This window comes from Sorex araneus, chromosome 3, assembly GCF_027595985.1.
Source record: "Sorex araneus isolate mSorAra2 chromosome 3, mSorAra2.pri, whole genome shotgun sequence".
NCBI lineage: Eukaryota > Metazoa > Chordata > Mammalia > Eulipotyphla > Soricidae > Sorex > Sorex araneus.
In genome coordinates, this window is record NC_073304.1 from 94,174,021 (window position 1) to 94,318,199 (window position 144,179).

At 37.5% G+C, this 144,179-nt stretch overlaps 2 protein-coding genes across 5 annotated transcripts; both read left to right on the top strand.

The window, feature by feature from the left end:
* The first annotated feature begins 1,030 nt into the window (after positions 1-1,030).
* Positions 1,031-59,303, top strand: FGF7 (fibroblast growth factor 7). The gene is made up of 3 exons (XM_004611784.3): positions 1,031-1,495; positions 56,223-56,326; positions 58,178-59,303. Exons 1-3 carry the CDS (start codon positions 1,210-1,212, stop codon positions 58,370-58,372), a joined length of 585 nt encoding a protein of 194 aa, XP_004611841.1. The 5' UTR covers positions 1,031-1,209; the 3' UTR covers positions 58,373-59,303.
* Positions 59,304-100,214: 40,911 nt separating this feature from the next.
* Positions 100,215-115,202, top strand: DTWD1 (DTW domain containing 1). Of its 4 annotated transcripts, XM_055133910.1 has the most exons (6): positions 100,219-100,358; positions 101,792-101,860; positions 104,943-105,243; positions 106,878-107,021; positions 110,127-110,376; positions 114,586-115,176. In XM_055133910.1, the coding sequence occupies exons 3-6, from the start codon at positions 104,980-104,982 to the stop codon at positions 114,831-114,833; spliced, it is 906 nt and encodes a 301-aa protein (XP_054989885.1). In that variant the 5' UTR covers positions 100,219-100,358; positions 101,792-101,860; positions 104,943-104,979; the 3' UTR covers positions 114,834-115,176. The 4 variants fall into 4 exon arrangements, with proteins under 4 accessions (XP_004611930.2, XP_054989887.1, XP_054989885.1 ...); XM_004611873.2 differs by lacking the exon at positions 101,792-101,860 and having other exon boundaries at positions 100,215-100,358; positions 114,586-115,175; XM_055133911.1 differs by lacking the exons at positions 100,219-100,358; positions 101,792-101,860 and adding an exon at positions 100,369-100,611.
* Positions 115,203-144,179: the final 28,977 nt, after the last annotated feature.

Below are 144,179 nucleotides of genomic sequence, written 5' to 3' on the forward strand. Positions count from 1 at the left end.
GGTCAGCAAAGGTATTTATCGAAAAGCTCTGAATAAAAGGCTCCACTACACACACACATACACACACACACATACACACACCACACATACACTCTCTCTCACTCACTCACTCACTCTCTCTCTCTCTCTCTCTCTCTCTCACACACACACACTCACACACACAAGCACTCACGCGCTCACACACAGAGAAAATCCGTTTGCCTGTTGATTTATGGAAACAATTATGATTCTGCTGGAGAATTTCTCAGCTGAGAAATAGTTTGTAGCTACAGTAAAAAGGCTCAAGTTGCACAAGGCAGACAACAGACATGGAATTCTTGTGTATCCAGCTGTTATCAACAGAACAAGTAAGTTACTGTTATTTGTCTTTTTTTAATAATGCTGAATGTTTTCTAGTAGTTTATCTCTTAGTTCTAGTGCCGAGGTGAAAAGTAAAGTTATCGGAGTTTTGGGTCATATAACTATCTATAGTAATTATGCTGTGGAACTTAAATAAAGATAAGGTTGAAGTTCTCCAGAGCAGTCCTGACATTGTAACTTGAGAAATGTGGGTAGTTCAGCAGAAAACCATTATGATTTTGCACACATAAAAGCATATAATAAAGGAATCTAGAGAAAGATTTTTCACTTTGCTAATAGTCATTTTGAAGTTTGTTTAAATCCATAGTTCTTATAGCAAGATACTTCTTACCAAAATAGCAACAAGGATGAATGACACAATCATATTATTTGTCTCTGCAAATGCATAACTTTTATGCATCTATACATAACAGAGGAGTGGTGAAGATGTTGGCATCCTTTGTAAAAAGCTGTTTATAGGCGTATCTTCACGGTATAAACAGCACTGCATGTTAAAATACTATTTACCCACTGAAATTTATACATGCAATTTTCATTTTCCTCTCTCCTCCCCTCCCCATTCTTAATCTCTCATTGTGAACAGAAGTCAAGTAGCAAACAGCGTCTCAGCAACTGAGTTCATTACAGCCTTCTGTTTTATACGGATATAACAGAGTTCTTTAAGGAGGAATCTTCTATTATTATCAGCCACTAAAAGCATAAGGGGAACAACTTGGACAGAACAGCTACTCTTTCTTAAATCAACCTACAAGTCCCAGATAGGAAGAGGTCAATGACCTAGGAGCAGCAATCAATTCAAGATTTAATTTTCATTATGTTATTCATGAACACCTGGAGCACTACACTATAATGCGCAAATGGATACTGACATGGATCCTGCCAACTTTGCTCTACAGATCATTCTTCCACATTATCTGTCTAGTGGGCACTATATCTTTAGCTTGCAATGACATGACTCCAGAGCAAATGGCTACAAATGTGAACTGTTCTAGCCCTGAGCGACATACAAGAAGTTATGATTACATGGAAGGAGGGGATATAAGAGTGAGAAGACTCTTCTGTCGAACACAGTGGTATCTGAGGATTGATAAACGAGGAAAAGTGAAAGGGACGCAAGAGATGAAGAACAATTATAGTAAGTATTGTCTATTATTTATGAGAGTTTTTTTAATTTTAAAAATTGGAGAGACATTCAAATTGCATGGTTTTTCATTAAAAAAGCTGTTCTCTCATTTCTCTAAATTGGAATCATTGTGCTGAATATAGCTCGACATATCCTAAAAATATGTCCTGGAACACGACAAATATACTGATAGCATAGTTAGAGCTGACAAGCCAAGCTAATTAAAAAATATATTCACTGCACTGTATCCTAAGCTAAGCTCTCAAGGTAAGCAGAATTTAAATGTTATTCACATTAAAATGTGATTTATAGGTTTTTAGCAAAACTCATTAGAAAATGTAATGTTGTGCTTAGTAAATAATCACTGAAAACTACTGATCACCAGCTTGAGGAACAAGAGTATTTTAAATTTTCCATTGAAGGAATATTTCTGTGATTACAGTACTTAACCTTTGCTTGAATGTGATTTGTGAAATTGTGTAGAGGGGGAAAAATCACTGTTTTCTTCATCTATTCATGCTTTAATGAGCTTCTATTAGACAGCTTGATTATTTACCTAGGAAAAAATAGGTAATGTCCTCCAAACATTTCCTTTATATAAACCTTCTATGCCAGGAAAGTTCTATTTGCCTAAAGAAAAGTGTAAATTAAATACAAGGGAGAAAACAACAGTGAGCTTAAAATTATGCTAATTTCATTATCTTTAATTAATAAGCTCTACATTTTACCCCAGAATTGATTATTATTTTCAATTTGGAAAATCAGAACTGCATTCATTCTTTAGCAGTTGTGATTAATAATCAATTTCAATAGTACTAAGTTGAATACATATATACATCAAGAATTTAGCATTTCAATTTTATTTGTACTCTTAGCCTTTGAACAGTGTGTTATCAAACCATTCTAAATACTATGTGTGTTAAAGTATTGAAACAAATGCATGGGGATGACAGTATAAACATTGACCCAGCACTTAAACCTTCAGTTGCTCTTTTAGGCTTCTTAACAAACAAATAAATAAAAATTGAGGAACTATGTTTCCAACTTAAGTTTATTTATGTTAAAAATATGAAGGCTGTAGAATGATTTGATAATAATTTACCTTCTACTATTATTATTCTTAAATAATCTTGTTAGCCCAAGTTAACTGATTTACATTAAAGTTTAAGTAAACAATTAACTATTTGGAGGATGGATTATGAACAGCACTTATATGTAAGCAGCAAAATTCGGCTTATTTATTGAAAAGTTACTGATACTTATCACAGTAATGGAACCTAGTGACATCTGAGCCCAGGTGGAAGTTATGACATGTAGGTCCAATCCCTGTCAGTGAATGGTCTTGGAACAATTTCCTAGATTCCCAATATTCAATTTTTTTATCTGTAAAATGTGGGCTATATGTATGTGAACTCCACAATACCTCATAGTTATTAAAGTTTATTATATTCTAAAGCATTGAATATATATAATGTATGCTAATAATTCTAAGTACATATATATAATTTTCATGCATATTGAATGACATAAGGTGAATATGAAGCTCAGCAATGTTTAAATAAATAAGGTAAATAAGATAATCTTAGAATTTATCTGAAAGTCTGACTTTACCAAAAAAAAGTGTAAAAATCATTCTCCAAGCCATTGTCATCAAGTTATTGTAGTATTGCATACATAAAGAGGTCAGCAGAATAGAATAGAAAACATAGAATAGTTGAAAGGTGATGGGAGAAGTATAGCTTACTTAATGTATTATTGGCACAACTGGCTATTCATCCAAAACTAATTTTAAAAGTCAGTATTAAAAAGCATAGATTATTAAAGACTTGAATGTCAAGAATGGAAAGTAAAAGTATAATTATCATCTTAATGATAAGATGAGCTCTAAGAAATAATTTCAAATTACAGCAATAAGGATACAAGCCTAAAAATTGTAAAATTCTACTCTATGCTAATTCCTTTAACTTTTTAATCAAATATATTGAGAAGGTAAAAATTATATGTAAAAATCCAGTAAAAATGAGTGATAGAATAATACAGTATATCTGTTTTGATAAAAATTATCTACATCAAAAGGGATTTACAAAAATGTTTTACTTCATGTCAAAATTTCTTAAAATTATGAAACTCAGGTATTTGTAAACATGCATAAAATGCCACCATTGTTTTATAGTTTGAAACATAATTTAGTGCTAACCCTGAACAGCCATAAAACCAATTTGGTACACCATTCTTCTCTAACATTGTAATGTCATAGTAAGAAAAAAAAGGGGAAAGGCTACAAAGGAAAGAAGACAGAAGGATGATAGGGAGGAAATTGGAAAAGAAAGAAAAGTCATTTCATGTAATAAATCTGTGTCACAATACCAGTATACTAATGACATGATGAATGTTATGCAAAAATCTTCACTTTCATAGGTAATATATAAACTGTACTATTTTTCTCCTGGAAAAGGAAATATCATTATTCTTTAAGTAAACTTTAATTTTTTTCAAGTTTTCTATTGAAATATGAGCTAATCAATCTCCTTTTAAAGAAGAGCTAAATAACTGCTGTTTATAGAAAATCTCAAGATACAAAAGGGAATACTTTGATTAAAAAAATAGATGAAGAATACTTATTAAAAGAGAATTAAGATAGTAATTTCCTATTATTTAAGGAACACCAAACTGAATTTTAAGGTGAGTTCCTCATTCACAAACCACATCAGGTTGAAGGTACTTATTCAGGAACAAAGAAATCCACAATTTCCTCTAAAAAGTCAAGGATGTTGAGAGACTTAAATTTCAAATTTTGAAATATACATTTCTCAGTCATTAATTGAATGAATGAACAAAAAGATGGTTTTTTCCTACTTTAATTACAATGAGTCTAAAATGCAGTTGGGTTGTCTACTATAGTGGTCTTCAATCCCCAGTCTATGTATTGGTGCTGGTCCACAGGTACAGAGACTGAAAACCATTGCTTTGGTCAAAACTTCCAATCTGTGGACCAATATGCAGATCAGGTTCTGGAACACAGGTGTAAAAAGTTAAAGAATGCTGGTCTACCAAATTAAAGCATAGTGCATCAGTGTTCAGGAAGCAGTGAAGATCAAAGTCAAACTCCAAACTTCGTTTTCAATTTTCTGATACCTTAGATTAGTTAACAGGTTGTTAAAACCCTTCTTTGGAGGTGACGTAAGGTGGAAATGATTTTCATGTCTTAGATTATTAAATTTTGCATGGAACATTATATGTAAAACCTAATTGTTCTCTGGATGACTCTAAAATCTCCCTAGTCTATTATGGCATCTTTGCTTTGAATGAAAGGGAAAATGACCCAAGGATGTTAATGGACTGTTCACTTCACCAGCAGAAGCTTAACTCCCTCAGAGGAATGTGGTTTATTAGATATCACGAAGATGATGGATTGGAGTCAGTAGGAGAGGTGAAAAAGCTGGGTGTTTAATGTGTCCCCAAAGGTGTTGAGCTGAGGTAGGTGGGCAGTTTGGAGGTGGAAAAGTGGTAGGGAAATGGATTAAATTTCTAGGGAATTAAATTACTCAAGACAGCCTAGACTGTGAAAATTCTAATTCGAGTTTTGTCTTGTGAGCTATTTTAAATTTATATTAGATTGCATAAATTACATCAAAAAGTACATCAAAGAACCAAACTATACCAGTGGATATATAAGACATATGTGAACATATAATAAGACATACAAGTAGACATAAAAACAAGACCCAACCAAGTAGATACAGAAATTCATGAGGAGTGAGAAGGCCCACCACTATATTTGTGACTTTTGCTTAAGAGGAGAGAAAACTAAGTGGTGTTAGGATGGCATGCTGTTCTTAACAGGAGGCAGAAAGTCACCCCTCTTACTCTCTTTGGGGGCACATTTAACTTTACAAATAGGTTTCTACACAATCAATTTGGAAACAAACCTGAACTAAAAATAGGGGTAATAAAAGCATAGACGTTCAAGCTTGTCCCCAGGAAGTAAATATTCACATTCTCTGTGGAAGGAGAGCATCAACAACATCAAAAAAGAACTGGCAGTGGATGCTCAATAAATTCTGCCACCCCTATTTGTTAGAGCACTTTCACAGGGACAAGACCAGAGGGTGAGTTTGGATAACTGTTGGATCGCTCAGCCCCATCAGCAGACAGAAGCAATCACTCCACACCTGACAGAAATAACACTGCTGTTGAAGCTGGGAATTGAGGTGTCGAGTGAGAGACAGCAGCAGTGCCCTGGTCAACAGACATGAAACAGTGAACTCAATCCCTCAGGATGATTTTCCTGGTCTTGGCATCCAATTACTAAACAGTTTTGCCCTTCCTCACAATGGTTATTATCTCCCACTTCTTTTAAATGTAAATACTAAATTGTCAAGAAGCACCTATCCAGGAAACAGCATGGCTTACATGTCATTAGACCTTATAAATTCCATAGCAAGAAAAGGATTTAGCCATTCTGAAAATTGGCCAGCGATTTAGCAATATTCTCTTTTGGATGGTTAGACTGTGACGGGATATGGCCTAACAATTGGCAAAAAGAAAATAAACACAGTGTTGTTGGATTTCACTTTGGCCACAAAACCTTCAGCAATTCAATTGTCAACAATTCTTTGGAAAAGTTCCCACTCAATAATAATCTCTGCTAGTAGCTAGTACCCAGCACTTTAAAATTGGAAAGATGAACTCACGTGTGCTCCCAAGAGTTATTAACAACATATCAAAGTGAAAAATAATGAGCACTTTCAAAATTAAAAATATGAAAACCAGGACAACCTAATTAAAAAACAGATAATGAGGGATGTTATCTATGGAGCTGACTCAGAATCGTAGAATGATTGATACAGTGGAATCCTTTAGACTGGTGATCATGAATCACTATTCCCTTAACTAAGTTGTCAAGGCATTAAATTATAGAATATGAATAAACTGCTGGTGGGCATATTGGAAACAATAGCAATTCATCAAAAATTCTGATATTAAGGACTATTATTAGTATTGGCTAACACAAGTGCCTGACATCTTTAACTGCAAATAATTTATTGCCACAGGTATAAATCTTACAATTTTCTGAATCCTCACATGAAATGCTCATCATCTTATCTTTTATGTCAATCCAGAGTACCTGACCCATTTTTCCCATGTGACACAGCTTGAAAGAGTTGTATTACAATTCTTCAGGCTACAGTTTTAGAGCAGTTAGGAACCCAAGTGAACTGGAAAAAAAATGAATGCAAGAAGCCAATTTACAGATTTATAAGTGGAAGATATGTGGAAGGAGTTTACTGTTCCAGATATTTCTATTTCTCAGTCTTGGCTAAGTATTGTGAGTATTGGAGAAACATTAAAAAACACAAAAACTTCTAATGCCAGATCCTACTCAAAATGATTCTCAATACATTGATTTGGGAAAAACCTGGGCATCAGGAATTTTAGGACTCCCCAGAGAATGCTAACATGCTGCCCAAGTGGAGAACCACTGGACTTAGGGGAACATATTAGACTAATAAGGAAAATATACCTCGATTAAATCAGGATCTTCTGCAGGTGAGAACTCAGACATTAATTCATGTTTACTGGAGCCCTCCAGTGATTCTAATACTTAGTGAAGGCTGAAATGACCACTTACTGGGAACAAGGATTCTAGTTCAGCCTGAATCCTCTCAAGTGTCCCTGAACTAAACTAGAATTCTTATGGGGTTCCGTAGTTCATTTATATCACAAATAATTCCAAACTGAATATGTCAGGAATGAACCTCTAAATTATGTGATCAATAAAATCTGGGACTATTTGACCTCTCACAGATCTCAATGAGTGAACTGGCCTGGCACTGTATAGAATGACAGTCCTTTGGTGACTAGGGAAGTAAACATCTTTGGTAAATGAGTTTGTTGCAGAAAAGAACAGGATCCGTGGCATAGACTTTCAATGACATGCAGACGTGAATCTCTTTAGCTAGTCTCCCAGGAGTACAGGTATCAGTACCTGTTTACTCAGCACTTAAATGAGTCATTTATAGGTATAAAGTCAGAAACTCTAAAGCTAGGATCTCACTTCTCATGTCTACTACAGACTTCAAATGCAATGTTTCAAAAATCCTGTAAGTAAGGAACCTCAGCCTAAAGTTCTTCAACCTTTTTATACCTGTAGAGTAGAACCTATCCCACTAACTGGATCATAGACCAGCAGTTATAATCAAAATTGTAGACCAGTGGTTTCTATTCTTTCTACACCTATAAACTAGAACCAGTCCTTAGATCAGTGGTTGAAGAACTTTAGACTTGGGTCTTCTCATTAGTGAAAAGTTGGTGAAGCTACAGTTTTGTTCCTGGTGTAAATGTGGAATTAAGGTAAAGCTTTCTCTTTTTTCTAAGGCGCTCAACTTTCTTTCTCTATATAAAGTAATTTATGTACTTCTTTCACAACACTATTGTAATCCAACACTTTTTCTTATTTAAATTTCACATATAGCATGTGGAAGAAAAAGCAGGAATTGTGTATATGATAGCAATATGAAGGAAAAAGGAACTCACTAACTTAAGTGAGTTAACATATGAACTCCAACCCCCCTTTATAAAAAACATAGTCAATATTTTTGATTTGGGACCACATGTTTGGCACTTCTAGTGTGATGATTGGAGAACTGTGCATGCACTCCAGTTATTTGAGCTATCTCTTTGGCCCCAACGTTCCTTTTTTCTAAAAAACCCCATTTGATTGAAGTATATAATTAATCCACATAAAGTTATCCTTATTTACTATATAAAATTTGTGTCTAAGTTTTATAGAATATGAATAAACTGCTGGTGGGCATATTGGAAACAATAGCAATTCATCAAAAATTGATGAATATATCTATATCTATATATATCTGTGAACTATCCCCTGATATAAGCATAACACTTTAAAAAATTTCCTCATGCCCTGATGTTATTAGTATTTCATGATAAAAACACTTTATATAAGATCTATCCTCTTGGAATTTATTTTTATTTTAATTTTTTTAGTTTTTGAGCCATACCCAGTGGTGCTCTGAGTAAGGAGTGAAGAATTGCTCAGGGGACCACCACATAGGGTGCCATGGTCAACTGTTTGCAAGGCAAGCACTCTGCCTGCTGTACTACCTCTTTCTGTCACTTTTTGGTCAAATACTTAAGCATACAATACATTTTTGTACATGACAGGCACTATAATGTACAGTCATTCTCTAGGACTTAATATTCTTGCAGAAATAACATTCAGTATCATTCAAATAATGCTTCCCTATATTCCTCTTCCCTCAGCTTTCATCAATTGCCATTCTGCTTTCTGTTTCTATAAATGGTATCATATAGTACTTCTGTGTTGGAGAACTTAGTAAAATGCTCTCCAGGTTCATATCCAATTTCTTTATACAAAAATACACCAAGAAATAAAAATCTTCCACCTTACATACTGTTTTGAAAGCCACATTAAAGATCAACGGATACTTAAATGTTTATTGGTTAATATTTATGTCTGAATTTGAGATCATATCTGCCTCTGACTTAGGTAGAGAAACTGTGCCAATTTTACTAACAAAAGCAATATTGTTAAAGTTATTTAGTTGGTTGTACAAATACTTTGTTTAGTACTATATGGACATAAAAGTCTTGGGAGGGAAGGAAAAGAATTATTCAATTTTATGTTTAGGCAAAACTTGCCTTTAGGAAGACAATATCATTTCCAGAAGGGAAGTTTGATGTGTGTTGGTGAGAATTTATAATCTAGAAGGTGTCCAGTTGTTTCCAGTTGTTTCAGTCTATTTGTCTGAAGGTCTATAGTCACATACTGGAGAAGGCATGATTATCTAATAGAAATATTAGCTTGTGACCTTCTAAGAATAGGAACAAAGAGCTTCATGAATAGAAAAGAAAAAGGCAAGAGAGGAAAGGAGAAAGGACTTTACATACAGATTAATAGACTTTGGTGTGCTGTCCCTATTCTAGAGTCACCTGTGTCTCAACTCGAGGACTGTAAATCCTTTCTTTTATGTTACTGTGTACACTCTTGGCTCTCTCCCCTTTGGAGAGGGCCACATTTTCATTTTGAACACATATCTCTGCCTGTCTCCCTCTCTCTCCTACTCCCTAAACGAAACTCCTATTTTGCTAAAAAGATTTTAATGCACTTTGCATTTTACGTTGAAGGAAATGTTGAATACAAAGCATTCTAAAATATAGCTCCAGAAATTTGGAGTGTGTGTGTGTGTGTGTGTGTGTGAGAGAGAGAGAGAGAGAGAGAGAGAAAGAGAGAGAGAGAGAGAGAGAGAGAGAGAGAGAGAGAGAGAGAGAGAGAGAGAGAATGCTGGGGGTGCAGGCAGTGGTGCAAGGGAGGTGCTCCTAAGTGGTTGATGAGGGAGCCCCAGGGCTAGTCTCATGGAACTTGGCCAACCAGGCTAACCTGTTCATTGCTTGGTACAACAATGCAGAGCTTCTTGGGCTCAGCTGTGTTGGTAGCCACATTGGTTTTTGGGAGTTGTCCAGGGCTACACGCGGTGGTACTCAGTTGTAGGTTTGAACTTGAGAACATGTGCCTCTAACTCATGGACAATCTTCCTAGCCCCTAGAAACGTCTTTTTTTGGGGGGGAGGGTCACACCTGGCAATGCACAGGGGCTACTCTTGGCTTTGTACTCAGGAATTATTCCTGGCGGTGCTCAGGGGACCATATGGGATGCTGGGAATCGAACCTGGGTCGGCCGTGTGCAAGGCAAATGCCCTACCCACTGTGCTATCGCTCCAGCCCCAAGAAACGTCTTTTGATGCACTTAATGAATAGGAAAATGAAAGCAAAAGATAGATAAAATAGCAGAAAAAGAATGCTTGAGACCAAAGCAAACAAAACCAAAATAGTACGGTGAGTGATTGAAATAATAATATATTATTACAGATATTTTTGAGTAGGAGAATTGAACATATTATTTAAATTTGTGCCTGAGACTAATGCATCTGCTTACTATAAAAATAATTCTGGAACAGAGCTTAATGTTGTGATTAACCTTAGAGAAATGAGGCATATATCAATATCCTTAGAAGTCATCTTTATTATGTTCCACTTTAAATTACTGTAGTAGTTTTCATTTATCTGCTATTTGAACTTTAGAGGTAACCATACATCATGTTGAGGAAGTGATTTCAGATCAAATTCAGAATCAACTCAGCCTGTAGATTTTTCTTAAGGCAGAAATTCCACACTATTGTTTTGTGTTAGGTTCACAAAAAAGGCTATGAAATCAACCTTTATGAATAAAGAGGAGAATTTTGCCACGTGCAGCATCAAGCATGACCGTGGAGAGCATTATGTGGAGTAAAAAGAGCCAGATACAGAAAGACCAATGCTGGGTAACATATTGTATGTAAAATCTAAAATAATCAAACTCACAGGAGTAGAGTTGAATGTCAGTTTCCAGGAACTTGGAGGAGACTGATACAGAGAAGTATTGGGGTAGAAAAATTCAGTTATACAGCAGCAAATTCTGGAGATCCAAGGATTAGCAATTTACCTATAGTTATCAGTATCATTAAGTATACTTGAAGTCTGCTAAATAGATAATCACAAGGGGTTCTCACCATAAAAAGAAAAAGTAAATGTTAACTGTGTAAGGTCATAGATCTATTAGCTTGATTTGGAGGACTCATTTCATGCTGTCATATGAAGTTTGTACATCTTTAAATACAAGGGTATTCAACAAAAAAGTGTTGAAAAGGGATGGTGTTCACATGAGTTTTAAAAGTTCCATCTTCTCTACTGTGATGGGGAGTATGTTTGGGCAACACCCTATGGTGCTCAGGTTCTATCCCTGGCTCTGTGTTGAAGAGGGAGCCCTGTCAGAGTTTGGGGGACTCATGTGGTGCCAGGGATTTGAACTAGGATAGACAGGATGTAAGGCAAGCATCCCCCTCTCCGCTAGTCCCTTTTTCTACTTTTCGTTTAGCTTTTTCCATAATTTTATTTTTCTGGTCCTGGAGAGGTAACAGTGGATAGGTACTTGCCTTGTACAGGGCTGACCTGGGTTCAATCCCCAGAAATACCTACAGTCTCCTGAGCACCATGAGGTGTGATCCTTGAGCAAAGAGCCAGGGGTAAGCCCTGAATACGGCCAGGCATGGCCCTCAAATCAAAAATAATTTTTTTCTTAAAAAATGATAAATAGAATTGATTTTAACCAATGTGTTGTTTCAAAGGCAGGCTCCTATACACATTGTTGACAAATAGGATAGTGTGTTGTGTCTGGACACACTGGACTGAGTACAAAGGTTTTCAGTAAAGTTGAAATCTAGATTAAAGGTCTCTTCTGAGCTCTGAACTGTTTTATAAAACTAATCAGTCTTATAATTTGACATAATTCCCAATAGGTATTATTTAGGCAACTTAGAAGCTGAGCAGAACATTTTCCATACAGTAATATAAAGGTTAAAATTCTTATCAAAAACAATAAACTTTGTTATGTTTTCTTAAACATAGCTTGAGAAACTGGAGATATAGCACAAAGGGTAGGATGCTTGCTTCACAGATGGATGACCTGGGCTCCACCACCGGGATCCCATATCAGTGGTACCCACTTCAGTGTGCTAAGTATCATGAAGAGTGATTCTTGAGTGCAGAGCAAGGGGTACTCACACCCTGAGAACTGATGGGTGTGCTAAAAAAAAAAAGCAAAATCCCCAAACCAAAAAAAGCAGTTTGAGTAAAAGTTTAAGCTATTATATTATATTATATTATATTATATAAAGAACATATTTTATTTATGGGGCAAATTATTTAGAAATATAATATTTATCATAATCTGAACAGAGAATGACAAATATGAATTAATTCCAATACCATTTTCTTGAGGTATTTAAGCTCTGAACAGAATTAAATTTCTGGTGATAAATAGAATATATTTGCCTTGGCTCATATCCCTTTCTGTTTGTGTTTGGCAATGTCACGGAATGTCAATTCTTGTTTGTTTTTGAGCCGTATCTGGCGGTGCTCAGGGATCTGGCTCCCTTGCTCTGCACTCAGGGATTATTCCTGGGGGATTCCGGGAATCACATACAGAGCTGGGGATCAAACCCAGGTTGCCTGTGTGCAAGGTCTACCTACAGCTGTACTATCTGTATAGCCCCTAAAAAAGTCAATTATTGAAAGATAAATTTTTATTTATCGGAGGAAAGAAGGACAGGCAGAGTTACTTGATATATCTCTCCCTGATGTCTTTACACTTAAAATAATTTATAGGCAAGAAGAAATGGACTGCTACATTATAATGGAAAATTAACAAGAATTAAAAGTCTTGTGGAAAGAAATGAGAAAACAATCTCACTTCTTATTTATTCCTTTAAAAAAAACCACTGACCTCCTCTAGAACTTATTAGGCTTAATGTCTATTTTCAAAAAAAGTTAAGGGACGAGTGCAGAAGAACTTTATTATGGAGGACAGTGATAAGGCAAAAAACAGGCACTACTGAGATACTGATACTGAAAGGATGATTGGCAAGGCATTGTGAAGACTGAGGCTGGAAAAACTATTGTCCTCTTCCGTGCCCATTCTTATTCCCAACCAATGGTTAATTAGTCCCTGCATATTAAAAAACAATCTACACAGAAGTTAATTGTCTACATTGGCTGCAGAAATATATGCATTACAAGAAATTACAGAAAGGAGAATTAAATGAGCCATACTAGCAGGGACTTACCTACTGAATTAGTAATACAAGATTGATCCTGAACTTAATGACCATCACTGAGAAGAAGAGAGGACATGTGCAAGTGGGCAGAAGTTCAGGGTTGGTGAATACATTCAGTGAATTTTAGTGTTAGACACTGGTCCTCAGAGGGTCACCTCGGATTGTGATTCACATTTGGATAGTCAGAGAGCTCATTTGCAGCCAGTGGACACCTTCCTCCCTTGTTGGTAGAAATAATATAGATATATTATTCAAAACTAAAAGACTGGTTGCTTCTCTGATTAATGCAAATAATTTTCACCAGTACCTTTTCTAAGTCAGACCGAGGTTATTTATTAGGCTAATACAGTCTATGTTTTTAGAGAATAGTTTAGTTGGGGATAGTAGATGAACTACACAAGATAAGGCGGGAAAACATTTAGAGCACATTAGGGAGTTATCTAACTGGTACTGAAGTACTGAGGAGGGGGACATGGAAATCTCTTTTGGAAAATAAAAATAACCAAATAGATAAGGAAGATGAAAGAAAGAGACAAATGTATGACCTTTACAAGAAAATACTCCTCTGTCAATGCTTGGTATTAAAAAGAGTATTTCAGGATTGAGAAATAAACAGTGTTTTAGCATCTTTTGAGTTATCATTGTTAAGCTCAGAAAGGTAACTCTTTTCTGGCTCAATTAAGAATTTATTAAATAAAGAAAGCAGAGTTTAACTTAAATAATGTAACTATGAACTCTCCTGCTTCATTGTTGATACAACATATGTTAGCCTTAGTTATACTGAATTTTTAAATTTAAAGCACTGCTTTGATGTAAAAAAAAAGAACTTATTAATTTTCAGGGGCTGAAGGAACAGTACAGTATATGGGGCATTTGCCTACCACAAGGACAACCCAGGTTTGATCCCCATCATCCCATATGATTCCCACCTCCACCCCCACCAACTTGCCAGGAGTGATTCCTGAGTGCAGAGCCGAGAGTAAACCCTGAGCACTACTTGAGGGTTTGGGTGTGGCCCCAAACCCTCCCCCCAACTCCCTCCAAAAAGGAAAGAAAGAATTTATTAATTTCTGAACTTTGTATGATAGCTCTGCTCTGCTGGCTACTTCTTCTTAGGGTTAATTTTATTTGATGGTGTAATCTACATAATTGATAGGAATCACGCAGATTTTTCTTGTTTGGGGGGGTCATCCCCAGCAGTGCTCATTTCTCTTTTCTGTGAATTGTTCAGTACTGGGAAACCACGAGATGTTGGGCATTGAGACCTCCATGCAACACATATTCATGAGCCCTTTGAGGTATCTTCTCGAATACTATTTTCCTTTTAAAAATACCTTTCATCCATTGGTCAAAATTATAGCATGCATGAGTCATTGTCTCACAAATAATTCTAAAAGTGACCTTATCATTCTGGGGGATTTCCCCCACCTCCCATAAAAATCTCTAAAAGTGAGAGATGCAATAGCTTTGAGGCATATGTTTGGTCTTAAGGAAAAAAATTTTGGAGGTTACTTTCCATATTATTTTAAGGCAAGATACAGTTAAATTCCCTGCTGTAGATATTAATCAGGGCAGTAGTCAAGCAACTTGAATGGTTTTACTTACTTTAAACCATGAAGTGGGTCGTGAGTCTGGTGCTCTTCCTCTCTGAAAAATCTTTGAGGTCTCTGTTTCTGAGAAATTGTGCTCAGCCCCCTTTCTGTACTAATAATGCATTTCAAGTCATATTGGGTATTTAAAAGACATTGGAGGTGCTACCAACTGAAAAATTTCTGGCTGAGTTTGGTATTCAGATTTTCTCTTATCTTTCTTCTGTTTCAAGTTTGCTAGCTTTTGAAAAAACATTCATCCGTGATCTATGTCACGGTTGTTAAGTTGTACTTGACCCTAAATTTTTATGGTGCTAACACTTCCGTTCTACTTAATTCTCAAAATATCTCCTTGCTGTAAGATTGCAATGTCATTATTAGTCTTTTTTTTTTTTTACAGAAATAAAGTAAGATCTAAGGTAGTGTACTACTTCTGGTTTTTAATTGTACATAGGATTATTTAGAGATTTATTTTTTGGGGGTAGGTAATTTGTTAGGGATTGAACATAGAGGTGCATACATACACGACATGTGCTATACAGGGACTAAATAAATTACCAGCCTGTTAACTTATTTTAATTAAGAAAGAAAGACTGGTTTTTCAAAATTAAATGAGGCTGGAATGATCAAATTAAAAGCCTCTGTGTAATAATTGTTTCCTTGAAATATTTGGGTGGTCAGTTAACTTACAAAGGGTAGATATTAAATACTAGGTCTGATAAACTTGCCAAGTTACTGGCATCATTACATACTAGAGAACAAGAAGTTATGCGATCGCACTGCTTTAAACCTTCCCTTTACCTTATTGTTTACCTAAATTTCTGCCGGACTTTGAAGGGGAAGGAAAGAGACATTTTAACTTTTTTTTTCTCTCAGTGAAAACACAGGTCATGACTACTATTTTAATTTTACTACTATTTAAGACAATAAAAATAATGACTATGGGCCCTAAAGGTAGCTCAGTGGTTTGGAATGCATGCTTTACACACAGGATTCCCAGGGCTCTCTCCCCAGCATAGCACACAGTCCCAGACCACTGCTAGGAGTGACCCCTGAGACCAAATCAAAACAAAATAACTTCTAGAAGAGGGAAACTTATTGGATGGGCAATGTGTGCGGGCATGTATACTTTATATGCATTATTTACTCATGAAATCTTTTCAGATACTTTTAAGGTTGCCAGTGTCATGCTTATTTGGCCTGCAGAGTTTAATAACTTTCTCTAGTTTCTGTATCTAGTAGCTGTCAGATTTGGGGATGTGAACCCAAGTAGTTAAAATTCCAAAGCCCAGTTTTAGTAATCACCACCCGTCCCACAACATTATCACTGGAGTTGTGAAAACATCACACATTAATTAATATCATGCAGCAGGATAACTTGCTTCAAAAACTTTATACAGTTTACATTTCCCTCTCTGTAATATAATCCAATGAGTACTTGGTATTATCTTATTGTTATAAAATAAAAACTTTGTTACAACTTTTCTTATACAAAGCATCTTCTTCTGTCTCACCCCTGAGTTGGTGTTTAAACCTTCAGTTATTATTTTTTTAACAAATTACATCAAGTAGTTATTACATCTTCAGTGTCTTTTTACAATTGTCTACCATTTTAAACTTGGCAATTTAGCCTAGCTACTTATTCTATTATTCGGAGTTGTTGCTATTTATACCAGATAGTCCAATCCCTCAATATTTGCTTTCTTCCTCCCTTCCTTTTCTTTTTTAAAGTGATGCTTAAAAATTGCTGAAGATATTGAATTTGCCTTTACTGAAAATACACTTCTGACACTTGTTAAAAATACTTATATAAGGTTTATTTGTGCCTTTATGATTAGTACAAAATACATACATATGTATTTTTAACTTTTACTTTAAATGCATACATATACTTAAAATTTTAATCTATCCAGTCTTTACTACAGGGGTTTATGAATGCACTAAATTGTTGATTGGAGAAGAAAACAATCAGAAAAAGTATATCTGAGCAATTCACCTTAATATAAATATTGTTTTACTATACAAAAACCATTAACACATGTTATCTGTGCCTGAGAATAGACTGAAGTAGTGAGAGGCACGATGCGGATATGAACATAACCTTGTATATAAAGAACTAATTTAATAGGTCATAGGTAAGAAATGGGGAAGTGATGAGAAGGGAATTATAGTGCTGATATAAAAGCAATAAGAAAATATACAATTTTAAACCCCTGATCCAAAAGTATAGGAAAGTACAATAATGTAGTATAGATTTTCTCATATACATTATAATTTTACATATATTCATAATTTTTCCTATATTTAAAATATGGCATGTTCTGAATATCAACTTTTGTGCATTTACTTTAAAATTTTATTTTATTTTTATTTTTAAAGGTATTATTGTTTAAGGAACAGTGTTAATGTTTTAGTTCTGATATACAGTTATTGAGTCACCAGCAAAGTGCCTACGATCTTCCACCATGGCTTTTAAAAACACATTAATTTTTATAGTTTTAGATTACATATTTATAATAGTGTTAACATTATAGTCTTAGGGTACATGGTAATCTCACCTTACAATCACCAAAGTGCCCCAGACACCCACCCAATTTTATTTATATTTAAAAAAAATGACCTGTATTACCTCTAGTCCACCTCTCATTCACTCTGTCTTCTCTTCCCTAATATGGAGTTCTCAGTTTTCATCCTTAAATTATTTATGGAGGTAACACATCAGGCACAACATAAATAAGCACAAGTGACCTTGTATTAAAAATTTTATTTTGAGACTTTGTATAAGGAATTATTTTTATTCTTGTACATAGCTGGCAAACACTGTTTGATCATGTTGAGCTTTCCTTAGGGGATGAAATGTTTGGTATTCCACAAGGTTAAAGAAATAAGCCAAAGACACAAAGCTAGTTAGAAGTAGAGTGAGGATTGGAACTCAGGTTTCTAGGTATCCAGAGAAATTTTAAAATGGTCAAAGAGGAAAATTGTGACAAATAACAAGGAATGCATGGGCTACAACAAAAGCTTTCAAATAACGTGAAAAATCTGTTTTTGGGCCTTCACATTTGGTTTTCTAAAAATGTACAATTTTATTCACTGTAGTAATTAGCCCTTATAATTGAGATATTTCTCTGAGATAGTTTAAGATCAATATCTGAGGAATAAGGTATAGCTTTATATCCTTTATAAAGAAACCCTCTCTTTCTTTTTCTTTTTTTAATTCAGTAGTGTGAATATTTATTGTTTTGACGTACAAGTACCACACTTCACCAGCACCAAGATCCCCAATACCCTTCACCAATGTCCCCATGTTATTTTCTGTACACCTCTTCATTCTATACATCCCTCCTCCTTTCCTGTTGGATAATATTAGTCTCGTAATACAAGGCCAATATTTTGTTATTGTTTGATACTGTTGATTCACTTGTTTTAAAGAAAACCTATCTTATCTGATTTTAAACTACGGAATTTGTGTACAGAAAGAGTAATTCACTTTTAAAACAGTTACAGTAAAATACACGATCAAGTTTGTAGATGTAAAGTATATGCAGTTATGTGTGTCTTGCAGGCTGGAGCGATAGCACAGCCAGTAGGGCGTTTGACTTGCACACAGCCGAGCCGGGCTCGATTCTTTCATCCTTCTCAGAGAGCCCAGCAAGCTACCGAGAGTATCTTGCCTGCACGGCAGAGCCTGGCAAGCTCCCCGTGGCGTATTTGATATGCCAAAAACAGTAACAAGTCTCACAATGGAGACGTTACTGGTGCCCGCTCGAGCAAATTGATGAGCAATGGGATGGCGGTGATGACAGTGATGATATGCGTCTTACCGTATACTAAGTATGCTAAATAAAAAAATTAAAGTGGTCAAAGTGGGAATTCCTTACACTAAATAATTCCTATAAAAGTCTCAAAAACATCTATTATTTAAAAAATAACACCCTCATCATTCCTTCAAATCAGTCCAGTTCCGAAGTAAACTACCACTCAAAAGAAACCATTGACCAAGTTTAGAGTAAGCCATGAAACAAATAACATCTGTTTTCCTCAAAACTAGTTTAAACAAAAGCTATGATATATCAGGACATATTTTCAGACATCCACAATCTTATATATTTTATAATCTTTTCATTGACTGTGGTAACATTATCTTCAAAAATCATTTTATAATTTATTAGCTACTATAAAATTGTTACTAACTTATAGGCAATAGTGAGTTTGTCTCAGACAGTTTCACAGTTTTCTAAGGGGACTGTGTGGTTCTCATGCTGTCATCTTCAAGGTCAGAACAGTATCTACTAGAGTCCCCTAATTATCTTTAGTGATCTAGTACAGGTTTGTACAAGAAATATTTCTTGTTTGCTATCTTCATTTTATTAGTGGGACAACATATTCTTCAAATTTTTTATTCGCTGCAGGAGCCAGTACTCAGAAATAGCTACCACAGGTTTAAAATGGAAAATGTGATCAGTCATTTCACACACACTGACTATTGAATCACTGAATTATTTAAATATACAAAAACATCAGAGCTGAATTTGTTTCCTGGGGCTCCTGTACGTGAAGTGTGTGCTGCAACCTTTGCAATCATCTCTCCAGAACCATAAAATTAATTTTAAAAGTCATGACTGAGATACATGGCTAACTTGAGCATTTTGTGTGTTATAGATGTTAATGAAAAACACATAATTAGCACACTTAATTAAGCATCTCTTGGAAGCAAATGTGTCAGTTGTTTGTTTGAAACAAATGTTTCTCATTAGTAGTATATTTTCTTGGGCCTCTTGCAATACATTTTAGTTTAAGATTACCTTAACATTTGGAACACTTCATCTGCTAAGAAAAGTTATCCCTGTTTTAATTTAAGCCCTTTTCATCAAGGTTTTTTTTTCTGTATATAAATAATAGATTGACATGACTAAACGCTTTCACACATTTGGGGAAATAATACATCTTTCTTGTTGCTTGTATTTTGTTTATTCGGGGTGAGGGGGCACACCTGGTGATGCTGAGGGCTTACTCCCGGTTCTGCACACAGGATTCACTTCTGGTGGGACTCGGGGAGTCACATGGGGTGCCAGAGATAGAACCAGCTAGGCTGTGTGTGCGGCAAGAACCCTACTGTAGTGCTGTTCTGGCTTCAGCACATTCTAGTTTTGTTGTTGTTGTTCCATGTCTATACACATCCCTTTATAATGACATCTGATTCACGATCACAAAATCCGTTAATCACCGATTTCTCGGGCGGGCTCAGTAACCTCTCATTTTGTCCTTTCCCTGAGATCTTAGAAGTCAATCTCGACTTGGCCCTCCCAACGATGTCACACTGGGGGCTCTTTCAGGGTCAGGGGAATGGGATCCAGCTAGTTACTGGATTTAGCATCTGAATACACCATGGGAAGCTTGCAAGGCTGTCCCATGTGGGCAGGAAACTCTCAGAAGATTGCCAGTTTCTCCCAGAGGAAGAAGTAGGCTACAAGATATCACTTCTGGGAGCTTGCTTTTAAGTCTCTCTCTGGATGTTGGCCGTTGATGGGATTACACACACCTGGGTTCCTCTGCCAGTACCTTCATGCATGAGGCCTGTCCGAATGTGTGGACAGGGGCCTCGAGCATGGCTGTAGCTAGGTTCTGGATGACGTTTGCATATAAGTGGATCAGCATGGAAAGTATCATGCTAAGTGAAATGAGTCAGAAAGAGAGAGACAGACATAGAAAGATTGCACTCATCTGTGGAATATAGAATAATAGACTATAAGACTAACACCCAAGAATAGTAGAAATAAGTACCAGGAGGTTGTCTCCATGGCTTGGAGGTTGGTCTCTCATTCTGGGTAACTCAGGGAAGGGACCACCAAGTAAAATGTGGTCGGAGGTCATGTGGGGGAAGGGTGATGGGGGCCGAATACAGACTAGAGACTGAACACAATGGCCACTCAACACCATTATTGCAAACCACAACACCTAATCAGAGAGAGAGAACGAAAGGGCCATAGTGGCATAGTGGCAGTGTGGGGTGGGGGGAGACGGGACTGGGGAGGGTGGGAGGGATGTTGGGTTTACTGGTGGTGGAGAATGGGCACTGGTGAAGGGATGGGTTATCGAACTTTGTATGGGGGAAACATGAGCACAAAAATGTATAAATCTGTAACTGTACCCTCACGATGACTCTCTAATTAAAAATAAACTAATAAAAAAAGACCACCGGACATCTAATTAGTCTAAGCAAATAGCCACAAAATTTGTCTGTCTAGATCATGCTCCTAAATTTCAGATGAATAAATGCATCTCTATCCGAATGGATATCAGGCACCTCAAGCTTAATATTTCTTTCTGTTTGTTAGTTTGCTGGGGTGGGGGATACGCCTGACAGTGTTCAGGGCTTACTTCTTGCCTGAGCTCAGAAATCACTCCTGGCAAGGCTCTCGGACCATAGGTGGTGCTGGGGATTAAACCCAGACTGTCTGTTTGCAAGGCAAGTACCTGATCCACTATACGATTGCTCTGGCTCCCAAGTTTGATATTCCTGAAACAGATATCTGCATTTTCTCTTTCTCCCTCCCAGCAAAGTTTCCTGAAAATGGTTCACGACAATGCCAGTTTTCCTGTAAAGTGGTGCCCAAACTTTGGACTCCTTTTCTCTTTCTTACTAACTTAATAAATCCTAGTGTTGCTAGCTCCACAACCTACCCACATATGACTACTTCTTTCTATCACCACTGCTGTTTTACTGCAAGTACTTTCATCATGGTCTAGATTACTGAAATAGTTTTCTGTTTTCCTTGTTTCCATCCTTATTCTCCTAAATCTACTCTTTAAATTTTTTTAAAATTTCATTTTGTTGAATAACCATGAGATACAGAGCTACAAAGCTGTTCATGGTCAGGTTTGAGTTGTACAGTTTTCCAACACCCATCCCTCCACCTGTGTACATTTCCCACTACCAGTGTGTCCAGTTTCCCTACTGCCACCCTTCCCAAAGCCTGTCTCTACGGTAGACATTCTCTCTCTCTCTTTTTCTCTCTCTCTTTCTCCCACATCCCCTCTCAATTTATTTCTCCCCTTTTGCACATTGTGGTTTGCAATACAGATCCTAAGTCTACTCTTAATAAGAATCAGAATGATTCTTTCAAAATAGAAATCAGATCATGCCACTTTTTTGATCAAGACTTTAATATCTTCCCATTAAACTCAGATTAAATTTTTTAATTTTTATTTTATTTTTTACAGTTGTACAACTCATATATTTGAGGACATTTTCTTTCTTTTTTTTTTTTTTAGAATTTTTTTGAATCACCATGAGATAGTTAGAAGCTTTCATGTTTGGGTTACAATCTCACAATGATCCAACACCCATCCCTGCACCAGTGCACATTCCCCACCACCAATATCCCGGGCATACCCCCCTTCTCACCCTCCCCCTGCCTCTATGGCAGAGAATATTCCCCATACTTTCTCTCTACTTTTGGGTATCATAGCTTGCAACACAGACATTGAGAGGTCATCATGTTTGGTTCATTATCTACTTTTGGCATGCATCTCCCATCCCAACTGGTTCCTCCATCCATCATTTTCTTTTTTGTTTTGTTTCGTTTTGCTTTTTGGGTCACACCCTGCGATGTTCAGGGGTTATTCCTGGCTCTGCACTCAGGAATTACTCCTGGCGGTGCTTGGGGGACCATATGGGATGCTGGGAATCGAACTGGAGTCGGCCGCATGCAAGGCAAACGCCCTACCCGCTGTGCTATGCTCCAGCCCCTACCAGCCATCATTTTCTTAGTGATCCCTTCTCTATTCCATCTGCTTTCTCCCCTCCACTCATGAAGCAGGCTTCCAGATACAATATCCCTGGCCCTTGTATCTACTGTCCTTGGGTGTCAGCCTCATGTGATGTTATTTTATACTCCACAAATGAGTGCAGTCCCTCTATGTCTGTCCCTCTCTTTCAGACTCATTTCACTTAACATGATATTCTCCATGAAAACTTTTGATCTTTAAAAGGCCTCACCACTCACTCCTCACACCATCTTCTAAATTCACTCTGCTCCATTCAAACCGGTCTCTTCAGATGCCCTTAAGAGAAAGACAAGGGGGCTGAAGTGATAGTACAGCAGGTGGGACACTTGCCTTGCATGCGGCTAAGCAGGGTTCAATCTCAGCACCCACTATCATCCTGGAGTACCATCAGGAATGATTCCTGAGTTCAGAGCCAGAAGTAATCCTTGAGCATTGCCGGGTATAGCTCCAAAGCAAAAATCAACAAAAAAGATGAAAGTCAAAGTTCTGAAACACGGCCGTTGCAATATTTGTTTCTCTGTCCAAAATACTTCATTCCCCAGACAGTTTTCCCCCCTTAGTATTTATTATTGTCTAACATATATTATTTTTATTTAACATGAATAAATATCTCTGGATTAAAATAACATATTTTATTTACTATTATTTATCAGATAACCAGGATAAAATGTACTTGGTAAATAAATGCTGAAGGCATAAATGAATCCCCTATATACCTGCTGACTGCCTGTTAGGTACTGAGCCAAGCACTAGGGGTAGAAAATAAAAGTAAGAAAATGTACTCCTCCTTGATGGGTTAGGGGAGAGGAAAATAAGTATGTAACTATAAATGCAGAAATTTTTCAAGGGAAATTTGAACACAGGAAGGAGGAAACTACTAATAGATGAATTAAACACAAATCAACACTTAGTTCAGTTTTAAACACCCTGATTAGCTGAGTGCATGTGATTGAATTCGAAGGTATCAGATAGCTCAGACGATCATTCTGTCTTCAAATTCTTACCTTAGCACATCAAATCACTCTGCTCTGTAACTAATTTCAGAATCTCTCCTGGGCTTAAGGGCTCTTGAGTAGTCTGATTCTAATTATTCTGAAAGCAAGAACACATCTCAAGTTTTTCCAATTTTAGAAAGAAATCTCTCAAATAAAAAGATAGCGATAAAAGTTTCAAATATTAAAATGTGTTTGGGAAATTTAAAATCTGGAATGTTATGAAACAGCTTCATTTGTAGTCTTGTATAGATTTTCGCTTTTAGTTTGTTAGCCACGCTCAGCTGTGTTTAGGGCTTACTCCTGGCTCTGCACTCAGGGATCACTCTTGGCGGGCTTGGGGGATCACATGGGGTGCTGGGTGAATCTGGGTTGGCCACAAGCAAGGCAAAGTGCCAGGGATCAAATTTGGGTTGTCCACATACAAGGTAAACACCCTGCTGTACTATCGCTCTGGCTGACTCTTTGTCTAGATTTTTTTTTAATTGTAATAGTCAATAAATTTTACTATTTTTTTCTACATCTGCACCTTCTTGGCAGAATAATTTACAATAATGACTTAATAATTCACTTTATTGAACACTGATTACCTGGATGACCAAATGAATAAAAATACATTTTATTCTAACAGAAGTAGTAATAAAAGGAGAAAATATTTTATACATCCTTTATTGTGTGCCGTTGAGCCTGGACACCAAGGTCACAACATTCTGCTTTACCTGGTTCTGTGGGGCTTCACTCATGCATGAGGTTTGGCCTGAGTGAAAGCTGCCTGGAGTGTGGCAGTGGCTGGGCAGTGGAGGTAGTGGAGGTCAGTCAATGAGGTGTTTATCTGGGCCCGGTAGGGTGGGGTTGTCTCATTATGATCCCTGGGGTGCCGGTGATTAAGGGAAGCAGGCAGAGGATCTCTGTTTCTGGGTCCAGTAGCAGTAGCAGTAGCAGTAACAGTTAACAGTAACAGTAAAAGTAACAGTAACATTAACAGTAAAGGTAAGGGTAATAGTAACAGTAACAGTATGCTGTGTGCCAAGAATTTTAAGTTCTTTTCTTTTTTTGCTCGGGTGGGGGTGAGGGCCCTCTGGCTGTGCTTGGGGCTTACTCCTGGCTCTGTACTCTCAAGGACCACTCCTGATAGTGCTCAGGGGAGCATATGGGATGTTGGGAATTAAACCTGGGTTCACCTTGTATAACATAAGCATCCTACCTGCTGTACTAGCTCTTCAGGCCACAAATACTTGAACAGAAATGATATTTCCAGCTTGCAGCAAACTATTTGCTCTAATGCTATCTCAGACTATATTGCCAAATACAAGTTTCTTTTCTACTAGAAGTAATTTTATTTTCCTTTTGGTTTTTGGGCCACACCTGGTAGTGCTCAGGACTTACTCCTGGTTCTGTGCTCAAGGATTGCTCCTGGTGGACTCAGGGATCATATGTGGTGCTGGGATCAAACCTGGGTCAGTTGTGTGCAAAGCAAACACACTGTATTACTGCTCTGGCCCTATAAGCAATTGCTTGAAGTTTATATGCTGTCATAGACCAATGGTAATTAATAAAATTTTAATTACAAAATTAAAGTAATTTTCATCCACATATGGTCATACTGACCACCCAATATTTACTGAAACTCATTTCTGTATGGTATATAACTGTCATAAATCAATATATCCATAACAAAATAATGCCTTGAATTAGTAAACAAGCTTTAGTTTTATACCTATGCCTCAGAAGCCATATTACAGGATAATAATTTTATAGTATTAAAATTTTTATAGAATCATATTTATAGGGTAATCTTTTCTAGTTATGGAATGTAAGTTCCTTCAATCGTTAATTTTATAATTAAGTCAAATTAAGACTATGTTTAAGGTTTATTAACCATTAGCCTCAAATACAATTTTATAACCTTTTGCCAACCATCAGTCTTTTATGAATAACTTCTTAAAATAGGTACCCAGATCACAATGCTCCAAATCAAGTAGGGCAAGGCCAAGAATGGCAGGATTACTGATTCCTTGGCAACACTACACTTCGGTTAAGGCTGCCAAACCTGCCATTAATATATTTTGGAGCAGACACATTATACTGTTGACTCATCTTTAGTTTATCTACTAAAAGTTCCAGGTCTCTTTAAAATGAGTGTCGCCAAGTCAGGTCTCCTAGACATCTATACTTGTCCAAGTGCTGTTTTGGACCTATATTTATAGTAACTTGACATTCAGTTTCTTAAATTTCATCTTGCTGGTTTCATCTCAAAATTCTAGTCATTGTTAAAACACATATACAAACTCACACATGCATACATACACACACACACCCCGCCACGACCAACATCACCACCACCACCACCTAAACTGCAGGCTGGAGAGCATGGGCGGGGATAAGGGAGGTAACAGAATGCGTCAAATCCATAACTGTAGTCAACAAATAACGTGGAGAGAAGTAAAGTTGGACTGGAGTTGACATAGGGACGGGGCGATATGGGCATTTTGGTGGTTGTGGAGTACAGTAACTTTGTACATCAATCCCATAAACATGAACACTATTGCAATCCTATTAGCAAAAATATAATACAAATCTTTTTTAATTAAAAAAATACCCAAGTTACATGTAAAAGAGGCCAGAAATTCCAAATGTTTATTCAATTTTAGATACATTTGACATCTTGTAATTTCTAATATAATTCTGGGAAATCTATATGTATTTAGATATAATGTGAAACTGGGAAACACAGAGAGATCAGCTGACATTTGCAAAGAGGACAGGATTTTCTCAGTCACAAGTTACACCGTGACATTGCACATTCATACAAATGCAGTGGCCGGGACTCATAAGGAGTACATTAGCAACTCACGTGCCAAAAGTGGTATAAATCCACAGGATTAGAAACAAATAAAAAAAAATGAAGTCATTGAACAAACATGCTTTTTTAGAGGGCGATTCACTATAAAAATATTTCACCATAATGGAATTAGAATTAGAAAGTGAATTTAGTGTATATGTCATGACTCAGTGCTGACAGGAGATACTAATTTAATAACTGATGAAGTGAACATCTTTCAGCAGTTTTCTGTCATTATAGTGTATCCCTTTCCACCGAATCCTGAAAGTTTTATTGTACTTTTGAGTCCACAGAACTCCCAGTTTAGGGCCTATGTTTCTAATGACATTGCTATGAGATTGTTTCTTGTTCTCTGATCCTTCAAAGCTTCCCTGAGAGTGATTTGCTGTGTCTTCCCAGCCAGCCATGATATTGGAGGCAAGTTTAACCCCACCAACAGTTTACTAATAAGATAGAAATTCTATGATCTAGTAGAAGTTTATCAGAAAATAATTTTCGGTAGAATTTACATGTATTTTCTTCAGAAGCATGAACTCAAAATATGGTTCCTAGTTTTATGTGGAGTATTATTGAACTCTACACTACAGAAACTTTGTCAGTTTCTACAAAAGGTCAATAACTTTCATAATAATTATAAAACTGAAGATTATAATTTTTGCATCACTGAGGATTATGGAGGCTAACATTTCATAAAAGAAAAATTTATAAAAAGGAAAGTTTCATTACAGACAAGATTAGTGTTAAAGTGATGAGTGGGGAGGTATTTTATTTTTGGTCCACACTCAATGGTGCTCAGGGATCACTCCTGGCCTGTTCTCAGGACAATATATGGGATGCTGGGGATCAGACCTGGGTGGGCCAGGTGCAAGGCAAGTGCTATATTATTGATCTGTCCTCTCCCCTCTTCTTTTTACCCCCAGCTATATATTACTATTTGCTTAAGGTATACTTGACTTGTTTTCTTAACACTTCCGTGTATTCACATTGGCTAATACCTGCCACTCTCTTTGCCTATGTACACGACACACTTCTATTAAAAATAAAGTCACCAAGTTAGAGTCATAAACAAAGGTTAAACACATTGATTTGACTTCCTAAAACACACCATGAAATACCCAGAGGTCCATAAAGAGTCTTCTCTTTATGATGTATCTCTCATGCATTTTCTTCTCTATTTCCCATTTTCAGTTTAATTCCAAAAGAATAGCATGTACTGAGAAAATGGGAGAAGCACCAAAATTACCCTATGTAAAAATCTTAATGATAATAATAATAGTCCACATTTATTGAGGTCTAGTCTGCATACAGAAAATATTTGCCTATCAGCATATTGCCCAGTGAATTCAGCTCTTCTATAAAATTCCCTATTAATGAGAAAGTGGTTCCAACTTAGCTGATCTGTATATTAAATCTAGATGAGAGTTTCATGATGTAGATATTCCCCATTCCAACTGTGCTCCTTAAGTGTTCAATATAGGACTATAATCTCATTGTTTTTCATTAGAATATTCCAGGGATTTTAGGGACTTGGGATGGAAAATGAGGATTGTGTCTCAAGAGAGAAGTATAGTTTGGGGACAACCTGTATCAAGATGATCTATTTCATTTGTTACAAGACATGCTTCGTAGATTTCAATCCTCATACATTGCATCAAAATCTATTGTGACAGGCTTTTCAGGTTATCTGAATAAATGCTAAAGATTAATAAGATGGGGCCCAGTGATAGTACAGTGGTTAAGGAAAATGGATGTCTACCTAATGAACATGCATAACCCAGTTTCCATTCCTGGCACTACATAGTCTTTCCTCTGAGCATCACCAGGTACAACCCCAAAGGCTGCTGAGCACTGCCTGGTATGTCTCTGGAGCCCCTAGCACCTCTGGGATGGCTAAGGTAAACCTCAGCAGTGCAAAGTCAGAGAAGCACTGCATTCTTGGGGCCTCATCTTGAATTGCTGATCAGGCTGACTGAGAATTATTGGTGGGTACCAAGTTTTCTGAGCACTGCTTGGGAGGACCCCACCCAGTTAAAAAAAATAGATTAGGTAACACATCTCAGTGATATGTTTATTCATATCACTTATTCAGTGATGTGTAACATCACTGTGCTTGGTGCCAAATATAAATTTTGATGAGGCTAACACCAGTGTATAGAGTTTATAGCTGCCATGTGACATTAAAGCCAATGTCATTGTGTTTCTCCGTCGATTCCTTTGAACATCATATGAAAAAGAGTGCATCAAATCCCAGTATTTCCCAATCCAACTTTTGTATTTTCTTAAGTAATGCAAATTTCATAAAGGAAAATTAAAATATAACCATTTAGTTGTTAAATTCAGCACTCTGACAACTAAAATATAAGTATTGTCTTTATGGAATTTGTGGTTAAGTCCATCACTTGTATCACTTGTCACTTGTCAGGATCAGGTTAAGTTCATAACATTATAAAAACAATTTTCAGAAAAGTCCTTTAAGAAGTATTTTAACTTAATTTTTCTCAAACTTTTTTACCTTTATGTATACATATTTTTATATGGAAGCATTTAAAAGAAATAAAAGCTTTGGGGAGTTTGGTATGTGTGGGATTTTCTTGTTAAGCAGGTAGAAGAAATAAGGAAACATGCTTGTGAGAAAACTAGTATAATTTGGGCCTAGGTAGCAGGAGAAAAATTTTGAGTTTTTTCAAGAGTGTTTCTATTTAGTGTTGGGTATTATTTTTTAATTTTTTTAATTTTGGGGGCCACACCCAGCAGTGCTCCTGGCACTGAGTTCAGGGATTACTCCTGGTGGGGCTCGGGGGACAATATGTGGTGCTTGAGATTGAACATGGGGAAGCTGCTTGCAAGGCAAGTGTGGTACCTGCTATACTGCCGCTCTGGCACCCAGAGTTGGGTATTATTGAGCCACAACTTTATTCTTTTGTTTTCTCTTTGGAAACCAGGAATATGAGTCTCTCAATTTTCACTATAGAATTCAGAATGTTCTGGAAAGTGCATAGGGAAGTTTTGGGCACTGCGTAGGACCAACTATATTGAGTAGGGAAGTATAAGGACATCTCCGGAGAAGCTTTTTATTAGTTAAATAGGAACTTATTAGCATACTTAAGATGTCAAGTAAATATAAAAAATGTCTAGACTTTGTATTACTTTATTTTGGTTAAACACATTTTGCCGTTTTTCTGTTCCTTATTATTTTCTCTGACATAATTATTACTGAACTTCCCACATTATGTTTGATGATTATAAGCATTGTGACAAAAGTGAAAAATGGAATGTTATAAGAATTAATTTTGGAAGTAGAGAGATCATAATGAGAAAGCAGCAGGACCCTATTAAAACTACTTGACAGGGCTAACAAAGGTAAATGTAAAATGCAAAATCATGAGGATGACATAGGAAGTAAGTTTTTCAAATACATTTTCATTTATTCAATAAATTTAGCATTTGGTTAGGCATTTGGCCATATTCATGCAAAAATGTACATATATAAACTTAAAATAACTGCTAGAGTAAGCTAATAATATTAGTTTGAATATAGTCAAATATTGTATATGTATATTTGAAGGATATTCAAGGATTGTTTGTCCTCTACCTCCTTATAAAGTTACTGTAGCACTGTCGTCCTGTTGTTCATAGATTTGCTCAAGTGGGCACCAGTCACATGTCCATTGTGAGACTTGTTACTGTTTTTGGCATATTGAATATGCCATGGGTAGCTTGCCAGGATCTGCTGTGTGGGTGGGATATTCTTGATAGCTTGCCGGGCTCTCCGAGAGGGATGGATGAATCAAACCCAGGTCTGTTGCGTGCAAGGCAAATGCCCTACCCGCTGTGCTATTGCTCCAGCTCCATTAGAGGAAAGAGTATGATAAGAGTCAATATAACAGCACCATAACATTCAAAATATGGTAACAATAGTGATAATAATACAAGTAGGAGAAATTTTTTCAAACTATCCTCTAAGTTGAATTGATAGATGGTGCAAAATGACTGAAAACTGTGATGACATTTTTACTAGCAAACAAGTCTAAAGGACTAAGCTTGATATTTGGTAAAACATGAATGTAGTATTTGTGTTACTTTTAAAATAATTTGTAGATCATAGTGTGCAGACTTGGAAATGAATTTATAAAATGAATATAACCTGCTTTAGAATCTTTGCAGGGGTCCTCAAGTACCAAGGTCAGCAAATTATAATGCATGAATAATTTAGCATTTAGAGAAGAGGAATGAATGAATGCTTCAGAGTTGTTTATTGTATAAAAAATTCAAAAACTTCATGAATGCACCATTTTAATGATCCCAAGAATTTTAAATTAAATTATATAATTTCCAAAAAGGTTTATAATAGTTAAAAAATTAACAGTATTTTTTTTTGCTAATGTTAGTATCAGCTGTATTAAATCTATTGCTGATGTTATTTTTATTTGACTAGGTAGTCTTTCTCAACTGATATCACTTAATCACAATATTTAGTTCATGGCAAAAGTGCTGTTGGGAAGATCAAACATAATAAAATATACAAAAATTATATAAAAATTTAGTGAAAGGTAGAGTTTCAGTTTAATAGTTAGTCCAGATACCATAACTAACAACATATACTTTTGATTCACTGGGGGAAAAGAACCCCCAATTATAGTCACAAATCACAAGTTATTACTTGGCTTTGAGTCATCTTTAAACATGATCTAAACTCACAATCATGCACTTTCAGTTTAGTTAATGTATTTTTTGAATTCATTATTATCTTGAGATTTTAGTTTTATTTGGATTATTTTTCAGCCAAAATTTTCCTGTTCCTTCTTTCCCTAGTTAAGATTCAACACATTTCATTCATAGAAAGATAATGCTCGCTAGAATATGAGAAATTGCTTTTTTGCTATTGCCAAGCTCTTATCTTTATCGAAATCAGAGTGAACTTTATGTCCCTAAATCTTTTGATTCTCATACAAAGTGAAAAATGTAATACATCAGACAACAAATCTCAAAATCAAATTTATTATAAAGTTTTATAAAAGCATTAGGATTAGTTACAGTTGTGGTTTCTTTTGAAGACTATAATCTTATCTTTTGGAAATTTATTCTAAAATTTATAGAAAAACAGTCTTGCAGAAAAATTATGTTTTATTTTCTTGCACAAGTATTTTGTCTGTATTTTTAAAGACCAAGTTTCTCAAACTTCCACTCTAATTATAAGTAATCAATTTCTTTTTTAGTAGGGCATTTAATAAAAGTTACCACTGATGACAAAAATATCTTTTACCTGACTCAATAAGGTTTTTCTGGGAAGTTTCCCAATGTTTCAATTCTTTGTCCAGAAGAGCGACTGTGTATGTATATATCTGCATCTCATTATAATTGATGGCAAGTACAAACTGTACTGACTAGTGGCAGATGGATTTGTACCTGTTTGATTACTTCAACTGTGGTGGGCAGCTCTCAGTAGGTTATTTGCCTTAGAGATTCTTTGGAGTAAGGGCTGGAAATAGTATAGCGTGTCAGGCTTTTTCATTGCATGCAGCCAACCTGGGTTCGATCCCTGGCACTCCATCTGTCTCCCTGAGCTCCCCCAGGGGTTATTCCTGAGTGCAGAGTCTAGAGTATATGCTGAGCACAGATTGTTGTGGACCCCCAAACAAACAAAAAAAAATTAAAAAAAGAAATTCTCTGAAGTAATAGCACAACTGTTCAAGGCACAGTTTTCAAAGCTTTTAGAAAGTTTTGGATTATAAATATATTCCATGTATTTTCTAAATTGCCTCATCTATACACATCCTTTATTTATTTATTTATTTATTGTCAGTGGTGCTGAGATCCAACCCAGGAGTTCACACATGAGAGACAAGTTCTCTTTCTGGTGCCAAGCTGTATCCCAGTATATGTCTACATTCTGTTAGTGCTATTTTCATCTCATTTTTGTAAGCTAGAAAAGTGGCTAATAAATAAACCTGCATTTCAGTATTGTGTTTAATACTTGTCCTTTTTCATTGGATATGTATGTGTCATATATATCTCTATTTATATATCTTAAAATTCTCTTTCTTTTATATTTATTCTACTGTCCTATAAATTTTGCTCTTATGTCAGTTTATATAATTTAAGCATATTATAACCAATATATAAGTAGTGCTGCATATAACTGTTTCATGTGTTTAAAAGATAACCTTAAAATATTTTCAGGGCCAAGGCTAGGCTAGGTGACAGCCTGGACTGTGCCCGAAACTTGCAGGCAATGGAACTCCGGAGCTGACTCATCCGAGCTCTTGAGAGTCAGTCGTGCGCATCTTTTTCCAACTCCATACTCATGTCTTAATAAACCATGTGGGTGACTTGATAAGGGTATGAATTTGGACGTGGTGGGAGCATTTACACCATGGAAACTGGCAAGTGCTATAAATCAGAACCTCTTTTTTCCTTCTGGAAAAGTCACTTGTCAAATATTTACTGGTACACCCATTGCTGTGAGATGAAATTTCCACAGCTATCACCTTCCTCCCTTGGCTATTTTGTCTCCATCAAAACAGATTTCATGTCTTTATTAGTGCTGTGGCAACCTGCACATGGAGTCAAATAACACCAACCAGCAAGGAAGAGGTAAGCTTTGAATTATCGAGAGAAAGAAAAGTGATTTCCTTTTCCTAACAACAACCAATCTCCTTCTGAAAGCTCTGTGTCCACCCTTTTCCATTTCCCACTACCCTTCAAAACGCCTAAAATACCCAATGCGCCTAACAATAGATAAAGTGAATTAGTCACTGTATCACTGTCATCCCGTTGTTCATCAATTTGCTCAAGCGGGCACCAATAACGTCTCCATTGTGAGACTTGTTGTTACTGTTTTTGGCATATCCAATCCGCCATGCACTGCTGTGCAGGCTGGATACTCTCGGTAGCTTGCAGGGCTCTTCGAGAGGGACGGAGGAATAGAACCTGGGTCGGCCACGTGCAAGGCAAATGTCCTGCCCACTGTGCTATCACTCCGATGCTATTCATATCATACACAATCATAAGTCCACATGTAGCAATATACCAAGACTCTCATATAGTCATGCACATAGTGAAGCTTGGTTTTGATTTTTTTTTGTGGAGTGAAATATAATATGGGCAGCTGGGGCATATTTTGGTGTCCACATATAATCTCTGAATGAACTGCAAAATCTGGAATTCATCTAACTAAGTTAGTTAAAATTCTAATCTCTAATATCGGAATTCTTTCATTCTTACTATTTTGACATTTCTTCATGGTCTCAACAATCATCACCAAACATTCGAGGTGGGAGTATTAGTGAATGTCAAAAATGTTCTAGCAACAGCCATGTAATAAAACAAGTATTTTAATCCACACACATTGTATTCATTATATTCTGAAAAAAAAGGGAGAACTTTTGATACCAGCCATGTATATTAACAATTAAGCAATTATGAAATCCCTCTGGCAAAATCTGCAGTTTCTAGGTCTTGGCAATGCATTTTATCTGCCTTGAGGCCAAACTTGAGTGGTTGTTGTATGTAAAACAAGTACCAAGAAAATGAGCTGTTTGGTTTTTTAAAGAATCCTGTGTATTTTTTCATAATTTGATTTTGTGTTTAATTATTATTTTTTAAGGAATATTTCTTGTTCAAGCCAACTTCCATGACACAAAGTCCTATTTGATGGAGAGGATCATGTAGATAGCAAAGGTGGGGTGGAGTCAGTTTAAGCCTTCCCCTTTACCCACCCTGCCATTTTTCTTCTTCTTTTTATTTTTCTTTGAAAAGTTCATAGCCAGTGATACTCAGGGCTTACTCCTGGCTCTATCACTCAGGGATCACTCCTGGTGGTGCTGGAGGGGAGTGGGGTTTCTATATTGCAGTGCTGGGGATTGAACCATGCTAGGCAAGTACCTAAACCCCTATCCTAGCTCTCTGCCCACCCTCTGCCATTTTCTTACTCTATTTTCTACTAATTATTTCTCCTTAGCAGCCTCTCTTTACTTGTCCTTCCCAATGGTGCTGCATTAGAGGCTCTTCAGGATGAGGGGAATGAGACCCAGCATTGTTACTGTATTTGGTATATGAATACACCACGGGGAGCTTGCCAGGCTCTCCCCCGTGTAGGCAGTAAACTCTTGGTAGCCTGCCAGGTTCATAGTACAGTAGTATTATAAAATTTATAATACATAATCACTTGTATCATTTGTCATCCCATTGATCTTCTATTTGCTTGAGCAGGAGCCAGTAACGTCTCCAAGACGTTAAAGAGGCTGCTAAAATCTCAGGGGTAGGATGAATGAAGACATTACTGGGCCCACTTGAGCAAATCAATGATCAATGGGATGACAGTGATACAGTGATTTCTCCTTACTCAACTACTGTTTATTTTCATAAACTGTTTAATGGCCATTCTGTCTTCAAACTCCTCCCTGGTTGGATTAATGACAATGATCTTTTCTTTTACTACTTTACTATTTAGTCTTTTGTGTTTTGCAGGATATATGTAGTTTTATTTATTTATACTCTGAAACAAAAAATTTCTCAGAGATGAAAATCAACCACGTGTATGTGTGTGTGTGTGTGTGTGTGTGCATGCGCGCATGCATGTGTGTCATGTATTCATTAACAGTGGCAAATATAGAGCAGGCAAACAGTAAAAAATTAATTGACTCACTTTGGTGGCTATTCCTGTTCATTATATAAATAAATGGCTTTATTTGATATCATGATATATTTTAGTTCAAGCTTCAACTGTTGTGTGGGAAATGTGTATCTCAATCTCTGGCACTTTTCCCCACTTTGCTAGATACCTTGACTCTCTCTGAAAGAATTATGGCTCCTGTTTAATTTAGTGATCAGAGGTTAATCCCTGAACACACTACAATAATCTATGTGCTAGGTATCCAGATAGTATACGATGTTCATATTATCAAATGTAAATTTGAAATTATGAAAACTTAAATTCAATGAGTTACATAAGTTGATCTTATACTGGCCCTGCCTCGTCTTTCTTTTTTTCTTCTCCTCAGTCTCTTTATGCATGCTTCAAGCCCAGTGAAGTGTGCACCACATGGCAGAACATTTTATGTTCCTCTAACTTTCTTAGTAATTCCTTCTGCTTGATTCTCCTTGTCTCACTGCTACGTTGCTACAAAGCATACATGCTATTTCTGGAACAGCTGTTGAGGAAAGACTAGAGTTCCTATAAGGGGAAAATTATTCTGCCTGTTTATGAAAGTTCTTGGAGGAAGCAATCATGTAGATGGTTTTTGTTTCGACCTTCAAAATTATTTGATCTGGTTGCCCAAACAATGTTTGGAAATACAACTATTAGGACCCTAGAACAAAACTGATCCCTGTAACTGAGGAAGTGCAATGCTTTACCTGGTTTTGAATTGGTTGCAAGCATTTTCTGCCCTTAAATTCCTGTTGTACAGCGAATGCCCTTACAAATAACATTGGCTATTATAAGGGATAACTCCTGAGAGGGATGGCTTAGGAAGGAAATAACTTTCCACAGATGGGAAATCTCCATGGAATATATGTAGTTATAAAAAGTTCCAGGGATTTTGAAAACATTTCCTCTGATGTTCTGTGTTGAAAATACCTGTCCCACCCATACTTCCAGCTTATCATTCATGCCAAGAATCACTGTTTATATGAAAAAGAACAAAACTTACAACAATATTTGAATAAAATATTCAAACAAGTCTGAATACTTGGCAGGGATGGTCCAAAGTGGTGCTTGGGTGTGCAGGGGCTATTCCAGCCATTCTTGGCCACCAAAACCACTGGTTTAATGTCAGAGCCCAAGGATGTGGTGCTGTTCTGGTCTATGGAGCTGGAATTCCTGGGGACACCTGGCAATATTTGCGGGTCTCTAGTGCTGCACCTGGCAATGCTCAGAAGACCATATGGTCCTAGGATTGAACCCAGGTCTGCTGCATGCAGAGCATGATTTGTAGCTTTCCCCAAGCCTTTAGTTTGAATATTTTGAAATTAAAATGTGGAACAGTGAGGAATTATTAAAATAACCCAAGCTGGTCCACATTTTCTAGTAGTGAAAAGATAACCATTCCAAGTTGCTGTTACAACTAAGATCTTTAAATTGGTAAAATTAGCTAATAATGACATGTATAGCTAAGCACAATTGGCAGCTACCTGACTATTGCATATTTCATAATAAAATTTAAATAGTATTTTCTATAATAAAGGGCTCTGGGAAAAAATCTCCCCCTACCTGTCCTACACACACACACACACACACACACACACACACACATACACACACATGTATTCTAAGAAATCACAATGTCTGTTTCTCTAATAATATTATCTTGTCATGAAGTTGCAATCAAAAGACCAATAAAGCAATGAGAATCACCAAGAAGGAAGTAAAACACAAAACAGTACATATTATAATTGTTCTCTGTAAACATTATGATATATTTACATCTGGAATACAGATGCCATCTTCTTTGCTAAGCATTAATAAAAAGTATAGAGCACAATGGACACATTGTGGAATTGTAATGGATGAATGATATAAGAGATATATGACATAGGCAAAAATAATTTCAACTATCACCAGAAATACTGTTTGTTAAGATGAACATTGAAATGACTCTACTCAATATGTATAAAATCATAACAATATGGATAGGGAGAACAGAGACTTTGTTAGTCAGCTCAGGAAATACTAGAACTAGCATGCACAAACAGATAGATGTGGCATAGTACATAGCAAACAGAAAACATATGGAAGCTGTTATTCATGTAAGAGTTGCATGTTAAAATCATGAAAGATTCAAGAGAGATTTAGTTAAAACAAAGAAATAAAAACCAATAACTGATTAGAAAACTAGAGATGATTAGAAAACTAGTTATCATGTTTTGAGTTGGCATCATGGAATATAATCTGAGATAAACTATTTGATTTAAACATGGACATTTGTGCTTTTTATGTCATTACATAATAAAATGATTATAAATGAAAATTTGAGGGAAATTAAACAGAGTTCTAGTTAATCAATCTTTTGACTTTAGTTCTTCAGATGCTTAGTATGAGTATATTTGTTCATTCTTTATTTAAAATTTAAGTTTGGATTTTCTAGCCCTCACCCTTGGAGTGCTTGGGGGCTACTCCTGGTTTGGTGCTTGGGAACCATTCTTGGTGATGCTTCGGCACCAATCCAGCAACAAAGATCTAATGTGAGCCTCCTGCATGCAAAGTGTGAACTCAGCTTTCTGAGCAATTTCTCCAACGTGAAATCTTTAATCCTGGAATGTTGGAGTGTTTACTTTAGCATTAAATGAGGTCCTGCCAAGTCCAAACTCCTATTTTAATCAGGAGGGAATCAAAGAAGCATAAGATACTCTCTTCAAATAGCTTACAACTTAAATGGAAAAAATAGGCAAGTTATGAATAACAATAGAATAGGAATAAACACTTATTCTATAGCCACCTCTATTTGTCATTTATAGCAATACTTCTTTATAATTTCTTGCAGTATTTCTTTTTTTTTATTGAATCACCGTGACAAAAGTTACAAAGCTTTCAGGTTTAAGTCACAGTCATATAATGATCAAACCCCCATCCCTTCACCAGTGCACCTGTTCCCCCACCAAGAACCCCAATATGCCCCCTCCCACCCACCCCCGCACCTGAGTAGCAATGATCTTCACTTTATTCTCTCTATACTTTGGATACATTCAATATTTCAACAGAGAACTGATTATTATTATTTGGAATTTTCCCCCAACAATCAAACCTGCTGAAAAGGCTTCATTTGATAGTTTGTTTTCCATTACTGAGAATGAAGATTATAGGAGCGGCCGCGCGGTTTTGGATTTCTGTTGTTTTAGCTCAGTTCACAGTCTAGATGCATTTCTATAAGTCTCTGGTTGCCAAAATGGGTTAGTAGACCTCCTGGATCATAGTCTTTAAGGAGCAGAGGGGCCGGCAGTGTCGTGCGCGGCTGCTCCGGATCTTATCTGGGCCAAGGGTGTGCCGGTAACACCCCCATCCCATGATCTCTTGCGTGCCACATCACGATAAGCAAGTACCTCTGGGTTGTGTCTTAGAAGATGGCGGACGCCATGTGGGCGCTGCTGCTCCAGTCGCCACTACCATCCCCGTAGACAGAAAGCGTTGGGAGAGAGAATCCCCCTCCCCGGGCGGCTTGTAGTCGTAGCTCAGCTCACACTATAGATGCGTGTCTATAAGTCTCTGGGTGCCAAAATGGGTTAGTAGACCTTCTGGATCATAGTCTTTAAGGAGCAGAGGGGCCTGCTGTGTCGTGCGCGGCTGCTCCAGATCTCATCTGGGCCGAGGGCCTCTTGCAGTATTTCTTAAAGTGAAAGATATAATGACAAATTATGGATTAGGCCAGAGTGGTAGCAGAGCAGGTAGATCATTTGCCTTTTTTGTGATTGAATTGGTTTCAGTCTCTGGGATCCCATATGGTACGCCAAGCCTGCCAGGAATGAGCCCTAAGTGTAGAGCCAGGAGTAAGCACTGAACACTGCTGGCTGTGCCCCCCCACCCCAAAGAAAAATAAAACAAAACAAAAAAGAAAACTTGTGAAATATTATGGAGAAATTACTTCATTTGACTTTAAAAGAAGATTTACTTGAATGTAGCAGCTGTTAGAATATCGATTCACAAGTCTCCTCTCATACCATTGACTCATTTTCGAAGGAAAAGTTTGAAGACTTTTACGAGTTAATCACATAATTCCACAGAGTGGATTCGTGAGGCAATGCTTGGCGGAAAATACTGGAATAGTAGTTCTATGCATTTATGGAAACTGGTGGGCACTAGCCTGCTATTTTGTAAGAAGACAATGAGTAAATTGGTTTGATAACGGAAGAAACTGCTAAGTAGGCAGGAGGTGGAGTTTGGAGGTCACTGAATGCTAAGTATAACAGGGGTTTTCTTTTGCCTTGGTTGCTGATGGACTGCATTGCAGAAAGTCATATATTTGAGAAGAGTAGTATGATAGCCTACCTTCATAAGTAAAGAGTAAAGATAAAGTCCGAGGGTTAAAGCAGTTAAGAAGCTTTAACAGTTGAGGCACAGATTACTAAGTGTTAACCTGATGGCATGGAAACAGAAGAGGAGTGCTGAATACACTTTTGGAAATTCAGAAAGCAAGCATACTAGCTTGATAAGGGCATGGGGTGTGTGGGACTCGTTTTTTAATATTTTAAAAATCTATAGACTGAGAAATTTTACTCTTTTGATTTTCTCTCTTATTCTGTGAAAATTCTAACTACTGCGTGTCAGGACTTACTGGAAAGACTGCCAGCAAAGAATATAAATCCAAAAGTTTCCCAAGACAGAAATCAGTCAGATTGGCTTTAGATCATGTTTGATCTTTCAATGTGGATTACACTTCAGGATGAATTTGGAAACACAGTGTTTAGGCATACTACCTGGTGGAAAAATATTTAAATGCAACCAAAAAAAGGGGGAAAGAGGAACTATTACATTATTCTTGCACCAGAAAGCCACAGGACTTATTAAGATTTCAATAAAATGATGAAGAAGATCTGTAATTTGGACTCAAAACTGAGTCCAAATTAGCTGAAGTCTGAGTCTCTGAATTAGCTGAAGACATAAGCCATCTTGATTTCTAGAGTTAGCTGTAAGCAAAATGCTAATGAAAGTTTCTCTAACTTCTTTCTTTTATATGTTTCCCCCTTCAGTTTCATTCTTGGGCCTTTGTGCTCATTCCCTTACAGCCCAATAAAATTCTGCTTTCAGAAGGATACTTTTATGAGCTTATGTCTATGTGTTATCACTCCCAGGTATAATTATATTTTAAAATTTTTTATTATTGAATTACCATGAGATAGTTACATAGGTTTCATGTTTGAGTTTCAATCATACAATGATCAAACACCCATCCTTCCACCAGTGCACATTCTCCACCACCAATGTCCCGGGTATACCCTCCCCATACCTCCATGGCAGACAATATTCCCCAGACTCTCTCTCTACTTTTGGGTATTATGGCTTGCAACACAGACACTGAGAGGTCATTATATTTGGTCCATTATCTACTTTTGGCACATAACAGATGTCATTTCTACTGTTTTTTTGCACCCTCAGGATATATTCCCAGAATATATCGCGATGTCATATGGAAACTCAATTTCTAGTTTTTGAAGGTCTGTCCATTGTTTTCCAGAAAGGTTGAACCAGTTGGCATTCCCACCAACAGTGAAAGAGCATCCCTTTTTCCAACATCCACACCAACACTGGTTGCTTTTGTTCTTTTGAATGTGTGCCAGTGTCTGTGGTGTGAAATATCTCATTGTTGCTTTGATTTACATCTCCCTGATGACTAGCGATGTAGAGCATTTTTTCATGTGCCTTTTGACCATTTGTATTTTTTGGGGGGGAAGCTTCTGTTCATCTCTCCATTTTTATCTCCAGTTTTTGATGGGATTGGAAGTTTTTTTCTTGTACAATTCTACTAGTGTCTTGTATATCCTGGATATTAACCCCTTATCAGATGGGTATTGGGTAAATATTCTTTCCCATTCTGTGGGCTTTCTTTGTATTTTGTTCACTATTTCTTTTGAAGTGCAGAAGCTTCTTTGTTTGATGTAGTCCTATTTGTTTATGTTTGTTTCCACTTGCTTGGTCAGAGGTATTTCATCCTTAAAGATGCTTTTAGCTTCAATGTCATGGAGGGTTCTGCCTACATTTTCCTCTGTGTACCTTATGGATTCATGTATGGTATTGAAGTCTCTAATCCACTTTGATATGACTTTTATGCCTAACAACAGAGGTCAGAGTTCATTTTTTTGCAGGTAGCTATCCAGTTTTTCCAGTATCACTTGTTGAAGAGGCTTTCCTTGTTCCACTTCACATTTCTTGCTCCTTTGTCAAAGATTTAGTGGTTATATATTTGAGAGTCTGTGACAGAATATTCAATTTTGTTCCATTGGTCTGTAGGTCTGTTTCTAGCCCAATACCATGCTGCTTTAATTACTACCACTTTGTAGTACAGTTTGAAGTTGGGGAAGATGAGGCCACCCATCTTTTCCCCAAGGATTGCTTTAGCTATTAGTGGGGATTTATTGTTCCATAAGAAATTCAGGAGTGTTTTGTCTATTTATTTTTTAAATGTCATGGGTATCTTGATAGGGACTGCATTAAATCTGTATATGCTTTGGGGAGTAACATATAATTGTATTTTGAACCTATCTCTAACCCCCTGTAATGAATCCAATCCCCTAGTTTACTACTGAAGATGCTTTGGGGAAGCTAGAAAACAGAAGACTTTTTCTAGGTGATAAAAAGAGATACTTTATACGCACATAAACGTTTGATGTTTGCAGGATTGGGAGATATTGGAGCTCAGACAAGCCCAAGCATAAGTGGGTGTGGCATAAGCATAAGTGGGTGTGGCATAAGCATAAGTGAAATACCCGAGCAGCAACTCACCCTTGGGCTCGCACAGTGCTATGTATAACCTCTGAGTGCCCTCAGAGGTTCTTAGCACCACTTGGGAAGTTCCTCAAAACTCTAATGTTTTTCTTACATATTCTGAGGTTTTGGTAGCTATATACTATTCTAATGATTTTGGAGCCATTATTTTTTTCTCTTTTGGGGTAACATCCGGTGATGCACAGGGTTTACTCCTGGCTCATGCACTCAGGAATCACTCGGGAGATCATATGGGATGCTGGGAATCGAACCCAGGGCTGCTGTGTGCAAGGCAAACACCCTACCCACTGTGCTATCGCTCCAGCCCCTGGAGCCATTATTAAACCATAGTAAAATTAACATTTTTTTTTTTTGCTTTTTGGGTCACACTCAGTGATGCTCAGGGGTTACTCCTGGCTTTGCACTCAGGAATTGCTCATGGCAGTGCTTGGGGGACCATATGGGATGCCGGGGATCGAACCAGGGTTGGCCGCGTGCAAGGCAAACGCCCTACCTGCTGTGCTATCGCTCCGGCCCCCTAAAATTAACATTTTTAAGGTCCACCACGAACAACCAATCCTAAATAAAACTTTATAATCACAGACAAGGGGTATTTCCTCTGAATAAAGAACATGCTCGTTTTCCTGGCCCAATGGAAAAATCCAGACTTCTCTGGGTTCCAGAAAGGCCAAAAATGAGAAGGAGGTTGGTACATTGGTTGAAAAATTTAGTCTGTATAGTCAGAGCAACACCGTTCTTATGGCATTCTTCAGTAACATGCCACTCCTATCTTCCTATTTGTTACACAATCAAATATTTTGCTTCTAATTTTGGTATAGATCAGAATGTGCTAAAAGAGGCTTTTGTAACAAATTCTCACACACAAAATTTGCCATGATTGTACCACAAACTGATATACTTCTCTTTTTTTCTGGGTTGGGGGCCACACCCAGCATTGTATAGGGCCTACTCCTTGTTCTGTGCTCAAGGATCACTCATGGTAGGCTCAAGGGAACATATGGGGTGCTGGGCATTGAAATTGAGTAGGTTGCATGCAAGGCCAGTACCCTTAGCACTGTACTATCTATCTGGTTCAATATGATATACTTTCTAAAGATGTTATAATATTTAAAAATTATATTGCTGAATAATAATGTAGCATATATAGCTGGTAATCTTAATAATATATATATTAAAACTTATGTAATAGTACAATGCTATGTTACTTCAATTGAAAAAAGTTAATCCCTGAAAGAATGACACAATTATTTTGGGTGGGGCTGGGTCACACCCAGCAGTGCTCAGGGGCTACTCCTGTCTCTGCTAGAGATCTCTCCTGACAGTGCTCAGAGGACCATGTGGATCGGCTGCATGCAAGGCAAATATCTATTTTAAAAATTATTATTATTTAATTGCCATGAGATATAGTTACAAAGCTTTCCTTTTTGAGTTTCAGCCATACAATGATTGGTCACCCAACCCTCCACCAGTGCACATCTTCCACCACTAAGGTCCCCAGTATCCCTCCCATCCCACCCCTCCTCCTGCTACTATGGCAGGCAATCTCCCCCATATTCTGTTTTGTATTGCTTATTACGAATAGCATAAGATGTTGTATGGCTGGAGAGCAGCAACGTGCTCCTGGAGTTCTAAAATTTTAGATACTTAGGGTCTGGAAAATCTCTGCAGCGAGCTGCTCAGTTCAGGAATTCTTTTGTATGTCTCTGGAGCATGAGCAAGGCAAATATCTCAACTCCTGTAATATCTCTCTGGACCTGACCCAGTTCTTTTTTTTTTTTAATTTTATTGAATCATCATGAGATAGTTACAAGCTTTCATGTTTGGGTTACAATCTCACAATGATCAAACACCCATCCCTTCACCAGTGCACATTCCCCACCACCAATATCCCAGGTATAACCCCCCTTTCCCACCCTCCCCCTGCCTCCATGATATAATGACCCAGTTCCTTTAATTTAATCTGGCAAGCCATTTAAATTTTGCTAGAATGAACATAGGATTGTAAACACTGTTAATAATTTATTGCTTAATGGTGATAATGGCATGGAAGAGATTGTCTTGCAGAATACTTTAGTTATATTTCAAATATACAGTTTTGCAAACATTGATACTATTTTGCATTTCCTGATGTTTTGATGGAAATGATAATTTCTGAGTTTTGGTAAAAATTTACCTATTTGCATTTCTTATTGTCTTCATTAGTTTTCAGATTTTTTTTCAGCACCTTCAAAAGATCTGTTTGAAAGCTGTCATCCTACAGTTATGGGCACAATTTCTGCAAAAAGAATCCATAGACTAACATCGCCAACACCATCTATCAATTATGTTATCTTCCAGTAGTGGGCTCCAGGATTCATGGTAAAGTAAGGACCCTGTTAGGAAGTTACTACTTTCACAAAGTCCCTTGTGTCACCCCTTACAAATAAAGTTCAAGTGAAAGAATAAAGATATATGGGGAAAGTGAACTTACTCCTTTCCAAACTCAAACACAGAAGCATTTTCCTGGTCAGCAAAGTCAATTGGGGTACAGCATATGTCCACAAAGCAGATTTATTTCTACTGATTTGGTGTTTTCTGTTTGTTTCAGTATAGCTTTTAGGAAAGTTAAATTTTAATAATAGGCATACATTTCTGAAGGTCATTTGTTTATGTTTGAATTTGACACCCTGAAATAAAACATTGACTGCTACATGTTCTTAAGTGTTCAAAATATCTTATGATATTTTCATCAATCCTCATGGTAAAATACCCATATATAAATTGTTTACAAGAAAATAATGGCTCATAAACCATTTTAAAAATAAATCTAAAACTGAACAAACTTAAGATAGTACATGAGTTATTAACCTTCTTCGAAGCAATCTTTCTAAATTGCTTGATGTGAGGGTCGTTACTCTGCTTTCAAACGTACATACTGGACTGGAGAGAGAGAACAGAGCAGCTAAGACACTTCCTGGGTTTTATTCCAGTACCACATATGGTCCCCCAGTAACACCAGAATTGATCCTTAAGTACAGAATAAGAAATAAGATCTGAGCACTGCCCCTCCACCTCCTCCAATAAAAGACATAGTGCATTCCTATGTTAATTGCATCACTATTCATGACAGCGAAAAAAATCATATATCTTTAAAGAACAATTTTCCTATTAGTAGACATACAAGCATTCATTTCACTGAGTACCACACACAACATTCTTAAAATAAAATGTAATTATATTTCTACTTGAGGAGTGGGGACTTTGGAATTAGTTAATCATCAGAGTATTTTCTATTCAACTCTCATAAATGCTTACAGAGTTATCTGTAAGCATTGCTTTAGTTCATTCTAAAGCCTCAGACTAACAAATAATTTGACTTTAAATAAAATAAATTTTATTTTCTTTCTCATACAAACAGAAGAGAAAGTAGAAAAGGCCTTCTTTTCAAGGCCAAAACAGTGACTTACATATTAAGTTATTAGATGTTACCGAGCATTTAATAAACTACTTAAATAACTTGATTTTTCTAGACATAATAGAGGACCTAATTTAACAATTTTAGTGTCACTTTTTAATATGCTCATATTAATTACTAATTTCTTGGTCACAACTAATACATGCCTTTAAAAGTGTACAGTAATAATAATGTAATTGAAAAGCAGTTACAACTAAAATAACATAGCAATAATTTTTCCATAGTTTATAACTATAGGAAATCTTAATAAGAAGCATCTCAAATAGAGAACTAATTTTAAATGGTAATAAGCAATTTTATTCACATCAAAGAATTCTCATGTTCTCAGAACAATGAATAAGTTTAATGGTCCCAGCAGAATCACCAGCAAAAGATCACTGTATCACTGTATCACTGTCATCCCGTTGATCATCGATTTGCTCGAGCAGGACCAGTAATGTCGCCATTCATCCTAGCCCTGAGATTTTAGCAGCCTCTCTTTGCTTGTCCTTCCCAATGGTGCCCTATTAGAGGCTCTTCAGGGTCAGGGGAATGAGACCCATCATTGTTACTGTATTTGGCATATGCATATGCCATGAACAGCTTGCCAGGCTCTCCCCCCGTGTGGGCAGTAAACTCTAGATAGCTTGCCAGGTTCTCCAAGAGGGAGAACTAGGCTATCAGATGTCTCGTGGCCACATCTTTTCGGGAGCTTGGTTTTATAGTCTCTGGATATTGGCTGTTGATGGGATGACATGGCGCTGGGGGCAGTTTCTGGGTGTGACCGCCCAGCTACTGGAAAATGGGGAATGTGGGTGGAAGAGGCCCAGTCCTGATTCACGCAGCCTTGGAGATCTCAGCCCCAGATCCCGCACACCTGGGTTCCTCCGCCTGTTCCTTCATGTGTGAGGCTCATCCAAATGTGTGGAGAGTGGCCTTGAGCATGGCTGTGGCTGGGTTTTGGAGGTCTTCAACTGCCAGGTCTCTGCTCAGGGCAGGGAGGAAAACTCACCCCACCTTCTCTGAGGGGCCCCAGTGAAAACAGCCAGGCTCGGGGGAAAGAGACTCTGCGTCACTCTGTTCTGGGAGCTTGGTATTAGTCTCTGGATGTTGGATGTTGATGGGATTACATGGTTGGGAGCAGTTTCTGGGTGTGACCGCCTAGCTACTGGAAAATGGGCAATCTGGGTGGAAGAGGCCCAGTCCTGATCCTTGGAGATCTTGGCCTTGGAGATCTTGGCCCCAGGTCCCTGGGTCCACACCTGGGTTCCTCTGCCCATTCTTTCATATGTGAGGCTCATCCAGCAAAAGATATTAGATAGAAATAACAATTATGCTTTAATACAAGTCTTAATATAATTTCTGCTAGTAAAATTTAAGTCCTACATAACAATCAGAGTCAAACTGGGGCATTATGGTTCCTCCGTTCTTTTGAAGATCAAAGAATTATCAGAGCATAAAAAATGATTAAGTTCTAGGGTGTGACTGAAGATAAAAGCAGAAGCAGAAGCAGAAGTAGGGTAGCATGTGTGAGAATATTTCTCATGATGCCTTGACTGGAAGCATTAAGAAAATTGAGTGAAGAGGCTGGAGTGATAGCACAGCACTTAGGGCTTTTGCCTTGCACGTGGCTAACCTGGGTTCAATTCCCAGCATCCCATATGGTCCCCTGAGCACCACCAGGAGTAATCCCTGAGCGCAGAGCCAGTAATAACCCCTGTGCATAGCCGGTATGACCCAAAAAGCAAAGAGAAAAAAAAAAAGAAAAAAGAGAACTGAGTGAAGACTGAATAGGAAATAATTAAAAATACTAACACGGTTACCCAGGGTGAGGTCTCCTAAACAGTGTAGAAGAGGCCAGGGGGGCGCCTCCTGGTGATCCTTACCAATCTGGCTGGTGCTTAAATGTGAATCTCCAAAGATGCAGCTGTTGAGGTTTACCAGGGCCACTCTGATGGTGCTTGGGGGTCTCTAGGGTCACACCTGGTGAAGTGTGGGGAACAAAACTAAACTCGGCTGCATGCAAACCATAAATCATAATTATTTTATACTATCTCTCTGGCCCCTGTTCACCATATTTTATTTAATAATTTACTTATTTTTGTTTTGCGGCCATACCTGATAATGCTCAGGGGTTACTTTTGGCTCTGAATCCAGGAATTACTCCTGGCAGTGCTCAGGGGACCATATGGGATGCCAAGGACTGAGTAAGGGTTGGCTGTGTCCTAGGCAACTGCCTTATCTGCTATACAATCGCTCTAGCCCCTGATCACCACATTTTAAAAGTAGATATTCTAAAAGGATTTAATAGTATGAAAAAAATACTTTCTGTTGCTAATAAGTGATCTATTAATCTTACACATCCAGCAAGCTAAAAGTTTGCTGTGGATCTGCTTTTGCCAAATTTAGAGACACTGCATAGAAAATTGCCATATCATAAAGCTCATAAAGAGGCATTAAAAAGTAAAATATTTTGTCACTCCTATTTCAGTAAAAAAATGCATATTCCTCTCATATACCCATTGTCAAAGTTAGATTTGAAATAATTTTTGACTTTTCCAATTTCTTTATTCTTTTGCCTTAGCATCATCATATACTGGGGCTAGAAGTTAAAAAATAAACAGTGCAAGAGGATGCATAAATATGGTGGAAATAGTGTAAATCATTGCTATCAAGTACATATCAAATATTTGCATTCTATCATATTGAGTGAAAGGATTTAGGCTTGACTTTAAGGTGATTATTTCAGTATTTTGATTCACTTCCTAGAACAATAACAAAGGGAAGGACAAAGATATCCCTCCAAAATTAAAATTTATAGTCCAGAAACTCACAGCTTGCAAGAAGAAATTCCAGGATGTAAAAACATCAATGGAAGCATTTGGAATGATTTGGGATGTATTTGTTATGCTTGTCCTTGTGTATAAGATGGTAAAAAAATCACACGTGATATAAATATAAACTGTTATTTTTAAATGTGAAAGATAAAAAAACTTAAGATATTTCATTCAATGTTTGTTAGACGAGGTAAGCAATTTTTTTTAGGAGCTAAAAACACTTTGAGAAGGATGTCAAAATGGGAAAAAACATGAAGAACTAAAGTCAAAAAGAAAAAAGTCTGAAGAGGCTAGGGGATCCAAATTATCATTAATATTCAGCATAATTGATAATGAAATGTAATGAGCTGATATAGAAGAGAAAGAGAATATATATACAGAGTTTTGACAATAGTTCAGTGCCCCAAAATAGTTTTCTTCACCAGTGAAAAGTTATGACATTCTAACCAAGAAGAACGAATCTGTTCTTCTGATAGATTTTAGATTTGCCACAGCATGTCATGTTTGAGGAACATTCAGAAGTGGTAGCAGATTTCAGATTATTCCTTGGCTGGGAAGCAATTGAACGCAGGTCTCACCCAGCATACTAGGAGCATTGGGATATTTCCAACATGTGCATATTAAGATTCAAGGTAACTAAATCCTTAGGTATGTGGGAATAAATGATAGTATTCAAAGAAACAGATAAACTCTAGTGACACTGTCATTCTGAATAAGAAAATAAAGTATATAAAGGCACAGAGATTTAATTTCTTCTTTTAGTTTAATCTCATGATTTTGGAAGTAAGAAAATAAAGTCCCTGAATATAAACACTGGACTATTAACAAGAGTTGAAAATAGGATATTCTGGTTGGTGGCTTAGAATAACTTCTCCAAAATGGGCTTCTGGGTTTATGTCTATTTTATGAAAAATGCACCTAACAAAAAATGAGGATTAGGTATGCATTGAAATTAGATGTGACTTAAAATAGTTTATCTTTATCAATAAGTATTTGGAGAAGTGATGAATTTGTTCCACAAATACAATTGAGATTTCTAGGTTCCATTAAGTTCACTGTAAAATAACTTGGTTTTTATAATATAAGGGAGTACCCACATTCAAGAAAGGAGACAGAATAAAGGAAGAAAAAGTGTATGCAAAGAGCTACTTGATGGCTTAATATTCTTATGGAATATTCCTGGGATTTGCCATATACTTCACCTACTTAACATCAACTAGAACTCGTCACAATAAGGTGCAAATGAGAGTGGGAGATGTAATGCTTACTTTGCATGGCCTGCTAAAAGTCAAATTTCTATGGGAACAAAGCAGTCTGGAAATCAGTAATAGCTTCTGCTCAGAAAATTAAGAAGAAATACCTGCATTTGATGAATGTATGAATGAACAAATGACATACGATAGTGTAATCTTGAGTTTGACAATTTAGGAATATAGATACATTCCTGGGGCTGGAGCGATAGCACAGCGGTTAGGCGTTTGCCTTTCACTCGGCCAACCAGAGTTTGATTCCTCCGCCCCTCTCGGAGAGCCCGGCAAGCTACTGAGAGTATCAAGCCCGCGGCAGAGCCTTGCTAGCTACCCCTGCGTATTGGATATGTCAAAAATAGTAACACAATGAGAGACGTTACTGGTGCCCGCTCGAACAAATCGATGAGCAACGGGATGACAGATACATTCCTAATTCAGATACTCAGAGAGATTCTGTCCCAGTGAACCCCATGAGAAAAGTGCCAGGATAAAAACATGTAAGTTTCAAATGGGTATTAAAAAGCACAGAATGCAATACTTGGGGAGTTTTGTGTGGCAGGAATTTTCAGTGCGAGGAATCACGTGCAAGGCAAGTGCTTTACCACAGAGTTACTCGCTAGTTCTGGGTGTTCAATGCTTGAAGTAGATGAGAAAAGGCTACATAATACTGGACATTAGAACTGAATATAACTCTCACATTTATTAATAACAAATAAATATGCAAAAATGACAGTACTTAGAAAAATTCCTTGATATCATTGTAATTGTGTCGGTGTATAAAAATCAGTTGTATAAATAATGTTTTCAAATCACTTTTAATTAAAGACATACTAACAATAAACTAGCAACCAAGCTGACCAAACATGAAAGTTTTATATAGCTTGTTATTTAGTTACATTATTTAGCATGCAAGCTGGTATTTTTAAATGTTATTATAAAATTTTCCAGACATTTTGGAACATATTAAGCATTACTGCATTCATATGCCATGACATTTCTATTTATAAATCTATATATAGAGACAGTTATGTAAAATTTCTAAAGATAGACCATCTAAAAATATGAAGATACCAATAGACCAATATAAATAGAATTTAGAAAAGATGTTTTCAAACATCTTTTGGTCTTGATAGTCTCTACAGTAATCTAAAAGTGATTGAGGAGTCTATGAAGCTTTGTCCACATCCATTATAATACTGATTTTTCCTGAATCAGAAATTTAAGCAAAACATATGTAAAACTTTCATTTATTGACTTATGTAAAAGTAACAATTGACCATAATTTCCCATTATGGTCATCATGAACATCTATGAATAACAGCAGCTTGAAAACTGTGTTTACATAGCTTCAGTCATTTATGTCCAATTAATCTTCCTTAAACAAAGCTTTTAATCCTATAGTTAAAAAATCCCTACGGGGCTAGAGTAATAGCACAATGGGTAGGGCGTTTGCCTTGCAGGAGCTGATCTAGGTTCAATTCCCAGCATCCCATATGATGCCCTGAGCACCGCCAGGAGTAATTCTTGAGTGCATGAGCCAGGAGTAACCCCTGTGCATTGCCAGGTGTGACCCAAAAACAAACAAACAAACAAAAAAAATCCCTCCAATATCCAATGCTTCTTCATTCTATTATTCTGTTATTTTGGTTATCTCATGTTTAGGTTCTTACAAATAAGCATTTAGAAACAGAAGTGTTTATATTTTCAAATGATTCACTGTATCACTGTCATCCTGTTGTTCATTGATTTACTCCAGTGGGCACCAGTAATGTCTCTATTCCTCCCAGTCCTGAGATTTTAGCAGACTCTACTTACTCGTTTTTCCCAATGATTGGAGGCTCTTTCAGGGTCAGGGGAATGAGACCTATCGTTACTGTTTTTGGCATATTGACTACACCATGGGTAGCTTTCCAGGCTCTGCCCATGCGGGCGGGATACTCTTGGTAGCTTGCTGGGCTATTCATAATATTCAAATGATTATTTTCATATATTTTGAGTAAATGCTTATAAGGTGGTATAACTACTGAATCATATAGCATTTTTATTTTTGCCCTTTTAAGTATTCTCAATATCATTTCCTATTGAGACTGCCCACAAACAATTAAGAGTCTCATTTTCTTCTCATCCTCTGAAACATTAGTTGCTTCCAATCTTTTAGATATATAGGTCATTAACACAGGTATTAGGTGATATCTCATTGTGGTTTTGATTTGAGTTTCCTTGATAATAAGTTAATTTACATGTTTAATTTCATATACCTACAGGTAATGTGTATGCCTTCATTGGAGAAGTGTCTATTGAGGTTTTTGCCTATTTCTTCTATTGCATTTTTTTTTTGTTCCTGTTAAGTTGAATTTGGATATCAACCCCTTATCACATATTAACATGCAAATATATTCTCCCAATTGTCAAGTGACATTTGTTTTGGTAGTTTTTCTGTGTTAAAACTTAAAAATTTTCTATATTCCTATATGCTTTATTTTTTGCTTTTTGAGTCACAGCCAGTGATGCTCAGGAGTTACTCCTAGCTCTGCACTCAGGAATTACTCCTGGCAGTGCTTGGGAGACCATATGAGATGCTGGGGATCAAACTCTATGTACTTTATTTAATGCATTTGTTTTTTTCCCTATTGATTTTTCAAATACATCTTTGTGGTCCAAGTTTGTATCATTTATATTTTATTCATGTGTTTATTATGGTTTGGGGCATTATGTACAGGTTTAAATCGATTTTTTTTTTGCTTTTTTTGGTCACACCTGGCAATGCTCAGGGGTTACTCCTGGTTCTGCACTCAAGAATCACTCTGGGAAGTGTTGGGGGACCACACCGGATTCTGGGATTGAACCCAGTTTGGCCGCATGCAAGCAAACACCCTACCCACTGTACTATCCCGCTGGCCCCTAAATCCATTTTGAATTAAAATTAGTGTACGATGTTTGATAGTGATCTAGTTCCTTTTTTTTTGCTTTATTGAAACACAGCATTTTACTTAAATAAATTTACTTATAGAAGTGTGAGGGCTGAGAAAAGACAGAAGGGTGTATTCAAGAGAGAACTTGGCCTTCTCCAAAATGGGAAAAATCTTCTTAATATGTTTTAAAATACTTTTCAACAATATGATCATTCTACAAATAATCTTTAAGTTAACAATTTAATACAACCATGTAAATATGCCATATATATATCTGAGAACAAATTAACTCTTATATGTATAACCATTTTACACAAGGCAAAAGAAAAAAACTGTGGAAGAAACACAAATATTCAGTTATTTTTATAGCTAATATAGATATGTTATATATTTTTATATGACATTTTCTGAGTACATCTATGGTTTCTTGTTTTGGGGAAAAATTGTGAGTTTACATAGAATTAATCTTTGTAGGTCTGTTTGTACATTATTATCCACATTGCACATGAATAAAGGAGTGGTAACTTTAGTTTTTTCATTCTTTGGTTTTCTTCAATAAAGGAGAGGATACTAGCTGGAACTGACAGTCTGTGATTATAGACAGCTCTAGAAACTCAGGTTTGGTAGTGTATTAATTCGACCAATACTATCTAAAGCTTTGCCAAGCAATCTTTATTAGATCAAAATGTTAGTGCAAAAGAAATTCAGCATGTTATTGAATCAGGAACCCTGACATCTTCAAATCTCCCCTCAACCAAATTAAAGATAGAATCTTTAAAAGTTAACTTCTTTGGTAAGGTATCTTTCAGGCACTTTGTCCTCTTGTTAAGTGTATTATTAAAAATATAAAGGATTTGGTGATGCGGCTCAAGTAGTGGTAGAGTTGAAAAAATCAACAATATTCATCATTTACTCTGAAAGTCAGCCACCAAACATGATGGCCTCTCAGTGTCTGTGTTACAAGCCATAATGCCCAAAAGTAGAGAGAGAGTATGGGGAATATTGTCTGCCATGGAGGAAGGGGGAGGGTGGGAAAGGGGGGGTATACCCGGGATATTGGTGGTGAGAATGTGCACTGGTGGAGGGATGGGTGTTTGATCATTGTGAGATCGTAACCCAAAAATGAAAGCTTGTAACTATCTCATGGTGATTCAATAAAATAAAAAGAAAAGAAAAGAAAGGAAAAGAAAAGTAAAGAAAAGAAAAGAAAAGAAAAGAAAAGAAAAGAAAAGAAAAGAAAAGAAAAGAAAAAGAAAAGAAAAGAAAAGAAAGTCAGGGTGCAATGAAAACACAGTGGCAGGGGCCAGAAAGATAGTACAGTAGGTAAAGGGCTTGCTTTACATTCTGCTGACGCACAGTTTTATCTCAGGCACCCCAGGTCTTCTGAATCCCACCAGGAATGATTCCTGAGACAAAGCCAAGAGTAAGCCCTGAGCACTGCTGTGTATGGCTCTCTAAAACAAAAAAAGTAAACAAACAGAAACCACAGTGGGCAAGGACGGAAGAGGGTTCAGAGGTGGAAAAGGGTTTAGACAAAATAGACATATCCTGAATGAATTTTAAAGCACCTGTGTTCACAGACCATGATTATCAATAATTATCATTTCATATATTATGATACATATTTTGTTATATATTTTGTGGACAGTTGTTCTATGAAGAAACATTCCTGTTTTGTTTATTGATTTTAGTTTCCAAACAAACAGCTATGGAACTCTCATCTGGATGAGATTTGACTAGCACTAAGCATAATATACTGGGGAAATAGCTTCTATAGGTACCACATGTGTGAAACAGATGATTATTATTAGCTAAGCTACATAAACCCAAATGAAGTGAGTAACAATTTATTTTGCATATAGTAAAACTGTAATAAAAAAATAAATGTTAGGATTAAATGAAAGTATAGAGCTATAAAACATTAGGTTTTCCTGTAATTAAATGAATATTTTAGAAAACACTCTTTGGAGACTAGATTTATGGAGGCAATTTAACTTGGATTATTTTTATTTGTTTGTTTTTTGCATTGTGTTGGGCATAGAAGAGAGAATATCTCATAGACAAGAGAAGGGGGTAACTTCATGTTAAGAGTATAATTATTAGAAATCTCATAAAAGGCTCACTAACCTCTTAATTCAACATGGTGTTTTCAATTGATATTTTGCTATATATGGTATAAATTATTAAAATGTAATGCTTAAGAAAAAAGACATAATTGAACAGTATATTAACATTATTTGTGGTAATTATGTTTTGTCAAAAATTTCAACAGAGATTAAAAAATTTGGAAGATATGAAAGCATCACTATTATATGAACTGAATTCATAGACTGGTTATAATATATTTTCTTATGTATCAAAAATTCACTATCAGCTTAAAATATTTAACTCTTTCAAGTTAAATACCTTATTTGAATGTCGTTTACTATTATTTAAATTGCCTAAATTCAAAATTTTATTCAGTGTAACATATTCAAGAGATATTCTTTTAGCAATATCTTTACATAAATTTTAAATAAAAGTGTAAATATGTTAGCTTATTATTTGTGTTCACAGTATTATGAACTGATTAAGAATCAGATTCTCTGGATTCAAATGACATAAGCTGTGAGAATTGGGCAAATTACTTAATTTCTCTGAGCCTGAATTTTGTAATTTATTGAGGGATAACAAAAGCCTCAGAGTCTGTGGTGATAAATTAAGGAGTTGATATATGAATGCTGGAATAATCTATAACATGTGATATAAATGCAATAAATATTATCTGTTGTTATTAATACAGTAAGTTAGAAATGTAATTCTAGGGAATAAAAATGGAAATTTGTAACTGCTTCTTTGAATTCAGATATTTTCCTACAAAATAAAAGACCAAGTTGATGATGTATACTTCAAAATTACAAAATATTGTAATATTACTTAAATAAAAGTTATTAAAGTTCCCTCCCCAAAGAATACAAAATAACAAACTCAACACTTTATACTTTCCTTATTTAAGAAGAATTACTTACCTGTATTGCAACTCATAATGCCCAAAAGGAACGAAAGAGAAAGAGAGCGAGAGAGTGAGAGAGAAAAAAGACAAGTGTCTTCAATAGAGGCAGACAGGATGAGGGGTGGTGGAAGGAAAGTCAGGAACATTGGACCAGGGACATTGGTGGTGGGAAAATGTACACTGGTGAAGGGAAGGGTGCTGGAACATTGCATGACTGAAACATAGCCCTGAAAAACTTTGTAACTGTGTATCTCACTGATTCAATTAAAAAAAAAGTAAGGAAGGAAGGAAGGAAGGAAAGAAGGGAGGGAGGGAGGGAGGGAGGGAGGGAGGGAGGAAGGAAAGAAGGAAGCAAGGAAGGAAGGAAGGAGGGAAGGAGGGAGGGAGGAAGGAAGGAAAGAAGGAAGGAAGGAAGGAAGGAAGGAAGGAGGGAAGGAGGGAGGGAGGAAGGAAGGAAAGAAGGAAGGAAGGAAGGAAGGAAGGAAGGAAGGAAGGAAGGAGGGAGGGAGGGAGGGATGGAGGGATGGAGGGAGGGAGGAAGGGAGCAGGGAAGGGAGGGAGGGAGGGAGGGAGGGAGGGAGGGAGGGAGGGAGGGATGGATGGAGGGAGGGAGGAAGGGAGCAAGGGAGGAAGGAAGGGAGGGAGGGAGGGAGGGAGGGAAGAAGGAAGGGAGGAAGGAAGGGAGGGAGGGAGGGAGGGAGGGAAGAAGGAAGGGAGGAAGGAAGGAAGGAAGGGAGGGAGGGAGGGAGGGAGGGAGGGAGGAAGACAGGCCATACACATACACACATTCACAAATAATAAACAAACAAACTACTCATTGTTTGTGGTATGGGTCAGGAGTTCTCAGATTAAGTAAAAAATCTCATTAATGATCTCACAAATTTCCATCTATAAAAGAAATAAGAATTTTCATTTTCGGATAACATGCAACACTGATTAAATAACCGTCACTTCTGTGATTCCTTGCAGATATTATGGAAATCAGGACAGTGGCAGTTGGAATTGTGGCAATCAAGGGAGTGGAAAGCGAATACTACCTTGCAATGAACAAGGATGGAAAACTCTATGCAAAGGTATTCAAAACTGATAGCTTAGACTTAACTTTACAAATTCATTTTGTTAAAACATAATGTCATTGTTCTAAAAATGTTTCTACTGTAGTTTAGTAACATTACAATAGTGCTAATATTTATTTTTGATGAGCACTGTTACTTGTGTCTTCACCACCACCAAAAAGTCCCCCAGAATCTCCAACTTTGTCCTCGCATCACCTCTATCCTACCTTTTCCTTATTCTTCTTTCTCCTTTCTCTCCTACTTGGTAAGTTCTATTTTGCAATCAAAGGCCACTGTGTCCTCAGTTCATTATTGTCTAGTCCTTTGTTTTGCTTATTCACATATCATAGATGAGAGATCATCTTGTATATGTTCTTCTCCCTCTGATTCATTTCACTTAACGTGACACTCTTCAGTTCCATCTAGGTCGCAGCAAACTGCAAGATATTATCTTTTCTTATAGCTATGTAGTATTTCATTGTGAATATATATCACAGCTTCTTTAGCCAAATATCTGTTGTTGGACATTTGGGTAAAATATATTTCTTAAAAGTAAAAATGGGAGGGGCCGGAGTGATAGCACAGCGGGTAGGGCGTTTGCCTTGCACGCGGCCGACCCGGGTTCAATCCCCAGCATCCCATATGGTCCCCCAAGCACGCCAGGAGTAATTGCTGACTGCAAAGCCAGGAGTAACCCCTGAGCATCGCTGGGGGTTACCCAAAAAAAAAGCAAAAAAAAAGCAAAAGAAAAAAGTAAAAATGGGATTAATTTTTTACATTGATATAATTATTTTATTAGAATACTTTATATTTAAGTATTAAGAAAATGTTTTCTATGTGACCTTGGAAATATTGCTTAAATTCTATTAACTCCCATTTTATCATCTGTAAAATGAGTTGGATTAATGGACCACTAAAGATTTTTCCAGCCCTGAAATTTCATGTGCATTTTAGATACTTAAATTTAAAATTTGCATCTGTCAGCAATGAAACATTTTGTTAAAGTCCATCAGATTTGACACTGTTGACTTTGACAAAATTTCCCAGGGGAAAAATTAATACATTTGTTTATCAACATAATTTCACAATCATGGATTTAAACTGTGATCATTCCCAATATCACCACTTTATTATAACATAAGATATGTAACGGTTTATTTTAGTACTGTCACTGTATCACTGTCATCCTGTTGCTCATCGATTTGCTCGAGTGGGCACCAGTAACGTCTCTCATTGTGAGACTTATTGTTACTGTTTTGGTACAATAAGGTATAATTGACATTCTTTGTATCATCACAGTCCAGCACCTGAATACGGTAATCAAAATGTAGGTTTAGGTGTTGAGGTCCTTGGGGGTGGGAACACTGTGGTGATGGGTGTTATGTTGGAATTATGTGCATGAAATAGCATTATTAACAATACTGTGAGCCACAGAATCTCAATCAGTAATAAAATAACATACGGTTTAACTACCGGCCAGAAAGACAGCACAGTGTTCAAGGCACTTGCCTTGCATGCAACTGGTCTGGGTTGGATCCCCAATACTGCATATGGCCCCCCTGAGCTCTTCCAGGTGTGATACCTGAGAGCAGAGCCAGGAGTAAGACCTGAGCACAGTTGGTTCTGGCTCCCAAACCAAACTAGTATATATGTTTAACAGAATAAATGAATGAATGATTCATTGGATGCATAAATTATAATTTATGTATAAATTTTTCATCATAACAGTAAGAAGTGTAGTAGTGAATTAAGAAGAGTGGTGAGGTATGTTCTTAAGTTGAGGGAGACAAAGAGATTTTGTGAATTATACCAAATTACGGAATGAGTGGTTTGAACATGTGGTTTGAACCTTGTTGTTTGTTTTAACAGAAAGAATGCAACGAGGATTGCAACTTCAAAGAATTAATTCTGGAAAACCATTACAACACGTATGCATCAGCTAAATGGACACACGGTGGAGGAGAGATGTTTGTTGCCTTAAATCAAAAGGGGTTTCCTGTAAAAGGGAAGAAAACCAAGAAAGAACAAAAAACAGCCCACTTTCTTCCTATGGCAATAACCTAATCATATATGGTACCTAAGAAACCAGTTCCAGCAGGGAGATTTCTTAAGTGGACTGTTTTCTTTCTTTTTTTCTTTTCTTTTCTATTTTTAAAAAGTAACCAAGAAAGGCTGGAAAACTACTGAAAAACTGATCAAGCTGGACTTGCGCATTTATGTTTATTTTAAGAGACTGCATTAAAGAAAGATTTGAAAAATATACACAACAATCAGATTTAGTAACTAAAAGTTGTAAAAAATTGTAAAACTGGTTGTACAATCATGGTGTTAGTAATAGTAATGTTTTTTCTTAAATTAATTTACCCTTAAGAGTATGTTAGATTCAATTATCTGATGATTATTTAAATATTCCTATCTGCTTATAAAATGGCTGCTATAATAATATTAATAATAATTCAGATGATGTTTTATAAGATATGTCAGACCTAGAGGCTGCTGGAATGATTTGTCAAACAATCAAGCCAAAGTTAACTATGGAAGATGAGCAGTATTTGAAATGCTTTCTAGTGAAAAATTATTATTCTCTTAAAATCTATTCAGAAAAAGGGACTATTTTCAAAATTCACTATGGAATTAAATCAAATAGGTAGTTTCACAAAAGTAAAGAATTAGAATGTGTACCTATCAACAGGAAGAAAATTTTAGTGCTGCTCTAATTGAAAGGATATTGCTAAAAGGGTGTTTTTTTTTTAAAGAATCTTGTATATAAAACAGCAATAATAATGATAATTCTGTACTTCATCTCACTTGACACAAGAAAACATTTTATGATTCCTAAAGGTAAAATTCAGAAATCTTTGTGTGTTTTTTTTGAATAACATAATCTATCTTTTGTATAATTCATATCCAGGATATGGCTTTTAACAATGTTCTTCCCACAAATAATCATGCTTCTTTACTGTGGTTACAGCATTAAACTCTATTTTAAGTTGTATATGAACTTCTGTTTTGTTATTTAAGTTTATGTTATTTATAAAGAAAAACAACATCTTAAGCTGTATCTGTTTCATATGCTTTTACTTCTAAAGCCAGGCAATAACAAAACTGCCTGTCTCAATTGCAAGCTTCCCCTCCCCTTTGTGACCAATACCAGTCTGGTACACAGCACTTGGCTGGCAGACAAAAATGACAGCCTACAGCAACTCTTCAATAGATGTCTCACGGGGAATAATATGAAAATATGAACTATGTTTTACCGTGTATACATGTCAATGAAATAGAATCATATAAGTGAAATCACAGCAGATAAAAGGACTGATAGGATTTTAAAATTAGAATATGTTGGACTACAATGCATATTTTAAAAATATGCTCTGATTAGCTTTTCTAACCTCTAAAACTCTTCTTGATCAGATTATGGCCATATTGAAAATTGCTTTCCTGATAAAGAGTAAGAGCACAAAATGCCCAAAATAAAGTCTGTGGCTGGTTATTTGAGGCCCTGCGATATGAAAGCTTGAGGTTAGGTGACAAATAATGGACTTATCAGAAAGTGAAATTTCCACTTCATGATTCTTCCAATTATCAGATCTTAGTAGCACAGGTCAACATTTATTTAAAGTTGCTGGTATATCAAACAATTAAAAATTGTAGTTTTAATTTCAAAATATTTGCCATTAAAGTCCATTTTATGCAAATATTTTATAGTAATATATTTGTAGATGGGAGTTATATGAAAGTTACATGAAAGATTAAGTCAACAGAAACAACAGCTTAATTTTTTTTATGACTTAATTGTAAGACCAGGCTGTAGGAAGCTAGAAATAATTTTCCCTTATTATATATACTTGGAAATGCCATAAATAATATTTAAATTTTCTCTGATTAAGAACCTTCTTAGTGTCCCTTAATTAGGTCCAGTGACTGCAGACTTGTGGATACATTGAGCATAGAGGAGCAAGAAGCTTTTCAGATTTGCCTTCTTAGTGCCTAGAAGAGGGCTTTTTCGTAGTCGTTAACTGAAGTATATTCGATGTTTGAATATCAAAGAAAATTTATAAGAAGACTAATCTTAATTTTAAAAAAATTAGGGTGATATGGGGACTAGAGCGATAACACAGTGGGTAGGGTGTTTGCCTTGCACTCGGCTGACCAGGGTTCGATTCCTCTGTCCCTCTCAGAGAGCCTGACAAGCTACCGACAGTATTCTACTCGCACGGCAGAGTCTGGCAAGCTCTCTGTGGAGTATGTGATGTGCCAAAAACAGTGACCACAAGTCTCACAATGGAGATATTACTGGTGCTTGCTCAAGCAAATCGATGAACAACGGGACAACAGTGCTCCAGTGCTCCAGGGTGATATGGATATTTAAACATAAATGCTTTCATGTGTAACAAAACATGAGCTATGTTAGGGATCAAATATTCTCTGCTTATGAAACTAGAGCTATCATCAAATTACAAAGCAACATTCATCATCATCATCATCTCATTGATCGTTGAATTTTTCGAGCAGTTTCAGTAACATCTTCATTCATCCTAGCCCTGAGATTTTAGAAGCCTCTCTTTACTCATCCTTCCCAATGACGCCACATTGGAGGCTCTTTCAGGGTCAGGAGAATGAGACCCAGCATTGTTACTGGTTTTGGCATATGAATACACCATGGGGAGTTTGTGAGGCTCTCCCGTGTGGGCAGGAAACTCTCGGTAGCTTGCCGGGTTCTCCCAGAGGGAGAAGTAGGATATAAGATGTCCAAGCTTCTGGGAGCTTGGTTTTATAGTCTCTGGATGTTGGCCATTAATAGGATTACATGGCGCCAGGGGTAGTCCCTGGGTATGACCATCTAGCTACTGGAAAATGGGAAATCTGGGTAGAAGAGGCCCAGTCCTGACTCGAGCAGGTTTGGAGGTCTCAGCCCCAGGTTTCACACACCTGGGTTCCTCTGCTGGTACCTTCAGGCGTGAGGCTCATCCGAATGTGTGGAGAGGGGCTTTGAGCATGGCTGTGGCCAGGCTCCAGAGGTCTTTGACTTCAGGAGCTCTGCTTGGGGTGGGGAGGGAAGCTGGAGCCCATCCCCTCCGAAGGGTCCTGGGGAAGACAGCCAGGCATGTGGGCAAGAGTCTCTTTTAGTTAAACTCTCTTTAAAGCAACATTAACTAAAGAAAAATCAGTATTGGGCAGTTAAACCAACCTGATAGTGTAGGTCATGAATAAAATCTTTCTAGAAACAATTCCCTGTGTTTTTAATATTTATAAAAATTTTAGTTGGGGCCAGAGAGATAGAACAGCAGGTAAGGCCTTGCATGTGGCCAACATGGGTTTGATCCCCGGCATCCCATATGGTCCCCCTAGCATATCAGGTTTGAACACAGAGCCAAAAATAACCCCTGAGCACTGCTGGGTTAGCCCTTCCCCTGAAATAAAAGTTTTAGAAGTGAATATTTTCACTAGTTACATACATTTGAAATTCTAGAATCTTAAATGCATGGAATATTAGCTCCTTCTCTTAATCCTTCCTATCATTTGTAAGTCAAGATACTGAGATTATTACATATCTAAAATTATCCAGCTAAGTATGGATAAGTATGGCTAAGTATACTGAACTGTTACAGGCGCCTAATTAGGGCTCAACTGTTTCTATCCATAACCCCCTTAAACACCTGAGAATATTGAAGCCAGAAATACCTCATTTAAAAATGTTTTTGGCAGTTATGCATTCAGAAAACTTTCACTGTTGCATGCATATGTATATATATGTATAAATATATAGTAAAAGGAGATCAATAGTTATTAATCCTACTTATCTTAGAGTAGGAAGTACATGGTGTATTTGATATGCCAAAAACAATAATGATAGGTCTCATTCCCCTGACTCTGAAAGAGCCTCCAATTGTTGGGAAAGACAAGTAAGGAGAGGCTGCTAAAATCTCAGGGCTGAGATTTTAGAATCTCAGCAAGGAGCAAGGGTCTAGGTCATTTAATATGTACTTCCTATACATATTAATACAGTATCATTGTATCACTGTCATCCTATTCTTCATCGATTTACTCGAGCAGGCACCAGTAACGTCTCTATTACACTCAGCCCTGAGATTTTAGCAGCCTCTCGTTACTCATCTTTCCCAACAATTGGAAGCTCTTTCAGGGACAGGGGAATGAGACCTATTGTTATGTTTTTGGCATACCGAATATGCCATGTACTTCTTACTCTAAGATTAGTAGGATTAATAGCTAGTGATCTCCTTTTAAAACATTTCAGTTGAGGGCTGGAGAGACAGCATAATGAGTAGGATATTAGCTTTGCATGATTCTGACCTGGATTCAGTTCCCAGTACTCCATATGGTCCTCAACGTCCCATAGGAGTGGTCCCTGATGACAGACGCAGGAATACATTCCGAGCATTGTCAGATGTGACCCAGAAAATAAAACAAATTAAAAAAATGAAAACCTTCAATTGAAACATAATCTTAAATGTGATTTATGCTTTTGGTCAATTTTCTCTTCACAGACAATGATTAGCTTATATTGTGACTGACTCAAAAGGAGGAAAGTAATGATACAATTGCCCATCTTAATTCCTAATCTAACATTTACAATGTAATCTTTTATTTGAACAAAGGAGAGGATTGTGTAAAATATCCACATATGCAGAATTGCCTTTCCCTCCAATATTCTTTGAAAGTGGAAATTTGTTAAACTTATCATCTTCCAACAAATAGAAAGGAAAATGATGAACATAATACAGCAACCAAAGTACTAATAAAAGATGCTTTCAGTGCAATTAATGAACTAATTTTTACATAAATACTTTTACATAAAAATCCATTTTGTAAATTATTAAAATTTCATTTGGCTTTAAACTCAACTGGTAGAGGAAAAAGTACTCTGGAGATAGATTCTTAGTTCATCTTTAGCACTTAGCTCTTCTGGTTCTCCAGTTACAGAGTACACAAAAATGAACTGTGAGACACAACTATAGTAAAACCCCCCTTTTTTTTCAATAATGTAGGAGTACTGCTATTTGTTCAGCCATTGATTAAGCTGATTGAATTGGGCATGAACTCCACTAAAAACACTTTTATATCCATAAATATCCTAAACTGGTACCTCTCAAAAATTTTCTACTGAAGTACCAAGGATAGCAGAGCATTTAAGAATGAGAATTTAAGGAATGCCATGAAGGTAGACTACAAAAGACATAAAATGTCTTGAATATCTCTTTTTAAAATTCATGCAACTTTTGCATTTTATTCCACAGGAAAATTGTTTGCTTGAATATGAAATTCACGAAGTGAGCCAAGTGAAGTGATGCATCAGAAAGATGCTTCATCATACAACTTGATTTATACACTACCTTACTGCCATTAACTTGTGTGAATAAAATTCAAAATATTCTTGATCAGATGATAAAGAAACATAAAACTTTAATTAGCATGAAAAAAATTTCTATGATTTGGATAGCACAAGTGGGAGTGGGGAAATTTTCTATGATTTGGGCCTTATCCAGCTGTGCTAAGGGATTACTCCTGGTTGTGTCCTCAAGGTTCACTCCAGGAGGTTCTGGGAGGACCATACGCAATCCATGGTACTGAAATGAGGTCAGCCGTGTTCTAGGTAATGCCTTTACCTCTGTTCTATCTCTCTGACTTTCGATGAATATGAGAGACATATGAACCAGTGATCCACTTATTGGCATTCACCCCAAAGGCACAAAAACATTAATTCAAAAGGTATTTGCACCCCTATGTTCATTGCAGTACTATTTACAATAGCCAAGATCTGAAAACAATCCAGCGCTTAAAAAAAGATGAGTATATAAAGAAATTGTAGTACATATACATAATGAACTACAATGCAGATGTCAGAAAAGATGAAATCCTGCAGTTTATCTTGGTTGGAGTTGGAGTTTATAATACTGAACGAAGTGAATGAAAATACAGGTACTGAAGGAGCGAATTTATGGAATATAGAGAAAGAGTGAAGGCTGTGACAATGGCTAAAGATAACAGGCCTGAAAGTCTTTATAGAACCGAGCTTGTCAGGTGTTGGAGAGGCAGAGTATGTGGGTTTGGCGTAGCAATAAGGTATTCCTGAAACATTAACAGTATTATATCTTAGGATATTATTATTATTATTTGGGGGGTTATACCTGGCAATGCTCAGGGGTTACTCCTGGCTCTGTACTCAGGAATTACTACTGGTGGTGCTCAGGGGACCATAAGGGATGATAAGGATCGAACCTGGGTCAGCTGCAAGCAAGGCAAATGTCCTATCCACTGCACTATAGCTCCGGCCATTAACAATATTATAAATGATGGTGCTTAAACAAAAAATTAAAAATGAAACCACGTCACTGGATGTGTTTAAAGAATAAAAAATTTAATCATCATCAAATACATTTATGCAGACACAAAAATATCAACAGATGTAAAATACTAAATTACTGTGTAATATTTACCATGTAACACTCACAGACCACTAAATAATACAAAAACACAGAAGATAGTTTTGAAAAGAAGTTTAGTGTTTAGGAGAACTATTAGAGGCTCAAAGTTGAAACAAACATGTAAGTTTGAATAAACTTCTACATTAAATATATTTCCTAGGAGTCACAATCTAAGCATAAGTTTACAAAAACCACTATACCTATTGAAGCAATTCTTGCTTTTTAAAAATGATATACCTTCCATTTTAGTTCACCTATGAAAAGCAGAGCTTTGCAAGCAGATCTGTGTTTCCCCAGTGGAGGTTCAATTTCTTTCATGTTTGACTTTTGTTTATTAAATAAGAATTTAATTTTAAATATGGCTTTATGGCTGTTTTCCAAAAAAATTGTTTTGGCTTTTTGGGTCACACCTGGCGCGCGGTACTCAGGGGACCACATGGGATGCTGGGAATCTAACTTGGGTCAGCTGCATGCAAGGTAAACACCCTCTCCTCTGTGCTATCACTCCAGCCCCCAATATCTTAAAAATTATAATTTAGGTGATACATTACAACAGTTACCTCTCCTCACCCACACCAACAATGACCAATGCACTTCACCAATGCCATTGTGCTAATTCCAAATCAACTCATCATGATCTCCATCCTCTATCCCAGACTGGTATTCTCAGAAAAATGGGTTAAAATAAAAGATACCCTACCATACAGGAGAGGCATTTATACACAGCAGATCAGATAAAGGATTAATATCACCCCGCAAAAAATACAAATCACTAACAAATCCCGGCAACAAGAAATCAGTAACCCCATCAAAAGTGGGGAGGGAAGATGAACAGACACTTCAATGAAGCAATGAAGTAATCAATGAAGAGGACATATGGATGGCCAATAAAAATATGAAAATATTCAGTCACTTATCATTAGAAAAAAGAAAATCAAAACAATGATTTATCATCTCACAGCAGTAAGAATGACATATATCAAAAACATGGGAAACCACCAGTGTTGTCAGGGATGTAGTAAAGAAGGAAGCTTCAATGACTTCTGGTGAGAATGTTGTCTGGTTTAGTCTCTAAGGAAAACAGGAGGGAGATTGTTCAAAAAATATCTCAAAGGAAGAGAGAACTTTATGACCTGCAATTCCACTTCTTGGCACCTACCCACAAATACAAGAACGTTAATTTTATTTTTATTTTATTAAAAAAAGAATGTTAATTTTAAAAGATATATGTAGGGGCTGGAGAAATAGTACAGTGGGTAGGGTGTTTGCCTTGCATGCGGCTGACCTGGGTTCGATTCCCAGTATCCCATATGGTCCCCTGAGCACTGCTTGGGGGTAATTCCTGAGTGCAGAGCCAGAAATGACCCCTGTGCATCGCCGGGTGTGACCCAAAAAGAAAAAAAAAAGAGTAAAAGATATATGTCTATCTGTGTTTACTGGGCTGGAGCGATAGCACAGCGGCTGGGCGTTCACCTTTCACGTGGCCGACCCCGAGTTCGATTCCTCCGCCCCTCTCGGAGAGCCAGGCAACCTACCGAGAGTATCGAGCCCACTCGGCAGAGCCTGGCAAGCTTCTGGTGCATATTGGATATGCCAAAAACAGTAACAACAAGTCTCTCAATGAGAGACGTTACTGGTGCCCGCTCGAACAAATCGATGAGCAACGGGATGACAGTGACAGTGACAGTGTGTTCACTGCAACACATTGTCAGAACATGAAAACAATCTGTCCAATGACAGTCAAATGAATAAAGAAGTTGTGATGTAAATATACAATGAAGTACTATGCAGTCACAAGGAAATTGAAATCACACAGTTAGCTGAGACTTGGATGGAACTGTAGAATATCATGTTGAGTAAAATAAGCCAGAGAGAGAAAAAGTTACTGGATGACCTCACCGATAGTATATTTAAAAAATGGGTATAGACAAATAACAAACCATGGGCACTGAATTACAGAACTGAGAAGTTCACTTTCTTCAAAGGTTTAAAATTCCTGACTTTTTGCTTTTCATGTACTTTTGGATCACTTTGACTCAGAGTATGGGTTTTCCAATTCCCCAAACTACTGGTTGCTATCTGTTGCTTGAGGAGCCTGCATGTAAAATTGGGAAACAAGTGAACTTCCCATCAATCACAGTCTACTAACGTCTTTACCCTTGCCTTTTAACCTATTAATATTTGGTCCTGAGAAAGGAATTAAATATTTATTCACATTTATCCTGAATGGTTAAAAATGATAATTCTCATAAGTTGTAATTCTTATTCAGTAATGAAAATTTTAAACCTCAATAGATTTTCAAGTCTATAAAATTAAATGATTAAGGTGAAGTACAGGAAGTGATTAGTTCAGACTTTTAGACCATTATGACAAAGATAGGTGGAAATGATCACTCTAGATAGGAACTGCATGCTGAAAGTAGGTCAAAGAACATGATACCCTCTCAGTATCTGTGTTGCAGACCATAGTGTCCTGAGAGAGAGAGAGAGAGAGAGAGAGAGAGAGAGAGAGAGAAAGAGAGAGAGAGAGAGAGCCTGCCATAGAGGCACAGAGGCAGGCTGGTGGGGGGTGGCAGGAGGGAAACTGGAGTCATTGGTGTTGGGAAATGGGCACTGATAGAGGGACAGGTGTTGGATCATTGTATGACTGAAACCTGATCATGAACAGCTTTGTAAATACATATCTCATGGAAACTCAATTAAAAAAATTTAAAAAATACCCAGAATTTTAGATCAGAATTTCCTGGGGTTGTACACATATTATTTACTCATTAGTTGTGTGATTTATGACAAACTATGTAATTTTGCTATGTTTTAGTTTTCTTTTTTATTGATGAAAATAAAAGTGATCTAGCACATAAGGTTTCAATAAGTCAACACATTTTATCAAGTATATACTACAACTTGAAGGTTTTCCCAAGCTGTCATAAATGATTACATTTTAGGCAGTCTATAATATAAAATACCCATCACATCTTTTATGTCTATATTTGGATAAACCCTTTTTCAAATATTTATGTATAACTACTATGTGTTTTTTAATATTTCACATTAATATAGTCAGTATGTTTGGAGCAAACTAATTCTTGTTTTCTTCAATAAAATGATCATTTCATTTATATAAAGTCTATTTGAAAGAATATATAATTATCTAGAATAATTTTTTAATTTTAGGTTTCACTAACTGTATGTGGAAATAAAATTATTTTTACCAAAGATTATTATAGAATAATATACAAATAGAAAAAAATTATAAAAATGTTAATGAGATTAAAAACTTATAAATAGTATTTTTTAGAAGTGAAAAAACTTTCAACTGTAAACAAACTATAGACTAGTTTGACAGTTAAAAATATTGGTAAATATCTATTGTTTAATAATGAATATTTATTATAATTAGATAAATATAATAAGGTTTATATGTATGTTCATATCAAGTAAAGAACCAAAAACAATATAGAAAAGAGGGCACACCAAAAATTAGTATAGTTGTTACTGTTCAAGAAGGAAGGATTGAATTAGGAATATACCAAAAATATATAAAAATGCTTGAAAACATGGCAAAAATATTTGTCATACATGCGAAACATTCTTTCCATTTTTTATATTTACATAAGAAGCATTCATATAATATATAATAATGAAAAATCTTAAAGGACACTTCATAAGATAGTGGGATAAACATAACTGCTATGAGTCATCTCAAAACTCTAAGTTAAGTGGAAAATTTGAGTAAGAACAAAATAAATATAAAATTTGAATATTATATCTGAAATGTATGGAATTAGATTAAATTTTATTTAAAATTTTCATCATATATGTTTAATTTTTTTTAATTAAAAGAAAAATAGCTATTATTCATTAAATGTCTTCTCCCCTTTCTTGTTCTCTTTCCTCCACCTTCTTTCCTTTTGGTAAACTTAATTCTATAGTCAATGTCCATTAGTTTATCTTAATTTTGGTTTATCCATTCACCATGTTACTTTGCACATATAGGTGCAAATTATCTAACATTTATATTTTTCATTCTGGCTTATCTTGCTTTGTATAATCCCTTTGAGTTGCTTTCTTTTTCTCAATAAATGTCAAAATTTCAACTTAAAAAAATTGCTGAAGTTTAAATACCATACAACTATCACATCTCCATCAAAGAGCAATTAATCTACTTCCCTATGTTAGCTACTATTAAAAAAAAACCCAAAACAAAAGTTCAGAATAGATACTCTTACTATTAAATTCTACAAAAGCTTCAAAGAAGAACTTTAAAAAAACCCGAAGAGGAATATTTCAGAAAACATTTTATGATACCAGAATTATTAAAGTGATACCAAACCAGATAGGCATACTACCCCAACAGGAGAAAACTAATTACAAACCACTAATTTTGATGAACATTGATGCAAATGTTCTCAACAAACCTGTCTTGCAAAAATAGGCCCTAAGTTTAATACCCAATACAGAATGAATCCCTGCTTTCAAGAGGAATTCTATTGCACTTTCCTAATAAGACATGATGAACATCTTTTCATATGCCTGTTGGTCGTGTCTCTGCTCTTTTCAACTTTTTATGGGGCGGTTGGGCCACACTCAGCGGGCTATGCTAACTCTTATTCCTGGCTCTATTCTTGGGAATCATTCCTGCTAGTCTCCAGGAACTACATGGGTGCTAGATATGGAAACAAAGTACACTGCATGCAAGGTAAACAACTTACTAGCTATACTCTCGCTCCAGTCCATGTTTTGGGAAGATTTTTGGGTTGAATCTAATTTTGTATTTTTCCTGCCTTAGTCTTGGTATTTCTCTAACAAGTTATCTTTTTCTTTTTGGGTCACACCCAGTGATGCTCAGAGTTAACTCCTGGCTCTGCATTCAGGAATTAGTCCTAGCAGTGCTTGGGAGAACATATGGGATGCCAGGAATCGAACCCGGGTCAGCCGTGTGCAAGGCAAACACCCTACCCACTGTACTATCACTCCGGCTCCTAACAACTTATCTTAAATTTTGTCAAATTCAATGATATATTGCTCTGCAGATGGCAAACATGTCATAGAATAGTGTTCAAAATTATTCAAATTTACCAAATAAAAAATTTAAACTTAGTAGTCAAAAATTATAATAAATTATCAATATAACTAAGAAGCAAGAATATTTGTTGTAGAACCTAAAAGGTTTCTAAGGTAATTATTTAAATGAAATAACAAGCAAATGAGAAAAGAATTTAAGGATGACTACTTTTCTAACAAAAGGCTAAAATGAAAAGCAATATTAAACTATTAGTACCACTAATATACAAACCAAATGTTATTATAAGAATATCTATAAAAACTAAATCATTAGAAAGTGCAAATAACTTAATAAGCTTGATTTTGATTTAACTTTTAAGTTTATAATGAATTTACTTACAAGATGATGTAAGTTCTTGGATCCTTGTAGTCTTTTCTGGTAGAGGTTTTAAAGTTTCCTTTTTGAGATCCTGTGTGGCACTGGTATAGAGTTCATGCCATTTCCAGTGAGCATAGATGTGTTTTTGAGGTTTTAAACCTGTTGATATAAAATGTACATTTAACAATAGATATATGAATTGTGACATGTACATTTGTCAATGCATTTTATAAGTTTTATATTTTTCATTAGCACAATACTCCTGTGAAGAATGACAATCTCAAGGTTCACAAGAGGGAAACTTTATATAGAAATATTAACATTTTATTATACAAATTAGCAATAAACAGTTAAACCTCAATATTGTCTTCTGTCTCATAGACATAAGCTAAATACATGCTAGGATATATGAAGAGATTAATTATTATGAAAACATGTAAAGAACCAGTGTTTAACAATAATATATCCAAACAGCAGTAAATAAAATAGCCATCAAAATTTATCTTGTAAATATTTTTGCTTGCTTTGGGGCCACACCCAGTGATGCTCAGGGGTTATCCCTTACTCTGCACTCAGAGGAATTACTCCTGGCAGGGTTCGGGGGAACATACAGTATGTCAAGGATCAAACTTGGCTGCATACAGGACAAGCACCCTGCCTGCTGTACCATCACTACAGTCCCTATCTTGTAAATACTTTTTGTTTGATTTTAATTATTTCTATTGAGGTATCATAGTTTATAATATCACTAAAGTTGCAAATATTTGTTAATACAGAAATATGTTTTATATGAAAAACAATTTTACCTTATATATTTGTGTGGGTATAGCATAAATGTAGTAGAATTGCTTTCTGAGCACTGATGGATATTGTCTCAGATATTAATCCCTTGTAGAATAAGAATAATGATGTGCAAATATAGGATATGTGCAAACATAGAATAATGATGTGCAAATATCATTCATCATTCAGTGGGTGCATTTTAATTGTATTTTTTGTTTGTTATGGGGCCGTATTCAGAGTGGTCAGAGCTTACTCCTGCCTCTGCAAACATGGATCACTTCTGGCAAGTCTTGGGAGACAGTAAGGGGTCCCAGGGATCGAACCTGGGTAGGGTACATGCAACATAAGAAGCTTACACACTGTGCTCTCTTTCTGGCCTGTATTTTAATTGTTTATAGTTTCTTTTGCTGTACAAAGACTTTTCTAGTTACTGTTACTGCATTGTTTATTTTTGCTTGCTTTTATGTTTATCATTATCACAAATCCCCAAACAAATCTCTAATGCTAATATGATGGAGACTATAGTATAATTATGTCCTTTATAATTTGGGTTTTAAATAAATATTTAATCTATTTTGAGTTCATTTTTATTTATGGGTTTAGAGAACAGTCCAATGTCCTTTTTTTTAGACAAGAAAAAGAAATCAAAGTGATCTAAAATGGAGAAGAGGTTAAACTCAGGTTTGCAGTGACATAGATATTAGAGTCATCTGATTTAAAAAAGAAATGCTCTCTTGCTTTTTTCTTTATCACATACCTGGTGGTGCTCAGGATTTACTCCTGGCTCGTGATCAGGAATCAGGGAACCATAAGCATTTCTGGGGACTGAATTTGGGTCAGTGGCATGCAAGGCAAATTCTTACCTGCTGGATTATTTGTCTGGCCCCCTCTGACACAAATTTAAGCAATTACAGTATAAATAATTAAGTAATGATGAACATACTTAAAACAAACAGGGCAGGGAGAGCAGTTTCAGCCAATAGAACATATGAAAAAGAGCTAAGTGGGAATTTTATCACTAAAACAATAACTGAAACTTTAAAAAGTATTGTGTTCAACATTATAATGGAGTGCATATAGGAATGAACCAGAGAATGGAAAAACAGAATAACAAAAATTAGCATTGCACTGTCTGTAGCACTGTTGTCCCATTGTTCACAGATCTGCTCGAGCGGCCACCGGTAACATCTCCATTGTGAGGCTTGTCATTACTGTTTTTGGCATATCGAATATGCCACGGGTAGCTTATCAGGCTCTGTCGTGCGGGTGGGATACTTTTGGTAGCTTGCTGGGCTCTCCGAGGGGGACGGAAGAATGAACCCGGGTCGGCTGCGTGCAAGGCAAATGCCATACCCACTGTGCTATCGCTCCACTCCCAACAGAAATTAACTATTTTTAATTTTTAGATAAGGCTACCAGTCGTATCTTTAGGAAACTTACTGGCCAAGATTTTTATTTATCTCAATTAAAAATGTCACTGTCATTGTCATCCCGTTGCTCATCGATTTGTTTGAGCGGGCACCAGTAACGTCTCTCATTGAGAGACTTATTGTTACTGTTTTTGGCATATCCAACATACACGGGTAGCTTGCCAGGCTCTGACGCGAGAGCTCGATACTCTCAGTAGCTTGCTGGGCTCTCCGAGAGGGGTGGGGGAATCGAACTCGGGTCGGCCGAGTGAAAGGCAAATGCCCAACCGCTGTGCTATCGCTCCAGCCCCAATTAAAAATATCTCTTCCAATAGCTATGTAGAATGAGGCATATGCCTATTAGTGCTTTTGTCTTTGCCATAGGCAGTTTGCATGTGGAATAAGTATAAATTCGGTGGATCCATAGAAAAGCAAAGCAGACATGTTTGCTGGATTTACCATTAGATTTAAACACATTTCTTATAAATCTCCTGACTATTCCTGAAGGAAACAAATTTTTCTCTCTTCAGTCGTTCAGTCCCATGACTCCTACCAACACGTACGTAACTCAAAAACCAAGACTACCTCTAGTAATGACTAATAGTATGAGAAGTTAATTAGTTTTAGAATCTACCTAATATTATTTCCCATAAAATGTCGGCAGCATTCTATAGCTTTAAGAGATTTATCTTGAGGGTGCAGAATGATAGCACAGTGGATAGGGCTTTTGCCTTACTCATGGCCGACCTGGCCTCCATCTCTGGCATCCCATGTCGTCCCCCAAACACTGTTAGAAGTAATTCCTAAGTGCAGAGCCTGGAATAACTCCTGAGCATTGCTGGATGTGACCCAAAAAGCCAAACAAAAAAGAGATTTTCCCTGAAAATATGCACTATATTTATGTAATAAATTTCTGTGATAACTAACTGTTCTATAACAATTGAATGGTCTATAAAAATATTGTCTAAAATAAATAAGCAATTAATTTTGACCTAAATTTTTTTCATAAGTAAATAATAATTATTTTAAAACACAGGCAATCATATAGCATGGATTATAAGGCATTGTTTCCACCATTTCTTTTGATGTAATTGTGCTTTTAATGTTGGGGGTACCAAGGCTGAAACCCAGAGCACCACACATGTGAAACAAGCACCCTAAGCTACTTCCTTGGCCAAAACTACCAACTTTTTAAATCATCATCCCATTGATCGTTGAATTTCTCGAGCATTCTCAGTAACGTCTCCATTCATCTAGCCCTGAGATTTTAGAAGCCTCTCTTTACTCGTCCTTCCCAATGATACTGCATTGGAAGCTGTTTCAGGGTCAGGAGAATGAGACTCAGCATTGTTACTGGTTTTGGAATATGAATACACCATGGGGAGTTTGTGAGGCTCTCCCATGTGGGCAGGAAACTCTCGGTAGCTTGCCAGGTTCTCCCAGAGGGAGAAGCAGGCTATAAGAAGTAGGCTAAAAGCTTCTGGGAGTTTGGTTTTAAGTCTGGATATTGGCTGTTGGTGGGATTACAGACGCCAGGGGCAGTCCCTGGGTGTGACCATCTAGCTACTGGAAAATGGGGAATCTGGGCAGACAAGGCCCAGTCCTGATCCAAGAAGGCTTGGAGGTCTCAGCCCCGGGTTCCACACACCTGGGTTCCTCTGCCAGTACCTTCATGTGTGAGGCTCATCTGAACGTGTGGAGAGGGTCACTGAACATGGCTGTGGCTAGGCTCCAGAGGTCTTTGGCCAAGTGAGCTCTGCTCGGGGTGGGGAGGGAAGCTGGAGCCTACCCACTCCAAGGGGCACCAGGAAAGACAGCCAGGCTCATAGGCAAGAGACTCTCTTTTTTAATAGAGTAAAAAATACCGAAGTCCAAAAGTTTTAGATACCAAAATAAATGATCAATGCTTAAATGAGATGTTTATACCTGATAACCAAAGAAAGATGGTATTCACTAACTCCTCTGTAAATGCTTCATCAAAGAGTTCACAGGATTCTGGAAATGCTTTCTGGAATGTTGCATAAATAGCTTGTGCCAAATAGTCAGGGTATACCTACAAGAGAGAGTCCTATGAGAACATTTTCACATTTTTTGGTTATGTGTCTCAAGTACTAGAGAAATCATAATTAATTTGTTGACTGGGTGATGTTCACTAGACACTCAACCTCTCAGTCATTCTGGGTTGTCTACTCAGTTGAAGAGATTGATTAGACACAGAGTTCATAAGTGCTTTCTAAAATAATGGTTTCTAAAAGATAGGTTAGCTTAAAAAATTACTGTTATCAAATATGATAACCTCTCAGTATCTGTATTACAAACTGTGAATGCCCAAAAAGTGGGGAGGCAGGGGAGGAGACAGAGAGAGAGAGAGAGAGAGAGAGAGAGAGAGAGAGAGAGAGAGAGAGAGAGAGAGAGAGACACAGAGACAGAGACAGAGACAGAGACAGAGACAGAGAGAGACAGAGACAGAGACAGGGAGACAGACACACAGAGAGAGACAGAGAGACAGAGAGAAAACGTCTGTCATAGAGATAGAGACAGGTTGGGGGAAAGTGGCGGGAGGGAAACTGGGGACATTGGTGGTGGGAAATGTACACAGTGGAAGGGATGGGTGTTAGAACACTGTATGACTGAAATGCGACCATTGTCAACATAGTCTATCTCTATGTCTATCTCATGGTGATTCAATTTTTAAAAATTACTGTTACTTATGCTATAATTCAGGCAATTTTTCTTTCAGAACAATAAAATGTACTAACATGTGTTGGGGTGGAGTGATAGCACAGCGATTAAGGTGTTTGCCTTTCACGTGGCTGACCTGGATTCGATTCCTCCGTCCCTCTTGGAGAGCCTGGCAAGCTACCGAGAGTATTCCATCCACATGGCAGAGCCTGGCAAGCTACCCATGGCGTATTAGATACGCCAAAAATAGTAACAACATGGCATCATAATAGAGATGTTACTGGTGCCTGCTTGAGCAAATCAATGAACAACGGGACGACAGTGCTAAAGTGCTACAGTGCTAACATATGTGTTCAGGTCATTATTTTACTTTATTAGCTCTAAAATAATTAGCATAACCAGATACTTTCTATGCTTACCTGAATGAATGCATCTTTCTGATTCACAGGTATGCTCATAAATAGCATCACATAACTTTCTGATATTCTATCAAATAAGAAGTCTTGATTTTCTCTATCAGGCTTAAAAGACAAAGCATTTATGGTGTTAAAATAATTTATATCACAATTAAAATTATTATGTTCTTATAATTGCAGCATTTTAATCAATTTTCAAAAGGCAAATTAGTAGCTACATAATAAAATGATGCATGGGATTGGTCATTGAATTTCAATGGTAGTTTGTACCTAGCTGCATTACCATGGCAAGTTAATTAAATCTCTTTTCCTCAAATAAAAAAATTTAGTTATAGGTATACCTGTATAAAAAGTAACATAATAAAATTAAACAAGGACAAAGATTATGTTTTGTTTGACTTTATATATCAAAACTTTTTTTCCAAATAAAATATCTTTTAATAGTAATTATTTGCAGTGGGTTTTCTGTTTTGTATTTATAAGCACGGTATAGTATGGAGTAACATTACAACTTCACAATGAACTACAGCATTTGATTTTATTAATCTTTTTCTGATATTAATCAAGACCCAGAATATTACAAAATTTATACTAAGCCTAAGTTTTCTGAAAGATGTGTAGATTTCAAGGAGAATTTCTAACAACAAAAATAAAACTCTGTAAAAGAATCAAGAAAAGAATCTTTTGGGCCAGTACTACTATAACTGAAAATTTAATTATACTTTAAAAGTAATTTAAAATATCATTGTACCTTAAATTTGTGGAGAAACCACCACCAAAAAGAATCAATCAAAAGAGCAATGGATGATGGTGAAAGAAAATAAGACTTCCATATCTTAAAAACTTTTGCCTGTAAAATAAAAAACACACAAAGATAAAATTAGATTTCATTAAAAATATTAATGGAAATTGACCTTACAAGGCAGAAAATGACTTTACAAACAGTCAAAACCTGGAAATATTCAAAACATTTTAATGTTCGCCTTAAAAATAAGGGGCCAGAGAGATCGTCAGTGAGCAGGACTCTTGCATTGCATGCAGCAATCCAGAATTTAACCCCCAGAGAAACATATGATCCCAAAAGCACAGAGCCAGGAGTAAACCTTGAGCGTTGCTGGGAGTGAGCCAAAAACCAAAAAATTTTTAAAAATATTAAAAAGTCTAGTAACCACTTTATAACAAGTAAAAAAAATTGGCAAATGAATTAAAAAACATAATTACAATATAATTATAAATTATTATTAATATGGTGTTTTACATTCTTATTTGGTACAATGCCTCTAAACATGCTATGTATTTTAGGCTTATAGCACATTTTGATTTGAACAATTCAATTTCATCATAAATACTAGGTCAGTGTTTATACTTCATAAAATACATTATATATTTTTTGTGATCATTATGGAAAGTTTTTCAATATTTAATTCAAATATTAGTTTCTAAGCTATAGGTACTTTTGTACAAATTAATAAAAAGAGAAAAAAGTAGTCACAGTCACATTTCAAATGCTCAACAATCATATTTGACGATATTATTGTGCAGATGAGACAAGAACAGAATATTACTGGGACAGAACCTTACACATGCTCTATATGTGAGAGAACTGGGTTCAATCCCCAGAACACATGGTCCCCAGCACTAACTGAAGCTACTAGGCATTGAATCCATTTCAGAGATCTGTTGAAATGAAATCTTCATGGGGATGCAAGGCGCATTGTTCAAGCATTCAGGAAACAAAAATATTAATGTGTCTTTGAAGTGGTTGAGAAATCAATACCGATAACCACTCAATTCTTATCTCACCCCTGCAAATCACTGAAAAATGGTCTGGTTTCCTACCAATGCTTGCAACTTCTTTCCCACAGACAACTCTGAAGGGGTACAATTAAAACATTCCCTCAGATACTTGAAGACAAAAAATGGGTTGTTGGGAGAAGTTCTCATAAGTTATTCTGGGGCCAACGAGTAAGTTACAAAACCGAAGCTGATAGATCAGGAAGAAGGAGCATGTAACGCTACACACACCTATCAAGTCTGTGTCTACTAGCAATCTCAGATTCCCCAGACCATAACACTGAGAATGATACATTCTCTTCTGGTGATCAAGGTAAACACTATGCTCTTCCTGCTAAAATTCATTTCCAAAGGATTAAATCTTGCAAAAATATATCATAACTTAAAATAAAAATATGCTCCATTTTGAGAATTATGATCTCTATGTTTTCATGTAGAGATAATTACTCTCAAAAATACCATATATATGAAACTAGAGTAAAATTCACTTACATCCAGTTTATGGGCTTTTAAAATAAAAAGATAAATTCGTTCAGCATCCAAATGTCTGGGTAGTGGAGTAAGTTCACTTGCTTTAAATCCTGCAAAGTTGAAACCCTAGAAAGAGGAAAATATCACAGAACAGCCATCACTCTTAATTATAGCAGTCATATATTATTAGAGAAGACATAATTATTTATAATTAATTGACATAGTTATTTTACTTTTTACTAAAATAAGTGCCCTCTCGGAGAGCCTGGCAAGCTACCGAGAGTATCCCGCCCGCACGGCAGAGCCTGGCAAACTCCCCGTGGTGTATTTGATATGCCAAAAACAGTAACAACAAGTCTTACAATGGAGACGTTACTGGTGCCTGCTCCAGCAAATCGATGGACAAAGGGACGACAGTGCTACAGTGCTACTAAAATAAGTGAAAAATATTATACAATATATTCTAAGATCTCCATATCTCCTTCCACTCTGAAATTAAGAGCCCTAATGAATTAACATATTAATATAAAAATTAAACAATCATATTGCAGAACAAATTGTGACATGAATCAAACAATCAAGGGTTTTAACTTGGGCCAGTGCAGTAGGGGCACTTGCTGTGCACGTGGTTGACCTGAGTTCAATTCTTAGTGCCATATATGGTCTACATAAGCCCCATCAGGAGTGATCCCTGTGCCAGAAGTGATTCCTGAATGCAGAGCCAGGAATAAACCCGAGCACTGCTGGGTGTGGCTCAAAAGTTAAAATGAAAAAAAATTAACTAAACCCCATATAAAGAGATGAATTAGACAGAAAAAGAAAACATCTGTGCCAATTTCCAATTCTCTTTCCCAGGACTCCTACAGATATTATTATTGTAAATAATCTTATCTCCATATAATCTTATATAGCAAGAAAGTTAAATACCTCTATATTTTTCTCCATCTTCATGTCAGATGAAAGCTGAAAAACATTTACACTCTTTAAAAATCTAAATGCTTTTAAAAAATTCTACATATTTTTTAGCATGTGTGTATGTGCGTGTGTGTGTGTGTGTATGTGTGTGTACCTGTGTGTGTCCCATAGTGAAGCACAGAGTATTGTTGCTACTAAATGTCAGAAGTATAAAGATGGTCCTTAATTTCAAGGTAATTATAGCTCAAGATGGAAATCAAAATACATTACAAATAAAATATAGAGATTGGGGTTAATCTAGAATCATAAGTAAACTACTTATTGCAGTTTGGTTCACTAAGAAATGCACATAGAATGACTGTTTTGTGGATGCACTCACTGTGGAATATAAAGTAATACAATGGGAGACTAACACCCAAGGACAGTAGAGATAAGGGCTAGGAGGGATGGGAGATGCGTGCTGAAAGTAGACTATAGACCAAACATGATGGCCTCTTGGTACCTGTATTGCAAACCATAACCCCCAAAAGGAGAGAGAGTAAAAGGGAAAAAGGGAAAGTGCCTGCCACAGAAGTGGTGGGGGGCTTGTGGGGGGGTGGCGGGTGGGATACTGGGAACATTGGTGGTGGAGAATGGGCACTGGTGAAGAGATGGGTACTCAATCATTGCATGACTGAAACATAATCACTAAAGTATTTAAGTCTGTAATTGTATCTCATGGTGATTCATTAAAAAATAAATTAGGGGCTGGAGCGATAGCACAGTGGGTAGGGCGTTCGCCTTGTACACGGCCGACCCAGGTTCGATTCCCAGCATCCCATATGGTCCCCTGAGCACCGCCAGGAGTAATTCCTGAGTGCAGAGCCAGGAGTAAACCCTGTGCATCGCCAGGTGAGACCCAAAAAGCAAAAAATAAAAAAAATAAAAATAAAATAAAAAATAAATTAATTAAAAAAAGAGAAAGAAATGGACCCAGAGTTAAAGTTTGGTATCCAGAGTGTTTGTTGGAAATGCCTTTGGGATCCATATTTATGGAAGACCAAGGAAAAAGTGGGAGTGGGAACATGGAGAAGACAGCAAACCTAATACACTCAACTGACCTTAAGAGCTCAAGACTCATTACAGTTCTGCATTAGGATTAACGAGCCAGCTGTTTTTGTTTCCATGCTCCTCTGTCACTGAATGTGGGTAGTTCCAGAAAGGTACAGCCTCAGGAGAAAAAAATTTCTGGTGGTGCTGCAACCTTTGAATATTCTCAAAGCAGATGGGTGCCCTCAAACAGCACTAACTAGCAGCTGAGGCAATAGGCCCTTTTGTGAAGGGGAACCTGGGTGGTACATTGCTCCCTCAACTCCAGTCTCTTTACACAGAAACAGACTGCCTTCAATAGTATGCAATAGCTTTCAATCTAGACATATTGGTCTATTGTTCTTATTTCTATATCCCAATTTCTCCAGAAATAATGAAGCTTACACACATGTATATTTCATATTAGGGTAATCAAAAATAAAACTGAAAGGATGACAACATGTTAGTAATAAAATGAGAACCATACTATTGGCATTTTAAAAAGCATGTAATAGAATACAAAATAGTTTTTAGGGAAAGTGGTATAAATTTTCATAGGATGCCAGAGACTTAACAATGTGAGGCAGTGTCTATGATTAAACAGGTAGCTTCAATCTGGTAAAGTAGATGATCTACTAATAAGCCATGTGTGGGCCCCAAATTAAAGTTATGTTGAAATTTTTAAAAATATTGTTAATTTAAGTGAATGGATTAGTGGTGGCACTGAAATTCAGCATTACACAACTTTAAAATGTATTTTCAAACAGGGCCAAGTTCTAAAAGTAATTCAAAAGCTATAATTCTAATAAAAACTCTTAGAAAAAAAGGCAGAGTAATTTTAAAAATAATAAAAGAGAAGAATACATTTTTCTCTAAAATTTTTTCAAAATATTTTGTTTCCAAAGAAAAAGAACTGATAGGGGGCCTGAATTACGAAGTATAATCTATTCTAAATCATTACATAACAAGAAAATGAACTGCATATACATTTAAATAAGTTACTAACAATAATGTGAAGATGCCCACCTTATACTATTGAGTCAAGTTCAATGAATCCAGTTATATTAGAGGAATAGAAATATATAAAATAAAATAAATATTAAAAAATATTAGTGAGTTTTTGTTGAAATATTGAATGTAATCAAATAAAGTGAAAGTAAAGTGAAATTTATCAGTTACACAGGTGGGGTGGGGGGCTGTGGACGTGGGGGGTTGGGGGGAGGTATACTGTGATTCTTGGTGGTGGAATATGTGCACTGGTGAAGGGATGGGTGTTCAAGCATTGTATAACTGAAACTTAAACCTGAAAGCTTTGTAACTTTCTACGTGGTAATTCAATTAAAAAATAAAAATATTAGTAGTACTTATCTATGAATCTATAATTATATTTTTGTGAAAGTACAAATTTTTCAGGGAGATTAAAACAGTTACTATACCAGTATCTTCTTTTTCTTCTTGTGCTTCTTTATAGATGACTTGTATCCTAGAACTTTTTCAAAAGAAAATTTTAAAATGAGAATTTATGATATATAAATATGCCTATCCTTTAATATTTAAAATATGAAATATTTCAAAGAAATTATATATGAACTGTTTAATAAGTTAGTAATTTTGATAAGCACAGTATTAGATACACAAACTCCAAGTTGAATGAAATATTATCTGCTGTTTCCTGTTCTTAAGAAGACACTAGTCTAGTCCAACTAGTGTGTTACTCCTGGCTCTGCACTCAGGAATTACTCCTGGCAGTGCTCAGGGGACCATATGGGTTGCTGGGAATCAAACTCAGGTTGGCTGCATGCAAGCCCTAACTGCTGTGCTATTGCTCCAGCCCCCTTTACACTTCTTTAACTGAAGTTTTACCTCAATCCCTCTCAACTGAATAAGACAACATTTCTCTTTTTCTTTTTTGCTATTCTTTTTATTTTTGTATTGAATCACTGTGAGCTATACTCACAAAGTTTTCATTGTCTAGTTTCAGTCACACAATGATCAAACACCCATTCCCACATCAGTGTACATTTTCCATCACCAATGTCCCCAGTATCCCTCCCCAAATCCTGTCTCACCCCTCCTCCCTCCCTCTAGGGCAGACAATTTCCTTCGCACTCTCTCTACTTATGAAGCCCATATTTTTCAAATAGCTCAGCTACTTATATTTGATTGTTTTATAGTCACCTAAAATTCAAGTAATTTTAAATTTATTTTAAAACATCTTTAAACTTTTTAAAAAGTTCATGTTCATTTTATATTAAAACCCATTAAAATTTATAAGCTATATTATATTGTATGTGTATGTACATATGTATGTATATACGCAGTGTACATGTATGCATTCTCCCTCTGTACGTACACTTGCACATATGATTGCTTGCTGAAAATAATTAAATTTATAGAATACACAGGCAACTCCAAAGCACAAATACCACCACCATTTTTAAGGTTTATATGTGACAAGTTTGTTCATTAAATTAATAAGACATGAATGACTATTAGTAGAAAATGTATTCTACATTCACTGATCAATTCAGATAGATAAGAGACAAATATTGAAAATTAAACATCATCATTACTTAAATATATACTTTTTAATCAATTTTTCAGTTATTGGATGCTAATGCTAAATACTTCTTATAAACTATCCCTCCCTGATCATGCAGGTCAACTCTCATCACTTTTACTTTGGATTTTAGGTATTTCTGTTCGTATTTGCTTTATGGAGTGGGTGGGGTTCTGGCAGTTCTCAGTCGCTGGGTCAGTGGCTCAATACTAGGATATGAGAACGCAGTAATGCTTGGACCCTTCAATGCCAGAGATGACCTGGGCCACTCCAGTAGTGCTGGGGTTGGAGGTGCACAGGAAAAATCACATGGTGCCAGGCATACAACTGGGGTTGGCCTTATCCTCTGTACTGTCTCTCTGCCCTGGGGTTGGTCTCTTAACCTCAGTACTGTCTCTCTGCCCTAGATATTTCTGTTCTTGTAGCCTGACTCTTGCTGACTTTCTTATCTGTGGTACAATAGGTGCACTCCTATTTACTCAAAATAGGCTACCTTCACTCCATTTTAATGATATTCACAGATATTTTTGGCTTGTTCTAGCAATGCTTTCTTTGAATCTATGTGTTTCAGGTGAACTGAAAAACTGTATAGGGCCATTTTCCAAATGAAGAGATTTTAAAAATAAAGTAAGTTTATTTTTATGATTTTAGATACTTTATTTCTGAGGACTGGGACTGGAGCAATAGCACAGCAGGTAGGCCATTTGCCTTGCATGCAACTGACCCAGGTTCAATTCCTTCATCCCTCTTAGAGGGCCCGGCAAGCTACCGAGAGTATCCCGCCTGCTCGGCAGAGCCTCGAAAGTTACCGTGGCGTCAATACGCCAAAAAACAGTAACAATAAGTCTCACAATGGAGACGTTACTGGTGCCCACTCGAGCAAATCGGTGAGCAACGGGATGACAGTGTTACAGTGCTACAGATATCTGAGAAAGTCATTATTCACAAAACCACACAGACACACAGAGAAACACACATATGGGCATTACATTATACTCATATGAAACAATATTTACATTTCCAGGTTACTAGGTTTTCATCCTCAAGTAGTTCAGATGTGTGTTTTTTCATAAAAGCCAAACATTCTGCTAATCTTGTCTCCATACTCATGGATGCATCATGTACTCGAGGAACAGTACTCCACAAATGTGAATAAATTTCAGCAATGGTACAATCTTGTTTTAGTTGTTTTAGATCATTTAACCATTTATCCTTATTAGGAAAAATAAGATCCCTTGGCCAATAATCCTGTATTAAACATGAGAGAATACAAATAAGATTATTTAAAATGAATTTAAATGAGTTTTAAAATCAGTGAAATGAATTGGGATTTTACCTCATTAGCATTATTTTAATAAAAACGTATTTCAAAATCATGAAATGATGCTAAGATATAAAGGTTTTAAATGTTTTATAGAATACTTCTTAATCATTCAGAAAATAAACTGTGGATTATCTAGTACCAGGGGTACCATGCTTGCCTTGCATATGACCTACCTGGGTTCAATTCCCCGGCCCACATATTGACCACTGAGGACTGACAGGAGTGATCCTTGAGTATAGAGTCAGAAATAAACTTTAAACAACATCTGGGTGTGGCCCACCCTACATCCCAAATAAAGATAATTAAAACAGCTTGTTGTTTTACCATAAACTTTCTAAAAAATAAAAAATTTCACCTATATAACCAAAATACAAGCATCAAATACCAGGAAATTACCATTAATGCATTATTCTTACATAATCTATTAGAGTTTCATCACCAGAATCTGAAAAATTTACTTTATTATTGCATCTTATATCTAGAAGTCTTATGTCTTTAGTCCATTTCGAGTTTGTAATAGCTTTTCAGTATTCTCTTGACCTCTACATTTATGAATATTCCAGTCCCAAATATTCTGTTTTTCTTTCCCCCCGTATTGCAATTCCAATCTTTAACAGCAAATAACTTGCATAATATTATCTTTATATATGTACTTTTATTAGTCGGCTCTTTTGGGTAGTTTTTCTTGTTGAGGTATGAAAGCTTGAATCAAAATTAAAGAATTATTTAGTACTCAAGAGAAAAAGGCAAACAAGTTTTATTCTGACAGATACACAGAAGAGAGTGTCAGCAGAGACTCTTCAAGGAAGGAAGTATCTCCTTTGGGGGAAAGCCTCAGGTTAGTATAAATTTTGTACTGGCTAAGCAAATAGCAGAATTACTTAGCAAAAAAAAAGATAGCAGATAAACCTATTATCCTGTTCAGTTCTTATGAACATTTTATATTATATTATATTATATATTATAACATATAATAATATATTATATTATTATAGCATACAAGACCAAGATGACTGCCCTCTGAGGTCTTGATGGATCTATCACATCTTCCAGAAGGACAATGGAGAGGATTTTTCACGACTTCTACTTGGATCTCTTCGACAGCCACATCCACCTGCCCACATACCAAATTCCGCAGGATGAATATGTCATTCTCAAGGTCCTCCCTTCCGAAATCCGACATGCCATTTCATCGGTAAAGACGCGTACAGCACCTGGTCCAGACAAACATTACCTGTCTGGTATGCAAGGTTCTGTCCCAATGGAAAACCAGCAGGACCGTCCTGTTGTACAAGAAGGGAGACATCCACAACATCAGCAACTATCGCCCAATCTGCCTGTTGTCCGTGTCTACAAGTTGTTCACTCAAGTCGTCCTGAATAGAATAGGCAGAACACTAGATGAAGGTCAACAATGTGAGCAACCTGGGTTCCGAAAAGGATTCAGCATGATCGACCATATGTACACAGTGACCAAGCTCATTGAAGTTTTCCGAGAGTTCAAGATGCCGCTCTGTGTTACGTTCATCGATTTAAAGAAGGCCTTTGATTCTGTTGAGATTTAAGCAGTCATCAAAGTCCTAGCCAAACAGGGCATTCAAACTCAAGCACATCAAGATTCTTCAAAAGCTGTATTACAGATTCACCACCAGGATCTCACCATTCTACAAGGAAGTGATCATTGATGTAAAGAAAGAGGCTTGGCAGGGTGATACCATTTCACTGAAACTCTTCAGTGCCACCCTCGAGAACATCATGTGACGGCTGGAATGGGAAGGAATGGGAGGGAAGATAGACAGTCGGCAACTACACCAACTACACCACCTCCGCTTCGCTGATGACATCGTTCTCATAACGCCAAACATTAGCCAAGCAGCACAAATGCTGGCTGACTTCGACCTCACATGTGGAAAGGTCGGACTACAGCTGAATCTCAACAAAACGATGTTCATGAAAAATGAACTAGTCCCTGACATTCCATTTGCTCTCAATGAAACGAACATCCCCGAATGTAGCAGCTATGTGTACCTGGGTCGAGAACTCAACATGAGGAATGACTTGGTGCTAGAACTGTGCAGAAGGAAGAGAGCAGCGTGGAACGCCTTCAAGAGCATCGAAGAAGTGGTTAAGAGGATGAAGAATCTCCGGTTCCGGGCACATCTTTTCGACTCCACTGTTCTTCCTGCACTAACATATGCCTCAGAAACCTGGGCCCTACACAAACAGGATGAGAACACTAATCGGGTCTCCCAAAGAGGAATTGAAAGAACTATCTTGGAGTATCACATTTCACTCAAATAAGAGAAGGAATCTGGAGTTCTGACCTCCGTCAACGGTCAAGAATCAGGGATGCTGTCTCATTTGCCAAGGTGTCAAAAATCAGATGGGCAGGACACGTAATGCGATTCATAGATGACCGCTGGACTAGAGCTATTACCAACTGGATTCCACAGGATGTCAAAAGACCGCATGGCCACCCACCAATGAGATGGTCAGACTTCTTCGTCAAAACCCTGAATAAATGGTTTGAGGCTCTTCCTATTCCTGGAGCGAGCAGATAATGTTGGGCTACACTAGCAACCGACAGGGATGGAGTCGTTACTGGCGCCCACTCGAGCAACTCGAAGATCAACGGGATGACAAGTGATACAAGTGATTATATATTATATCATATTATACAACCTGTATTGTATAATACAGGTTGCCAGTACGTAGATGTTTGTGATTAGCAGATAACCTGTATGTCATGGAATTTTACTGGGGCTTTTAAGTGAAAACTGAATTCCCCGTCCATAGGAGTTCTCCATTGTACTCTTTACATCTCTCCTATCTACAATCAGCCTCTTCTGTATGGATGATCTAACTGCTTCAGTTCTGACTGTCCCAGCCTTACCCTCACCCCACGCCAGGCTACGCATTCTATAGGAACACTCTCCTCACTCCACTTGCGCTGATTTCCCACACCACCTCATGGCCTACTCTCTCAATTTCTAGAACATCCCAGTCACAGATTCTCATCCTTTGAGTCTTTAGACCAGTTTTCAGTGCTGGAAACTTTCCCAGAGTGATCTTGGTCCTCCTGCCATTTTGGAGACTTTTTTAGCTTATTGTAAGTGACCTCTCTCATATACTATTGAGATATCAGTTAAAAGACATATAACCATCCAGGAAGCGAAAGTCTAAACTGTAGCACATGAATAAATACAGTTAGAAAGTAAACATGATTGTCATATGTTCTTTAAGATGTAAATATAGTAGTTGGAATAACAGCAAAATTGTATAGAAATATATACACAAAAGTATATACACAAAAAAATATATACTTTTTTGATAGATACAGAGTTTGGCTTTTTTAAGAGTGAAAAGTAGAACAAAATATTGACAAGAGGGGATAGTTATAATAATCTACCAAAGGACAAAAATATTTAGACACTTTTCTCCATTAAAACATATTTTTTGAATTTATATTTAAAGTATTTTACTGAGCTTTACATATCCACATAACTTAAAAAAGAGTCATGGGCACATAAAGTAAGATGCTTTACTTACCAAATTTTGACTTTTAAGGAATTCCTCAACGTTTTTTGGAGGTTGCTAATAAAAAAAATTCAACATTTCTCATTAACAAAAATTCAAATTATTTATACATAATTGCCTATACACAATTACAAAATAAACATAACATTAGTCTTAGATTATAAATTTCAGAGCTATACAGTATTGCAAAATAAATATTCACTCTGGACTTTGAAAAGGAACAGAAATCTATATTTAAATTTTGAGCCTCCAAAGCAAATTCTCTTGAAGGGCTTCTCTTTCATACACAGCTCTTAGAGGTAAACTCCAGATGAATCCTTACTGAATGTCTTCATTTCAAATTCCTACCAGAGATTCAAGACATTTTGAGCTATGCTGGAAGTTGTGAGCACGCTATACAGTGCCAGCAACATAATAACATGCTCCTCTTGTGGATGTGATAAAAATAATGAAAGCAATTGAAATTTTCATTTTTTTGGTCCTTTACCTACATTTATTTATTTATTTATTTATTTTTTAATTAATGAGTCACCGTGAGGGTACTGTTACAGAGTTTCGTGCCTGTGTTAAAGTTATGCAATAATCGAATACCCATCCCTTCACTAGTGCCCATTCTCCTCCACCGATGGCCCCAGAGTCCCTTCCCTGCCCTGCTGTGCTGTCTCCCCCGCCCCGCCGCCCCAGCCCAATAGGGAATTCCTTATTGTTCTCTTTCTCCTTTTGGGTGTTAAGGTTTGCAATGGAGATACTGGGTGGCTATCGTGTTCAATCTATAGTCTGCTTTCAACCCGCTTCTGAAATTTTCAGTGTAATAAGTGTAAAGCACATTTTTACCAGTAGAATCTTTTTGCAAGTCAAAAGTTTTTCTTTTCATTAAACAAATTTAAATAAAAAGCTATTTTTTTTGCTTTTTTTGGGGGGGGGGTTCACCCCTGGCGATGCACAGGGATAACTTCTGGCTATGCATTCAGGAATTACCTCTGGCAGTGCTCAGGGGACCATATGGGATGCTGGGAATTGAACCTGGGTCGGTATTGTGCAAGGCAAATGCCCTACCTGCTGTGCTATCACTCCAGACCAAAAGCTATTATTTATTTTCCTTGTGGTAAAGACTGACAGAGACATTGTATTCTCCCTTCTGCTTTGAAGGATGCAATCCCAAAGAACAATCCCATGTTCTTTGTTCTCTTGCTTCAGTCTCGTCTTGGAATATTTAATGTGTGTGTCCAATATCAAATTGAAAGTCACTTTTCTACAAAGCTTTCCTTTTTCCTTCATTCTGTATGATAACACACAGGAAATTTGTATCTTTGAGCAGTGAGAATCTATGATATAACCACTGCTAAACTGTCAGAATTTCATAAATCAGTTGACCTTGGTTAATGTATAAGTAGTTGTATTGTGAACAAACTAATGAAGTAAATGTATAGGGAAATGTCAGAACTGTAAACTATTAAAGTCATAACACTTCTAGAAAATGGAAAACCCGTGAGAGATAAGAAAACGTAAGAGCAATTTAGAATACCCTAATGTAGTACTTTAATGGTTGATGATGACATGGCTGAAAAGATCACATTTTAATGTACTGAAACACATTTTCACAACAAAACATAACTGAGAAAACAAAATAATAGGTCATGTTTTAAAAAAATAATTACACATTTGAAGTTGAAGAGAATATTTCATTCTTTTAAGTATTTAAGTATAAGGCAGATAATATACATAGCAAATAATATAATAAAGAATATGTATTAATAGTGCTTTAAAGATAAATGTTCAGGGGCTGGAGCGATAGCACAGCGGGTAGGGCATTTGCCTTGCACACGGCTGACCTGGGTTCAATTTCCAGCATCCCATATGGTCTCCTGAGCACTGCCAGGTGTAATTACTGAGTGCAGAGCCAGGAGTAACCCCTGAGAATCTCCGGGTATGACCCCAAAAGAAAAAAAAAAGCAAGTGTTCAGATACAAAACGCACCTGCAATAGAGGCAGGCTAGGGGGTGACGGTGGGGGGGTGATGGGAGGGAAATTGGGGACACTGGTGCTGGGAAAATATACACAGGTGAAAGGATGGGTGTTGGAACACTATACAACTGAAACCTAATCATAAACCCTTTGTAAGGGTCTATCTCATAGTGATTCAATCAAAAAATAAAATTAAAAAAAAGAATTATGGAAAACATGAGAGCCTGGACTTAACCAACTGAGAAGGGTAAAAAATAAAAGAGATGGTATTTAATTTTTAGAAAAATGTTCATGATATAATGACTTCAAAGACAGTGAGTAGAGCAATATGTCTAGAAGCAATTTATCTATCATATTTTGAATGCACCAAATGAAAAGAAGTCTAATTCAAACTACTTAAATGTTGTCTCTTTTTTTAAATGGCTGTCAAATTACATTTAGTAATTTGAAACATCAAAATAACATCCATCTTTCAACTAAAGACAATTTGAACAATGAGTTAAAGAAATGAAAGGTTTTTTAAATTTCAGCTTGTTTCAATATAAAAATTTAAAGTTCTCTAAGGGTAAAATTAAAAGGAACAAACACATAAAGTACTTCCATTTCTGGTAGGATGCAAAACACCTATGTTTTTGTGGTAACAAGAAAAAATACTGGAGAAAATTAAACTTTCTATCTGGTACTAGTGAAGAGCAGTGGATGCCAATAAGCAGGACTGTATACATAATTTGTTCAAAATTACAAATTTTCAGAAGGTAACAGTAAACCGTTAAACCCAGTGTAAGGTCATTTTAATCATGAGACCCTTTCCAATTGGATTAGCTGAAAATCCAAACATCTACCCTTGATCCATGAGATCATTAAATAGTGGCATTTTCCCTACCTGGTTCAAATGAAGTTTGTACAGATTTAGAAGGGAAATTTGGCTTGCCATGGTGCAGGAACTTTGCAGAGATCAAGAGAAACCAACTAGATATCAGCATAAACCGGGGAATTAACTGGACTCTGAAACACACCCAAAATAAAAGAAAAATGATTCAGTCACAATTCCCCTCCCCCACCGCAGCATACCTTGCTTCTTATTTTTTTTTCTTTTGCTTGTTGGGTCACACCTGGCTCTGCACTCAGGAATCACCCCTGGCGGTGCTCAGAGGACCATATGGGATGCTGGGAATCGAACCCGGGTTGGCCGCGTGCAAGGCAAACGCCCTACCCACTGTGCTATCACTCCAGCCCCCCTTGCTTCTTATTTTTGTCCAACTAAAAAGTAACAATACTAGAAGGGATGGAAAGGCAAGGGAGCTCAAACAGGCTAACATATTACTTTTAGTATTTTAATTCTCAGGGCCTGAAAGAGTTAACTCTGAAGGTGATCCAAAAATATCTCAAATTTTAGTCAAAACTTCTCCCAGCTCAATATCAACAAAATATGAGGAAACTCAGGGGTGGAGGTGAGGTGTGGGGTGGGAAGTTGCATTTATAAATTTGTCAAAGATTTTATCATAGATTGAATTGTAGTACATGAAAGTGGGTATTTCAAGAAAAATTAAAATCTAAAAAGAGAAACAAATAGATGGATAAGCGATATAGAGGAAGTTATGAGGTTGCCTTGCTAGGGCTAACCTGGGTTTGAATCTCTGACACCACATACCTTAGTATGAGGTAGCACCCTTAGTACTATCAGGAATGACCCCTGTGAAATGAGTCAGAGTAATTAAGCCCTGAGCACCATAAGATGTGTCCCCACCCCCACCCCTGTAAAAAGAAACAAATAGAATTCTAAAACCTTACATACAATTATCATAAGAAAACTGGTATGTTAACACAAAAGGATATTACCAAACATCATAGGTTATTTCATGGTGATAAAAGTTTAATTCACTAATATACCACTACTAAACTCTTTGCATAGACTAATAGTGCTTCAAAATAAATGTGAAAATTATTAAAATTAAAGGAAAAATAGGCAAAAAACAATTACAATGGGAGATTTGAATGGTCTTTCTGAATAAATAATGTACCAAGTATACATAAACATATACATGAATCAGAGTGATATAAAAACTTGATTACCAAACACTTTAACCTAGAGACATTTATAGGACTAAATCACACAACCGTGGAATACCTGGACTTTTAAAGTAATAGAACATGTACCATTCACCAAAATGAACCTATGCTTCATGACAATTCTCAAAAATTTCAAAAATTGCAATTTCAAAGTATGTTCTTTGACCACAATAGACCTAAAAAAGGAAAACAGTAATAAATGATATATAATACTTTCCTGATAATCTCTGATGTATGAATTTAAAAATTTCATATATCTAATAACCTAAAAGTAACTTATATGCATAATTACAATCTTTATTACATATTAATCTAATAAATCACAGGATTATTTTATCATTCCATGTTTTATATTTAGGTATTTTATTAAATTTTAGCTAACTGTTGTCACTATATAACATATGTATTAATATTTTGCTGGATAGTCAATTGTTCCAACCCATTTACTAAAAGCACCTATATTTTCTTTCTTTCTTTTCTTTTTTTGAGGGGCGGGGTCTCAAAATCAGTGTAAAATCAATCTTGGGTTGAGAGAAAAAAAGGGGAGTCTAAAATCACATGAAATTTGTATGTCCTTGGATGGACCAGTCAAGTCAAAGTAGATATTCAATACAAATATCAGGAATGGAAAAAAAAACACCCTTGTCCTTCTGGATCGACACTTCCTTCAGGGTCTTCATCTTTATAGATATGTTCTCTGCCATCTGCCACATGTGTATAAAATTGCCTTCTGATACAGAAAAAATCACCCAAGATTCATTGGGATTCCAAGAGAAATCAGCTATTTTAGCAGAAGCACTATCTTTTTTCTAATCTGTTTGCCTTTGCTCCTTTATAAAGATCAGTTTACTCTGGGGCTGGAGCAATAGCACAGTGGGTAGGGCGTTTGCCTTGCACTCGGCAAACCCGGGTTCGATTCCCAGCATCCCATATGGTCCCCTGAGCACCACCAGGAGTGATTCCTGAGTGCAGAGCCAGGAGTATCCCTGTGCATCGCCAGATGTGACCCAAAAGGCAAAAAAAAAAAAAAAGATTAGTTTACTATGTTTGCACGGGCTTATAGCTAGGTCTCTATTCTAATTCATTATTCATTTATCTATTACTAAGTAATACCAAAGTTTTTATAATTTATTAAAATTTTTATTTTTCTATCCAGCAACTATCCTAATTCCAAAAATCTAATAACTTCTGTAACTACAAGTTATATATAAGAAGAGGAAAAGACACTGGAAAGCTCCTAGTCTTTTCTTTTTGGGTCACACCCAGCAATGCACAGGGGTTACTCCTGGCTTTGCAGTTAGGAATTAGTCCTGGCGGTGCTCAGGGGACCACATGGGATGCTGGGAATTGATTCCGGGTTGGCTGCGTGCAAGGCAAACATCCTAACCGCTGTGCTATCGCTCCAGCCCCAACTCTCCATCTTTATCCATACACAAAAACCACAGGAAGACAGACTGAGAAGGCAGCCATCTGTAAGCCAGAAAGCCACCTTTGACACTAAAAACCAAAGGTGATGACATTTTCATCTTGAACTTTTAGCCTCCTAAACCATGCAAAACTGAATTTCTATAGTACTCAATTCTGGTAACACAAAGATACTAGGATAGATTCAATTTTTAAAAACTGATTTTATATCATTTAATCTATCACCTCTTAACATTGGTTTTGGTAAACAGTGTTAAACACTTTGATACAGATATTTGTCTTAAAATCATCTTATCTTTTCTATCCATAGGATGTTTTCTTTTCCCATTCCTGATATTTGTATTGAATATCTACTTTTTCTTGACTGGTCCATCTAAGGACTGTCAAATTTCATTAATATTTTTGAATAACCAATCTTTGTCATTGCTTTTCTTACAGTGCACATATTTTCAATTTCATTGGCTTCCATTTTTTTCTTCACTAGTGCTTCTTCCTCAAAGATGCTTGAGGATTTCCAAGAACAAAACTGACCTACCACAAAGCTTATCACTCGACTATCCTTTTGTGGACATAGTGAAACTTTAAATTGCTATTTTATTTAATTTTTATGGGGATAAAGCGGTTTGGGTCATATTTATTGGTTGCTGAGGTGAGTATTCACTGTACTCATGTGTCACTCCTGGGGATTCTTGGGAGGCTGTGATTTCACAAAGTAAAATGCGGGGGGGCTGCTGCTGTGACGTGTACATTCAACGTGTGCCAACGTGTGTGTTCAATGGCCCAGAACCACTTCCCCACCTACCCAGGCCTACCCAACAGAGAGACAGAGAGACAGGGAGCCGAAGGACCACAGCTTGTTGGCAAAAATGGCCCGTTCAATGAAGAACTGCTAGAACATCTAAAGGGGGGTTAAGGTAAGTACCTAAGTGTGATTGGTCATTTACATAGTTAAACATTTGGTGGAGAAAATTATCTTGGAGAGATTAACTCAAGGAGACACCCTGTCTTTCAGGGACTTCAACAATGCCTTTTGTCTTTTCCTCTAGTTGTATAAGTTATCAATACTTGCAGTTGTTTGGGTAAACACAGTAAGAGACAAAGATCCCAACACTTAGTTCTCTGGGATTTGAGAGTAAAGAAGGCTTCTAACACTTAGTTCTCTAGGCTCTGAGAGCAAGCAAGGCTTTTACCATAAATCCCAGACGAAGTCCTTAGGCCAGTTCAGCTTGTACACCCCCATGGGTCTCTTAAGTTGTAATAGCTTGCATCAAGACCATGAATTTATGCCTTCTAGAATGTCCCATTTTGATGCCGAGGTAGCTTTGCCACTTGGCTCAGGTCCATCCCAGTCCCACGGTGGGACTTCCCTATTGGAGTGTTAGGAACTACAGCAACTGAAGCCTGAGTCCAGTAATTATGACCAAGTAATTATGTGCAGGAGTCTATATATTTCATAGTCAATCAACTCCCAAATATTAGGAGCATAGAATTGATGGTCTTTCTGTGTTTAACCAAATAACATTGCTCTATAATAAAATATAAAAAGGCTACAGGGGAAATAGGAAAGCCGGTACAAATGCATAGCACTTCAAATACAAAGTTAAGAATTACCAGAAAGTTTTGACTTATAAGTAATCAAGACTGATTTGAGGAACTGTGACAATGAGAGGTAAAATATAAAGGAAAGGTTAAAGATAAACTTTAACTAAATTAGGGATACTAGCAAGAACACAATACGATTCTCTGGGAGGAGGAAAAGAAGCAATTCACAGATTAAGCACTTTGGGTTAATATCCAAGAGGAGACTACGTTTGATGCCAGGGATCAAACTGGGATTCATTGTATTCAAGGGAAATGCTTTAATCCTTATATCATCTCTCCAGATCCTCTATTGCCATTTTCATCTTTATTCTTTAAGAAAAGAAAAAAAACTTGCAAGAAGAAAGAAAAAAAATAGAAATTCAAACAAGTGAAATCAATTTGAGAAAATAATTTACCCAATTTGAGAAAAAGAATCTCAATAATAAAAATTTCTCAAAGTATTGTTGAGAGGCAGCTCAGGAACTCAGGAACTGCAGTACATTCTTTACATGCAGTGGTCCAGGTTCATTTACCTCTGAGCACTTCCAAGAAGTAATCCCTGGAGCATCCCCAAGCACTGAGCCAGGAGTAGATCCAAGCACCTTTAGGTATTGCCGCACACACACACAGACACACACACACACAGACACACACACTTACACAAATTAACATACTGAATATAATCACATAGACTCAAATACACAGTTCCTTTTGCCATATATAATAAAAATTTTGGAGATTAGGATCCAAATTTTTCTAGAGGCATATTTGTTATCTCACATGATCCCATATTTTTTCTTAAGAAGATACAAGAGCATTGTCCCCCTGAGTGGATGACACCAACCTCTAGTGGGTGCTGCAATGACATAGGGGAGCAGTAGAAGCCTTGTGTACAACACGGGAAGGGCGGGAACTTTCTATTTGTTCCAATAAAGAAGGCAGATTTGGGGTGGGGTACGGAGACTCACAGTGATTTCTTTTCTGAAAAGTTGGTGGTATGTCAAGTATTTTGGGAATCGCTGTGGAGGACATATTTCATAACAAAAAACCCAAAAAACAAAAAACCAAAGGATTAAAGGGCTGGAGACAGTCCATCAGGTAAGGCTTTTGTCTTATAGGAGTCTGTCCCGGATTTGATCTCCAGTACCACATATAGTCTACCAAGCCCCACTGGGTATAACCCCTGAGCACAGAGACAGAAGTAATCCCTGAGTACCACTGGATGTGGCCTCAAAACCAAACCAAAGAAACAAAAAATAATCCAAAGGATTAAACAAACAAACGAAAACAAGGGTTCCAACACTGGAGCACAATATTGGATTAATAAAAGCAACTAATATTGAGGTTGTGATGCTCGAGACAAAATAACTGAAAGGAAAAAATTACCTAGATTAACTAATGTGTTTGTGATGTTATCACTTTAGCAGAATGAGGACACATCATGAACAAGTAGATAATATTTGGCAATTATTATCACAAAGGAAAGTAAATGGTTTTACTAAAGGTTAACATTATCATAGTATAATGTCTAGGGAATAACAAATAACGTTTTAACCAAAGGCTTACCATCTTATTGCTCTATTGAGAGATGTGGTGGGCGGGGTGGGGGGGCAGGAGGAGGATAAAAAGAGTGTAGAAAGAGTGCAGGGAAAGAAGGAATGTGCCTACACTTGGAGGTAGGAGCCTAAAAATATAAAAGTGTTACAATACAACTTTCATAGGTTATCCAAAAGATGTTAAGGGGCTTTTGTTTGGGGTCAAGAATTGGACTGAGGACCATAGATAGGGTTTTTGTTAAAAACATGAAATCTAATGAATTGTCCCAGTTTCTTTGCTGTTAGAGTGGAAATCTTGGGTCTAAATTATGGCCACTGTGAAATGTGGGCAAATTGATTTATGCCATTTTTAGGAACTGATCTCTAAATCCTCTGGGGCTATTCATCATGCTTCTTACATGTCAGATAAGCTTCCCATCACAAGTCCTAGAAGTAAAAATAAAAAGAAATCTGTACACTTGATTCTCATATTTCATCTGCCTAGTAATATATACTCATTTCTTTTTTTTTTTTTTTGCTTTTTTGCTTTTTGGGTCACACCCAGCGATGCTCAGGGGTTACTCCTGGCTGTGCACTCAGGAATTACTCCTGGCGGTGCTTGGGGGACCATATGGGATGCCGGGGATCGAACCCGGGTCGGCCGCATGCAAGGCAAACGCCCTACCCGCTGTGCTATCGCTCCAGCCCCATACTCAGTTCTTATGCAAAATGAAAGTTTATCATACTACACCACTGGAATTTAAGAAGGGTTCTGTGAGAGCATTAGTTTTTTTAAAAAAAAATGATTACAAATTATGAAATTTTTATAATTTCATTTAAAAAATAATTTTTTCATTTCAGGAATTCTGAAATTTTCTATGCAAATCTATAGAAACATGGCATCAATGTCCCCTCTCCTAAACATGTGAGCAGGCCTTGTAAATTACTTATGACAAGCTTAAGAGGAAGAATGAAAAAAAATGGAGTTGTTGCCACCAGAATGAAACCCCAACAGTTCTGGTCCTAGCCACCAACATCTTTCAAGTCTGCCTGCCAGAAGGAAATGAAAAAACAGCAGCAAGCCCAGGGTCCCTTAACCAGCACTTCAAGGACTGAGACCTTCACCTGCATGAAGAGGGACTGACTGGGGACTAGGCCAGCTTTTGTGTGTTTCTACGTGTCAGCCTCAACATCGACCAAGAAAAGGGGGCAGACAAACCAAGTGTTTCTGGGATTTGAGTTCCCAGAACTGCTTCTTGGAGAAGAATTTCCTGCAATTAAGGGTGTAAGACTTTTGATGTTATATAGAAACTTGTAATTCCACCAGATTTGGGTTTCTGGTCAAAGAGAGAGAAGTGACATTGTTCCTTTTGGAAGTCAGGTCAGGAAGGGCCTGTTCTTTTGACTTTGTTCAATACTTGCCTTATGAGTCCTGGACCTAAACTAAGAGAGCTATCAAGGCACGAGGAAACCCAGGCCCCCACACAGTGGCCTGCTAGTCTTCATAGTCTTCCTTTCTGAGTTACCAGAAAATCTGTCACTCTGTACCCCAGAGATCCCCCAATACATGAGAAAAATCTAAATGGCTACTTTAAGCCACTACATTTCATTTTATTTTATTTTTGGATTTTTGGGTCACACCCAGCAATGCACAGGGATTATTCCTGGCTTTGCACTCAGGAATTAGTCCTGGCGGTGCTCAGGGGACCATATGGGATGCTGGGAATCAAACCCGGGTTGGCCTCGTGCAAGGCAAACACCCTACTTGCTGTACTATTGCTCCAGCCCCAACATTTTAGAATAATGTGTTACAGAGCAAAGGCACTTCAATGCTTAATCCAAGAAATAAACAGTATAATTTACTTTCTAACCTCACTTCAACTAAAATCATCTAAGATATTGTGAATTATAGAGTCTTGGCTTGGATGTTTGGTATTTCCTACTTCTAACTAGAAAGCTCATCTTCCACACTTAATAGTGGATCTCAAACTTTTTTATAAGATGCAGCACTGCTAAGAACTATATAAATATGACCTACTGTACACATTTAAATCTTTATCAGGGCAGAGGAGATAGAACCATGGGCTTGAGTGAACACTTTGAAAAGAGCAGCCTTGGTTGGATCCCAGGCACATCAGCATTTAGATGAGCAACTGCTCTGTTGGTCTCCAAACCATATATAATATTCCCCTCCCTAAAAAACAAAATAAAACAAAACACCAACAACAACAACCAAAAACTATAATTTTAATACTTTACCAAGAACATGCACTGATTTTCCACACCATATTACTCCATTTTCTAAAATTTGTAGCTTTAAAAAAAATGAAATCACCGTGAGACACACAGTTACAAAGCTTTCACAACTGGGTTTCAGTCATACAATATTACAACACCCATCCCTCCACCAGTCTACTTTTCTAAAAAAAAAATTACTGAAAAATTTGTAGTTCTAACTCAATAGACTGGGGTGGAGTGATAAGTGCAGTGGGTAGGGCAAGCAGCTGACACAGGTTCGATTCCTCCGCCCCTCTAGGAGAGCCCGGCAAGCTACTGAGAATATCTCGGCTGCACAGCAGAGCCTGGCAAGCTACCCGTGGCGTATTCGATATTCCAAAAACAGCAACAAGACTCACATGGAAACGTTACTGGTGCCCGCTCGAGCAAACTGATGAGAAGTGGGATCCATCCTATCCCATCCCAACTCAATAGACCTCCCTGCTTAAGAATGGAACTGATACCAACAAATTCCACATCGTCCCCTTGGAGAACACTGCTTTAAGCTATAATCATTTCCCGAGGCTTAACTCCAGTGCCACCTTACAGGCTTTCACTAAATAATCTACTCTGCATTCTCTTGAATTTCCTACAATTTACTCATTATATGCTGGAGCGATAGTACAGTGGGTAGGGCGTTCGCCTTGCACGCGGCTGTCCCGGGTTTGATCCCTCCGTCCCTCTCAGAGAGCCTGGCAAGCTACCGAGAGTATTCTGCCCATCTGGCAGAGCCTGGCAAGCTACCCGTGGCATATTTGATATGCCAAAAACAGTAACAACAAGTCTCACAATGGAGACGTTACTCGTGCCCGCTCAAGCAAATCTATGAACAACGGGATGACAATGACAGTGACAGATGTCATTTCTTGTACGACCCAGGCTGCATTGACATGGTGAATTCTCCCAGGACAAGATTTCATCTTTTATCTCCTGCTTGCTAACTCCACAGCACTGAGAAAAACACATTATATTTGTTCTTTCTTTTCTTTCTTTTTAAATTGAATCATGAGATACAGTTACAAAGCTTTAATGTTCGAGTTTCAGTCATACAATGATTATACACCCATCCCTCCATCTGTGTACATTTTCTAACACCATTAACCCCAGTGTCCCCCTCCATTCCACCCCTCCCCGACTCTATGGCAGACAATTTCCCTCTTATTCTCTCTCTACTTTTGGGCATTGTGGTTTGCAATATAGATGGCCATCATGTTTGGTCATCAATGAGAGGCCATCATATTTGTTCCTTTGTCTACTTTCAGCACATATCTGCCATCCTGAGCAATCCCTCCATCATTGACTTAAAATAGAGGGCTAACTTTGCCAGGACTGATTTTCCCTTCTTTGCTCCCTTCTCTGTCCCAGCTGCCTTCTCCCCCAGCTCATGAGACAGGATTCCAGCCATGGAGCAATCTTCCCGACCCTTGTCTCTACGTCCTTGGGTGTTAGTCTCATATTATGTTATTTTATATTCCACAAATGAGTGCAATCATTCTATGTCTATCCCTCTCTTTCTGACTCATTTCATTTAGCAAGATACTCTCCATGGCCACCCACTTATAAGCAAATTTCATGACTTCATCTTTCCTAACAGCTGCATAGTATTCTATTGTATAGATGTACCAAAGTTTCTTTAACCAGTCGTCTATTCTTGGGCACGCCAGTTATTTCCAGATTCTGGCTATTATGAACAATGCTACAATAACATACAAAATCACCTTGTTTTCTATCTGGCTATTGCATTTCTTAGCACCCTTAATATACTAAGAGTTTTAGTTTTTATTTAATTTTTAATTTTTGCGGGGTTAGGTCGAGAAAAATGGCTTAATAACCTTTCTAACTAACTGGAAAAGGACACAGAGTCAGTCCCAAGATTGTGTGGTGTTTAGCTAAGCAAAGCAAGTCACGGAGAGGTTCAAGACTCCCCTTAAGTACTTCCCTTGATACAGCCGTTAAAAAGGAAACAGGACCAAACTGTGACATCTCAAATATTTTGGGACTGCTATGGGCAGGTATTTTTCACAACTCACTAGCAACGATGCTTGGAGGGAACGACCCAGAGACCCTCATCCTACAGGGCCCTGGCCGCTAGGTCTCAGGCGCCAACCGGTCCCAGGGCAGGCAGGGTGGGAGGCGGGGCTTCGCGAAAGCAGCCCGGCTATAGGTTGCCGCGTGCAAGGTGGAGGCGGGACTTCCCGGCGGCTAACCCCGCCCCTCACTCCGCCCCAGCGGTTACCATCTCCTCCCGCCCATGCCACGCTGGGCCCTAGCAACGGCCCCGGCTCCTCCCCGCGGTGTCCCGGGGAAAGCGCTCCGCCGGGGCGTGCGCATCCCCGGCCGGCCGCGCGCCTTGGTGTCGGGCGGAGCGGAAGACGCGTGGAGCTGTGCGAGGACCCTCGGGCTGTGCAGGTCGGAGTCCCTCTCCCGTCCTTCGTGCGGGCCTCCGCACCTTTGCGGGGACCCGTGATCTGCAGGGAGTGGACACGCTCCTGGGCGGCGGCGTCGCCCGTGAGCGGGGCCCTGGGCCCCCAGCACGGGCGCTGTGGCACTCTTAGGATCTTGCGGGGGCCCCTTTGGAGAAAAGAAAAAAAACAAAAAGCGACGCAGTTTCGCCCCAGTTGATTTTCGGTGGCACACTCCCAGGAAAATCAGTCCTGGCAAAGTTAGCACTCTAATTTACTTTATTTTTATTATTATATTATTATTATTATTATTATTATTATTATTATTATTTTAGCTTTTAGAGCCGTTTCCGGGAGCCGATGTAGGGAGGAGCATCGTGCAGACCGTGCAGTGTCTTTAACATTAAGGTTCTGGTTGTACAATAAGCAACGGAGCCTGTGCTTTATGTTAAATTGGTTTCTGGACAGTGCAGGACCCGTGAAGAAGTCTGGGAACTTGCTAAGGCACAAATTCTACGGACTTGCGTGATAAAAATCGCCACCTGACTTAAAAAATCACAACACTGAAAGGATTCTTTATATCCAAACCCATGTGTGCCATAAAAACAAAAACAAAAACTGATGTTGGCACAGTTCGCCAACCACTTGGTGGTGAGGTCGGAAAGGGCCGGCTCATCCTATTGGAAGGTGGTAGTACCGCAGGTGTAGAAAACGTGGATGTTCGACCTGGACCTGTATTATGTAACCAGGTTCTTTGAAATATTCCAGGAAAATTTTTAGGTAGTTCTAAGTTGGTCCACAATCCATGATAGGAAAGATTTCTCTAATGACCCCTGGGTGTGAGTCACTTGTAGTGAGGACCCTGTCTCCCTGTTCCCTTGTTTTGAAATGAAAAAAAAAAAAAAAAACCAAAACACCCAGGTTGCCATTTGTATCGTGGGCAAAAGACCCGTTAAGGATAACCTGTGAGTTATTTCAGTAATCTGGAAGCCCCCTCCCCAGCACCTGAATTAGCAAGCATTTGTTGAATTCCTCCTACTGACAAGGAGACAGGGAGAAGTGACATCAGAATTTTGTTCCTCACACCACCAATAGGGAACTAACCAGGGACTGTCACCCTCCTGATGACAGTGGAAGACTGGAGTGTAGCTTGCTTCCTCTGACAGGTGAAAACAGGATGATGAATGTGGCTGGCAGATTAGCCCATATTCTCCCAGATTACAGCCTCCCTGGCTGCCCTGGGAAGTGCTGAAGTAGAGTCTCTGTGCTGATGAATGGGAATGCATCTGATACTACCTGTGTATCTTTAAGTAGAAGTCATGCCAGGCTGACTTAGCCCCACCCAGTGGGAGGGAGAGATTTCTGGAGCAAGTGGGAAAAACAGGGTCGTTTTTTCTTGTTAGTGTCCCCTTTCTCTGCACTTCTTTTTTTCTCCTACAGGCAGTAAGTGGCCACAAAGGAGAGGAGAATTCAGCTCTTGGAGACCGCCAGGGAGGAAAGCTTTCCCTAGTAAGATCACTCCAAATGAAAGTATATTTTTCCCCGTGAAAGATGCAGAACCAGTAATAAACGTGCAGAGCCTGATTTGGAGACTAAAAATAGGCTATGGGCATGGTAGAATTGATGTAACATGGTAAATAATCAGTTCGAAAGGAAAAGAAGGTAGGAGGCAGTGTTAATTGTTTTCAGTCTGAGTTGAAGAATGATAGATGTGATGTCAAGGTAAAAATGTTAGCATTTCTCTCTCTTTTTTAAAGATCTTTGCCACATTTAGCAGTGCTCACTTCTAGCTCTGGGCTTAAGGATAACTCGTGTTTGGGGACCATCATAACACTGGGAATGGAACCAGGGTCAGTAGTATGCAAGGGCAAGTGCTTTACTCACTGTACTATCTCTCAAGTCCCCAGATGTTAGCTTTTTAGAGAAAAAAATACACCCCCCTCCCATAATCCCCATGATTCCTATTGCACATACTTGAAATTAGCAAGAATGTTCTGGACCTTTTTGAACAATCAGGTTTGCAACAGATGTTTCGTACATATATGAGAGAAACTGCTAGGTCAGGAGGTGTGTCCTGATCATAGGGCTTTAGAGATCTTTGAGACAGTTGCCCATGGCTTAGAACTGCTGGCCTCTCATTTGCCTTCAGTCTAGAGATGAATAGGTAAGAGAGGGGCCTCAAACATTTCCTCTTTCTGTTTCACAGATATAGAAGGACAAAGGGCATGCACATAGGCTTCATTAATAGCCCTCCCCAGCCCCAGAGGAAGGACATTTATCTTAGGATTCCCTAATATGCATTAGTTGTCTGGCCAAAAGACCAAGTGAAGTACAAGGGCTATTTCGAGGCCTCTCAGGAATAGTACACTTTGAGATTCCTAGAAGAAATCATTGAATATTGAGGCAATCACATTGACTTTACAACATCCCAGGTATTGTTGAAGCTCCAATATATTGGAGCCCTTTGGTGGCACATGTAAACTCATATATAGCTACTAGAATACAGAGGGAAGCAGAGTCAAGTTGAGTTAGACTAGTCCAATGTCTTTTTCAGAATGAACCCCATGATCTGAATAATTGAAGACCAACTTAAGACTAAGTTTAGACTAAGTCTAGTTGGGCTGGAGAGATAGCTCTATGCACATGCTTTGATGCAGGAGACCTCGATTTGATCCATGTGGTCCAAGGAGGTAGCTGGCGATAGTTCACTGAGCATCACATCATGCCTCCCGCAAAAAAATACTAAAATGTTACAACTTTAAGCAGCATTGGAATAGCACAGAATTTGAGTGAAAAGCTTAGCTTTCTGAGTGGAAGGACAGTGATGTGACTTCCCCTGGCTTGTGACCATTTATTGGTCTATAGAGGTTCTACAGTTCTGATTTCCGAGGCGAATAAGATATCTTGTCAAACTTAAAGCTAGTCTGACCCTTAGAATGAATTATTGATCTTAGGATTTCATTATCTAGTTCTGTGGATGGACACTAGAAATCTGAAAACTACCCAGTATTGTGTCTGAAGTATGCATTTTCTAGAGATGGGTCCAAACTCTCATCAGACCTTAAAAGGATCTAAGACCCAAGAAAAAGTGACAGCTTAATATTTTGCACTTAGTTGTTCATGGCGTGTTCACAAAGACAAAAGGGGGTGATGGGAGGGAACCTGAAGACACTGGTGCTTGCAAGTATACACTGGTGGAGGGATGGGTGTTGGAATACTGTATGACTGAAATCCAATCATGAATGGCTTTCTGATGCTCTAAAAAAACTAAAAATAAAATTAAAAAGACATTCTTAATTAGGTGATTGGAATTGGGGTCAGAAATAGATGCTTTCCTTTTGTGAGTCAGGAAGAAAGGATGAAACTATCAAGTATCTTTCTCTGAGCAACCCAATATGTAAACTTCTAATCAGTACACATCAAAAATACTTGTTTTAACTTTCTCTTTGGATAAATTTGGCAAATATACTCTTCTTTTCCTTCAATGACCAGCACCTTTCTTTCTTTGCATTTCTTTTTGTCTCAAGCTTATTGGTATTTGCAGTCTATAGAAAGAGCCTGATGTTAGTGTCACCAACTTCTTAGTAAATCATGTTGTATATTATGTTCCACTGGACTTTTTGTTCACTTTCTATTTGGGAGACCACAGAAAGTTTCCTGTAGCAGTCACAGCATTTATTTTGCCTGTGTTTGGACTCAGAGTGCCTGGTCCTCATAGTTAAACACCACAATGCCAAGAGGCTTTATAAGAGGATCATTTTACAGCATTGGAATGCATACCAAATCAGAAAGGGCCCAGACTCTCTCCCTAGAAAGATACTATGCTTACAAAATAGTTGAATAACAGCTTTGGCAGTCATCATCCTATTTTTGAAGAAAATATTTAAGTGAAAAAATTATTTTGCTAATTATTTTACTAATAGTACTGAAATCTGGTGTTTAGATTTTTTAAAACGATATGAATTTTTGGAGTGAGTGGACCTTAATGTCATTCTGAAATCTAAAAGAGCCACCTTTAAGGATATTTTACAAATTATCATTGGTAGTAGATACCTCATTTGAATGGGTGTCCAGTGATATGTTTTTCAGTGTGTATTTTAAGTTGGAGAGGAAACGACCTTAAAGATAAGGTGCTAGATTCACGGGGTAGATTTCATCAAATCAGTACTGTTTTCATAGGAACTTTGTGTTTTCATTAGAATTCAGATTGAGATTTAGAGTGATATAACATCAATTCAAAGTTAAAACCTAGGTACTAGGTTGATACTAAGGTTGAACCACTATACTCTAAATACAGAACACAATTGCTATGTCTGGAACAAAAAGTGCTACTAAAAGGATTGGTACCTAAGAGCATCTTTCTATTGTCTTGTAGTGACTTACAAGGGTATTTTTTTTTTCAGTTTTTGATTGTCAGTTTTTAAAGCATGCAAATTTTTCTATTTAAAACTTTATAATATCTGATAAGAAACAGGAAAGCTAGCACATAGTTTTAAGTTGAATGATTTCCTCTGTAGAGACAGTGAGTAAAATGTTATTTATTTTACTCCCCCCAACTTTTTTTTTCAAATTTCACCTTTATGTATTTCAGAAATAGATGTTAAACCTTGGTTCGAGTGGGAAACAAAATGTCTCTTAGTCCACCCAAATTTCTTGAAGTAAGGGAAGAAGATAATTCAAAACTTGTGGAAATACAACAGTCACAAAATACTTCCATAGCTGTAGAAGATCCTCTTCAAAACTTGTGCTTGGCATCACAAGAAGTTCTTCAGAAAGCTCAGCAGAGTGGGAGATCAAAATGCCGCAAGTGTGGTGGTTCAAGAATGTTCTACTGCTATACATGTTATGTTCCAGTGGAAAATGTACCCATGGAACAGATGCCACTTGTGAAGGTTAGTAAGAAATTTAATTGTTAGAAAGAAAAATAAATTTTAAAGAAGCCTAGTGCCTGCTGTGATATAATTGATAAGTTTGAAATTAATGTTGTAAAGATGAGTTATATTAATAGAAACTTTAATCCTATAGAGTACTAAACTTATGCTTTCTTATCTCTGGAAAGAGACACACATTACTAAAACAGCTGGTACTACAAGGGATAGATTTATAGATTTCCTGAAGGATCTTGTAGAATTATCCCAGGTTTGGGGTCTACTCTTCGAAAATGTATCTTAAAAGACTAAATTTTATATCCTTTAGCTTTGTGGTTCTTTGTGGTTCACAGATAGCCCCACCCTATCTGTGAAGATATCAGTGACCAAAGCTAAAATAAAAATTGAGAATGCTAGGAGAATGGTAGGACATATGTGGGGCCGGAGCGATAGCACAGTGGTTGGGCGTTCGCCTTTCACGCGGCCGACCCGAGTTCGATTCCTCCGCCCCTCTTGGAGAGCCCGGCAAGCTACCGAGAGTATTGAGCCCATGCAGCAGAGCCTGGCAAGCTACCCGTGTGTATTGGATATGCCAAAAACAGTAACAATAAGTCTCTCAATGAGAGACGTTACTGGTGCCCACTCGAACAAATCAATGAGCAACGGATGACAGGACATATGTGATCATCATCATCATCATCATCATCATCATCATCATCATCATCATCCCATTGATTGTTGATTTTCTTGATCGGTCTCAGTAACATCTCAATTCGTCCTAGCCCTGAGATTTTAGCAGCCTCTCTTTACTCGTCCTTCCCAACAGTGCTGCATTGGAGACTCTTTCAGGGACAGGGGAATGAGACCCATCATTGTTACTGGTTTTGGCGTATGAATACGCTATGGGGAGCTTGCTAGGCTTTCCCATGCAGGCAGGAAACTCTCAGTAACTTGCCAGGTTCTCCGAGAGGGAGAACGAGGCTATAAGACATATGTGATAGGTTATGTAATACTTATACTTATGCCTAAAATCAGTACGATTTGTAGAAATTTTTAAAACTATTCTTGGTACAATACAGAAGTGTGATGACTTGGACTCATAGCTGTATAATTTACGTGGTAATGACATTGGAGTTCTACTTTAAGAAAAAATTCTTATGTTAAATCAGTTGGGAGTTTTTTTTTTTTCATTATAGAATTCACAATATCAAGGAGGAAATTTGAATTTGCTTTACAATTCCAATTCTTAATATTTTAGTCATAAAAAATATGGCTTTCAAGCCGTTGAATCTATTTTTAAGGCTTTACTGTGTTTCTTGCTATTTTAGCCTTAAGTATTGTCTTTATTCATATCACTGTATCACTGAATCACTGTCATCCTTTGTTCATTGATTTACTCGAGTAGGCGCTAGTAATGTCTCCAATTGTCCCAGCCCTGAGATTTTAGCAGCCTCTCCTTACTCCCAATGATTGGAGGCTCTTTCAGGGTCAGGGGAATGAGACCTGTTATTGTTACTGTATTTGTCATATTGAATACACCCCGGGGAGCTTGCCAGGCTCTTCCCTGGGAGTGGGATACTCTTGGTAGCCAGTAGCTTGCTGGGCTCTCTGAGAGGCTTATTAACAGAAAATTTAGAATATTAATGCTTTGTTCACAGCTTCCATTGAAGATTGACATCATTAAACATCCAAATGAAACAGATGGCAAAAGTACTGCTGTACATGCAAAACTCTTAGCACCTGAATTTGTAAATATTTACACATATCCTTGTATCCCAGAATATGAAGAACAGGACCATGAGGTAAAGCAGCTTTTTGCATTTTTTTTTACAACCTTTCACATTGAATATAGCAACGAACTTTAAACTTCATTGTCTTTCTGAACATTAATACTTTTCTTGAGGAAATCAGGATTTTCTTTACATACCAAGAAGCAACATTTCGCTTTACCAGTGTCTTCAGTGATCAAATGATCCTAGATTTTTGTTTGCTTTTTGCATCACACCCAGCGATGCTCAGGGGTTGCTCCTGGCTTTGCACTTTGGAATTACTCCTGGCAGTGCTTGGGGGATGCCAGGGATCAAACCCAGGTTGGCCCCGTGCAAGGCAAATGCCCTACCTGCTATTCTGTCACTCCGGCCCTATCCTAGATCTTTAAATCTGTTAACGTACTGTACTTTTTTCTCATTAATTCTTTAGGTTTTTACTCTGCCAATATTACTAGGACTGCTTTTATTTACTTTGTTAGTGTGTGTTTGTGTACGGGGGCAGAGGGAGGCATCCTACTTGAAAAGGCAGTTTGTAAGAAAGTTAAAACACAAGTTTGTGAGGACAAATTCTATTAATGAGAGCAAATACAGAGCACTAGGTTCTGCTGAAGTGGATCACTGTATAACTGTCATCCCGTTGCTCATCGATTTGTTCGAGTGGGCACCAGTAACGTCTCTCATTGAGAGACTTATTGTTACTGTTTTTGGCATATCCAATACACACGGGTAGCTTGCCAGGCTCTGCTGCATGGGCTCGATACTCTCGGTAGCTTGCCGGGCTCTCCCAGAGGGGCAGAGGAATCGAACTCGGGTCGGCCGCGTGAAAGGCGAACACCCAACCACTGTGCTATCGCTCCAGCCCGCTGAATTCAGTGGATAAGCCTACTTATTCCTCTCCATTCTTCTGCTTATACTACGTAGATTATCTGTTTTAATAAATATGAAAAAAACATTACAAACACTGAGATTTCTTCAAAAGGACTGAGTTAGGTGGAATTTTCAGTAATTCTCTAAAATCAAAAATACATTAATATGTGGCCATTTATGAACTTTCTTTTGTAAGCTCAGATACTGGCTTTGTTCATTTTTAAGTTATCTCTCTCTCTCTTAAAATTTTTGTTTTTGTAGGGGCCACACTCGGCGATGCTCAGGGCTTACATTTGGCTCTCCTTAGAGGAATCAGACTACAGTGCTAGATTTTAAAAAATATATGTAGTACATTTATATTTCAAGAATATTAAGAACAGTGTAGTATGCTAATTAGATATAAGAGAGATATCACTATACCATTGTCATCCCATTGCTCATCGATTTGCCCGACCGGGCACCAGCAATGTCTCTATTGTGAGACTTGTTACTGTTTTTGGCATATCGAATATGCTACAGGTAGCTTGCCAGGCTCTGCCGAGGGTGAGATACTCTAGTAGCTTGCTGGGCTCTCCGAAAGGGGCAGAGGAATCAAACCCGGGTCGGCTGCATGCAAGGCAAACACCCTACCTATTGCTCTAGCCCATGAGAGAGATACAGACATGTATATTGCATATTTGAAAAAGTTTATGTTTTTGAATTTTGTAATTCAGGAGTTTTGTTTTTTGATGTATTATGCTTTTTAAAAAATTTGGGACTGGATTGATAGCACAGTGGCTAGGGCGTTTGCCTTGCACGCAGCCAACCCGGGTTTGATTCCCAGCATTCCATATGGTCCCCTGAGCACCGCCAGGGGTAATTCCTCAGTGCAGAGCCAGGAGTGACCCCTCTGCATCGCCAGGTGTGATCCAAGGAAAAGCAAAAAATTATTTATTTATTGGTTTTGGGGTCACACCTGGTGGTGCTTAGGGTTTAACTCCTGACTCTTCACAGAGGGATTACTCCTGGTGGGAGCTCCCGATCCATATGTGGGTGATTTAATGAACCCAGGTTGTTTGTGTGCAAGGTCCTACTTGCTGTACTATCTTCCCAGCTCCTAAATGTTTATTTTTCATATTCAGATTGTGCATGCTTGTTAAAGAAAATTTGAAACATAAAGAAAAATAAGAGGGCTAAAATACCATGATTCTAACAATATCATAATTTTTTATAACAATTTTTTTCCTGGATGCTTTTTTTTGTTTTTGACTTTGTTTTGTATTTTGTTCCCAATAGTTTATTTCATTCAGTATTCTAACACCAATCCCATTATACCTTTACACCACCATATTTCAATTTTTTCCACTCCAACTCTCAAAGCCTGATTCCAAAGCAGGACCTAATACAAAATGATTTATTTTTTATTGCTTATCATGAACAATTTGCTAAAAGTTATCTAAAAAAAGTTTCCTTAGAGGAAAGTGTGTGAAGATTGTTGTATTTCAACCTAAAACTATTAAGCCCATGTATAAGAGATTCTAACATGTTGTTAAACGTTGAGCCTTGCGTTGGATGCTTGGTTTGTGTAGGAAATGTTCAGACATAAGTCTCTAACAGTATACATAAAGTCTCAGCAAAAACATGCTGAAAGATGGAGGTGTCATAGCATACGGAATTATTTTATAACTTCTTTTCTTTTGGGTTTTTGTGCCACACCCAGCTCAGTGTGTACTTCTTGCTCTACACCCAGGGGCCATTCCTGGTTGTGCTAGGGAGACCACATGTGGTGTTGGGGATCAGACTCAGGTTTGCCACACGCCAGCAAGCATCCTATCCCCTGTACTGTCTTTCCAGCTCCTCTTCTTTAACTTTTGAAAGTTAGATTTCCAGTTTTATGTTTTTTACTAATATATTTTAACAAATAATTCTGGGTATTTTGAGTCTGTGTAAATATTTTATTTGGGATCCTGGGGATCAAACCCCAGTCAGCCACATGCAAGGCAAATGCCTTACCCACTATACTATTGCTCTAGCCCTGTTTTGCTTTTTATCTTAAATATTTTAGTTTTCATTGTTCAAGATCCGAATCTATCAAGAGGGGAATAAGTAAATCTTTAATACAATATATATGATTTTAAATTTCCAGAGAAGAACCAAACATTTGCCATATATATTGAAGTATGCATAGTGGAACTTAACACTTCACCCATATTCTTAAAGTTTTAAGTCACTCTAAACTTAACCACTTTGAAGTTCATAATAGCACACTGCTTACTTACCTTTTCTCTTTAGGTTGCACTTGTTTTTCCTGGGCCCAAGTCTGTCTCAATAAAAGATATTTCTTTTCATCTGCAAAAAAGGATTCAAAATAATGTTAGAGGCAAAAATGATGATCCTGACAGACCATCTATTAAACGTAGGAAAAATGAAGAACAGGATTTCAATGACAGCAAATGCAAAAGTGCAATACTGAAAAGAATTATATTTATAGATAGCACCTGGAACCAAACAAATAAGATATTCACTGATGAGAGACTTCAAGGTAAGAGGGAAAATATGTTTTTTAAAATTGCCTTTTTTTCAACTTTCATCTTAAAGAAACTTCAGACCTACACATATATTGGCAGGGGGGCTGGAGGGATAGTATAACATGTACAGCGCTAGTCCTGCATGCAGCCAATCTGGGTTCTATTCCTTGTACCACATATAACCCAGGGAGTTCTGCCAGAGTGATCCCTGAGTTTGGAGTCAGGCATAAGTCCTGAACACTGATGGGTTGATGGGTGTCACCCCAAAACCAAACCAAAAAAAAAAAACAAAAACTATATTGGAAGAAACATGACATCAGATTATTATTGTTATTTATTTTTTAAATTTTTTTGGTTCTTGGGCCACATCTGGCATTGCTCAGGGTTTACCCCTGGCTTTGTGCTCAGAAATCACTACTGGTTATGTTCAGAAAACCGTATGTGGTGCCTGCCAGTATCGAATTCGGATCAGCTGTGTGCAAGGCAAATGCCTTCTTCTGTGGGTGGGGGTCATCCCCAGCTTATGTACATCTTGTAAGAATTAAAGACATTCTCCCGCATAGTGCAATATTGTTGCCACTTTAAGAAAGTTTAAAAAAATGGTTCATATTCATATTTCCCTAATGAGTTAAAAAAATCTTTTGTAGCATTTTCCCACTGATGTAGCATGTATATTCACATTACTTTTGATTATTATGTCTCTTTAGCCTCTTTTAATATAGAACACTACTCTTTTGGTTTCTTATTACTTTGATTTGTCTTGACTGGTTAGTTGTCTAAATGCTTTGTCATGATTAGAGTTAATGCAAATGTTTTTGCAGGGATATTTAAGGATGAATTCAGGGTTGTCCATAACAATTTCAGTTTATGTCTATTGTTTTGGTATAATTATTAGTAGCATTCTCTTTCATTCTTAAAAATGAACCTGCTTAGCTGATAAATTAAGTAATCCCTAATCATATGGGGAGTTGTATGCTTACTGCATCAAATCAGAAGACATATAATGTAAATTGTTCCATTATTGGTGATAGCTTAAATGAATTGATAAAAGTGGTGATTGCTAGTGATCTCTATTATAGGGATTTATTTTCTTCTTTGTAATTAGTAATCATCTGTGGGCAATGCTTTGAGAATATGAATTATCTATTTCCCAATTGCTTTTCACTGAGTGGTTTTAGTTTTCATTGATGTTTCTTGCCTTAATCAGTAATTATGCTGAGGATTGCAAAATGATGAAATTTTAATTTTATTATTTCTTTTACATGAGTTCGCTGGTATTCTTATGTAAAGAAGAGTTTTTCCTTTTTCTTTTCTTGTTCTCTTTCTCTCCCCAGAACCTTTATTTGTGAGCACTGTGGTCTAAGGGAGTTCCTTTTAATTCAATATATTGTAATCTGTCATGGTTGTATTTTTTTTTTTTTAGACATCCATATTGTCTTAAATTTTGCCGTTGGGAGTTCTTTTAGTCCTTTGTGGCATGGCCTCATAAGTCTTTCTGGTACAACAGGATGTCCTGAGTTCACTTGTACTTTTTTCCTGCCCCAACCCTACAGTCAGTGCGAAGCTATGATTCCTTTTAGTGAGGGCTGATGTTAGAAACTAAGATCTGCTAAACTTCCTGGTGCTGCTGCTACTACTATTACTAGTCTTACTACTCCTACTCCTACTCTACACTTCTACTGCTGCTCCTACATTCCTAACTTGTTCTGCTTCTTGTTTCTACATCATTGTTTCCCTGAACAGAGCTGTGAATTTTAATTCAGAGTGAACACTATAGAGATTTTTCTTTCTTTTGTTTACTTTTATCCAAGAATGTAAGATTACTCCCTTATAACAATGATAATAACGATTAAAAGAGTTGTTTATCTGCTCAAGGCAATAGTTATTACTATGAAGAACAGAAGTTCATATTCCCTTTCTTATTTTTCTTGGACCCTGCTCCTTGCTCCGACTTTCTTAATAGTTTCTCTGAAAGATTTAGATTTATTTTCAGCATGTTGATGGCTTTGTTAATATACCCTGTGTAATTAGAAGGTAAGAGAACTATCTCGTTAGTGTTACTTTTGCCAACAGCCAAAAGTAATTTAAATGTGAGAGAATTTCAGTGTGAGAGAATTTTGCTTAAGCTATTGTTGAAAATTTACATCTAGAAAAAATTTGACAGCTATTGGAGTCTGGTTTGTGTTAATTAGGCCCACGTTATTATCTGATTGGTAATAGATTTAACCAGCTAAATTTACATACATCTTAACATATTATTTAATGTTATTTTGTGTCTGCTTATATGTGTATGAGAGAGATAGATAGGAGATAGAAACTCTGTGTGTGTGTGTGTGTGTGTGTGTGTGTGTGTTTTGAAAGAGAAGAAAGTGTTGTGAGCCTGAAGTTACAAATCTGGAAACTTTGGGGGGCTCAAATAAGGGCCTCACCCATGCAAGGCAAGTGCTCTACTGCTGAGCTACATCCCTGATCCTGCCCTGGAAGAATCTTGTTGCTTATGTTGAATACAGGGACAGCGCCCTAAGGCCCTGCTGTTTGGCACAGGACCTAGGATGGTTACAGCGGCAAGTTAATCCTCAGTTTGAGTATTTTACTGAGCCATTTTTATTTATAATTACCTTATATGGCAGTTGAAAAGAGCAAATAAAACAACATAAGTGAAAACACTTGAAAAAACTATAAAAGGAATTATTGAGGTACAATTCAGAATCTGTTTTCAGAGTGTCTGCATTTGCGCTTAAGGCTTGCTTAAAAGCATATTTGTACAAAAATTCTGTTGTTTCCAGATCACAAAGAAAATAGATTTCAATTCTGTACTATATCACAGTCTTTAGGAGGAATCTCTTAATCTTCTAAAATCACGAAATAAACAGATTTCAAGAGCCGACTTACCTCTGCATGTTGTACTTTAGCACTTATCTGTCTGGCTCCTCATTGCAGCACAGGGAGTAACTGGGGCTCTCTGCATGTTTGCAGTCTCTGATGTGTAAATACCAGTTTTCAGATAAACCTAGCTACTTCATAGGAAACATAGGATGATTGCCATAAATCATTGCCTTCATATACTAAAAATTTTTAATCATTTGACGAGTTTAAACCCAACAAAGCAACTCAACTTCATTTTAAAACCCTCAAACGTAGTAAATTATAATGAGTTCCTTTAATAGTGCAAAAGCATAGTGTTTTACCACACTTTACAGAGAAATAGCTAGATATTTTATTGCTGGAGGATGACAAAAGTTTGAAACTCTAGTTTGAAACTCTAGTTTGTAGTCTAATTTAACACATACCACTGGTGGCTCATGCTTGACTGTGACTTAACACAAATTGCAGTTCCATGTCAGTAAGTTAAACATAAATTGTAAGTGTAAAATGAAGGGTAATGTACATTTTTTTTTCTTTTTAGTGCTGGGATATTTAACTGCCTATATTTCTTAGTGAATTGCAGAATTAAATTTAAATGTTAGTTTATCAAAGAAAAGAAACCCTGTGAAAATTGGTAAATTTGGACCAGAGAGTACAATGATTAAGGCACTTGCTTTGCACACAACTGACCTGAGTTCAATCCCCAGCACTCCAGCTAGTTCCCCAGACACTTCGAGGAATGACCTCTGAGTACAGAGCAGCAGGATAAGCTCTGAACACTGCAGGATGTGATTCAATGACCAAAACATAAAATTTTAAAATTGGTAGATTTAGTTCTGCCACAGGCTAAAATAAAAAATGGCATTAGTAAATAGAAGATGGAGGTGACAACGCAATTGTAAATAATTTAACCCACTGCTATAAGGTCCAAGATTTATTTGAAGTAACTATCCAGTTGTGTGTTTTGTGTCTTATTCTGCTTTTGTGTATACCATAATATATTTATAAAGTATTGTGCTTGGAATTGGGATTTGAGGAATTGATCTATGCGCTTAAAAATAAACATTCCTTAAAAGGAGCCAGGGAGATAGTGCCGGGCTCTTAAGATGTTTGCTTTGCATGCAGCTGACACTTGTTTGATCCTGGCATTGTATGTGGTTCACCCAACCACCCATGTATTCCCAGGAGTGATCTCTGAGCACAGAGCCAGGAGTAAGCCCTGAGGACTGCTGGCTATGGCCCAAACTACCCCCACTCCCCACCAGATAATCTTTACTAAAAGTTAATTATTTGCGTCACACCCTCAAGGACTTAAAAGAATATAAATATATTTACATATTTCTTTTTTTTTTTGACAGGACTGTTACAAGTTGAGTTAAAAACAAGAAAAACTTGCTTTTGGCGCCATCAAAAAGGAAAGCCAGACACCTTCCTTTCCACAATCGAAGCCATTTACTACTTCTTGGTAGACTACCATACTGATGTATTAAAAGAGAACTACAAAGGACAATATGACAATCTTTTATTTTTCTACTCATTTATGTACCAGTTAATAAAGAATGCCAAAGGCTCTGGAGACAGAGAAACAGGAAAGCTGATCCACTAATTTTAAGAAGCCACTTTTATCATTTTATTTTCATAAAAAAATCAATAAAGGAATGCATTGTTTATTCTAAGGAAATGTCTATATGTAATCTACAAGACCACTTGAAAAAATGGTTTCACTTCTTTGTTTTTCAAAAGAAATTTAAATCTAATGGAATCTTTAGAGATAATGTTTCCTGATAATTCATTTCACAAGGTCTCTACTCATTAAGCATAACTCAGTGTTTTGGTTTTTTTTTTTGTTTTTTTTTCCTTTGGGCTATCTGTGGTAGTTCTCAGGAGCTACTCCCCATTCCATGCCACAGGTACCCCATGTACCTATGGACTTAGTGTTGAGGATCAAACCTGTTCTCCTGAATGCAAAGCATGAGTCAAGCATTGTCTCTGGGCTTGGCTTATCTTAGTTATATTCCAGCACGTTAATGTGAAAATGTGTTATATTTGTATCTTAGACATATACTTCTTTAGAGATTTTTGTATCTTTCTATTTTTACTACCACCTTTGGAGATAGATGGGTCCTGAATCTTCTTACTGGAAGTAATTTACTTGAGATTAATGGTAAACATAGGCAGAGCTGAAATTGTAGCTCCACGCTCTAGTCTTTATTAAGTATGTGTTTTCCATGATAGACATTTGTTGCTTTTTATGTGAGCCTATCATCATTTTTAGGAAGACTATAGCACTGTAGCAGTGTCATCCCGTTGTTCATCGATTTGCTTGAGCAGGCACTAGTAACGTCTCCATTGTGAGACTTGTTATTGTTTTTCGCATATCGAATATGCCAAGGGTAGCTTGCCAGGCTCTACCGCGCGGGTGGGATAATCTCAGTACCTTGCTGGGCTCTTTGAGAGGCACGGAGGAATCGAACCTGGGTTGACCACGTGCAAGGCAAACGCCCTATCTGCTGTGGTATCACTCCAGTCCATTGAAAGAAAATTGGTGTCCTACCATGGGAATGAACATATAACATATTAAGCAAGTGAAGTGCTCAGTGATTAATACAGGTATTATAAGCATATGACCCATTTTTTTTTCTTTTTGGGTCACACCTGGCAATGCACAGGGTTTACTCCTGGCTCATGCACTAAGGAATCACTCCTGGCGGTGCTCAAGGGACCATATGGGATGCTGGGAATCGAACCCGGGTCGACTGCGTGCAAGGCAAACGCCCTACCTGCTACGCTATTGCTCCAGCCCCGACCCATTATATTTTTGATTAAAGATAATGACTTGTAGGATATAGGGTTTAATTTTCAAAAGTAATATGCCATAGTTGCTGAAAGTATAGATTATGGAACTATCTCACTCCAAATCTCAGCTCTTCCTTTTTCTTGCTTGTGTCAGTTATCTGCCAGCTTTTTGTGGCTCCCCCCCCTTTTAAAATCAGAAGGTACATACCTGCTTTTGTAAGATTAATGTGAGGATTCATTGAGTTAATGTTTCCAAGAGGCTTTCAGGAGCATCTGGCCTATAGTAATTGCAATATGTTTGATTTGTTTTTTCACTGTTTTATTTGGACTTAGAACTGAGCATAATAAAGCCTCAAAGCTGTTGATGACATCTATACTGCAGGTAACAAGAATCTCCTTCGAATGAAGCCAGAAAAGGAAAGCAGAATGAAGCAAGAAAAAGAAAGACTCAAGTCTGGAAGGCATCATTTAATCATTCACTCTAGATGCTCATGAATAGGAGACCCATATGCTGGGTGGCATCTGTTGGCTTCTCTGGAACCGATGCAGTCCCCCCAAGCCCCCTCCCCTACACACACACACATGCACATATACAAACTCTTCCATTCTGTGCAATGCTCTGTAAGGTAGGTCCTCTAGCTCAGTGACTTTTGATGGGGATCAACAAATGTTAAGCAAAAGGAAGTGAAATGGTATTATTTTTTTCCTGGGTTCCTTTTCTGTCAAGTCACCATGGGGTGACTGTATTATTGAAGGCCATCATTTCTGAGCAGGTCCCTATCCTGAGATAATTTCAGGTCCCCTCAAATTTGAGGTCCCTATCCCAAGAGAATTCATTACCCTTTGTTGGTTTCTGTAAACCTCTGTAAATAATGTTTTTTTATATTTCTCACTTAAATTGCCTCTGTTTCTTTCTGGGATCCTCCTGCTAAATTTACTCATGTGAATCTTAAGACTAATGATAAATTTCCAAAGATATATCCAGTAGGATATATAACACATTTTATGAAGAAATAAATTATTGGTGAGATTTGCTGCACATTTTATTTCCTTTTAGAGATTTTAAAAACAGCATAAAAATGCTGAAAAATTTTAAAATAAGTATTTTCAACCTTATTTAAGCTAGTATTTCTTAAAATTGTTTTAATAAATACCTAATACTCTGTGTACATAAGACATTTGAAATGCTAATTTAGAATGATCCCTATTATAATTGTGTATATTTGTATATGGTAACTAAGACTTGAATAAGTTACCATTAGTTCATATAAATGCTTCATGGAAGAAACTTGTCTAGTCTCTGAAATTTGTGATTTTGATTTAGTGAAGTCACTTTATACTCTTCATTGTAAGGAATGTGGCTTGAACATTATTAGTTTAATACTGTTAGCCAAATTAACTAGACTGCTATTTGCAGATATTTTACAAGTGTAAAATTAAAATTAATTTCTTCGTGTTTAGAACTCAGGCTTTAGAACAGAGATGTTTGGAGTGATCCAAGTGGAATCAGATTTAGATTCCTCTGGGGTTGAATTATACCTCCCTAAGCTAATTATTTGCCATTTAACTGGTGCTACAAACCAACTTACTGTTAAACAGAGGGAAAAAAAAAACCAAAACAGTCATTTCACTCATTTACCCCACATCTTATAACTGATGTAAAAAAAAAAACTAATAGTAAGGGCCTAACTTACAACTTTGGCCAGGTACAATCTCAGGTTCTTCCCCTAAATATCCGTAAGAACAATGAATTGACTAGTCATTTTTTTTCCTATGGTATGATAAAGGCAAAATAGCTTTAATTCTTTTCCCCTCATTTTCAGAGTTCTTTTTCATGCTACTGTGAAGTACCCTTATTCTGATTCTGGGCCCTGAATATCCCAAAGATCCAGTGTATACCTATCTGTACTTGTGCTGCTATTGTTAGCATATACATTTCTGGATCAGCATATTGGAGGGCCATCGAGACAGAGCAAAACCCAGGTTCTCTGGCGGCCTAGCTGAATCCTACTGTGACTGGTTGGTAGCCAGTCTGCCGCCAGATATTTGGAGTTTCCCAACCAAGATCAGCAAAACCATCTTACCTGATTCCAGATGTGTGAGCAAGGGGCAGTTGTTACATTCTGGAAACTATATTGTTCATAGAGCAGCATTTGTGTGCCAACAGCTCATCATTAAGGTACAGCAGACTCATATTTATCAGCATCTACTCAAATTTTGGTCTCATTGTTTCCTAAGCCATCAACCACTTCCTTAGTTAACACTGATGCAGGAACAAACTGCTGGCAGGCTTGTCTCATTCCTCTTCCGGAGCCAACTAGCCATATGCTCTGAAGCTGGCTCAACCCAACACCTCTGGGAAGTGTGGCTGGGAGCAGCATGTCACAGGGTTTCCCCTGTGATCATCAAAATAAGTAGTGTGAAAGCAGGTTCACTGTGGAAGACTTCAACTGATGACTTAGAAAACAACAAAACAAAAACCCTGTTAGATATCTAAATTCCCCTCTCTTCTGATATGCTGTTTTGAGAAACAGGTTTTCACTTTTCTTTCTAGAGTTATGTCTTGTGGCTAAGCAAGTGCATCTGTCAAATATTGGTAGTTTCTTCATGGCTTCTAATGAAACAAAAAACAAGTGCCATACATTTATTTTTCAATTTGCATTCTCCATCCATCCTAGCATTACTTGCTTTCACTCTTCCTAACCTGGATTACTCATTCTAATAAAGTGACATTAATTTTTGCCTCAGTTTATGTTTCCTAGGGAGGTCAGATGTTTTAGTCTGGGTTTTGTGCATGTGTGTGTAGGAGGGAGAGAACATTATTTTTCAAATATTTATTGATAGCACAGCAGGAAGGGCGTTTGTCTTGCACGCGGTCGACCCGGGTTCGATTCCTCCGTCCTTCTAGGAGAGCCCGGCAAGCTACCGAGAGTATCCCGCCTGCACGGCAGAGCCTGCCAAGCTCCCCGTGGCATATCCAATATGCTGAAAACAGTAACAAGAAGTCTCACAATGGAGATGTTACTGGTGCCCGCTTGAGCAAATCGATGAACAGCAGGATGACAGTGAAAGTGAGAGTGATTTCCAAAATAAAAGGTTGGAAAAAGGAATAGCAGTTCACCCATATTTAGGAGTTAATCAATAATTAAAGATTTGAAAGACTTCAGGAGAGGATTAGAGAAACAGTCATTAATTTAGTATGAGTTGTTCAAGGCAATCATGTCTTTGTACACATCATGTGTACCTTGAGCTTCTCATTTCTTTTCATGTTTCTAAATATGCTTTAGTTCAGTGGAAATGCATCCCCTTCAAGTTCTTAAAGACCTTTATTGGTTATAACGTTTGTTATTTTTTTCCCTTTTGTTATTTTTTTTTTCCCTCAAGACCGTGGAATGCTAGTACCCTAGATGGATTTAGCTTTTTTTTTGTTCTAAACATGAATTAGTTTTGGTGCCACATCCAGCAAGCTTTGGGGCTATTCCTGCCTCTGCTCAGAGTCATTTCTGAGATTCTTAGAGGACCATATGGTACCAGGATCAAACCTGGGGCTCTTTGCATGCAAAGAATATGCTCCAGCCTGTTGAGCTGTCTCTTCAGCCTGTACACCTGTATTTAATGATCACCCATTTGATTTGAGAGATAGGTTCATTTCCAGCCCAATTCTGGGAGTTCTGTATTTCCTTTCAATAGTAGCACTGTAGCACTGTCGCTCCATTGTTCATAGATTTGCTCGAGCAGGCACCAGTAACATCTCCATTGTGAGACTTGTTACTATTTTTGGCATATTGAATACAACATGGGGGATCTTGCCAGCCTCTGCCATGCAGGCGAGATATTCTCAGTAGCTTGCCAGGCTCTCTGAGAGGGGTGGAGGAATCGAACCCGGGTCAACCGTGTACAAGGCAAATATCCTACCCACTGTGCTATTCTACATAAATACTCTCCTTATTTTTTTTTCTTTTTAGGTCACACCTGGCAGTGCACAGGGGTTACTCCTGGCTCTGCACTCAGGAATTACTTCTGGCGCTGCTCAGGGGACCATATGGGATGCTGGGAATCGAACCCAGGTCAGCCGCGTGCAAGGCAAATGCCCTACCCGCTGTGCTATCGCTCCAGCCCCTCTCCTTATTTTTGAGCTCATATCCTATAGAACCTTATAAATTGTAGCTTATTGTGACAACTTACTCTTTCAAGATTCTGTCTCAAAATTTCACCCCTTACCATGAGGTTGTTTTCGTTGGCTTACCTTGACAATAACTGGATAATAGCCATCGCCTATGAATTCATGCATCACTTGACAAAATACTTAAAGTCTCCAAAAAGGGGGGGAGGGGCTCAGATCAAAAGGAGTGGATGGAAAACCAAAGGAAACAGAAAAGCAGAAAACAAAATAATTGGTTTGGGCGTTGGAAGGGAAGGAATGGAGGAAGGCAAATATTGCATTCACAGAACAAGAATTGAATAGCATAAAAAAACAATAATTAAACAAAAGAACCTGGGAATTAAAAACATGCATGATAGCTGAAGTAAACACTAATCCAAGACTTGGAAGACAAAATGTGACAAATCTGTCAGAATAGAAAATTGTAAAATTTAGATAAACAAGATTTTATTTGCTGACAAATGAGAACGCTATTTGGGTCTTCCAAAGAGGAATCCAGAGAACTATGCTTGGAGTATCACGTTTCGCTCAAGTGAGAGAAGGAATCCAGAGTTCTGACCTCTGTCTACGATTGAGGATCAGGGATGCTGCCTCATTTGCCAAGGCATCGAAAATCAGATGGGCCGGACATGTAAAGTGATTTGGAGATGACCGCTGGACTAGAGCTGTTACTGACTGAATTCTACGAGATGTCAAAGAAATGCCTGGCTGCCCACCTATGAGATGGTCGTACTTCTTTGTCAAGATCCTGAATGAATGGTTTGAGGCTCTTCGTGTTCCTGGAGCAAGCAGATGCCATTGGGCTATACTAGCACGCAACAGAGACAAATGGAGATGTTACTGGTTGAGCAAATCGATGAGCAACGGGATGACAAGTGATGCAAATGATACAAGTGAAGATAAAGTCTAACCTTGAAATAATATAAAAGTATATGCTACATGTTAAATTTTGCCAATGAGAACCCTATTACATGTGCCTTTGTTTAACATGGAGCCTTTGATTCAAATTTTGACTAGTGATACAAGAGAGTTTACATGTGGAAGAGAATAAATTCTGGGTGCCCTGTCTTGGTGTCTAAGAATCATGAAGAAACAAGATTTAAAGTGATTAAGCACTGGGTGATTTAAAGTGATTATAACTCTGAGATTTTAACAGGAAGGAGTCCTTTTTGTTTCCATACAAAGATTGTCCAGAAGTGATCAATTTGTGTAATTGAAGTGGAAATTATCCTGGAAGAAAGAAATATTGGAAGATCAACTAGAAGTCTGGAATAGATGCATGCAGATGAATATATTGATTCAATATGTGGGCATGAATTGTGTGATCTTTGTATGATCTTTGTATCATTTTGAGCTACCCATGGCATATTTGGTATGCCAAAAATAGTAACAACAAGTCTCACAATGGAGATATTACTGTTGCTCACTCAAGGAAATCAATGAACAAGGGGACAACAGTGCTACAGTGCTTGTATCATTTTAATCCCACCAGCCAACATACACTATTGAAGTAGCACTAAACAGTGAAGAAAATGGAATTAATTACCCAGCTGACATAATCCATTCTAGATCCTTGGTTGCCCAACACTTTGCTCAACCTATCAGCCATAAAGAACAATACTGAGCACCTAAGATGGCACAATTCCTTGAAACTAAGGGTTAGGTTGTCTGTATACTTAGTGTAAAGTTGCCCTGAAGAGACCAGCAGTTTCCTGACACAGAGAGACATGTGTTTCAATAGGTGTTTGCTTTTCCTGCCTACAGATCCTCAGCCAGTACCATGACCCGAGTACTTGTGCACTGTTATTGCATTCCATATACTATCACATCAAGCCAGGGAACCTATTTTATAGAATGAAATATGCAGAAGTAGTCCTTATTGTGGGGAAAAGGAAGGGCATTGACTCTCCATCCCCACTCTTTTTTGCCTTCTGGACAGGAATCCAGAGACAGTCCTGGGAGCTGCTATGATTGGACAGCTCCAGGAAGAGGGTGGAAACATTAAGTAAAGGTGTTGTCCCTGATTTTGTGCCCAGCCCAGCATCATCTTTCCCCCAATATTTCTTGCAACTGTGCCCTGATTGTTCGTTGTTCTACTTTTGCTGTTTGGTATATTTATCTTCTGAGAAAGTCTTGGTGTGGAGCTAATGCACTTAAATCAGTGCAGGCATAATACCAGAACTGACCCACTTCTGCTGGTTCCACTCAAGGGATTCAGTTTGCTAAGCTGGTTCCACTTGCCCAATTAATTTTGCTTGCTGCTTCCATAAGTAAACAAATCCATGTCTCTAACACTGGCCCTCCTAGTGTTTTCTTTGGAATCGGTAATTTTTATGCTTAAGCTCTGATAGATCTGGGTTTATAGTATTTCATCTAAATCAACAACACCTCACCCTCAGAAAGTGGAAGCATGATAGAACATTTAAATCACCTGTTGCAAGTACCACTAAATGCCAGCTCGTAGACAATGTTCTTCAAGGATCAAATACAATGCTTCAAGATGGATTGCATGTGTTGGCATTAATATATGGCATTTTGCCCTAATACAGAAACACGAGATATAGGAACCAAAGAATGGAAGCAGACATGTCCTCTTCTCTCTTCATAACTCTGGACTCTATGGAGTGGGAGGTCTTGATCATAAACAAGGACAAACTTATGTATGAAAAACAGCATAGAAGCTGCAACTACCGCATAGATGCTGTGGGCTCCAGATACCAGCGGGCAGGAAAAGGAGTCATCATCTTGCCAGAAATAATTAACGGATAATTAAAAGAAAGTTACACAGTTGAATCAGACATTGCAACACAACCCTGCAAAATGCATAATGGTAAAGTATAGGCCCATTAGGGAATGAGGGTCTGAGGTACAGTACCAAGTAAAGCCAACAAAACCAACAGAGGTGAGAGTGGAACGTGAGATACATACAGAATTTCTAAGGGGAGAGAGCAGGATGGGGGACTACTAAATTCATGAATTTAGGACTCCCCATGAATTTACAGAAACCCTTAAATCCTGTATGTTCTGCTCTATGAAAATGGAAACAGACGTATGTGGAATGTACTGTAGTAAGCTACCGAGAGTATCCCGCCCGCAAGGGCAGAGCCTGGCAAGCTACCCATGGCATATTCGATATGCCAAAACAGTAATGATAGGTCTCATTCCCCTGACCCTGAAAGAGTGTCCAACCATTGGGAAAGATGAGTAAGGAGAGGCTGCTAAAATCTCAGGGCTGGGAGGAATAGAGACATTACTGGTGCTCACTTGAGTAAATCAATGAACAACGGGATGACAATGATACAGTGATACTGGAATTGGTAATTTCTATGCTCAGTAAGCAAAGTACATGTATTTCATATTCATCTTCAAGAAAGGGCTTACTACCCAGTTGCAAGCAGTGAGGTCAAGCCATCCCCAGAGAGACCTGTGTTTGAGGAGCTAGCTCACCTCCACTGGGTGACTCAGATTAGAAAGTAATGGGAAATAGTACTACTTTCAAATGTGGTATTTTAAATGGAGGTGTTATTAAGCAAAGTATAATAAGTTTGTATCAAAGTCGGATGTTAGAGCAAAAGGAGAAATGGTATTGACTTTAGGGCTAGTTGGCAAGTAGGGAGATTCAAAAAGTGATTGTGACTAACAAGAATGTCTGTGAAGGTTGAAAAGGGGGGGCAGTAAAAAGAAAAATGTTCACAACCTAATTGTCAGAACTAATGGAGATGTTGCTTTATATTGTAAGAGTGACCTTAGAAATGTGATTAAGGACCTTGAGTTGTGGAGAGTATCCTGGGTTATTCAGGTGCATTCATTATAAGCATAAGGGTCTTTTAATGTGTGAGAGTAAGGGATAGAGAGAGTCAAGGGAGTAAGACTCTTGCCTTATTGATGCCTGATCCAGGTTCAATCCTCGGCACTGTGTTTGGTCCCCTGAGCACGACCCAGAGTGATCCCTGAGCATAGAGCCAGGAGGAAGCACCACTTGAGTGTGACCCAAAATCCAAAAAAGAAAAAAAAAAGTGGAACAGGGATAATAAGGTCAGAGTGATATGATTTGAGGACCCGAGCCACTGCTGAACTTATAGATGAACAAAGAACTTCGAAGTACTGTGTCACAAGACTATTTGTAACATTGAGATTATTTTGCCTCTTGGTAAAGTTAGCACTGTCCTCCTGTTGTTCATCGATTTGCTCGAGCGGGCACCAGTAACGTCTCCACTGTGAGAGTTGTTGTTACTGTTTTTGGCATGTCGAATACACCATGGGGAACTGGCCAGGCTCTGCCGTGCAGGCAGGATACTCTTGGTAGCTTGCCAGGGTCTCTGAGAGGGATGGAGGAATTGAACCCAGGTCAGCTTCATGCAAGGCAAACACCCTATCCGCTGTGCTAAAGCCACAGTCCTTGGTAAAGTTGGGAGGAAAAATTGGCAGAAAGCATTTTCATAGTGTGAGGTGAGATCTTATTGATATTTTGATCTGTATTTCCCTAATAAATGATACACATTTTCATGTATCTTTATGTCTTCTCTAGAGAAGTTTGTCTGTTCAATTCTTTCCCTCATTTTTAAATTAGAATACTTTTTGTTGTTATTGTGTTTTGTACATGCTGTATACATCTTAGACACTAGCCCTTTGCTGAAGTTTAGTGTGTAAATATTCTATTAAGTAGTACTGTTTAATATCAACAAATATTATTCTTGGCAGTTATAGAAAAATAATATGAATTACATTTTTTTTTTAATTTGAAGGCCATACCTGATGATGCTCAGAGCTTATTCCTGATTTTGTGCTCAAGGGTCACTTCTGGCAGTGCTTGCGGGGCCATATGTGGTGTTGGGGATTGAACTGGGATTGTCTGTATGGCAAGTCAAGTTTCTTAACCCCTGTACTGTCTTCCCGGCTCACAAACCTAAATGATCAGACCAACTTTCTATCTGTTGCTTATTGCTTTCATTTATTGATTTTGATTATGTATTTCAGAATTTTATAACTACCGTGAATCTGAGAAAGAAATATTTTTATTACCATCAAAGTTTAAATGGTTGTAAATATAATTAAAGACTTTATATTTTTATCATTCTCACAGAAAATTTTGCATCTTTTAATTATTTGTTATATAATAATAAATAATTTTCCCTCCATAATCACACACTATTAAATGTTTTCTATTGTAATCTTCTTTCTCCAAGTTTTCAAGCAAATATTTCACAAACACTTTAGGAAATTCCAGAGAAACTTTTACTAGTTTAACACAAAATGGGTTTTGATTTTCAAGTACTTTATCAGAAGGAAGGAAGGATGGGAGGGAGAGAGAGAGGAAGGAAGGAAACTGAACTGAATCAAATGGCCTGATGTTTTATAATTTTTAGGGCAAAAACCATTTTCTTTTGTTCCTTCCAAGAACATTTCTCTGAAAACATGTTTTTTGTATTTAAAAAATAGAAGTCTTTGTTACTTTGGAAAATACTTCTGTGAAGTTAAAAATGTTTTTTTAATTTAAGTCTGGACACCTCAATTTACTTTAACAATGAGAATTAAGAAGGGATTCCAAAAGTAAATTAATTTTACTTTTCAGATAAAATCAATATACAGATCTATTTAAAGCTGGAATATGTTATCTTCAGACTCTTAGCCATCCTATTTGGAGGTATGGCAAGTTCTTAGAGTTTCTACATGGAAAGAAAAGCTATGTAGGGAATAATCAATATACCCAGTGAGAGAACTTTCTTGAACTTCTTGAACTGTCTAGCTTACTTAGCCACCAATATCACTTGAAGCAGATATGGAAAATAGTTAACACTTATTTAATCTATTCAAGTACTATAAGACAACTTCTATGTCAAGCAACCATGTAGTTGACTAAAAATTTTTCTTTGTCTAGTCAATAATTATACTTCATATGAAGTTTACTCAAGAACCTTTACTATATGTAAGAAAATGGAAAACAGTTTGCCAATAATTGTTCTTCCCACTACAGGGTTCCTGACACTAGGTCTTTAAATTTAAAATAATGAGTAACATGCTGTTCATTGAAATAGGGGAACTATCTGAATATGTGAAATTAAAAAAGTTTTTAAGAACATACTTAAAAAGAGAGTCTTGACCGCACGCCTGGCTGTCATCCCCGGGGCCCCTTGAAGAAGGGGATGGGGAAGACAGCCAGGTCAATCAGAGCTCCCCACCCAAGCAGAGCTCCTGGCGGTCGGAGACCACAGGAACCTAGCCACAGCCATGCTCAAGGCCCCTCTCCACATGTTCGGACAAGCCTCATGCATGAAGGTACCGGCAGAGGAACCCAGGTTTGTGTAATCCCATCAATGGCCAACATCTAGAGACTTAAAAGCAAGCTCCCAGAAGCACGCTCACTCTGGGAGAAACTCACAAGCTACTGAGAGCTTCCTGCCCACATGGGACAGCCTCGCAAGCTTCCCACGGTGTATCCATATGCTATAGCCAGTAACAAGCTGGATCTCATTCCCCTGACCCTGAAAGAGGCTCCAATGCGGCATTGTTGGTAAGGATGAGTAGAGAGAGGCTTCTAAAATCTCAGGGCCAGGACGAATGGAGATGTTAGTGAGACTGCTCGAGAAACTCAATGATCAACAGGATTTCATGATTTGTGATTCGTGATTTAAGAACATACCAGATAATGCTGCTAACTAATGTGAAATTATGTACCAGTAATTTTAAATACTATCTTTTTAAATTAAAAAGTAATGAATCACTGTGAGATTTACAAAGTTGTTCATGATTTTCAGTCAATGATTTTGATACAACGTATGAATATGATGGAACATTCTATGAACATGATGGTCATACAATGTTCCAAAACTATCCTTCACCAATACACATTTCCCAACACCAGTGTCCCCAGTTTCCCTCCTGCCTGCCCCACCCTTTTCCCTGCAGCTTCCCTTTATGGCAGATCTCTCTCTCTCTCTCTCTCTCTCTCTCTCTCTCTCTCTCTCTCTCTCCCCCCCCCTTATCATGCATATCCCTTTTCTTCCTTTTAGCTTTGCTTTTGTCTGGAGTGATTATTTACAGCCATCACTGTCATAGTGGTCCCTTCTTTGTCCTCACTGCACTCTTCCTCCCACTTTGTGACAAGCTTCTTACCATGGAACAGTAGTCCTGGCCCTTGTTTCTGTATTTTTGGGTATGGGTATTTTTCACACATTATGTTTTATTTATGTTTACCTAATATTCCACAAAAGAGTGTAGTCATTCTATTTTTATCCTTCTTTCTCTGATTGGTTTTCATGGAGCATGATACTCTCATGTCCATGCAGGTATAAGCAAATTAAATGACTTCATTTTCCCTAACATCTATCTAGTGTCCCATTGTGTAGATGTACCATAGTTTCTTTATCTGCTCATCTGTTCTTGGGCACTTGGGTTGTTTTCAGATTTTGGCTATTGTGAACAGTGCTGCAATGAACATAGAAGTGCAGAAGGCTTTTCTGCATTGTGTTTTTGGGCCCTCAGGGTATATTCCAGGAGCAGTTATTGCTAGGTTTTATGAAAGATCAGTTTCTTGGTTTATGAGAAATGGTTGTTTTCCAGAAAGGCTGGACCAATTGGTATTCCCACCAGTGGTGAATAAAAGTTCCTTTCTCTTCACATTCATGCAATATTGGTTGTTCCTTTTCATGTCCCAGTCTCTGAGGCATAAGATGGTATCTCACTGTTGTTTTGATTTGCATCTCCCTGATATTAGTAATGTAGAGCACTTTTTCATGTGCCTTTTGGCCATTTGTATTTCTTTGAGGAAGTTTCTGTTAATCTCCTCTCCCCACTTTTTGATGCGGTTGCATATATTTTTTTCTTGTCAAGTTCTACCAGTACCTTACATATCTTGGATATTAACCACTTATCAGATGAATGTTGAGTAAATAATCTTTCCCATTATGTGGGTTGTCTTTGTACCCTGGTCATCATTTCCTTTGAGTTGCAGAAGCTTCTTAGTTTAATGTAGTTCCATTTGTTTATCTTCACTTCCACATGCTTGTTTAGCAGTGTTTCATCCTTAAGAATGCCTTTAGCTTCAATGTTATGGAGAGTTCTGCCTGTTTTCTTCTATGTACCTTATGTGTTCAGGTCTGATATCAAGGTATTTCATTCATTTTGGTTTGATTTTTGTGCATGGCTTTAGAAAGAGGTCTGAGTTTAATTCATTATTTTTTTTGCATGTAGCTAATCAGTTTTCCCAATACCACTTATTTGAAGAGTCTACACTTCATATTTTTTGCTCCTTTTTCAAAGATTGATTGATAATTTACCTGAGGGTCTGCCTTAGGATATTCAAGTCTATTCCATTGATCTAAGGGTCTGTCTTCATTCCAATACCATTCTTATTTAATTACTGCTGCTTTATGTATAATTTGAAGTTGGGGAAAATGATACTTCCTATTTTCATTTTCCCAAGGACTGCATTAGCTGTTTGGGGATGTTTATTGTTCCATAAAAATTTCAGGAGTGTCTGATCTAAAAAATGACATGGGCATCCTTATAGAGACTGCATTGAATCTGTTCATTGCTTTGGGAAATATTGCCATATACTATCTCTTTTAATTTTCTCAACATAGTAAGAGTATACATCATTTTTTTAATATTAGAGGGAAAGGGAGGTAGATGGGAGGGATTGAGGAGTTGTTTTGGTAGAGAGTTGGCACTGCAAATTTGCTGACAGATGCAGTGAATTTTACACATCTATACTGAGATATTAAGATATATCCCTAATCATTTCACTGATGATAAATTAGCTGAAAAGTTGGGGGAAAGATTAGAAAAATAAACAAGTATAAATAAAGGTTAAAGAATTTGCTAAATGTCAACATAACAATTGAGAGAACATGAGTTTTTTTTGAGAGAACTTGAATTTAAACTGAGGTTTATCTAATTAAATAGAGCTCAAGCTGATTGACTACATTAATCCACCTGTATAATGCCCAAATTTTCCCAAATATTTTATCATTATAAAAGCAGCTTTATTTTAGAGAATAATAGTATTATTTATTTTAGAGAATAATAGTATAATTTTCACTAGAAAATTATACAAGCAAAAGCAACTATATAAAATGTTTACTAAGACACTGCATATTGCAAAAGTAATTAAGACTTATTCCTCCCTCCCTCCCTCCCTCCCTCCCTCCCTCCCTTGCTTCCTTCCTTCCTTCCTTCCTTCCTTCCTTCCTTCCTTCCTTCCTTCCTTCCTTCCTTCCTGTTTTCGAATCACACCCAGCTAGTTTATTTCCAGCTGCTACTCTCCAAGAGTAATTTTTCAACTTTAAGACTGTTAACAATATCCAGAAGTTATCTTGTAAAACTTCCTCAAAGAAGACATACCGGCAAACAATGGGCATATGAAAAAGTGCTCTGTATCACTAATCATGGGGAAATTAAAATAAAAACAATGTGATATCACCTCACACCATAAAGACTGATACTCATCAAAACAACCAGCATTTGTGTGGATGTGTGGTTGGGTGAAAGAGCCTTATTTAGTGCTAGTGGGAATGTTGACTGGTCCAGCCCTTCTGGAAAACAATGGACTTTTTTTTTTTTAAGGAATTGAGTTCCCATTCGACCCATCAATTCCACTCCTTGTAATATATTTCAAGGGCCAAAAACCTGATGGAGAAAGGACATTTGCACTCGTGTTCTTTACAGCGCTATCCACAATAGTTTAAATCTGGAAACAACTCAAGTGTTCAGGAACACATGACTGGATGAAGAAACTATGGTACATATCCTGAATAAAATATTACTCAGTCATGAGAAAGGTTAAAATGATGCAATTTGCTGCTACATGGATGGATATCGAGAATATCATGCTTAGTGTAGTCAGAGGGAGAGAGACAAACACAGAATGATCTCTCTCAGATGCAGCACCTAAAGAAACATAATGGTGAAATAACAAATGCCCAAAGGCAGTGGAAACATGAAAATTGGTCTTCAGAGGGAAGTGTGCCATTTGGATGGGGGTGGGGGTGTATATGGGGGGGAAGAGGCTATAGGCCAGGAAAGCCACTAAAACAGTGATAGAGGGAAGAGTTCCACCAGGAGGAGGATGGGGAGCTGGAAGGAAGTAAAGTGTTATGCATGAAACCTTATTAGCAACTCTACTGTAAAACACAGTGCTTGCCAAACTTTATCAAAAAAGCAAGACGCAGACTATGGGTGGGAGGCAAGAGGGGTGGGTGAGGGAGCATGGTAGAGGGAAGTGGACACTGGTGAAGGGATTGGTGTTGAAACATTGTATGCCTGAAACCCAATCATGAATAGCTTTGTAATTCATGGTGACCAAATAAAATAAAATAAAATAAAATAAAATAAAATAAAAAGAAATGTAAATGTATTGAAAAGCAAAAATGGAACAAACTTGAAAACCAAGCTGTATAAAAATTTATGAAGCAAATGTTTATTGATTCCCCTCTGTAGATCAGTATATCTATTTAATTAAAAATTGTTTTATTTTATTTTATTAAAATTTATTTTATGTTCATATGTCATTGCCAGTATACTGAAATATGATTTATTGTGTACATTGACCATTGACAATCTGTACCTATGAATTTATAAAATAAATAAGTTCTGTGAATGTGTTATGTTTAAAGCTTCTTGGAATTTTCTACATAGACTGTCATGTCATCTGTGAATAGATTTTCTTTGCTTCCTTTCCCATAAGTATGTCTTTTATTTATTTTTCCCCTGGCTTTACTCTCTCTCCAGCCTAGCCTCTTGTATTTTCTGAAATTTTGTGTAAATTTGTATTCTTTCTTAAATTGTATTCTTTCTTAAATGAAAGTTCTTTCACCAATGGCATTTGGGAATATGCTATTAAATGTTTAAATATTTGAGAATTTTCCATAAAGTAATTGCCATTGATTTCTAATTTAATTCCTCTTGTTCAAAGAAACACTTTGCTTGCTTTTAATTATTTTTTATTAGTTATAGTTTGCAATATAGCCCAGAATAATACTCTGTCATCATGTGTTTCCAAGTACACTTGAAAAAAATTGCATGTTCTGCTCTTGTTCAGATTTCCCATAATTTTAATTAAGTCAACTTCATAGATAATTTTCCCCTACTGTTCTTATTTGAACTGTTGATCTTGATCAAAAACTTCTTGGTTATACTTCTTTCAACCACTTTAGCTACCAAACCTTATGCCTAAAGAACAATAACACTCATCCTTTTCTGAAATCTCTTGGAGGCAAGAGGCAAAAGGAGAATCTTTCACCTCTTTCAAAATAGAAGACAAAATTTGTAGGATTGTGGGAAGTTTGGTGGAAATGTAAGAAGAGTCTTGTGAGACACTCAGTTGTGAGTTTTGAGATCCATGACCCAGCATTTAGCTATTCAAAGGAAAGGAGAGGTTGGGGTTCTAAAAGCCCTCTTCGTGGGTTGCAGGTATTAAGATCTTTTAAGAAGGGAAATTTTAAAAAGAGAACAAAGATAATAAAGCCAACACCAAACTGTTATTCTGCTTTTAATTATGACCGTGTTCCTGAAAATTCCTCAGGAGCCCTTCCTAGAGACTCACTAAACCAGAGTGTTGTGGTAAGGAATGAAACTGACCCTTCCCCCTCTCCAGCCCCTTGCCACATTTGACATTAAATCAATTCTTGTAGTTATAAAATGAATCATATATATCCAGTGTACCAAGAGGCATGCCAGTTCTAAGGCATGGGGGATCTGTGCATAGAACAGAGAATAGTCTATTCAAATAATTCGGGGCATTTAGAAAATTTGACCATATACGTCATAAGAGAATTATAATAAATTCTTCCTTATAGACATCTCAACATCCACATTTTCTGACTATTTTTTTAAATCCCTAGAAATTACAGTACAAAATATAGTCCAGGAGTCTGTCTGCGTAAGTATTTTATAGAAAATACTTTTTTTTTTCTTTTTGGGTCACACTTGGTGATGCACAGGGGTTACTCCTGGATCATGCAGTCAGGAATTACTCCTGGAGGTGCTTGGGGGACTATATGGGTTGCTGGGAATCAAACCCGGGTTGGCCGCGTGCAAGGCAAATGCCCTACCTGCTGTGCTATTGCTCCAGCCCGAAAATAATCTTCTTGAGCTACAGGGGGAAGCAGCTTTTTATGATTTATATTTTTATTGGTTGTTCTTTAAATTTTTTAAATTGAATCACCATGAGACAACCATTAAAAAGCTGTTCATGATTTGGTTTCAGTCATACAATGATCCAACACCCATCCCTCCATTCATGTATATCTTCCTATACTCCTGTAGCCTTGGCAGTCACCTCCATGAACCAACTCCAGTGCTACCATGTAAGCTCTTCCACTGGCCTTGCTCCAGAGACCCATAAATAAGTTTCTAAAGATATCAAAAGCCATAGTAAATCTTGGACCTGTGCAGGTCTGAATAATCTGGGACATATCGGGGAGGAGGAGTGGTTAACACAGTGCCCGCCCAAACAGAGGTCCCGGTAACTGCTTACTCCCACAATCCCAAATTGCCTCCATATCCCCGGCCAAATTCCATTGTCTCAGAACAGACCTCACTGAGATATTAATCTGCTGAAAATTTGGGTATGTGGGTTTTGTGACTGAAATCTGTAGGCTTCTCTCAGAGTAGGGATAGACTACCTTCCCCCCACCCCCTGTACTTCTGGAAGCCCCAGCAGTCACATTCATACCCCAATTAAAAAAATTTACTCCAGCTGTACCTTCCTGATAAAAATGCTGAACTCCCTGAACAAACACCATTACCTCTTGATACCTGTAATGCAAACCATAGTGCACAAAAGGAGGAAGAAAGAGAAAGAAGAAAAGTGCCTGCGATAGCGGATTAGGGTGGGATGAGGGAACGGTGGGAGGAAAACTGGGACATTGGTGGTGGGAAAAACATCTTTTTAATAAGCATCTTCAGAAATAACATCACAGAGCCCTTCTATTCCCACATCAGTGAATGTGGTGCCCAGACTGGCCAGTTCTCCTGGCCATCGCTCCAGGCTTGATGTCTGACATGTGAAGTCCCCAGAAGACCTTTATGGGGGGAAGGGGTGGATTCCAATGGGCCTAAAAGAAACAGGTATTCTTGTTTTATCAGACAAAATTCCAACAGCCTAATTAGCCTGAATTTGTGGGACTCACTTTACTGCGTCAGTAGAGAATTTGCATGAGAATGAGGGAGAGAGAATTGTTGGCCAGAAACAAGGCTAAAGGAGAATATATAAAACTACTGAGTACCTTACCAACCTAATGTGTGGAGGTCCAAGTGTTCTACCTTTAATCTCAGAACAACTATGCTTTGTTGGTCTTGAAAATGTGATTTGAAGTAATAGACTGTGGATGATAGCACCTGCTTTCACCATGGGGGACTCAAACACTGAGAAAAATATTCACTGTCACTGTCATCCCATTGATCATTGATTTTCTTGAGGGCACCAGTAATGTCTCCATTGTGAGACTCATTGTTACTGTTTTGGGCATATTGAATATGCCACGAGTGGCTTGCCAGGCTTTGCCGTGCGGGTGAGATACTCTCGGTAGCTAAGAGAAAAACATTAAAGGAGCTTTACCTGGGACTGGAGAAATAATACAGCAGGTAGGGCTTTTTACACAGCAGACCCAGGTTCAATCCCCGGTATCTCATATAGTCTCTGAGAACCACCTGGAGTGATTCCAGAGTGTGGAGCCAGGAGTAATACCTGAGAACTTCCAGGTGTGGCCCCTCCTTCCTAAAAAAAAAAATAAAAGAACTTTACCTATAAACTTGACCAGTACTATATAATTAGGATTCTACTGGATTCTTACTTCAACACTAACACATGGTAAGAGACCTGGATATTCAACTAGGTTGAATATCTTAACCCTTAAAACAAATAGTGCTACACAGCAAACACTATTCTTGATACTTAGGTACTTATGCTATATACAAGAATAAAATTGTTGTTTCCATGAAGGTTATATTATAGCGAAGGAGAGAATATAATAAACATATCCCTGAACACAGGACCAAAAGTAAGCCCCCAAAACTGCTGAGTGTGGCATAAAAATCAACAAACAGAAACCTTGGTCAGGGTTTGCCGTGAGAAGGAGTCAGTGGAATTGAGACAAAACAGCAGGCAAGAGAGTTTCCTAAACACACATTTGAGCAGAAGTTCCAAGTTTTGTAAAATCCCCAGATGAAACCAGTCTTTCTTTCATGAAACAAGTAACTGCTGGGGTCAGGGAGATAGCTCCTGATCCTGGTCCAATCTGGGTACTGGATGGCCTCCCAAGCATTAGAGGGTGTTGTCCCTGAAGCCTCCCCTCCTCCTGCTCTCCCAATTGCCAGATATTGCCCTACTGGTCTCTGGCACTGCAGAGACAAAGCAGCAAAACATCCTTGAATTATAGCACTGAACTGGTAGCCTAGTTGGCTGAGTGATGAAGGGGACTGGCTCCTGGGTCCCTTGAGTACCCCTGATCGCCCACCCTCCAAAAAAGACAGCAACATGTGATTGTCATCATCAGATATAATATGCAATAATGGATGTGCACATCCACAGTGAACTGGAAATGTGGACTGTGGTTTCGGCAGCTCATCAGTGCTCAGCCTGTAGAGCTGGCACCAATGTCCACAGCGATCATGGTGCAAAGCAGATCTGGGGAAGGGCAAAAACGAGGGAGAACCTCGGGAGAGACAGTGAAGGTCATTGCAAGGAACTTGGTAACATGGATAAGTTTTAAATTAGACAAATGGAAGGTCTTGGCAAGTTTGAAAATGATTCTTTTGACTTCCCTGTTGAGAATATTCACTAGTGGACAATGAAGGGCTCAGGGAAGGGACCTTTTGCAAAAGTCTAAGTGAGAGAGCAATGTGCATAAGAAGGGTGTTAGTGATGGTTTAAAAATGGTTAGATTTTGTATATATTTTTACAAGTTGAGGAGACAGAATTTTCTGACAGCTTGATTAGGATATGAGAAATTGAAATGAATAGTGATGCCAAGTTTGTTGGCTCAAGGTTTCCCCTCAAGTGATGTCAAAGTCTTTGCCTAAATTATGTTTTTCCAAGACTATCCCTGGCTATCTTAATTGTGCTTAGTAAAAAAATCAAGAAAAGGGAGAGGAATAAAGGACACCAAATGATCTGTTGAGATAAAGTGGTTATAGAATAATACATCACATAAACAACAGCAACATAAGTATAAACATAGACAAATGTTTTTCTTCATTCTATCCCTGTAACTGATTCTCTCTTATCTCTCTGATCTCTCATAATTCTCTACCTCTCATTGATTATCAGCATGATCACAATATTGCTGTATGACATTTTCAGTATACTGCTTACAAAGTATCAAGTAGGCATATCATCTGTATATTACTATTCTTGAATAATTTCCAGGAATTTCTATGTCTCCCTCTGTAAAGTATTGCACCTTTTATTTTATACAAAATGTTGTAAAAGAACAAAAGCAACTGGTGTTGGCATGGATGTGGGGAGAAAAGGACTCTCCTATACTGCTCGTGAGAACGCCAAATGGTTCAGCCCTTTTGGGAAACAGTATGGACGCTTCTCAAAAAATTAGAAATTGAGCTCCCATTTGACCCAGCAATACCACTCCTGGGAATATATCCCAGAGAGGCAAAAGTATAGTTGAAATAACATCTGCCCTTATATGTTCATTGCAGCACTGTTTACAATAACCAGAATCTGGAAAAAACTCAAGTGCCCAAGAACAGATTACTGGTTAAAGAAACTTTGGTACATCTACACAGTGGAATACTATGCAGCTGTTAGAAAAGATGAAGTCATGACCTTTGCATGTAAGTGGATCAACATGGAAAGTATGCTAAGTGAAACCAGTCAAAAAGAGAGAGACATAGAAAGATTGCACTCATCTGTGGAATATAAAGTAACAGAATGGGAGACTAACACCCAAGAATAGTAGAGATAAGAACCAGGAGGTTTGCTCCAGGGCTTGGAAGCTTGCCTCACATGCTGGGGGAAAAGGCAGCTCAGATAGAGAAGGGAACACCAGGTAAAGTATGGTTGGAGGGCCTGTTTGGGATGGGAGATACGCACTGAAAGTAGACTATCGATCAAATACAATGGCCACTCAATACCTCTATTGCAAATACAACACTCAAAAGGAGAGAGATAATAAAAGGGAATACCCTGCCAAAGAGGTCGGTGGGGAGATGGGAGGGATACTGCATCATTGAGGTGGAGAATGGGCACTGGAGGAGGGATGAATACTCTAGCATTGTATGACTGAAACACAAGCACGAAAGTTTGTAAGTTTGTAACTATACCTTGCAGTGATTCACTAAAAAAAAAGAATATCCTTTAGGCAATATATGGTGGTTTAAAGAGACACAATGCCAATGATTTAATCTTAATGCATATGTTTAATAGGTGTCAGGGGTTGGATATTTAGATGTCTTACACAGGAGCAGTAATTACAATGTTCCTATATATATGTATGTATATATATATTAGTTTTTTAAAAATTATTTTAAAGGCATTTTTAGTTTTATAATTGAGGTATAGTTTACAATGTAAAGATGTTTTATTTATAGTTATAGTATAGAGCTGGGATGGAGCTATATAGCACAGTGGGTAGGGTGTTTGCCTTGCACAGGACCGACCTGGGGTTTGATTCCTCTGGCCCTCTCAAAGAGCCCGGCAAGCTACTGAGAGTATCTCTCCCTAACGTCAAAGCCTGGCAAGATACCTGTGGAGCACTTGGTATGCCAAAAACAGTAACAAGTCTCACAATGGAGACGTTACTGGTACCCGCTTAAGCAAATCAATGAACAACGGGATGACAGTGACAGTATAGAGCCACAACACCAATCCCTACAAGAGTGTTTCAAGATTCCTTAACATTTTCCCATGATCCCTCCTACCTCCACATCTACCTTCTCAGTTTTCATTTTATTGATCATGTCTCAGGATTTGTTTCCTTTGGGGATGTCTAATTCCTTTGTTTCTCTATCCTCCCCATTTAGCAAGACCATGTGGTATTTATCTTTTACATTATGACCCACTTTGCTCAGCAGAGACACTCTCCAATTCCATCCAAATTGCAACAAACAGCAATATCTCATCCTTTCTCACAGCTGAAGAGTATTCCATTGTATGTCTATGCCATGTTGTTTTTTTTTAATCACTTGGGTTGTTTTCAGATACTAGCTATTATAAATAGTGCTACACTAAACATAAGTGCACATATATGTATTTTGGAGTAATGTTTTAGTGTTTGGGGGAAGATTCCGAAGAGTAGTGTTGCAAGGTTATATGGAAGTTCTACCCATAATGTGTTGAGAAGTTTCCAAACTGTTTTTCAGAGTCTTTGAACCACGAAACAATTCCAAGAATAAATGAGGGTCCATTTTTTTCATCACATCTCCATCAGAATTAATGGTTTTGTTCTTTTTTTATATAGATTATTCTCACTGATTTGAGATTACATATCATTGTCATTCTGATGTTAACATTACTAATAATCAGTTTTATGAACATTTTATGTGCCATATTTATATTCTTTTTTTGAGAAAATGTCTATTCAACTTCTCAGTTCCAGTATGATTTATTGAACATCGGATAACAACTTCATAACCTCTACCGGGTTTAGAGATATCCACTTTTGCCCAGCAATGATGGTCTTTTACAATTTTTGTCAGGGGTTGGATACTGAGGTGTCCTACACAGATACACCTGACTAACCAAAAGAGTCATTCTCCAGAGGGGTAATAATTAAACTCACCCTTTCTTACAGATAGCTGTTCCAGTCAAATAAAGCCATCTCACATCCAGGAGTCTCTTCTTACTTCTCTTTGTTTGCATGCACTGTAAGGATTCTCTTAATCCCCTTTCAAATATTGAGGATACTCCCCCAATAATTTACCTGACCAACAATAATCAGCTCAGATTCTACTTCTGGGTAAGTTGAAGGATGACAGTATTTTCTCTTCACATGCACACAAGTTCCCCAAATATATATAATTTACTGGAGAATTTGAAGTTACTTGGCATCTTGGACTGTGTGTTATGAGAAAGCCAAAATCAAGTATTAGAAATGCCCTCACATTTTGTTGTGTGGGAGAAAGGAGTCAGTGTCCAAATTACTCTTCCTTGTGGTCACTGTCAGACAATTTGACATTTCAACATTTCCTGTGTGTGAATGGAAAGATGATAAATTGACTGTTGAAAGTAAATTGAATAGCGTGACTATCAAATAATTAGTCTGACAAATGTTTTCACCAAATAAACTTGTTTGGCAAACTAAAAAATAAATAAAAGAATCATAAAATTAAAATCTGTTTTTGAATTGTCAACTCAGATGCATCCACTATTATTCTTAAAATTCTCATTTTGTTTATTTCCTATGTAACATGAGAAAGCAAGATACTATACTCCATTACAAAAACAAAACGAACAAAAACTTTCACATCAAATGTAGACAGGAAATATATCTAGATTCTTTACCATTTACAAATCATCCTTTACCATTTACGTAGCACACCCTTGGTTACAGGAAAGATGAGTTACTCATTTGTTCTCCCTTTTGCAATCCAGCAAATCATCTGCTATAAAGGGCCTTTAGTATCATCTCTAGGGGCTGACTATGTGACCTCCCTATTTTTTTAATTAATTTTTTTAAATTGAATCACCATGTTGAAAGTTACAAAGATTTCAGGCTTAAGTCTCAGTTATATAATGCTTGAACACCTATCCCTTCACCAGTGCACATATTCCACCACCAAGAACCACAGTAAACCTCCCCCCACCCCTCAGCCCCCCACCCCGCCTGTGTAGTTGATAAATTTCACTTTACTTTCTCTTTACTTTGATTACATACAAACAAAAAAAAACTCACTATTATTGTTTGGAGTTTTCCCCCCAGAGTTAGACCTGCTGGAAAGGAAACATTTGATAATTTGTTTTCCATTGCTGAGAATGAGGAGATATGAGGTCGTGTGGCCGTCTCCAGTGCACACGGAACATTCTCCAAAATAGACCACGTGCTGGGTCACAAAACATACCTCAACAGAATCAGCAAGATAGATGTTGTATCAACATCTTCTCGGACCATGATAAACTGAAAATAGAAGCTAAGCACACACAGACACGGAGCATCAAATTGAACACCTGGAAATTAAACAATGCCCTGTTAAACAACGAGTGGATCAAAAAGGAAATCAAGGAAGAGATCAAATGATACCTCGAAACAAATGAGAATGAAGACACAAGCTACCAGAACCTATGTGACTTGGCTAAAGCTGCGTTAAGGGGGAAAATTTATAGCCCTGCAAACATTCCTCAGGAGGGAGGAAAGTGCCTACATAGAGAGCTTGACTTCACAGCTCAAGATCTTAGAAAAGGAACAGCAAAAGGAATCCAAGCCAGACCGAAGGAAAGAAATAATAAAACTTAGAGCAGAAATTAATGATAGGGAATCCCAAAAGACAATCCAAAAGATCAATAAAACAAAAAGCTGGTTCTTTGAGAAAATAAACAAGATTGACAAACCACTAGCAAGACTCACAAAGAAAGAAAGAGAGAGAACCCTAATAAACCAAATCAGAAATGAAAAGGGGGATATCATAACAGAAACCAATGAAATTCAAAAGATCATCAGAGACTACTTTGAAAATCTCTATGCCATGAAACAAGAGAACCTAAAAGAAATGGACAAATTCCTTGATTCCTACAATTTCCCAAAACTGAATCAAGATGATTTGGAATACCTGAATAGACTCATTAATATCAAGGAAATTGAAACTGTTATGAAATGTCTCCCCAAAATCAAAAGCCCAGGCCCGAATGGATTCACTAGAGAATTCTTCCAAATATTTAAAGAAGACCTGTTGCCAGTTCTCTTCAAGTTATTAAAGGAAATTGAAGAAACAGGGACTCTACCAAACAGTTTCTATGAAGCTCATATCTCCCTAATACCAAAGGCAAACAAAGATACCACAAACAAAGCAAACTACAGGCCAATATCCCTGATGAACACGGACACGAAGATTCTCAACAAAATACTAGCAAATAGAATCCAACAACTCATAAAAAAATCATACATCACAATCAAGTAGGATTCATCCCGGAGATGCAAGGATGATTTAACATTCGGAAATCAATCAACATAATCCATCATATCAACAAAAGTAAAAATATAAACCATATAATCATTTCAATAGATGCAAAGAAAGCATTTGACAGGATCCAACACCCATTTATGATGAAAACTCTCACCAAAATAGGCTTAGAAGGAAATTTCTTCAAGATAGTTGAAGCCATGTACCACACACCCATGGCAAGTATTATCCTCAATGGAGAAACACTAAAGGCCTTCCCTCTAAGATCAGGGACAAGACAAGGATGCCCACTCTCACCACTTCTGTTTCAACATAGTACTGGAAGTACTTGCAATAGCAATTAGGCAAGAAAAAGACATTAAGGGTATACAGATAGGAAAGGAAGAAATCAAACTCTCACTATTTGCAGATGACATGATTCTATACCCAGAGAATCCTAAAATCTCCACTAAGAAATTCCTAGAAACAATAAACTTGTACAGCAAAGTTGCAGGCTATAAAATCAATACCCAAAAATTCATGGCCTTCCTATACGCAAATAGCGAGTCAGCAAAGTGACATTAAAAAAAAATCCCATTCACAATTGTGACCTCCCTTTTTTGTAAATAATAAGAATACCTTTGTTTTGATGAATAATCTCTTTGTGCTCCTAATTGAATTCCTCAGTTTCTCCTATCTGAGGAATTTTATAAAATTTTCTTGGCCTTTGGTCTAAGTTCTCTGTTATTTATATTAGACTTTCCTCCCAGATAGAGCCTAACAAGCCAAAAATGGGTAGAGACAAGAACTGATTAGGCTATGTCATCACTGTATCACTGTCACTGTCATCCTGTTGATCATAGATTTGCTCAAGCAGACACCAGTAAAGTCTCCACTCGTCCTAGCCCCGAGATTTTTGCAGCCTCTCTTTACTCTTTCTTCTCATCGATGCCACATTGGAGGCTTTTTCAGTGTCAGGGGAATGAGACCCATCGTTGTTACTGTATTTGGCATATTGAATATGTCACAGAGATATTGCCAGACTCTGCCGTGTGGACAGGATGCTCTTGGTATCTCGCCAGATTCTCTGACAGGGAGAACTAGGCTATAAGAGGTGCGGGAGCTTTGTTTTATAGTCTCTGGATCTTGGCCATTTATGGGATTATACAGCACTGGGGGCAATTTGTGGGTGTGGCTGCCAAGCTACTGGAAAAAGGGGGATCTGGATAGTGGAGGCCCAGTCCCGATCCTAGCAGGCTTGGAGATTTCAGCCCCAGGTTCCACACACCTGGGTTTCTCTGCTGGTTTCTTCATGAACGAGGCTCGTCTGAATGCGTGAAGAGTGGCCTTGAGCATGGCTATAGCTGTGTTCCGGAGGTCTTTGACTGCTGAGGCTCTGCTGGGGTGGGGAGGGAAACTCAACCTGCCCCACTCCAGGGACCCCAGTGAAGACATCCAGGTGCCAGGGCAAGAGGCTCTGCTTTTATGCTATGTCATATTCTTCCATTTTCCCGTAAATTAATCATTAGACCCAAGCATATTCAAAGCAATGTTTTAAACAATTTGACTCTTTACTTGGCCCAAAGTGACTCTTATTAAGAAGAGCATAATTCTGCGGGGTGGAGCTATACTGGGATACTTGGTGGTGGAATATGAGCACTGGTGAAGGGATGGGTATTCGAGCATTGTATAACTGAGATTTAAACCTGAAAACTTTGTAACTTTGTAACTTTCCACAATAAAAAATTAAAAAAAATTTTACATACAAAAAAAAAGAAGAGCATAATTCTGGGGTGATACTCTGCTGATATGTTTTCCTCTTTGAATTGCTTTTTTAAAGGTCCACCTCTGTCAGTTTGGTAAATGCCTTGCCCCATGAAAGTAGTTAGACGTGGCTCAGAATGTATCAAGCATCAGGAAAGGATTTCAGAGAAAAGAAAAGCAAACAAACAAAATATAGCACTCTTATCTTGTTATGTTCAGCTCAGTTGGTGTAGGAAAATGGAGCCAGTCTTTGAAAGATCACATATTTAATTTAATTGCAGTGTCCTTTTGGATAATGTTTAATAAATCTTTAGGTTGGATGATATTGATTATATGTCTTGAACTAAACTTTTGTGTCCCAAGTTCTTTGATAAAGAAGATAATTCAGTCAGCCTATTATTCCTAAATTTCCTTCCTAGAAGCTATTACACATCCTTGTTCTTAGCCCAGGACAAGATGGCTGACTAGAAAGATATTAATTAATTAATTAATTAACTAATTAATTAATTGCTTTTTGGGTCACACCGGCAATACACAGGGGTTACTCCTGGCTCATGTACTCAGGAATGACTCCAGGTGGTGCTTGGGGGAGCCTATGGGATGTTGGGAATTGAACCTGGGTCGGCTGCGTGCAAGGCAAACGCCCTACCTTCTGTGCTATTGCTCCAGCCCCGTTTAGGAAGATATTTCTGTGAAAAGTTTGATCTAAATTAACCTAATTGACATGAAATCATAAGGCTTGAGCAACATCCAAAAGAAGAGGTAATGTATTTTGTGCTACTAAAAATGATAGAAATGAGGAACCAGTGAGATAACACAGAAAGCACGGTGGGTAAGGCACTTGCTCGCATGTGGCTGACATGGATTCTTTCCCTGGCACTGCATATAGCTCTCTGAGCCCCACCAGGAGTGATCCCTGAGTACTGAGCCAGGAGTAAGCCATGAGTACTGCCAGGTGTGGGCAAAAAGGGATGGAATTGAAATACAAAATAGTCCACAGTAGGTGAAAGCATGTTTTATATCTGTGACAGAATTTTCTGACATTCAAGGCTTAGAATAAATTAAACAAAACAGAGCAACAGTAGGTCCAGACCTTGATTTTGTAGAAATGCCAGGGTGTAATCACATTTTATTTATTTTTCAAGATGACAAAGCAACCTAAGAAAATTTAGTCCACAGTAAAATTCCAGAAACAATGTACTAACACTCTTCAAGGTGGATGTAATTATTATCCATTTTTCAGTGAAAAAAAATAAAAATAGAAACAGAGAGGTTGGAAAATTATTTTTAAAGAACTGGTGAATTTCTGAAACACTGATAATAGCAATGAAATGAACGTCTGTGGGACTTTACTGCTGTTTAGTATCCTCTTCTACACTATGGGCAGGTGAATTTTCAAGGTCTAGTTTCTGAAGAAGGAAGAGGATTCTATTTGAGATTCTACTGGGAGTCTCAAGAAGCTTTATACTTAAATTTAAATATAAATTTCTTTAAATTTAAAGAAGAGCCTATAGGAAAATTAAAAATGGCCAAAAGTGACATGGATGGTTGGTTGGTCTTAGAGCAAATATTCTGCAGTGGAGCATTTCACTTTTGAAGTTGTGTGGCACTGTCTTCAGGATAATGTGTAGGACTTGTGGTCACCAAGTCATTAGTTACTTTTGAAGCTTGGTACAACTCATTGTTTCCTGTTGAACAATCACACCAAACATCTATCCAAAGAACACGAGGCCAATTTAGAAAGATGGTTGTACTCACATATTCATTGCAGCACCATTTATAATAGCCAAGACATGGCAACAACTGAAGTGCCCATTTTTGGGTAAGTAGGAAAAATACATGGAATATATACATAATTTAACGTAAAACTGAACCTTTTATGATTTGGTTTTGGGCCACATCTGGGAGTGCTCAGGGTTACTCCTGGCACTGTCCTTAGGGATTACTCCTGGTGGGGCTCACGGAACCAGGTGCAGTGCTAGGGATAGAATCAAGGGCAACGGTGTGCAAGGCAGTGGTTAAGTTCCTTAGCCATTGTACTATCTCTCCAGCTACTGTTAGGATTTATTTTTTTTATTTTATTTTGCTGAACTATTAAGATCTTTTAAAATGATTGAATCTATCTCTGAGGACACGACAATCTTCACACACTTTCTGCTAAGGAAACTTTTGGGGATCATT

Coding starts and splice junctions, on each gene's coding strand:
- FGF7 (XM_004611784.3), top strand. CDS start 1,210: ATGCGCAAATGGATACTGACATGGATCCTGCCAACTTTGCTCTACAGA. Junction 1,496..56,222: donor AGAGATGAAGAACAATTATA/GTAAGTATTGTC, acceptor GATTCCTTGCAG/ATATTATGGAAATCAGGACA. Junction 56,327..58,177: donor ATGGAAAACTCTATGCAAAG/GTATTCAAAACT, acceptor TTGTTTTAACAG/AAAGAATGCAACGAGGATTG.
- DTWD1 (XM_004611873.2), top strand. CDS start 104,980: ATGTCTCTTAGTCCACCCAAATTTCTTGAAGTAAGGGAAGAAGATAAT. Junction 105,244..106,877: donor AACAGATGCCACTTGTGAAG/GTTAGTAAGAAA, acceptor CTTTGTTCACAG/CTTCCATTGAAGATTGACAT. Junction 110,377..114,585: donor CACTGATGAGAGACTTCAAG/GTAAGAGGGAAA, acceptor TTTTTTTGACAG/GACTGTTACAAGTTGAGTTA.